At 41.7% G+C, this 144179-nt stretch overlaps 4 protein-coding genes and 4 long non-coding RNA genes across 21 annotated transcripts; 6 read left to right on the top strand and 2 right to left on the bottom strand.

The window, feature by feature from the left end:
* Positions 1–5179: 5179 nt before the first annotated feature.
* LOC143099550 (V-set domain-containing T-cell activation inhibitor 1-like) lies at positions 5180–9744 on the top strand. Its single transcript, XM_076262497.1, has 4 exons — positions 5180–5695; positions 7702–8070; positions 8500–8610; positions 8952–9744. Exons 1-4 carry the CDS (start codon positions 5632–5634, stop codon positions 8966–8968), a joined length of 561 nt encoding a protein of 186 aa, XP_076118612.1. The 5' UTR covers positions 5180–5631; the 3' UTR covers positions 8969–9744.
* A 23166-nt stretch (positions 9745–32910) lies between these two features.
* LOC143100067 (uncharacterized) lies at positions 32911–52132 on the top strand. Of its 2 annotated transcripts, none has more exons than XM_076263006.1 (10): positions 32911–33016; positions 38130–38207; positions 38758–39048; positions 39240–40070; positions 40329–45592; positions 45773–45998; positions 46702–46925; positions 49907–50167; positions 50862–50968; positions 51582–52132. In XM_076263006.1, exons 2-10 carry the CDS (start codon positions 38151–38153, stop codon positions 51797–51799), a joined length of 7479 nt encoding a protein of 2492 aa, XP_076119121.1. In that variant the 5' UTR covers positions 32911–33016; positions 38130–38150; the 3' UTR covers positions 51800–52132. The 2 variants fall into 2 exon arrangements, with proteins under 2 accessions (XP_076119121.1, XP_076119120.1); XM_076263005.1 differs by having other exon boundaries at positions 39237–40070.
* Positions 52133–54096: 1964 nt separating this feature from the next.
* On the bottom strand, positions 54097–69735 carry LOC143100068 (uncharacterized). The gene is made up of 9 exons (XM_076263007.1): positions 69141–69735; positions 68374–68700; positions 68141–68164; positions 63660–63719; positions 62838–63170; positions 59980–60018; positions 59652–59681; positions 56421–56516; positions 54097–56099 (listed from the first exon to the last, which is right to left on the bottom strand). Exons 2-9 carry the CDS (start codon positions 68696–68698, stop codon positions 54637–54639), a joined length of 2370 nt encoding a protein of 789 aa, XP_076119122.1. The 5' UTR covers positions 68699–68700; positions 69141–69735; the 3' UTR covers positions 54097–54636.
* A 450-nt stretch (positions 69736–70185) lies between these two features.
* LOC143100065 (uncharacterized) lies at positions 70186–85002 on the bottom strand. Of its 13 annotated transcripts, none has more exons than XM_076262995.1 (11): positions 84913–85002; positions 84261–84284; positions 83514–83746; positions 80779–80855; positions 79896–80167; positions 79409–79466; positions 78366–78389; positions 76946–77005; positions 75817–75942; positions 74517–74840; positions 70186–73296 (listed from the first exon to the last, which is right to left on the bottom strand). In XM_076262995.1, the coding sequence occupies exons 4-11, from the start codon at positions 80813–80815 to the stop codon at positions 71891–71893; spliced, it is 2307 nt and encodes a 768-aa protein (XP_076119110.1). In that variant the 5' UTR covers positions 80816–80855; positions 83514–83746; positions 84261–84284; positions 84913–85002; the 3' UTR covers positions 70186–71890. The 13 variants fall into 13 exon arrangements, with proteins under 13 accessions (XP_076119110.1, XP_076119116.1, XP_076119108.1 ...); XM_076263001.1 differs by having other exon boundaries at positions 83514–83617; XM_076262993.1 differs by having other exon boundaries at positions 83514–83781; positions 84839–84965.
* Positions 85003–85308: 306 nt separating this feature from the next.
* Positions 85309–85801, top strand: LOC143100066 (uncharacterized). The gene is made up of 3 exons (XR_012981823.1): positions 85309–85391; positions 85485–85569; positions 85735–85801. It is a non-coding gene; the product is annotated as an uncharacterized LOC143100066 (long non-coding RNA).
* A 15673-nt stretch (positions 85802–101474) lies between these two features.
* LOC143099557 (uncharacterized) lies at positions 101475–104628 on the top strand. Its single transcript, XR_012981655.1, has 3 exons — positions 101475–101607; positions 104353–104433; positions 104545–104628. It is a non-coding gene; the product is annotated as an uncharacterized LOC143099557 (long non-coding RNA).
* Positions 104629–105306: 678 nt separating this feature from the next.
* Positions 105307–106170, top strand: LOC143099549 (uncharacterized). The gene is made up of 3 exons (XR_012981653.1): positions 105307–105761; positions 105902–105996; positions 106085–106170. It is a non-coding gene; the product is annotated as an uncharacterized LOC143099549 (long non-coding RNA).
* Positions 106171–109271: 3101 nt separating this feature from the next.
* On the top strand, positions 109272–110097 carry LOC143099548 (uncharacterized). Its single transcript, XR_012981652.1, has 3 exons — positions 109272–109500; positions 109595–109851; positions 109935–110097. It is a non-coding gene; the product is annotated as an uncharacterized LOC143099548 (long non-coding RNA).
* The last annotated feature ends 34082 nt before the right edge of the window (positions 110098–144179 follow it).

Genomic DNA, 144179 nt, shown 5'->3' with positions numbered 1-144179 from the left:
CACCATTGAGTGGCCTATGCGAAATAGCCTTAAAATCGTTCCGGTGTTGTGTGCCTTCTGGTTTCTCCACCTACTGGTTTCCTTGTGCGTGCATGCGCTGCAGCAGTTGTCAGACATTCACAAACAAGTTGTTTTAGGCGGTTTGAAGTCGCTTATCATACGCCATGAGCGCTCGGCTACATTACAGCCACTCGGACAAAAGACATGTAAAAAAATATATGTTTTGAAAACTAGCATTAAACTGGATTCGATCCCGCAGAAGCAACACACGCGTGACTCTCTCCATCATGATTCCCTACTCTTTGAGCCAACTAATATGTTACGCGAATCAATTAACTATTGTAGGCTACCATTAATTAATAACGTAGGCAACAGCCAGGTAACATGTTGTCCAGGCTATCTGAAACAAGGGGTTGCCTCTCATGTACAACAACTGGTTACCTTGGGCAGCTACAGTCGTCAGTGCACTGTGCACAGTAGGCCTATGCTACTCTTTGTGGTTGATCAACTAAAAATAAAAGATGTATTTGGTGATGACGTTATTGTAGGCCTAGTAGACCTAAATTCTGAGAAATTAAATGGTACGAGAAACGATCTACATAGCGCATAGTGTTGCACGGTCTGCCCGAAATTAAGCGGTCACCCGCGGGTGACTGCGGGTTATGAGTCATAAACAAAATATTTTAATGATATTCGGGTAATTTGCGGGCGGGTCAGTTAAAATTAATTAAATATATATTTTCTACAAATAGGCCTACTTAAAATATCACGAGAAGTCTAGCATCAATACAGTAAAGCATCAATACAGTAAAGTCAACAGTAAAGACGCAAGTTAAAATAATAAAGACACCCCTTCAGGAAAAGCGATATAGGCTATGGGAAATATTGGGAAAAGTTCTTAAAGAAGATGACAGTAGTACAAGTTATGGTCTATGTAGGCCTACTTCTTGCGAAGCCATTTCAAAGTATGACAGCCAAATGCTTCATTCAGCATTATAAACCAGTTCTTACGCTAACGTTTTGACCAGCAATGTATCTCTCTTGCCTATACCTTGCCTCACCATTTCTGTTTTCGAAAGAAAGATGTACGTCCATGGCCTTCAAATCGTATCCTATAGTGTTCTAATCCTTGGTGGTGGTCGGGCGACCGCGGGCCGCTTATGACCAAACCCGCGCAACACTGCACCAGACCGCGATGTCTTCAAGGGTTGAATGAAGGGAGTTTGCAAAAAATAGTGTATTTTTCAAGTCAATAAACTTTCTTAATTTTCGAATGTCTTTGTCAGGGAACATCTGACTTTTAAAAACCATAGGCCTGGTAGTCGCTCAGACAAGGAGTTATAAGATAAAGGCAATACCATTTGTGTCACCTAATGCAGTTCAGTGAATTAGCAAGATACCATCAGAAGCCAACAATCATAAAGCACCTGTGCGCGCGCGCGCGCGCTCTCTCCCCTGCGCATGAAGCTGTCTGCGTGTTGTAGGCTAGATTTGCATGAGTTCTTTCTATCTGCTTTACTTTTGTGAGTTGCGACCACCTAGGCTATGTTATAGACGTTCTATGAGGTACCAGTGTTTAGCTGTGTCACAAAACAATAAGCTTTGTCAGACTACTTTTAAAATGATATTCAGGGCTATATACATTTTAAACATTCGGGGCTGAAGACCCGACAAAGCCTTGCGTTAATTCTTCAGATGGGAAGTGTCAGGAATTTTCATACGAGAGACGCTCTCATTGGTGGTTAGTATAGGGAATTGACAGCAACATATCCAATCACATTATGAGAGATGCTGAATTTAACATAAACTGCGATGTTTGATTTTAAATTAATATAAATTTAGCCAGGACTGTAAGCTGGCACACGTGGGTGCTCGATGTTTTCAGTGGGTGCCCGAGAGACGGAGTTCCCACGGTATCGGCGCCTATGACAAGCGTATCTCGTGGTTGCATCCATTACAAACAAACATGCAATGTGAACGTCTGGGATTGGGGAGAGCACTAAATGCTCTTCTGAATAAGCACAAAGTCATGCCTTTAAATGAAAAACACTCTTTAATAATCAAAAAAATAAACGCTAATGAAGTAAACTGAAGTGACCATCAAAAATCGTTTATCGCCTGTGACTCCGTGATAACAGGACGTAACAGGAAGGCATTTGGCTGAGCAACGGAGGTTAATATGCTCTATATTTTGTCCAAATGATGTCTGTCTATCATCGTTGCACTCGGAGAAAACCAGAATATTTAATTTGTCCTGCGTTTCTTCTACAGCTGCAAACGGGATTCACTCGCAGTTAACCAAATATTTCTTTATTAGGGCAGGGCAGGCACATTTCTGGCTATTAAATTATTTCTAAACCAGTCTGCTAAAGTCTGTAGTGAAGTCTGTGTAGGGTTTTCCAGGATCCATTTCTTTTTACGAGACACCCTGCTCACTTGAGCCATCTACCGATTGTTTGGGTTGTTGCAGCGTCTCACTGGGAAAATACAAATTAAAGTCGCGTGACACCGCTTGATCCCACGCGCGGACCGCGAGTGAAGCTGGCCAAGTCGAAGCACTGCCCACTGTACATCACTGCCCTCCCAGACCAGCCATCAGACAAGCCAGGGGCGCCCCCTAGTGACAGCAGGCCGTGGTACATCTCTGTCCTAATAGTTGCAGGCCTTCTGGTGCTACTGACGCTGGTCGTCACTGTGGTCCGTAAGGGTTTCTGGGTTGTTTTGCTGCTCTGCTGGAGTGAAGAGGACAATTGACGTTTTATGTGCACACAACTTATAACTTATAACAGTTTGCCAAAGTAACCTTCCCAACACTGTAATGTACACTGATAAAAAGAATAGCTTGATTTACTTGATTTTATTATGTACATCAGTTGCACATTCATGAAATGTCTAGGTTTATGTCTAAATTGAATTAAGCTGTGATAACCCAATTTGTTGGTTGCATTTAAAGTGTGCATTCAGATGTATTCAGTACTGCTTAGTAGGCATTATGTCGGCTACTTAGTACTGCAGCATCAATGTTAAAGAACTTAACTTTGATATAGTTTAAGACTTTAAGATGAGATCTGAAAATGAAACATGCTGAATATGTTGTGCCACAGTATTCAGACACAATCATTGAGGTTAAAAACATGTAGACTCTAAAAAATAATGGGGAAAGTACCGGATCTTCAGAGCAATGGCATAGAAGAACCTTTTTTCAGTGCTTCAAAGAACCATCGAGTCAAACTTTCACCTGATGTAATAGTTCAACAGAGTTTTGAAGTTTGAAAAATTAACACTGATTAATTGCATTTCATAGTAACATAGTACTTAATCAAATTCATTTGAACACATATGAGCACCCTGTCTTCTTACACTTGATTGTTGAACAGTTTTTCCATCTGATTTCAGGCTAATATACCTATGTCAATCGGACCACTTCACAAACTATTTTGTCAAAGACATGCCGCTAGCAAGCCTTTCTCTAGATTAATTGAGTCAATGTTGGCAAGGCTTTTGGTGAGCTTCTGTTGTAGGTAAATATGATTTACAACACATTTGGTTTACAATGATTTGATTTAAAACAGCTAGAAAAGCACAAAGCACAGAGTGGTCTCTCTGGGGTTCCATAGTGAAGGCCCAGTGCATTGTGGGGGAAAAGGCGGGAAATCCAAAGGCATCTGCAGGACGACCAACACACGGCTACAAACACTGAGGATAGGCATCCACTACTCCTACAAGATTACACATCACACAGATACCTGGGCCAGAGGCAAGAATCAACAGATACTCACTGACTGTGAATATTAATCTCCTGTTACCTGGGGCTGCATGCTAGAGTGAGCGTGCGTGCGACAACTACCTATCTCTCCAAGGGACGATGAGAATGTGTGCCAGCTGTCACCTGTCTGTCTGGATAATCATGTGGATTCTGCTTGAGGGGGAAATATCTGGTACAGTATGTGTTTCTTTCCACACTGTGATGATAATGAGTCGGACTGAACCGGAATGAACATGTCTGTGGTGGCAGAGTCCATATTTGTGTGCGCAGCTTTAAGAGTGAGGCAGTGTCTGTGTTTGTGCAGCATTTCTGTGTCTGCGCATATGTGTGTGTGTGTGTGTGTGCGCGCGCGCAATATGTGGACATAGAACTAGTTTATTATACATGCATTAGTGTTTCACATGCAGAAGTATGTTACGCTCAATGAAAACAAAATGGCTGATCACACACTGAATGTACTGTCATGCACTGGTACAATGCAGGGGTATCAAACATGGATATCAGTGTTGTAAACTGCTTTTTTTCTCATTTTCTCTCTTAAAAAAATATCCAACTTCCATCTCAGTTTTTTTGGCCTCTTCCTTCCGGGATGGTTTGTCTATAGGTTCATCAATGTGTCATATCATAGACATATTGCTTATTATACATTGTTGAGGACTGGATATGAATTTCTTTTTTCTATTTTTACCTTCCTACCAATATACACCTGGAGGGGCCTTATGAAACCTGCTGGCGGGCCTGATCTGGCTGACCCCTGGCCCTGGTCTGATGTATGTCCTGTGGGCCTCGTTCACTCCCCTCCGGGAGGCGTAACAGGTCTCTCCTAACCTGAACCAGCAGGTTCAGAGGAAGCTTCTTCCCTGTGGCTGTCACCCTGCTGAACTCTAGCTCTTCATCCTGGTGACAACCAACCAAGATTTCAGAGTCTGCTATGACAAAATATCTGTGTGTGTGTGTATAAATATGTGATATTCAGCTCCTCGCCTTGACCAGTGAGACCAGTGCTCTGTTGTGATATTACGTGACATAGAGGCAGATGTTTATTTGTGCAAAATCGTCCTCCTGTGGTCAGCATAACGGCTACTGAAACACCTCAGGTGACCTCTGAAGTAGGCCAACAAACTATGGTCTGCAATAACCCAAATCAAGATTTGGACTCCTGCCTGTTTGATGTTTGCACATACTGACTAATGTTTGCTTTTATTATCTGACACTGTAAATATAACAGTTCAGCATTTACAAATTTGCTTTTAGCTTTTAAGAGGATTATGTTCTTCTCATATTGTGTGTACACACATCTATATGTTAGGCCTGTGTGGATTATTAGGTGGACCATGTTTTCTGTGTCTAACTGTGCTGTGTACGTATGTGTGTGTGTGTGTGTTCATTTTTGGGCCTATAATTTAATTTCTGATCACATATAGAGATGAGAGATTAGTAGAGTTATCAGCCATTTCATAGATGTTGACCTCATGAGGCCTGTGAAGCAACTTAAACATGTATACTGTTTCCGTTGCTTATTTTCTTGTGGCTGATGCTTATGAATGGCCTTGTGGGAAAATACAGGAAGTCGGAAGAGACCAACATCAGACTAGAACCAGGAAACCAGGACCTCATTACCCTGAAGCAGTAGCACGTCTACAACACAGAATAAACCTCAACACTCAATACTACCGAGCAGTAGGTGGAGACCAAGACTAAACCTCAACACTCAATACTACCGAGCAGTAGGTGGAGACCAAGACTTTTGCAGAATCATTCTAAACTTCATACTTTCAGATTCACTCTCGAATAATACATGGGAACCACTTCCTTATTTATCGGGCTGCAAAATTGGTCACGGCTGGTTTTCTCTTGAGATTAGGATGGCTGGACAACACCTGTTTATCTGGACTGTGATGTGCATTGTGCTTGAGAGGAAAATATCTGGTATGCTTACAATCCACACAACACAGATGATGAGGAGTCAGAATGAGACTGTGGCTTTAGTGTGTGTAATCATGTGTACACTGCTTACAAGTGCGATGGTGTCTGTGGCTTTAGTGTGTGTAATCATGTGTACATTGTTTACAAGTGAGATGGTGTGTTTGTGCAACACCATGTCTGTGTTTGTACAATCTGTGGTAAAACATTAACTTTTATATGTAAAACTATATACTTTATGTTAATATTCAGTCATTGGTGGAGGCCTATAATCTATGATAGGACATGTTTATAATTAGTGGAGGCCTATAATCTATGACAGGACATGTTTATCATTGTAAAGCACAGTAATACCATGTGGGTCCAAATAGCACCCACATTGCATTACATTGCTTACATCACTAGCAGTCTACCTGCAGTTATCCTGCTCTGAGTGTGTGTGTGAGTGAGTGAGTGAGAGTAGAATACAGTTAAATGTATGAATTTAGTTAACTGAGTCTCTTCAAGACAACTCTGTTCTATGCTCACTGTAGCTCTGTACACAGTAGGACCTTGGTTATCAGAGTTTCATTTGGGGGCTCACCACCCTGGCTCCACCAATATTTTATTTGATCATTCACATGACTGGCAATCCTACACTCTGTCCCCAAAATATAGAATTGATATATTTTGGAATTCAAATTTCAAACATAGGCCGTAACCTTGGATGTGCCCCCGAGCAACCGCTCCAACCACGTACCCTGTGACTGCTCAAATGCAAATGCGATAACGCGTAGAGAAAGTTCTCAAAACACCGTCAGGCAACATAAAATCTGTTTACAACTAATGGACTATTCAAACAAAGGTTTACAAATTCAATGGACAAAACAAAAATAGAATATCTTAACAGAGGCTCCAGGACAGGTGATAGTCTAGGCTCAAAGAGGTACTCTCCAAAATTACAAACAAATGTAACAAAGAAATTTCTACCAAAGTAGGCTTTTGATGACTAGGCCCGACTTATATGCTTTGATACTGCAATAAAGTTTGACAGACACCGAACATTTTAAGATCAAAAACACTGAGTTTGGGTGGAGTCCTATGAAACAATATTAAATAACATAGTCTCGATACATCTTAAGGGCATAATATATTATTATATTATTACACCAATATTATAGGTGAGCACAAAATACATGAGGGCTTATTTTATAGCTTTATACTCTTTTATTACACAGGTGCTCCTCCGAAATTTGGTGCAAAGCTAGTGCAAATCGTATCAATAGGCTGGCAGTTGAGTTAATGGCAGTGAACAAAAGTTTCTCACCAGGGCACAGTGTAGGCTACAACTTACACTCACATTCCCCCCTTAGGTTCAAAGAGTTTGAAGTAATGTGCATATGTCCATCCTTCAGAAGTTAACGTTGGCTGCATCTCGCTTGCTGTGATTGCTCTTCATTGCCACCAGCCTCTGTCACGTAGGCTGCCGTGTGGAGCTCGTGCCTATTGCGCAAGCATGCAGCTGAGAAAGCAGCGTTGCTGTCAAATATGTCCCTTTGGAAAAGTAACGTTGCGCCGATTTGAAAAAGGAACTATGTTACGTTACCAAATTTTCAGTAGTAGCGTGTTACACTACTTTTTACTCGAAAAAGTAGTTACGTTACTGTAACGCTTTACACACAACACTGGTTGTGAATGCATTGAGCCAATCATGTGGTGTGTTGTGAATACATTGAGCCAATTATGTGTTGGTCGCTGGAGCAAGGTTTGTGTCGTGGAGCCTTGTGCAAGTTTCTGCCGAAATAAATGGCCGACAAGTGCTCAAAAAGTGTTGCAATATGGCTGCCGAGTGGAGGGACTTGCCTAAAAGGACTTTGACACGACCGGCAGGGGAAGCGGATTAACCTGCAGAGTTCGTCACAATGTGTGTGTGTGTGTATGTGCATCTGCATGTGTGTGTGTCTTCTGATTAGTCTATCCCAGGGACTGTATTATGTTTGACCGTAACATGGTGAGTCGTCCTCTCTCTTCAGGAGCGGTAGAGCAGGGGCAGCATGAGGATCTGCAGCAGGTGAGTGTGGGAGAGTGCGCTCTTCTCCCCTGTCTACTCCCACTCCCACCTCCCTCTCTGGGTGACATGCGAGTCTACTGGCAAACAGACAAAACATACCAGGTGGTTCACGTCTTCAACAAAGGCCAGGAGGAGTTTACGCATCAGTCCCCCTCTTACCACAACAGGACCCGGCTCTTCACCAATCAGCTGCAGTTTGGCAACTTCAGCCTGGAGTTATGCAACGTCTCTGAGTACGACAACCTCACCACCTTTCAGTGTCTTGCATTTTACCATGGAAGCAGGAGGCCTACGTACCAGAACACTACCTTACTGGTGTTGAGGGAAGACGGTAAAGATCATCAAGCTCTAAGTGCTTTATTAGCATTAACTCCACAATCAGTGTACAAACATTTGTGTATAAACAAGGCTGTATAGTGCTACATAATTATTACAAAAAAATCAGTCTGTGCTATGGATGATTTAGCTGCTTAGCACTGGTCTGGTGACGCCTTATTTAAAATGTGTTCTAGAGTGGAACCTATATGAGGTGGTAGTGACATTCCGATGCTACAGTAGGGACTTTCAGTGTGTTGTGTGTTATGACCGGCGGGGAGGAAACACTCTGAACCAGAAGAGGGGCAGCGATGAGAGAGAGTTTATGTGTCACTTGACCTTATCCTGCTCTGTGTTTACAAGTCTGGTTGAGTGAGCTAATGATACCTAATACATGCATTGCAATCGTTAAAAAAACACAAAAGTGACTGTTTATGTTTTTTAGTGAATCGATCGCATGATGGCGGAGATGGAAACACTACATTGCCTGCAGTGGCTGTTGCTTTGCTAGTGTTGATCTTCATTATTTTGGTTTTGGTCTGGGGTATAAGAAAACGTGAGTCACTGATCTTTCTACTTACAACACAGCTTGGATCTTTTTTAGCCTTGAAGGGAATTTCCTTGTGCTTACTGTACTTCATTGCAAGAGTAACTGTGTCAGCTTCAGTTACTGCATAATAAAGTCCTTGTTGCATTTGTTTTTCTAAGAATGGTAAAAATACTTACATCATTAGAATAGCATTCAAAGAGATTGTTATCTCTTCCTCATGTAGAACTGGATGTAATGTGGTGGCAAAAGTGTTATCTATTTACACTGGTTGGTGTTTGTCCACAGAATGAACATGAATGTCACCTGGATGACCAATTGGTTAATTTAAGGCTCTGTGTCCATTTCAGGTCTAAAAAAGATGTGATTCCTCAACTGAAAATGTACACCCTGTTTAGGATTTAGCAACGGACAAAAAGTAGAGGACTGGAGAGAACAGGAGGACTGTCAGACCAATACCAGAGTTTAACCCTCAGAATTCTGTGCCGCTGACGCACCCTTGAGAAATGATTAACTTTAACAGTCTTACCCTCGTTGTCCAGAGGTGCCACTGGTGTCTATTGAAAGGGGAGGATTCAGGGATTATGCTAAGATAATTGTTTTTCCAATCCATTAAGTAGAACCAATGTTAGTCATTTTAAGGACATGTATTTTTTTACTGCAACAAGAATGTGTGAACTGAAATGACCATGGGACGTTTGTATGGAAGTCATTTCCATATGAGTGATAGGTGATGGGTAGATTAATCACTTCTTATTTATTGATTTATTTTATTACTTGTTAATTTTTGTTTGTTGTCTGTCTTGTATGTCTACCGTTAGGTGTCACAGGAACGCTGGCGACTACGCCGCTCCGTCTGGCATTTTTTCTTACGCGTAAATGTCTAGTGTGTAAAGCGACCTTGGGTGCTTTGAAAGGCGCTATGTAACAAATAAAATGTATTATTATTATTAGATTAACTAGATCAGCAACAGCGCCATCTATCCATAGACCGTAATCCACCCATTGACTTGCATTATAGAAAGTAGTGTCATGACTTTGAGGAGTGATATCTTATAATAGTTGTAGTAAAAATGTCAATGGTATTTATTTCAGAATAAGTGTGTTTCAAGTAGAAGAAAAAGTTTAATCTACGTATTTGTGTTCTTGGCCAATAGTTTTTTTTAATAAAATAATAAATAAATACATATTTTGATGTTGTTTTGCTCATGTTTGTGTATATGGTTGGTTAAAATGAAATGACAATACTTTGATCATATTGCTTAGCATGTGCTGGAAAAAAAGGATATAAGATAGTCAGTATTGCACTTTCCGAAATCCTGCAAGAAATGGCTGGATTTCTAAGGGTCAATGCAATTGCAAGGAGAGAACGGTCAGGACTGCCATGGGAAGAGGATTTGGCCGACAAGAACACATCCAAATAGACACAGTATAGATATAGTATTTAGGCTCAGCTCTGACTATTTCATTTACAGTACACACATTATTAGCATCAACAAACCAACAGACAAGGGTGAGAGGTGGAGCAACTGACATTACCAGATTGAGAATTTACAACACACATAAAACAAGAACATACGTTGTACAGCATAGTAGTTTAACAGTTCTATTAGCCCAAAGGTAACAGTGGACAACAACTTATCCTAACACATTAGCTATTTCAACCAATCCATATCCCCAATTTGCACAGCACACAGCATAGGCCTACAGACTTAGATTTGCAGCAAAACTATCAGCGTGAAACACTTTATGTACATTTCTCGGCAGCTCATAATAAACCAAGCTCATGAGCTGCAGTTATGTATTACTACAACCATACACTGATCTCAGGGGTCATAAAGATATTGTGTCTCATGAGGGCTTTGAGCATCAGGCTGTATGGATCCAAGTGTCGTCCTGATATTAGACCAGGATGAGGGTTAGCACTGCAGATATCCTGATATTAGACCAGGATGAGGGTTAGCACGGCAGATATCATCCTGATATTAGACCAGGATGAGGGTTAGCACTGCAGATATCCTGATATTAGACCAGGATGAGGGTTAGCACGGCAGATATCATCCTGATATTAGACCAGGATGAGGGTTAGCACTGCAGATATCCTGATATTAGACCAGGATGAGGGTTAGTACTGCAGATATCATCCTGATATTAGACCAGGATGAGGGTTAGCGCTGCAGATATCATGATATTAGACCAGGATGAGGGTTAGCACTGCAGATATCATCATGATATTAGACCAGGATGAGGGTTAGCACTGCAGATATCCTGATATTAGACCAGGATGAGGGTTAGCACTAACCTGACAATAGCCAGATGAATTTCGTTCTGCTTAGCTCCGCCTAGCTTCACTCACATCCATCTGGGACCTCTTCCATTGAGAGTGATTTCTGCAACCGATTTTATGGTACAGCCAATCAGGACGCAGGGCGGGAGTTTCATAGATGTGACATAGCTTAGAAGCGACTGTGAGACTGTTATTAGCGTCACGGGTTGGCTTCAATGTGAGTGGTTGAAGTAGCACGTCAATAGATGACGGACAAGTGGCTTATTCAATCATATGCAAGCATTTTTTGATTAGGCCCAGCCTTCTGAAGCAACACTTCAATGGATCGGTTCCAGATGGATGAGTGGAGCTAGGCGGAGCGAAATTCATCTGGCTAGGGCCAGGTTAGGTTAGCACTGCAGATATCCTGATATTAGACCAGGATGAGCACTGCAGATATCCTGATATTAGACCAGGATGAGGGTTAGCATCACAGATATCATCCTGATATTAGACCAGGATGAGGGTTAGCACCACAGATATCATCCTGATATTAGACCAGGATGAGCACCACAGATATCATGATATCAGACCAGGATGAGGGTTGTGTACAGTAATGTTTAAGATGATGCTAATTAGTTATTAGCTAAACTTGTTACTTGTATTACCCTGTTTCTTACATGGCAGTGTCCTGCTTATAACATAACATATGCATTCAAACCTATCTAGCATAATTTGCCAACCTTGAAGGTCCAGTCAGGGATTTTGCAGAAAGTCGCTTTGGTTTGTGTTCATGTTTATATTTAAATTCATTAGCAGACAATTTTTTTAAATATTTTAACTAAGAGGCAGAGAGGTAAACTAACCCCTACCTTCAGCATTCCCAGAAAAATTCCATGCATGGTTTCGTTTCTGTTTGGGGGGCAGGTTGTCCCCACTCGTGTTTCCAGTTTTCGGAGCCTGGGCTGCCTACAGAGATCGTTTTTTTACAGATATCGTTTTTTTTACAGTGTGCTCATGGAATGGGCAGCTAGTGGTCCTAAGATAGCCAAATGTGACAAAATATGTTATGGACTTGAAATCCGGTATGACTGTAATTCCTAAAGTCTACTGGTGGAAAGAAATGATACATCCTCTCCATATGTACCTCCCTACTTGATCTCTTTTCAATAAGTCCCTTCCTCATCTTCTCACGTCACCAACTCTTAGGATTAACATCTTCATCCTGTACTGTCCTTCTCCTCCTCATCCTCAGTCCCTCTCACACTCTTCTCTCAGCAGAGACTGGGTGTGGCTCAGATTGCTGACATCCTGCCTCAGCTTCTCCATCTCTCTGTTCAGCTTCAGAGTAATCTGTTTCAGTCGCTCCTTCTCTGTCAGACTTCCCTCTCTTTTCTGTTTCAGTTTCATCCTCTCCATCTCTCTATTCTTTTCCTCCAGCATGTGTCTCAGTCTCTCCATCTCTCTGTTCTTCTCCTCCAGCATGTGTCTCAGTCTCTCCATCTCTCTCTCCTGCTCTTGCATACACAGCTGTACTTCCATTGCTTTCTGTTCATCGCTGCTCCTGTGTGTCAGTTTCTCCAACATTGTATTCCTCTCTCTGAGCTCCCAAATAAGTGTCTCGATCACTCTATTCTTCTCCTCTATCTGCCTGTTGAACTCTCCCTCCATCTTCTCCTTGGTGATGTTGATGTTTCTCTGTAGTTCAGGCAGGATGATCTTCATGAGGTTTCTCTCTACTTCAGCCCTGGCCTCTCTCTCATAGCCCTCTCTCATCTCCTCTCTGTGTCTCTCCTCCATCTCTCTCTTCTCTCTTTCTCTCTTTTCTCTCTCTCTCATAGCCCTCTCTCATCTCCTCTCTCATCTCCTCTCTCATCTCCTCTCTCATCTCCTCTCTGTTTCTCCCCTCCATCTCTCTCCTCTTTTTTCTTCTTCTCTCTTACTCGGCTCAGCTTCAGCTCCATCTCCTCTCTCAGTGTAATCTCTCTACTTAATTCTCTCTCCTCTTCTCTTCATCCCTTTCTCCTTTCAGCTTTCCCTCCAGCTCTGAGGTTCTTTCACTTAATATTCTAATTTCTATTTCATCCTGCTGAATCTTTCCCTCCATCTTCTTTAGAGACTCCTGCACATTTTTATCATGTTCCTCTCTTCTCTCTCTCTCCTCCTTCAGTTTCCTCTCCTCCACCTCTCGTTCTTTCTGCATTCTTCTCTCTATCTCTCTGAGTTGTCTCTCTGCCTCCTGGTAGGTCTCACTGCTGTAGAATATCTCTCTGTTTCCTGACACCATCTCTTCTATCTTCTCTAGCAGCTGTGTGATCTTAGTGTCATCAGGCCTGTCCTTAACGTTGAGAAGGTGACACCTGTTCCCACATTTCTCTACCAGCTGCTGGAGCTCCTGGCTCCCTGTCTGGAGCAACTCCTCCACACTCCTCTCTCTCAGCCCCTCAGCATGGGTGAAGAGGATCAAGTGTGTGTCCCCAACAGCCCTCCCCAAAAATATCCTCCATTTTCTCCAGCATCCTCCTCTCCTCCCCTTCAGACGGCTCCACTGGAATCAGCAGGAGGAAGGCGTGAGGTCCTGGGGCAGACAGACGGACACAAAGCCCCATGTCCTGTCTCATGTCCTTTTCAGAGAGTCCACTGCAGAACCAGTCTGGAGTGTCCACCACGGTCACCCGTCTCCCAGCCACCTCCCCCTGTCTGCTCTCACTGTGCTGGGTCTCTGTGGATGTGTGTGTGAGTGTGTGTGTGCCCAGGATGGTGTTTCCTGCTGCCCTCTTCCCAGCTGTGCTCCCCCCCAGCAGCACCAGCCTCAGCTCGGACACAGCAGGAGACATTGTGGTGGCTGGACCCAGGCTCTCTCTTTGAACTAGAAACAGACAAATTCATATGTCATTACTTGTAGAGTTCACAAATGGCCTTGTCTTCTGTCTGGACTCCATTCATAATATTAAATACAAAATAGCACTGTCAGCTGGGCCTTACTAAGTAAATTTAGATTTAGGATTTGTTATTGGACTGGTGTTGCCTAATGTTTAGAGTCCAATGGAAGGAAAATGGGCATCTCATGTTATTGATAATGTACTGTACATTATCAAAAACATATAGCATGTCAGTATTCATTGTATCATTTAGTTTTGGTCCAAAAAAAAAAGTAAAAAATGACATTGTAAGCTGAGTACAAATGCACATATTACAGTGCTAAATGCTGACTCACAGTTCGGGGGAAGGCCCCGGCTCCATCTGGCGGTAATGTGGGGGGAAGCTGCATCATGGGACCCAGCACAGAGAGACGCCGGCTCTGAAGCCCAACCAGTTACTGCGGTAAGTATAGAGCACAGAGTAAGCCACAGTGTGGCGAGAATTCTTAACTTACACGATGATACTTAGTATTGTGCAGAAACTGTACAAATTTAAAATGAAAACAATGTTAACTTTAAAATTTAACAATTAAAATGACAGCAACACTATGATGAGAACAATTTAACTTTAAAGCCCCCCCTGTGTAAGAAATTCTCCCACTAACGTCTCATTTAGAACTACGGGAGCCGTCACACATCAAAACTGACACTAGTTCTGGACTCCTAGGCACTTTGAGGCATAAACTTCTCTCTGAATAAGCAGTATCATATTAATAAACTTTTGTGTACTGTTTTATTGCCATTGCTTTTGTGTGATGCCATTGAAACACTCTTTCAGACACGGAATAAATAGTTTCATTTTGCCTGTTAACCGAGCTAACTAGCTAACGTTAGCACAGTAAACGAAAAGTGAATGGGAATGGCTAGTTATGTTCGCTAGCTAGGTAGCAGCTAAGGACTTTGGTTCATTCATTCAACCTTTATTTATTCTCGGAGGGTCATTGAGGGAAGCCCTCATTTTCAATGAAGCCGAGATTACATAAACACTACAGATAACAAAAAGACAAAAAATGCCGGACGGAGCGGCGTAGTCGCCAGCGTTCCCGCGACATCAAGACAAACAAACACATTTACAAAATAACAATTGATGCACAAGATGCCTGATGGAGCGGCGTAATCGCCAGCGTACCCGAGACTCCTAACGGTAGACATACAAGACAGACAACAAACAAGTACAAGTAATAAAATATATAAATAAGAAATTAAAATAAAGAAAAGTCCGTGTTAACTTAGTCCAACTCTAGCTGTGTAATCGCTGGGGTAGAACTTCGGTAGATGAGATGGCTTGTAGTTGACACGACAGAGCCAGTTGGCCTACGCTCTGGTGAGACGCGCTCATCAGACCATCGCTGTTGACAGACACCAGGAAGATGAGTTGAGGAGTTGAACCTGAGTGAAGGGACACAGGGATACAGGAGGATACCATCCTCTGTTGTCGGCTTGATGACAGTGCGGCCGGATCCTCGATGGATGTAGCGCTTCCTGCGTAATATCCCCGTTGCCCGGCATAGGTCGAGCACATTTTCGCTGATAGCCGCGTTGAAAGATGACAACTGCAAAAGTTGTAGGGCAGTGTATCGTAGGGCCAACATCAGCAAGGCATGCTCACACTGACACAGTCCAAAGATAGCTAGCAAGCTGCGTCCTTCTCCTGCGTTAGGCCAGCTGACAGTCCACCGACTAGATCAGCCACCGATGTCACAGCTGAGAGTCAACCTACTACATCAGCCATTTAAGTTCATAGATTGGAGTCTTACTCCCAACTGACAGTCAACCGACTGAAACAGCCACTGAGTCCGTGATGAGTTGGATAGTAGCTCTAGGCCTAAATGTTACGGAGATAACGGACTTTCAATGGAATGCCGTCTCTTAGGCAAAAACAGACAAAAAACCACCACGGAAAGGGAAAAAACGCAACAAAAAACAACAAAAACAACGAACGAGTTGATATGTTAACGAATAAAATATACAAATCAGAAAAATATGTAAATCAAGTTATGTAAATATTAGAAAATAATCAAACAAAAATAGGCCAAACGGAGCGGCGCATCTGGCCAGCGTCCCCGTTACTAGGCAACTAGTAACGGGGACTTGTATATTGTTGCAAACAAACCTGAAATAACAAACGTTCAGCAACTTTGTGGTAGTCTACTAGTCCTAGCAAAACTAAGTTAGGTTAGTTTGTCAACTGTCTCTGGGTCTAGAAACTAGCTTCTAGAGATCAAGTGAGACGAGACAGATCACAAACAAAGTTCTTTTTCTCTTTATTTATTTCGTTGGAAAATACAATTTCAATGTCGGACATATGACTTGTAGATAATTGGCTCATAACCAGACCCCCAGACCAGAGACTCCTATGCAGGACTGACATACAGTGCACACACACACCGGAGGCTCTCATACAAGGCACCAACCTGTTCATCAGAAGCAGATTGGGGTTGAGAGTCATTTTTATTCAAGGACACTTTGACAATCCTCCCGACCCACTGTGCTCCCCATGGCTCACAAGACACCGAGATGTGCAAACTGAATACAAATTGACATACAGCATAACTGTGCTAATACAAACTTTTTAAAGGTCCTGTGACAGGATACTGACTTACAGTTCATAGGGTGATCCATACTCCATCTGTCTGTGATGTAGGTAAATAGTGACGTACATCGTGGAGGGAGCTCAATGCTCTGTCTTGCCGTGATACGAGGAGGATCTGGTCTGAGGAGCCCAGCACAGAGAGACACTGGAGCCGAGGCTCGTCCAGCCCCTGCAGTGTGAAGTGTGGTGAGGATGGATTACACTCATGAAATACTCTACTGCAGTGTGAAGTGTGGTGAGGATTGATTACACTCATGAAATACTCTACTGCAGTGTGAAGTGTGGTGAGGATTGATTACACTCATGAAATACTCTACTGCAGTGTGAAGTGTGGTGAGGATTGATTACACTCATGAAATACTCTACTGCAGTGTGGTGAGGATTGATTACACTCATGAAATACTCTACTGCAGTGTGAAGTGTGGTGAGGATTGATTACACTCATGAAATACTCTACTGCAGTGTGGTGAGGATTGATTACACTTATGAAATACTCTACTGCAGTGTGAATTCAAAAATTCCCAGATAGCAATTTCCTTTGGGCCGGATCCGCATAAAAGCCTTTAGATCCGCCTGTAGCGGACATACGGTATCTGGCTGTGGGCCAGATCTGCTCCTGATAGAGGTTTCAGCTCTGCTAGTAATGCTGTTTTATCACCGGTTTACAGATTTGTCCCAGGTCCGATTTCTGCAACTCAACTGGAAGTCAAGAAATGCGTTTAAAATACAAAACACTGATTTGGCCCAAACCTGTGATACGGATATGAGCCGAAGGACCATTTTTTCACAGCAGACCCAGGTGGTAATGATATTAATTAAGGTGCTGATTCTGCTAAATTGACTGTCCTTTCCCTACTTCATTGTCAACTGGCTGCTAAAGGAAAAAAAAGGTATTTTGGAATGGCATACATTTAGAAACCATGGGGGTGCACTATGTTCCCATGGCCACTTCATTTCTACAGTAAGGCTGGAAAAGAAGATATAGTTGGCTCAATATTGATTATATGCTCGTTTCATTATTTTTATTATTAGGCCTACCTAGCAGTGGCAAAAGTAGTCAATTGTTGTTTGTCAGATCAAACAGTGCTATGAGACAACCCCATATTCTTGCCACACATGCAGAAGTCCAAGCAGTAACGTTAATCAAGGATCTTTGGTTTGCGCACTATCAACCTTTTGACATGATTTGCCAGCCTGGGGTTGGACTAGGAGCCCAACTTTTCAAGGTAAGCTATCTGCTTTTTATCTCTGTTCGGTTTATTCATTACAACAACAAGCAGCCGAGCGATTGATAACTTTACTGTAAGTTTATACTATTGTAGCGTCGGTGGATGTTCATGTCTAACGTTGAATGAGTGTCTCCCAGAATGCAGTGCAAGTGAATGCTAGAATGTGTAATGTCGGTTATAATAGTTGTAGTTACGTTTAGCATGTTGTGTATTTGTTAGCGTGTTAGTCTCTTTAGTTGTACCTCATGTGTTTATCCTCGTGTTGGTGTGTGTGGTGAACCCTTGTTGTGTGTAGTATGTGCAGCTGAGACTACCCCTGTGTTGCCCTATGTAGTTGTCTGTGTTCGTATGAGTCATCCTGTTCCAATAAATGGCCAAAGGTGAATCTTGTCTGAGGTCTGAGGGTGAGATCGCTACATTGGTGTCAGAAGTGGGATGGGCCCCTCCCGGGGCGCGAAGATCTACGCCAGATCAAGATGGAGAAGAAGGCCGAAGACCAGACCAGCAAGATGGCGGCAGACCTCAGCAGATGTTCCAATGGTCCTTTTAAGGACTAGCCAGCTCGCTGAGCTCGCTACTGCGGAGGATGGAGGACCTTCCAGCTCGGCGCGGGACCAGCCCTGTACAGCCGACGAGAGCTGACAACGCTGGAGGAAGCGGCCCTGGCTGAGGAGTTCCCGGCTCGATGCCGATGTCGATGCTGCCGTCATCCGAGGATCTCATCCATAGAGAGCGCGAACTCTCTGACGACCTTGGAACATGACCACAGCGGCCGGGTTTACACCGCCAGCTACTGAAGAACTTCCAGAGCGTCAGCTGCCGGTCGAGAGTGTGATGGAGTCATAGCTGCTAGTTCGGGAGCTTGCGGTGCTCCAGCTAGTGACCAAGAGGGTAACGTCGACCTGTAGAGCCTTGGGAGCTATCGTTTTGTGGACTGTTGAGATTTGAAGTGCGCACGTTCCGGTTGACGGAAGTCTGCGCAATGTTTTTCACGTTTTGTGTGTGAGTTCCTGTGTGTCCCGAGCCTGCTGAGAGGGTCGGGGTCTCCATTTCCCGCCACAGTGGAGCATCGTTGTGCTCGAGAGACAGCCGACAAAAGTTCTACAAGAGGGCAGCGCGAGAAGGGACCTCGACGTGGACTGCTGACCGCCTGGAGATCGGCACACTGTGGACAGGTGGCAACGGCCACGAGCTGTCACAGTAGCCAGAGGGGGCTACCGAACGTCCAGGGGTTCCAGCGTATCCGGGGGTTCGGCTTGCAGTGGGACTGTTTGCTGCTGTTTGAGGTAGTGCAGCTGCACGGCGGGAAACCGAGGGCCAAGCGACACCACGACCCACGTCTGGCCGGTTCTGGTGCTTGTTCGGGGGAGAACTGACGTGACAGAGGCAGCCGAGAGCCCTTCCAGTCGGGAGGGGTTATCGTGCAGCCGGAGGCTTTCCGGTCACTTGGACTAAGCACTGGGACTGACACCGACGCAGCCGCGAGCGGTGAGCTGAGCTGTCATTGCCGGGGACGACAATGGCTCGGGAGGGGGTTATGTAGCGTCGGTGGATGTTCATGTCTAACGTTGAATGAGTGTCTCCCAGAATGCAGTGCAAGTGAATGCTAGAATGTGTAATGTCGGTTATAATAGTTGTAGTTACGTTTAGCATGTTTAGCATGTGTATTTGTTAGCGTGTTAGTCTCTTTAGTTGTACCTCATGTGTTTATCCTCGTGTTGGTGTGTGTGGTGAACCCTTGTTGTGTGTTACATGTGCGGCTGAGACTACCCCTGTGTTGCCCTATGTAGTTGTCTGTGTTCGTATGAGTCATCCTGTTCCAATAAATGGCCGTCCTGGCCAAAGGTGAATCTTGTCTGAGGTCTGAGGGTGAGATCGCTACACTATTATTTTCCAGCAATATAGGCTACTAGCTTAGCTTGAGCAAAACAGCCATCACAATAACTAGCCTATTTTGGAAAAAACAGTGATAACGCTAACATCACTGATGATAAAAAAACGAGTGTAATTGTGACCTATTTTCAAAAAGGAATAAATGGCTAATGTTTATTTTGTGTTGTTTCAGATTGACCATGGAGATGACTGGGGAAGACAGCCTGAATATCGATGGGAACAGTGGAATTAACACAACTTAAACTTTGTCTGGGATTGCACTTCTACAGCCAGGTTGTTGAATAAAAAAATAATAAGACACTTATTTGTAAAGTTTTTTTTGTGTGTTTGTAGCCTAGCTTATGTTTATTAGTTGAGCTGTTGGGAAAACGTTACGAACTTAAGCCTGGGTGAACCTATAACGAACCTGTTAGCAAATGTGTAGCAAACAGATTTTTCAGGATAATTAATTACCAATCACATTTCACATGTCAAATAAAGCCAGCTGATATCTGATAAACAGGTCCGTACCACACACAACAAGCGGACCCGTATTGCATATGATAAGCAGATCTGGAACACGTCAGTGACACAGACTATCATACGGAACTGGGCCAGTCTTAGCCCTTATTGGAACCAGATCCGTCAAACGGATCCAGACCAGTTTTGGACCGATGTGCGTTTGGGCGCCGGATCAGGTCCATTATGCAGATCCGTGCCGGACGTTGTGGTAGGTGTGGCCCAGTTCCGTCCCAGTGTATGTTTGCTATCTGGGAAGTGTGGTGAGGATTGATTACACTCATGAAATACTCTACTGCAGTGTGAAGTGTGGTGAGGATTGATTACACTCATGAAATACTCTACTGCAGTGTGGTGAGGATTGATTACACTCATGAAATACTCTACTGCAGTGTGAAGTGTGGTGAGGATTGATTACACTCATGAAATACTCTACTGCAGTGTGAAGTGTGGTGAGGCTTGATTACACTCATAAAATACTCTACGGAATAAGAATGTATTTTAAACAAAAAACTGAGGATATATAATGACATTAATGTTTATGCTAAAATCATTATTTTTGTTGTTTCATTATTTAATGTTTAACACTAAATATTGCAATGGACAGGGAATGAACGGGAATGCTTTGGGATGGTCACCAATTCACACGGAAGTATACCAGAGAAACTCCTCACCTGCAGGAGGCAGTAGATGGTGTCTTCTGACTGACCACCATTCATTAGATATGAGAGAAAAATAGACAGGGGGTTTAAACAAAGATTGTTAAGGCGGAGCAAGATACTTCATCAGGAGCCACTTCCAGGAACCCGGATCGCACGAGGGGGGGCTCAAAATCCACCTTTATGCAGAGCAGAGGCAGCGACTGCTCCATTGAAGTCTATGGGCATAGCTCAGAATTTTACCACATATGCTAAGGTTTTAGTTCTATAGAGTTAGGAATGTGAATTTCGGGCACGTTTTCATGATCCTCAAACCCTTGTGAACATTTCAGGTACATTTGTAGCATTTTTGAGCATTCCAGTCTGGAGAAAATCGACTTTATATCAGGTGTGCGCCGGTTATTTATGCCGCTGCTGTTGGCGGTTTGCAACGTACGCTCATCAATACGTCATCGACACGCCTCTATATGCAGACAGGATTCGATCCCCATTTCGCGCCCATAGACATGAACTACGACGAAGTATCTTGCTCCGCCTTAACAATCTTTGGTTTAAAGTAATGATCCACAGCAAATGGGACTGCAGGTCAGGTGCAAACTTTTTGACCTGCACACCAGTCATTGAATAATCCATAAAGACACATTTTAGTTCCTGAAGAATACATATTCATACTGTATGAAGAGTTCAGATGCTTAGACAATTCCGTCACAAAATTAACCTAGGGGTTAATAACACATGTGTACCGAGTTTGCCCGTTCTCTGGGATTTGTTTTCATGCTAAACGAATGTGACCAGTTTTATCGCAAACCGCTAATACTTATAACGCTAGTATTAGGTGCAAAATAAATCGCTATTTCTATGCCACTAACAAGGATCAAAATAGCATCACACTTCCACGGTAGCATAATGAGGGTCCCTACATGTAAACCGAAGCGTTGAGATCGTTGTTAGTGTTAGGCCCTGCGAAAATGCACTGCAGATCAAATCTAGCTAGATTTGTTTGTGTTTGCAGTCATCCAGGTGTTGCAGTGGCACCTGATTTCAAACATATTACAAGCCCTGTGCGCCTGATTTGGGGGGCTTGGATGATGCTGGAAAGAATTCCACTCACGTTTTTCACACCGTGGTTATCCACTGCGGTAATTAAGATAATTAAAATCAAAATGATAACTGTTGGCTATTCAAACACAGAACAGTTGGGTGTATATAAACAGGAAACCTTGTATAAGCTATGTATAAAGTGTCTGGTCACATAAATCCTGTCACAGGACCTTTAAAAAGTTTGTAACTTAAAGATGGTTTGTAACTTAAACATTTGGTTTCATATACTTACACGTTACTTGTTCTCTCTCCTCCAGCTGTTTATCTCTCTCCTCCAGATGTTTATTTCTCACCTCCAGCTGTTTATCTCTCTCCTCCAGCTGTTTATTTCTCACCTCCAGCTGTTTATTCCTCTCCTCCAGCTGTTTATTTCTCTCCTCCAGCTGTTTATCTCTCTCCTCCAGCTGTTTATTTCTCTCCTCCAGCTGTTTCTCTCTCTCATCCAGCTCCCTCTCCTGTTCCTGCATGTGGGTTCTCAGGTCCTGTAGTTGTCTGTTCCTGTCCTGCAGTTCCTTCTCCAGATACTGCACCTGTCGTTTACGGTTCTCCACCTCACTGGTCATGTTCTCAGTCGGTTTCTCTCTGACGCTCCTCTTTCTCTCCAGTAGTTTTGTGCTGACGTTACCCTTCTCATCAGCGCCCTCTGTTGGTTGGTCCTTCCCCTCTTGCTGTTCACTCTTCTCCATCATTTTCTTAATTTTCAGCTGTTTTTCAGCTCGTTGAGTAACTAAAGAAGGCAGAGTTATCAGTACATTCCCTCAGCACTTTGAGTAACTAAAGAAGGCAGAGTTATCAGTACATTCCCTCAGCACTTTGATTTGGATGTTTGATCTGTCGTCAAATATTTCTGTCACGGGTGATGGTGAGGGTATCCTAATGAAGTGTCTATCCATGATGATAATTTGGCTATTAATTAGGTTGTGAAGCCTTTATACGGCATAAATAAGCTATCATTGCTTGCCCTTTGTGGATTAATACTTTATTTTTATCACAGTATCAATTTTAAGCAGCCGGTGTATCTTAATGTTGAATGATACACCTATCAGATTGCTTAGTCTTACTCATATACAGAGTCTAGTCTTTCAGTCACTGTATTGTTTGTGATGGAAGCGATGAGTCTTTATTTAAGCCTGTCTGCATTGCGGTACAAAGAGAGAGTACCTTTGTTCTGCACAGTCTTCTGTAGTACTTACCAAGAGATCTCACAGAGTCCTCCATTTTCAACCTGACCAAGTCAGGTATAGTGCTATGAACTTCAACAGAGAAACAAATGAACACATCACTCACACACACACACACACACACACGGTCCAGAAAAAAGCATTTAGTTCTCTGTTTCTCCACACATCAAATGAATCAGTGCTAGGTTTTAGTACCCAGCACCCTTTGCGAGCATTCTCTTCTGAAAAAATGAGACATTAAGTCCCCAAGCAGAAGTTTCCTAGCTGTGGTTTATCACAGTGGCTGCTAGTGTAAGGCTCTGCATGTGTTCATACACTAATAGACTACTTATATACACACTATTTTCCTTCATGATGACAACTTTCTCCTGATCACAAGATATGTCCACACATTGTTTCATAAATTTCAGAAAATGGGATTAAAAATGATTGGCCGTTCTCAGCTAAGAACGGTACTTTGAAAGTAGTCTGGTACTTACCACTATAGATAACCCCTCTTCCTCCTTAACAGGTGAACAGAGAGAGATGAGAGAAGGTCATGTAAAGTCATTCATCTAATAAGAAGACCAAGAGCATTACAATGTCCTTTATTTACTCATTAAGTACACATACGGTATGCTTTTTCCCTCAACTACATTACAAGGGCCAATGCCCTCTTCGGGTTAAGTGCTCAGCTGCACAATGATGGAACCCGGGAATTGAACCCACAACTTTTCATGCTAGTACATGCTAACCCAGCTCCTTATCAGCTACACTATGACACCAGCACCCCATGTATGCCTATATACTACTGTGTGCCTTATTGAAGCTTAATAATTAATTATGATCCACAAACAAGTTAAATAACTACTGCATTGTTTCCAACGTAGGCCTTTTCTATATACTACGGTACATATAACCCATATGTAGGCTAAACTGCAATGCAGAGAAAAAGTGAAGATCCGCTCTCCAGTGTGCTGATCTTCACTTCTTCACTGAACCGTATCTTTGATCCTGCACCCGAACTGGATGTGCATGATTAAACCGTGCTTATTGAACTGCAATGCAGCGCACAATTTGTTGGACTAAACTGAATTGTCTTTGTGCTGCATTTAAATGCCTCAGTTAATGTAAGTTGTGTGTAGGACAGAAGTATACTATTCATGTTTAATTGTAGAGTAGAACTGTTTGCTCTGTTACACTTACAAACACACACACACACACATACACACACACACACACACAGGAATTCTGGAAAAGAGGTCTTTTGGGAGATTTTCTCATTCACATGGATGACAATTAGTCTTTTGGCACAAGATACATGACCACTCACCATCATAGCGTAGTCCTATTGATTATATGATGATATGATTTCAATTATGTATTGTTGCATCACATCTACATATACAATTCTGCCCAGATTATATTAATGCATTTTGATAAACAGTGGGTTTTTTTTTGAAAGAAGGGTAGCCTCTAAGGACATTTTCCCATTCACATGGATGACAGCTAGATGACAGCACTAATCTCATAGCTCAGAGATAAATGAAAAGCACTCACCATCATAGCGTAGTCCTATTCGCGTCCCCACCACGCGTTCTCCGCTGATGACCTGACACTGATATCGTCCAGTATCGGACTCTCTGCTCTCCCTCAGTCTGAGAGACACGTCTCCTCTCTGCAGTTTCTGAATATTCAGACTCACTCTCCCTCATAGTCCTCCCTCACTGTAACTTGGCCGTTATTATACAGGTAGATACAGTCTGTCCCAATAAACCACCTGATCTCCATCGAAACAGCATTAGTTTCAGGAGAGAGGTGGCAGGGCAGTGTGATGCAGGCGCGCCTGCAGGTGTACGTCCGTACACACTGTGCGTACCATCAGGCTACTCAAAATTTCCCGTGTGTGTGTATTCACACCAAATTGGCCCACCATACCTTCCCAACTATGGACAGTATCTCCCATTAGCTGCATGCCATCAGGCTACAATTTACAATTTTCTATTGAAGTTTGAATACCTTATCAAAATTAACGCGCACACATTTTGTTTGAGCAGGAGAGAGAGAATACGCACGCAGGCACGCAACTAGGCTACTTGTTGTTTTCTTTTACTCGGTTATCTATATGGTTATCAGCATACACTGCTGAGTTAATTCACTAACTCAATACTCATCATGGATATCACAAGTTTAAACAACGAAAACAGAAAGGATGGATGCAGCAAAGCTAGAGGAGTTATTCCAGATGGGCAAGAACAAGGTAGGCAATTGCTTGTCAGAACGTTAGACTGCATTAGACAGCTGTTTAAAGCCAGACGTCACGGTAAGCTAGAACAAAACTAAAGGTAACTTTAGCCTGTATAGGGCTGTATCAAGTTGTCCAAATGAATAGGTCATTGAAGACGTTGTTGTTGTATTATTGCATGTGAATGTTGCTATGCTACTTTTTTGCTGATCAATGCACGGACCTAAAACCGGGAAACGGACAAATATTGTCCACGCGTGAAATGTTTTTTTTCGGGGGGGGGGGGGGGGGGGGTGTCAGTGATGGGTGTGCGTACCATAGCATTAATTCCTGCAGGCGCCCCTGGTGTGATGTCATCTCCAGTTGAGAACTCCTTATTAGTGACTGTGGCCAGTTCCATCTCTGAGGGAAAATGTATAGTAGCAGTAATGTTTTTCACAGATACAGTACAAAGTTCAGACACACACATACAGCCATTCAAAGGCATGAGCACCCTTGTGTACACACAAATGAACCAACGCTACCACAGACCAATCTGGTTACATACATGTATGCATGCACATACAGTATAAATGGACTGGCAGTGCTAACATCAAACCCACTAATACAAATACTCAAATATGTTTAGGTGTACATATGAATACAATTTGACACACATGAACGCACACACACACATACACAAGCACACACATATACACGCACGCACACACACACCCATGCACGCACACACACATGCACGTACACACACATACACACACGCACATACACACACACACACACTCCATTCCATAAGAGACTTACCTTTATTCTTGGACTCAGTTGCCATGCTAATGCTTTCTGTAAGTCAAAGATATAATATCTCTTCACGTCTTGAATGCTCCGCTCCGGACCTACCCTGCTCAAATGGTTTTGCACATGTGCTGTTTTCACACACGTTTTCACTAGAATCGTTCCAGAGTAAAGTTTGTGCTTGCGCTCCTCTATACAAATGCTTAGATGTATCATCATGGTTCGAGTGATGCAAAGAGACGTGGGAAAGTTCAAGGTGGAAGTGAAATAACTCCCCGGTCAGCAACACCATATCTGATCACCATCCATCTCACCAACAGTACGGGTCAGATAGGCAAGGCCATGTCTGAAGAGGATGTGAAATCCCTGGGCAACACAATGCTACTCTTAGTGACATGGGAGCTCAGTAGCCACAGGGGCCTTGGCAAAAGAAAGGCTTTTGTAGATAATGGCATATGCAGATGTGTGAACAAAAGCAACAGTCTAAGGGCGGAAACCATCATGACTGACCCAAGACTGTCAGATTTTGAAAAAAAAAAAAACTGTTGAAAACTGTGGGAAAACACTGTTAAAAAGGTACATTGACTCTGTTCTGGTTTTTAAAACGTGTCATTGTCTATCCCCACCTATGGATGTTTATGGATATGTACACATAGGTACCCCCCCACCCCCTAGACACACACACACACACACCTTTTTAACGCTTCCAACCCCCACCCCCCCAACCCCAAACACCCCACACACACACAAACATACCAACAACCCCTTCAGTCACACAAACAGGTACCCCCGCCCCACACACACACACAAACACTTAACCCCCATACACACACACCATTTCATCATCCCTCCTCTCTCCCCAAAAACAAAACACACACAGGTACACCTCCTCTCCCAAACACCCCATTAATCCCCCCCAACACACATGTCAGACCCTTCAACACCTCTCATTTCTCCCAGTCTCATGTCTGTTGTGCCATCTAGTGGTGGATATTCAGACATGTCAAATTAAATAAAAAAAGCCTCATTATGACCGCCGCGCAGCGAAGCGGCGGTCATATAGGTTTAGTCAGATTTTTTTTTTTTCTTTTTCGCATGTCCAAATTTCCGTCAAGGATTCCCGGGACACTGAAAGGCCGGGGTAGACGAAACTTGGTGGGCATGTAACCCCATATGGATAGCATGGAACCATTGTTTTTTTGTTTTGATCTGTAGCCCCCCCGCTGGACTGCACCCCCCGAAAGGAGGGTGTGGCAGACACAGTTTTCTGGCAATATCTCGAGAACCGTAAGGTTTAGGAGGACCATTTTTTTTGTATGTTGATCTCAAGGGGCCATGTCAACCCATTCCATAACCACTCATTTCATGTATAGCGCCACCTAGTTAACTCATTGAGTGCCAAAAATGTAATATTACGTTTTTCCTTCCCATGCGTTGAGTGCCAAAAACGTAATATTACGTTTTTAGCTTTTTTTTTAAATTACGAAACTAGACACTCTAATACACCTTATATGTGATTTTGGGAACTCTGTGATGAATAGAAATGAACTATATGACGATCGTGAAACTCATGAAAACGGACAATCTGGACATTTTACCTGGACATTTTATCATAACTCGGTTGCCGCTTTGGGTCGAATCAGTGACGCATGCACGTCAGGTCAAAACCAGGCCATTTTCGTGGTTCTTTTACGAGGTGGCAGTCTCGCCAGGTCTCACTGATCACTTCCCGGAATGTTTACACGAGTAAGTAACAGGCAACACTTCATATTTCATGAAAGACGTTTATCTCCATTTCTAGAAAAAAACAGCGATTTTGATGAAAACTAGCCACTGTTTAGCTTGGGATTTCTCAGGAACGGAGGCGTGTAGAAATACACGGTTTGCACGCACTGAGAGCTTAAAGTCTCACCTTTTAATCAAGCTATTGTACGTGTTCGTAGCTATAACACAGAATATGCTGTGGCTGTACACAAATCATCAGCAATGGTCTAGATTGCTGGCACTCTAGGACAAAGCTCCCGAAAACAGCTTGGCATTCAATGAGTTAAACACAAAAAAGTAAAAATGAGATGTTGTAATCGCAGGTATCTGTGACCTAACATAGTCAAAACTGCACGAAATTGGAAGTGTAGGATCATTATGACACCCTCTGAATGCACGCCAAGTTTCGTGGAATTCCGTTCATGGGGGGCCACACAATAAATTAATTTATGTTACTATACACCAACTGGCCTGTAGGTGGCCGGAGACTGTGAATATCTCGAGAACCGTAGGGCCTAGGAGGTCCACCTTTTTTTTGTATGTTGGTCTTAAGGGGGCATGTCAACCCATCCCATTACCACTTATTTCATGTATAGCGCCACCTAGTTAAAAATTAAAAAGCAAAAAATTAGGTGTTTTCATCACAAAACTGCACGAAATTAAAAGTGTAGGATCATTATGACACCCTCCGAATGCATGCCAAGTTTTGTGTACTTTCGTTCATGGGGGGCCTTACAATAAAATCATTTATGTGTACATTTAGTGACGTACACCAACAAGGATTCCCGGGACACTGAAAGACTGGGGTACACAAAACTTGGTGGGCATGTAATCCCACATGGATAGCATGGAACCGTCGTTTTTCGTTTTGATCTGTAGCCCACCCGCTGGACTGGACCCCCCGAAAGGAGGGTAGGGCAGACACAGTTCTCTGTGAATATCTTGAGAACTGTAGGGCCTAGGATGACCATTTTTTTCCGTATGTTTGCCTCCAGGGGTCATGTTAACCCATTTCATGTGCACACATGTGCACAAACAGATACACACACACACACATACATTCACAGTAATCATACGTATGACACATACTCACACAGTAGACATATGTACGCTTGCATGCACAGGCACATACTGTACGCAGGCACACACACAAGCACACACACACACACACACACACACACACACACACACATAACATACACATGTACATGCACACATGCACACAATTCAAGAATTTTTCAGAATTATGAACAGGCAAGGTGGAGGTGGGGTTGTATAAAATGAATTTTACATGTGAAATCTATGAACTAATCATGTTTTGGTACTTGTTGTCTAGCAGATACCAGTGAGAATTGAGTGTGGATAATGCAATTGATGCAATAGTGAGACAGTTAGAATCATATAGGCCTTTCAGCGTGATTTATTTTTGTGGAAAAAATGTGCTGGACAGGGCTGCGGTCATATTTTGTACCGCTCTGCGGTACATCTAGTTTATTTTTGGTCTAGGCCATAGTTCGAATTACAGGGGGTACTGGGGGGTACTATACCCCCCAATAAAGACCCAGTACCCTCCAAAGAGACAGAAATATCAGTTTTGGGGGGTTAGATAATTTTATAAGATATTGTGAAAAATATCATTACAGTTACAGTACAAGTCAACTCCTATTTTCACCATAGGAACATTTTAATGTAAAGCGATTTCTGACACCCCTATTGTGGACCATACCATTTTTAACCACCGTGGCGCTAGAAGCAACTGAGACAGAGAACGACTTCAACTTCACAAGCAAGTGTCCACATTGAATGACAAAACGCTAGGTAAATTCCTCCAGTAGGCTAAATTCGGTTTGCTGCTGACGTGCATGGGTAAATGTAAGTTGCTAGCTGACGTCTAGCTTGTTGAAAATGTGTTATTTTACAACCTTAATTTATAAACCTGTTTCGTTCTTTCATAGCTCATGTCACGTCTTCATACATTGAATTACTGGCTACTTACCTGCTACTTAACCTACTGAGGCTAGTAAAGTGGACCTTGGTTAGTTACCAAGGTTAGTTAGGAAGATAGACTAATTCTCTATTTAAATCAAGCTTTACATTGTGGTGAGGTAAAATCGATTGTCATTTCCAAGAAGATGAACTCCATAGCCTATAATTATTGTCATTTTATCTTGAATAAATTATTGTGCCCTTTTGAAATTAGTTTGGCACAGATCCTGTGTTTTAGGCTACATAACATCAGTAAAACCTGTAGAAACATAAAAAGACCCAAGTAGCCTAGACTAAATAGTATGTGCTAGTATTTGAGTTTGTTTTTAATTGGTTGGTATTGTTTTTACATTCTATTATTTAATATTTTTAGCTCAATAAATGTAGTTTAAAGGTAAACTATTCAGTATTGGCAATTTCCTTACTGTTTTTTTGGGGGGGTTTTGCTTATTTTTCGCTTGCTCTGTCATGACGAATGTCTGAGAAACTCCATCGCTACCTTTTTCTAGCCGGTGCCTGGCGTGTATGTGTATTTGAATGCAGTAAAGCAATTTGTTACACTCGTTATACTTCCTGACACTGAGGCCATCGGCCCGCCAGCCCACAGTTGCAAGGGTGGTTTTTCTGCTCACAGGCGCTAGGGGGAACCGAGGCGGCCACCATTCAACCCGAAAAAAGTCATATAACCATTCCAATGACTCTGAAGCTGGTAAATGAAGGTATATTTAGCTAAAAAACTTGCATATTAAGCTAAAAAACCTGCATAGTATGCCTTTAGTCTGAGAACCCTGATACTATCTTAATGAAATTGTATTCAAAGAGACACTATGAGGAGAAGGAAAGGGCACACAGACATCTGCCACTTTTTTGGTGCTAAAAGAGTAAGCAGGAAATATTAACACTAAGATCTACAAACAATTACATTAAAAGTGTAGGTGCAGTTAGGTTTTATACACTGTTCATATGTGTTAAGGAAAGGGGTGCTCAGACAGGAGAGACACAGAATGAGCAGGCCGCAGGATATAAGAACGAGGAGATATTCTGCAGCCTAGTACTGATTATCAGTGTGTCGCATGTTTAGACCTTGTACGTGTGTTGCATAACACATGTTGCACTTGGTGATCACGGTGGGGATTGATATGGTAGTGGACCATGATGGTCATAGAAGAAGTGAAGGAGCAGTACCCCCCAATTATGGTGGGGTAATTCGCACTCTGGTCTAGGCCCTGGGAATAGTTCATGATGACATATGAAATTAGCTACTGTCATCTAATTTCAATCTCGGAAACAACTCTAGGTTCTTCTACATTTCAAAACACAGAACCCCTTTGTGCAAAAGGACAGTGGCCGGTTGCACAAAGCACCTTAAGTTTTTTCCCTTAAGTATGACCCTTAAGATTTAATTTCTCCTCAGGTAAGGGATTTACTTAAGGGTGTTGCACAGAACACCTTAAAATGTTTCCTTAGTTAAGGAGAAACGATAAGGGATTTACTGCACTGAAAGGGATTTTCCGGCATGAAAATTCTATAGTTTCCACGGAGATTGTTCAACAGCTGTAGCCTAGCTAACTGCCTTTGCCGCGATGCCGTTAGTTAACCCACCGAACACAGTGCTTATATCAGAGAGGGTTAAAGCGGAGCTAGTAATCAAGGATCTTTGCTTATATCTTATCATTCATCTTACCTTAATAATATTAGCGGAAATTATCCAGGTAGCAAGTAAAACATGTTATATACATGAACTGAACAATACTAGTTGACAAGTTAGAAATGATCCTGACTGTCATCAGTGCACCAACGTTTTGCCTAGCGAACCGAACCGAAGCTCATAGGTTAACAAGACATCCACATGAATTGTTAACGTTAGCCTACGTAAACCAAACAATAACAATACGGCATGTTTCTCTATTTGACAGAGGAAGCATATTAACAGAGAGGTTTTATTTTGAATGGTCAAAAGTAGTTAATAAACTTCATTTATCAGCATCAATTCAGTTAATAATATGGTTAAGGTAGAGTCAGATGTCCCTTAGGGTTTTCCCCTTAGTTAGACTACTAAGGTCTTTTGTGCAACAGTTTAAGGGATTTCTTACAAGATAAGGACAAACCCTTAAATACTAAGGGAAAATGTTAAGGAACCCTTAAGGAGAAAACTTAAGGGTGTTTGTGCAACCGTTTTTATTTTAAGGGACCCTTAAATCAGATTTTAAGGGAAAAACTTAACTTAAGGTGCTTTGTGCAACCGGCCACTAGGCCCTAATCCTTCACTGGGGCAAGTTAGAGTTGGAGAGAATTAGAGTAACATGGAACAAGGGTTAGAGACACACACACACACACACGCACACACACACACACACACACACTGAAGAGCACTCATACTCTACTCTCTCTCACACACACTGAAGAACACCCAGACTCTCACACTCTTACACACACACACACACTGAAGAACACCCACACTCTCACACTCTTTCACACAGACACACACACACACAGACACACTCACACACACACACACTGAACAACTCTCAGTCTTTCACACAGACACAGACACACGGAATAACACTCATACTCTACTCTCTCACGCACACTCACACACACACTGAAGAACACTCACACTCTTTCACACAGACACACACAGGCACACACTCAAGAACACTCATGCTCTACTTTCTCATGCACACTCATACACACACTGAAGAACACACTCTCACACTCTTTCACACAAACAGACAGACACACACACACACACAAACTCATTCAAGAACTCTCTCTCTCTCTCTCTCTCTCTCTCTCACTCACACACACACACACACTCAAGAACACTCATACTCTACTCTCTCACACACACTCACACACATACTCTTTCTCTCTCTCTCTTTCTCTCTCTCATACACACACACACACACACACACACACACACACACACACACACACACACATACACAGAGAGAGAGAGAGAGACAGTAGGCCTAGTACATAAGCATTTCCTGAACTGCAGTGACTGCTGAGAAGTCACATGGTTGGGAAAGGAATCTGGGGTGTAAATCTAAACACAGGATCTCCAGTGGCTGGAGTCTCTCTGAGTCACTCGTCCACATGCAGCCCCCATTCCCACACAGGTCACTGATTGGATGTGTGCCTTCTTTTTTTCATCTGGAAAACCCCGCCGGAAATGCATCAATGTCCTGTGTGATTCACTGCCTTGTTGGTGTTCTGGGCATGACATGGGCATGGTACAGCACAGCACAGTACAGCACCAGCGCCTCCAAGGACCCAGTGCTTCAGTTTAAACCCAAGAAACTACACTTGTGAGTATACTTCTATTTAAAAACACACAAAGACACAATATCAACACACACAAACACACACAAACACACACAAACACATTGCCGTCTCTATATTTTTTGGCTCAATTTTATAATGAGCAGAGCTTTATAGACACAAAATACAGAAAATGCAGTTTTGTTCTGGTTCCAATCCCAGATAACTACTGGAATAGTTATTTTAACAGTGTTATAATGATCAACCTTGTGGGGAATAGTTATTTTAACAGTGTTATAATGATCAACCTTGTGGGGAAGCTGTGATGAACCATTTCCCTTCTTACTATATTTAGGATAGGACTCACTACAGTAATTTCCTGTGTATTAGCCACATTGTGTAAAAGCCGCAGGACAGTGTTTTATGCCAGGTAAAAGAAACAAAAACATATTAACTGTCCCTGTGTATTAACCTCATACAGTGCTGGCCAAAAGTATTGGCACCCATGCTAAAGTTGACTGAAAAGAGGAATATAAAATCATCTTTTGGAAATTGATCTTAATGCCTTAAGTGAAAAATGAGGAAATATCTAACCTTTAAGGACACCAATTTTCTTAGTGAATGAATAATGTATCATAAATAAATAAATGTTTTCCTTAAAATACAGGGGTCATAAGTATTAACACCCCTATGTTAAAGTATTGACACCCCTATGTTAAATTCCCATAGAGACAGGCAGATTTTTATTTTTAAAGGCCAGTTATTTCATGGATCCAGAATACTGTGCATCATGATAAAGTTACCTTGGCCTTTGGAATTAAAATAGCCCCACATCATCACATACCCTTCACCATACCTAGAGATTGGCATGGGTGTTATTTCAGTTAGCCTATTAGCTGGTTTGATGCTCATTGAGCTCAATGCAATCAAACCAGCTAATAGGTTAACTGAAATAACACCCATGCCAATCTCTCCATGCCAAGGTCTAAGATCTAGCCTGGGTGTTCCCATGCTGCCAGGGCTGCCAACTTTTCAAAAAACCTTGGAGTGAGATTTGGTGGGTCCAACCAAAATTTTGCTGCGGAAATTTTTGTTTGGCTCATTCAGCATTATTACCGTACAGTAAAAAAAATTGTACATCAGTGGTTCTTAGGTGTAGGGACCAGGCATGGACGGATTATGAACTGTCGGGCCCCTGGGCTCAGATGTATTAAGAGCTCCCCACTAATTGTCGCATATGTGGAAGGGGGGTTTGGGGGTCCTCCCCCAGAATTTTTTTAATTTGTTTGATGTGATTTCCTATTCTGGTGCATTTTGGGGATGGCCAATACTAAATTCAATCAGATTCATAGTTGATATTGAGGCAATGATTCCATGCAAAGGCTTGGGCCTGGGGCCCAGTAGGCCCGTGCAGTAATCCATCCCTGGGACCAGGGTCCCAGAGTTTAATTAACATTGGTATCAAAGGGATCTACCACTAGGACCATGGGCATCGGAGGCATTCTGAAAGTGGGTGGGACATTTCAGTGGGGGGTATGAGGGTCCTCCCCCAGGACATTTTTTTTGGACTAGATGCAATTTCCTGAATTCTGTTACATTTTAACAGGTTATTTAGATACTTCTATATAACAAAATAAAGCCAGCCTACGAAATTAATAAAAAGTAAATCATACATAATTTAAAAATAACTCAATATATAGGCCTAGGCTACTTGGCTACGCAATAAGGTTTCCATTACAGCACCGCGGACGTTCAATGAACGCATGAAAGTGGATGGTTTGTTTGAAATCCCGACACTCTTTCAACATGGAACGTATTAGTGATCATCAAATACCTCCCCAGATTTCAGTGCCCATCAGTCCCAACATTTAACAATATAATCAAACAGTCCAAAAGTAAATTAAATTAAACCGAAAATGTCATGCTTTTGAAGGCCTACCAGTATGCCGCTCCAAGAAATGCATGTCTCAAAATAAAACTCGCATAAGAAATAAAGGGCTGTCTCGAATACAATCCTGCCCCTAAAGGCCTGTACTTTGTCTTAAGACCCCGGCCATAATTTGTGGATTTACAGTATCTAAATAGACAAACTGGCTTCAGATACCCAACAGAGTGAATACGAGATTGTGCAGTCTTAGCTGTGGTTAGTGGCGTGATGCTGTTAATGGGGAGTTTTACATAGCCAAGTGTAAACCTAGGTTATTATTTATTTGGCATACCTATATGGCTTTTTTCCTTATCAAAAGTGAGGGGGACGACTGATCTCTTCAACACTGAGGGGGATTTGGCGCTTGTCACTGTGTGTGTGACAGAAGCGGAATGGGAGAATGCGTGTAACAAAAAAAAAAGCTTACGAGCGATTTACATGCAAATGGGAGAATCCAATGAAAATGACAATGAAGCATTAAACAGATGCTGAAAACAGCACTGGTATTTCGCACGGTAAAAGTGGGGGGCTCCAAACTAACAATTTTAAAAAGTTGGTGGGTGTTTTGTAAGAATTTAAGAAATGTTTGTAGGCCTATATTTTAACTTTTAAATGCATCAATCAGGTGCACTTTCAAAATAAATTCAGAGGTCAGACTTGCTTATTTTTATGGAAATATGTGTGCTGTAGCCTAAGCTATTTTGCACTTCAGAATTATAACCATGCACACACAGGTGGAATAGTTATGGTGATATTGCAATAAATTCACAACCACAAAACATATGCTACATTTCACAGTTCAGAAATTTTCAAAAATGTGTGTACATTTCAGCACTCCATGAAATTATGCAGAAGTGGTCACCTGTGTTATTCAGCTAGTTCATTTAAGATAATATTGGTCATTGTAATGACCATCTAGCCTATAGCCTACATGCTCTTCCTTTTTCAGGATGTACCCATATCTCGGAACGTATGATGTGAATGTTTGCATATGGCTTATGTCAGGCTTTATATCAATATTTGTGTCTCATTATTTGATTTTCTTCATATTTTTGCATTAATGTCACTAGGAAGCATGCCAATATAAATATATTCATTTATCTGTAGTGGGATTGGCTGGAACCTGACAATATAAGAACCATGATAGTGGGATAATCTATGGCTGAGCAATTTATAAAAATGTATGTACTGACAAATAGTTTACATTAGAATACATTATAATTGGAATCCATAATGCATTGCATAATGAGGCTATGTAGAAATGTGTTGCAATTTCAAAACCGGATTACTCAGGAACCACTTATTGCAGAGGCATGCTTTATATCCTCGTATTCGGTATGGTTTGCTGTTTATTGTGATATTGGGTTTGCCACGTGTTGTGTGAAGGGTCAGTGAGATATTTAACCGAGAGTAATGGGTGTGCACTGTGTGCAAAATGCAAATATGATTAGCCTAAATTGCACGTCGGTTCAATGTTAATTTTCTCGCGAACCATTTATCACAGCAAGTTGGCGCTAATATCATTGGAAAGCTTAGATTCCGCTCGTTCACGTGATGTGTGATAACTCATCTGCCAGGTATTTGACCTACTAGCTTGACACTTCAGCGTGAAAAATACTCAATAATACTCAAAGCATACCTGAAGCCGGGGAAATGCGGGGGAAATGCGCCTGGGATGGCTTCTGAAGTAGCATCGTAAATGAGAGAACATTTCTCCAAGTATAAATTCCACAGACAGGGGGTGCTCTTGCCGTCTCTGAAAGCATAACCAGTCGATCAGTGGCTCAACAGGTTTTTCAGGCATCTGACCGACCGGGTTGACACTTCAGCGTGAGAAATCGGGGATGTGGCGTGTGAGCGTGTGAAACTAATCAAATGCGTGTGTCTCACGGCCAATGCGTGAGAGTTGGCAGCTCTGTGCTGCCTTGCGCGCGATTGATTCACGCTGCTAAGGCAGCCTGGAAACCATGGAGCAAATTTTCGCCTGAGATAGGGAACGATCACAGAACAAGGGGGAAAGCAAGACGATGATGAGCTATGCACAAACGCATTTGATTTTTCAAACGTATTCGAATTTGAAAAAAATGCCCAGATCCGTTTATTGGGTGCCACAGATGTCTATCAAATGCGTTTGTGCATAGCTCATCATTGTCTTGCTTTCCCCCTTGTTCTGTGATCGTTCCCTATCTCAGGCGAAAATTTGCTCCATGATTTCCAGGCTGCCTTAGCAGCGTGAATCAATCGCGCGCAAGGCAGCATGGGAACACCCAGGTTATCTAAGATTAATTTCCAAAAGATGATTTTATATTCCTCTTTTCAGTCAACTTTAGCATGGGTGCCAATACTTTTGGCCAGCACTGTAGCTGAGGAAATGTTTTTAAAATCAATGTACAGTATAAGCCATGGCTAATAGTTGGGAAATGACGGTACTCACTATATTACTAATGTAATCTGTGCTGCAGGGAGACTTCACACACACAAACACAGATGCACCCATACGCATATATACTCACACACTGCGTCCTTCCCTGATTAAAAAATGTTCCATGTGTTTGTGTTGATTCACGTTTGGTAAAGTTTTAAATCTTTGATGTGCACAGCTTTCTGTTGGTGTTGGTGGTTTAGCCGGTTTGGCAGTTGTGTATTGTTTGGTTTGCTGCAATTTAATAGCCTGGGTGTCCCCATGCTGCCTTGAGCGTGATTTGATTCACGCTGTAAGGCAGCCTGGAAACCATGGAGCAAATTTTCGCCTGAGATAGGGAACGATCACAGAACAAGGGGGAAAGCAAAACGATGATGTGCTATGCACAAACGCATTTTATAGACATCCGTGGCACCCAATAAACGGATCTGGGCATTTTTTTCAAATACGAGAAAATTAACGTTTGGTAAGTGGTGGCGCTAGCCAGGCTATTTATTGGGTGCCATGGATGTCTATCAAATGCGTTTGTGCATAGCTCATCATCGTTTTGCTTTCCTCCTTGTTCTGTGATCGTTCCCTATCTCAGGCGAAAATTTGCTCCATGGTTTCCAGGCTGCCTTACAGCGTGAATCAAATCGCGCGCAAGGCAGCATGGGGACACCCAGGCTAGCAATTTAACGCAACTTTCACTCATCACGATGTTAGCATAAACTGTCATTCTTCCCCGTAACATTAACATATAATACCACTAGGTAACCACGGTGTCATTTTCCATTCATCATTTGTATTATCTGTATGACATTCATTATAGATTTCCCATCCAGAGTGAACCATGGGGAGTAAATATCCATTCAAGGACACTGCATGGCATTTCTGCATAGAAGCAGAGGTAAGCGCTTATGCAGGCTACAGTTAAGATCTGGAATAATTGGACTTTATTCTATGTCAAATATGTCAGTTGATCAGTTGATCAGTCCAGTTAGATTTAGATTTGGACAATGTTCAAGATCAATTAATATAAAACATGTATTGCTATATCAATCAGGCACACACAAGAAACCAATCATGCATTATTGCAGGCCAAAGGGAAACGTTAACATGTGTGCAGCATGAAATTTAATTTAATTTATTAATCTAGCAACATGTATTTGGTTTGTTGATTAATTAATTGACTGACTGACTGACTGACTGACTGACTGACTGACTGACTGATTGATTGATTGATTGATTGATTGATTGTTTGTTTGTTTGTTTGTTTGTTTGTTTGTTTGTTTGTTTGTCTGTTTGTTTGGTTGGTTGGTTGACAAATACTGAATTTATAACAAATAATATATGATATAATAAACACATTGTTTCGATTTAAGTTGGTAACGTACGGATGGCATTTAGCTTGATAATGACAGGCAATTGTAACTCTATATATAACTCAATGTTGCTAGGAAACCACTGGAGATTGGCAGTCGACCTCTGACCTGAGACAATGCCACATATGTAAGCTAAAACGAAGAGAACAGAGACGAGAGAAGGAGCTGAAACAGCAGCTGAGATGTGAGCAAGAGTGGAGAGAACAACATGGAGGACAAGGACGCCAGCGAAGACAAGAGGAACGACCAGAAATGCAAAGGGGAGGACAGTGGATGGTAGAGTATCAGAGCACCACCCGATCTACACAGACTCACTCCAAGGTGGAGCATCAGAGCACCACCCGATCTACACAGACTCACTCCAAGGTGGAGTATACCTGACCCAACTTGTAATGAGCTATATTCAACGTGCTTGTGTTTGTGTGTCACTTCCCAGTTGTCTTAGATACTGATTGTTATCTGTCTCTTTTATATGACATAGCATTATATTTATATTGCTTTGACAACAGTGCATATGACGAGATATGCTAATAAATGTATTTCTATTTGACCAGCAGAGACAAGAGCAAGAGTGTCAAGAACAGTTGAGACATGGGCAAGAACTAAGAAAACAACAGGAACCAGAACACAAACTAAGAGAATCTCAAAGATTTGAACAAGAGCTAAGAGAATGCCAGAGACATGGACAAAAACCAAGAGAACGCCAGAGATGGGAGCAAGAACTGCATAGACAATCAAATGAACTAAGAGAACAACTAGAACACCCGAGACTGCATAGAAGAGCACAAGTACAACAGCTGCAACAAGAGCAACATGAACAACTGAGACATCAACATCACAGAAAACAGCAAAGAGAACAGCTGAGACATCAACAGGAGTGGCCCACAGAGGGAGCAGAACAGCAGCAGAGACTAACGCAAGAGCATCATGAGCAGCGTACAGGATCGGGAAAACAAAAAAAATCACTAAGACAAATGAAAGTACTAAGACATCCGATGAATCAAGACCAAGAGCATCAAGAACAGCTGAGATATGAGTCAGAACAACTGCATATAGGAGCACAAGGATTAAGCGAAGAGCTTAGACAAAGAGAAGAACTAATAGAACAGCAGAAATGTGAGCAAGACCTAAATGAGCGACAGAGAGAAGTGCAAGAATGGGAAGAACAGCTGATACGAGGACAAGATTGGGAAGAACAGCTGCTATTAGGGCAAGTTTGGGAAGAACAGCTGATGCAAGAGCAAACATGGGAACAACATTTAAGACAACACCAAGAGTGGGAAAAACATGTGAGACAACAAGAGTTGGATGAACAGCTAAGACGAGGGCAAGACTGGGAAGAACAGCTAAGACGAGTGCAAAAGTGGGACGAACAACAGGAACAACAGGTGTGTTCATTCACTTAATAGAAAGTAATAGTCCTATTACATCCTACATAAACAGACTGCTCGCTAGAGGCCATGGGAACAAAAATACATTGCAACTCATTACATTACACTGTTTATGTCTTCACATAATTCATACAGTTAATTTCATAATTTGAAATATTTTGAATGGGCTTTTTATGTAAAGGAATACTTATTTTTAAACATGATTGTATGACCAAATGATGTTAATTAGTATGTTTTCAATGTTTTTCAATACAGCTTCTGGTGGGACAGATGTTTGATGTCCTCCTGTCAGAATTTGATGTCATTGAAAGTGAAGATGTTAAAGTTCAGAATCTGGAGAAGAGGATGAAGGTTCTTCAGAATGAGCTAATGATTCAGTATTTTGGAGGGGATCATCTCCCCTATTCCTCTCTGTTGGCCTTAGACCAGACTATAGGCTCTGAAGACCTGACCCTTATTGAGCAACTGAATGTGGTGAAGGCCATGCTGCAGCTGACAGTGGATTCTGATGATGATGATGATGATGATGATGATGGCTTCTCCCAACTCTCATTAGGTAGGGAATGTGACTTTCTTCTCAGTTTACTGACATATTTATTAAAGGAAAACTCTGACCTGGCTGAGAAGATCTTCTACAGATTCACTGCATCTGAATCTCCGCTTACATCAGAAAGCAGTGTTATTCTTGGCCACATCCTATTCAATAACATCTGGACACCAACTGAGATAATCACTTTTCTGCAAAATACTACAAAGAGCCCAAGGGACCAAGTCACAGCCATTTTGGAAACTGTGCTAACGTACAGACTGAGCTATGATTCTGCTGTAAGTGCTATCAATGAAGCAAAGCCAGTGTACTACCTACACCTGCAGGCGGGGAAAGAAACTGATAAAGACATTGATACACTGATTAGTGAAATGAGAGAAGCAAAGTACCCAAAGGATATGCTAACCATTATAGAGAATGTGCTTAGATATGTTGAAAGCGAGCTGCTCAAAGTGTCTGATAAAACAAGATTAAGTAAAGACCAAATTTGTGAAGTGAAAAGCATGATATGCTCAATGGATTTTCATAATCCTGACATTGCGTGTCTCTGGAAAATCTGTGTATCAATGTCCCTTGCTGTAAGGGAGTGCAGGACTAGAAGACATGGGTGGAATACAGGAGGACTCTGGCATCCTGATGTTGAGGTCCAAGGCTACTTCCCTAGACTTACTCAGCTGGCATCCGTCCTTCTACTGCTGTTGCCACGGGCGAGAGGAGAAAAGGGCTGTCTCTTAGAAATAGCCACAGGGGAAGGAAAGACATGCATTTTAGCCATGTTTACTGCGATACAAGCAATCCGTGGACTTAAACCAGACATTGTGACAAGCTCTCCTGTCCTGGCTGTCCGTGACCACAAGGAATGGTGTGCCTTTTATTCAATGTTTGGTTTGACATCAGCTGTGTTGCGAAATCATGAGAATGCATACGAAAAGGACATAGTTTACGGAACAGTTGTTGACTTTGCTGCGGACATATTGAGACAAGAGTTTGATGATAAAAAAACCAGGAGAACTAGAAAGTTTGACATGGTAATTGTAGATGAAGTTGACCATATGACACTGGACAATGGAGATTCAACAACATATTTGTCTGATGACGATAGTGGTCTGATGCACATGGAGCAGGTGCTTGCGGGCATTTGGGCCATGGTGTCCGCATGTCGACAAATAGAAATGCAAGAGACTGGTGAGATCCATTGGATCACTGCACCCCAGCTCTTCTACAAGACTGCAATATCTGCTTTGGGTGTCTCTGAATCTGAGGACTTTTCCACCGTGGATATACTCCAACTTGGAGTGAAACTTGGGTTCTACTCACAGAATGAGATTGATGAGTTGGTGCAGGCTGAACATAATATGGGAGATGAAGATGCAAACCAGGACTTTAGGGATGCTAAGTGGAAAGCACTGGAGAACATCATGATCAAAATCGGACCAGACCAACAGTATGAAGTACTGAGGGAGTTTGCAAATGAAGTGGGCAAAGGTGACTCGATTGAATATTTCTCAGTAGTTGACAATAAAGCTGCTGTTTATGAAGACATTGTATGTCCAAACTTTTCAAAGGATGAAGTCAGACTGCTTCTCCTTGATAAGGGCTGCGCATGTCAAATAATACCTGAAAATGATTTAATTTCCTGGACTGTTGACAACGTGAAGTCAAAAATAAAGTATTCAGACCAATGTGATCCAAAGAACATTGATAAATTCAGAGATTTCATTGTGATTCCAGCTTTTCTGAAGGAATACACGGAGCAGCATTTGCGACTATTTATCCAAAAGGCGCTTACAGCCATTGTGATGGTGGAGGGCAGGGAGTACATGATCGAGAAATCCTGTGAGGGTGACAAAAAACAGGAGGGTGACCGTGACATTCATCAGTATGATGCCATCATACCCGTGGACATGTCTAATGGGGTGCTGGAGAAGAGCAGATCATGGCTGGAAGGCCTCCAGCAGTTTTTGGAGATGAAGCACCAACTGGCCATCTCACCTCTGACCACTATGACTAACTACATGTCAAACATCCACTACTTTCAAAGGTACCTCGCAGGTGAAGGTGTATTTGGGGTCACAGGAACATTAGGAGGTGATGCTGAGAAAGGTTTTCTATACCGGCATTATGAGACGAAGAGCTATGTGATGCCAACCCACCGCCGAAAGAAGGTGATTGAGATCCCAGCAGTCCAGGTACCAGAAGGAAAGGAACTGTGGATTCAGAAAATCTGTGAAACGGCATGGAAAGTTGCAGACAGAGGACAGGTTGTTCTTGTTGTATGTGAGGATATCAATACAGCCAATGAACTACACAGTGCAATGAAAACCCAGGAGAAACATCCAATCATCATGTACACAATCAGCGGGAAGCATAAAATTGAGCAACAAGCATTCAGCGGAGGAGATATCATTATTGCTACAAACCTTGCTGGACGTGGGACAGACATACAAGTCCAACTAGAGGTCAACAGATGTGGGGGTCTCTTTGTGCTTCTGACATATTTTCCAAACAGCCAACGTGTAGAGAAGCAGGTCTTTGGACGCACTGCCCGCAAAGGAAACCCAGGTATGGTACATATGATCCTCAACCAAGAGCAGCTTCAGCCTGCGTACCAAGGCCAGTCTGTTGATGTCATGAGGCAGCTCAGAGAAGAGAGGGAGCTGCACCACATACACTATATGGAAGGAGATGAGCTCCGTGTCATTGACTTTAAAAGAGAACTGTTCTCAACATTTTGTGGATTTTTAGATGATTTCCGCAAGAAGTACACACACACAGAAAGGCTGAGTTGTCATGACATGAACATAGATGATGTTCCTGAGTGTTTCAAGAGCTATCGTAATAAATTTGATTATCATCCTGCAGTCAGTGCACTGAAGCAATCATGGGCTTTATGGCTCAATCAACATAAGAAGAGCATCCGCGGGGCCAAAGTGGACGAAGACATTTATGAGTTAATGCAAGATCTTAGAGGACAGTTAGAACACAGGAGTGACTCACTTCTTCGGGGGAAAAGCACTAACCTCCATGATTATATCAAGCAGGCAGCAAGCAGAACTGACCTGCACCTCTTGAATAAGAAAGTAAGTTATGGAGCAAAGGCATACTGGCAGTGCACTGCTGAATGTGATCAATTTTACAGTGCTATAGCTCTTTATAACAAGGCATATGTTGCCATCAACCTCCGTGAAGACGGCTACAAAGCCGAGGCAGAACAGCTACTTAAGGAAGCACAGGGTTTAGTTGATGTGTTTCTGATGGAAACAACAAACACTATGATTTTCTGCAATCTCTCTAGACAAAATAGTTTTAGATCCCACCATGAAAATGCTAACTTCTTAACACAAATGCAAGTAAGGATGAATATCTTTCAATTTTGGAAAAATGACATTGAGAATGCGCTGGGCATGCTAACACAAGTTCTGGCCAAAGGAGAAGATGCCATTACAGAAGAATCCTCCGTATCCCGTCTCCTGGCAGAAACAGATTTCATCACGGAAAATGAGCTTGAGAAAATGCACCAATATGGTTTAAAAATTGTATTTACCATAAAAAAGAAGCCACAATTTTCCTATCAGGCTCTCATCTGTGTATTCATCGGTGTCCTGCAAGTGGTAGCTGGTGCACTGGTCCTAGCCTTTACATCTGGTGCGGCTACAAATTTCGGTTTGGGTTTAATCAGTGAGGGGGTGTCGGACATGATCAGCGGCATTATCGGAATGGTTACAGGGAATTTTAGTTGGTCCGAGTGGGCCGTCTCCAAGAGTATCAGCATTGGAATATCTCTGGTCTGTGGTGGAATTAATGTTCTGTCCAAGGGACTTACCTCAGCTCGCATTGGGGCCAAGGCCATAGCAAGTGGTGCCAAGTCAGCAACATCTATCGTAGTGAAGCAGGCAGCCAAGCAAGCAGCAAAGTATGCCATTCAGGAACTAGGGAAGCAAGGAGTACTTGCTGCTGTGAACTATGCTATGGATAAAGGGTTCAAGGCTGCCTTTAAAAAGATATTTAGGACGGCGTTCAAAAATAAAGTCTCCTCATTACTAAGAGCTAACAGAGGCCTGGATGAGGCTCTCACTCATTTAATTTGCCAGGAGATTCCAAAGGAAGTGATCCAAACAAGGCCAGATGAATTTACAATTGACCCCCAATGTGAGAAGAGGCTTGAGGAATCAGTCACACATATGTCAACTCAGGTCATCCCAGAACTAGTGACCGATCTCACAAATGTACGTACAGTAATCAGTGTCCTCTCCCAAGTGAGCCACTCTGCCTTACGTGTTCTGGAGAGACAAAAGGCATCAGGAGTATTGTTAACCGTTAGTAGGGTTTTGCTTGCAGCCGAGTACACCACATCAGTTATTGAGATGGTCAAAGCAATTCCAACAGAAGGCATCATAAACGACCAACTTGTTCCTCAATTACTGACACAGATGGACAATCAAAAGGACGAGCAGTATGTTTCAGATGGAAGACAGGAGTTAGAAGATGTGAAGCGTCTTAAACAAAAATTCATCCACACAATTGCCAACAGTGTGTCTGAAGCATTAGTTGATGCATTTGTGGCACACATAACTTCCATTGCTTCTCGAACTACTGGTTCAATGGTGAACCACAAAATTGGTAGATGTGTTGAGAATGTCCTTGGTAGACATACAACAAAGCCATTTTTTGATGAACAGAAGAAAAATCACAAAATGAGAATGGCCTGCCAGGCACCAGCTAAGTCCTTATCCACCAATGAGAAAAGTGAACTGTCACACTACGCAAAGAGTCTGAGCAGCTCGGAGAGACCTGCCACTGGGCTTGATCTTCACATTCTCACAAAGAGTGACATGCTCAATGGCAAAGGCATCCGCATCATTATTACCGATGAACACGGAAAACCACTCTCTGAGGAGCACTACCAAGGGAAAGATAAATCAGCTGGAGATGTAACACTTCGACTAGTTAAGGAAAAGGACACATCACAACAGTAAGCATAACACCTTTTTGTTATCAGAAAATGTATGATCATAAGATATGCAGTATGAATGTATTTGATTATTTATGCTCCCTGTTACATGTTGATGTTTTCCTAAATTTTTACGCTCAAAAAATAAATACATGTTTTTGTATTTAATCCATCCCTAAACAAAAAAAAATCTTTCCACAGGAGAAAGGGTGTTCTGCCATCTTTAAGCCGAAGGATCCGTGGTGAACATCAACCATATAGTGGCCATTTTGAGGTTCTGAATGCAGATGGCACATTTAGCCAAGTTCTTTCAGATGGACAGAACTGTTTATTCCATGCTGTTGCTCAGGCAACCAGTCATGGCCGAAAAGATGTCAATGATCTACGAAGAGACGCATCAAAGCTTCGTAGTGAGGTGCACCAGGAGGTAAGATAGGGTGGTTGATGCCTGCCTCGTGAACAACTTGATATCAATACTGTTCAGGATTCTTGACATTCATTTATAAAATTTCATGTTCCCTTTTTGTGTTTGGTAAGAATTCCATGAGTGGTATATTACCTAAAAAGCACTGGCCAATTGTAGAAAGCTGTGGATTATGGAAAATGTTCTGTTCCAAAAATGTTCTGTTCTACGGAGCCCAGGAGGAGTCATTGCAAGATATTCTTGTGTATCGATAGAATGTGCGCTCTTTTTAGGCCATTGTACACTCGTATTACTACATTGTGCTCTCAATGTAGTAAATCGTGCACACATTTTACTAAATTGTGCGCAAATTGTGAGAGCACAATTTAGTAAAATGAGTGCACTATTTAGTAAAACAAGCACACGATTTAGTAAAATGTGCATACAATTTAGTAAAATGCGCACACATTTTCTGGATATATACCAAAAAATATCTTGCAATGACACCTCTAGGGTTCCGTGCTGTTCCAATAGTCCTATTCAGGTTTGTTTATGATATGGTATATTACAGTGTAGATACAATATGATTTTCATCCACTGGTGACAGGTGGAATGACATTGGTTGCATTGAGGCTGTGTGTACACAATGTAGTTTGTTTTGTATATAATTTGTTATGGTGTTTAATAGAAGTGCATATGTTCCAACATCATTTGTTCCTCCACTCAGATCCAACAGAACATATCAAACTATGCTCCTCTTCTGAAGCTGCAAAGAGGATATGAGGAATCCTGCAGGAACCCAGGACTTTTCACCATCAGTGGAGGAACAAGGCAGACAAGAAGGGAAGGCAGACGCAACTTCATGGAGGCCATTAACTCTAGCCCCTTAACAAATGAACAACGAGAGGAGTACAAAAACCTCCATCTCGGCCTGGTTGGAGAACACGGAGAGTAAGGCCTTTTTATCAATCAAACCGCTTTCTCAGATTAACGTGAAACATGTTCAACAGGTCATGTTCCACAGATCAGGTTATGATGTGTTCTATATCTCTAGCTAGCCATCAAAAAAAAAAAAAACTGGAACTGCTTACAAAAACAGGAATTGTTTATTACCAGAAATTTCTCTCGTGTATCTCATCTCATCTCAACTCTCTCTTAACACGACATTTTGGGACAACACAAACAAGTATAATAGGTAATACAGTTGTATTACAGAAGTAAAGTTTTTTATCAATTATTAATCAAACTAGATGTACCGCAGAGCGGTACAAAATATGACCGCCGCCCAGTCCAGCATATTTTTTCCACAAAAATAAATCACGCTGAAAGGCCTATATGATTCTAACTGTCTCACTAAATTGCATTATCCACACTCAATTCTCACTGGTATCTGTACCAAAACATGATTAGTTCATAGATTTCACATGTAAAACTAATTTTATACAACCCCACCCCATCTTGCCAGTTCATAATTCTGAGAAATTCTTGTGTGCATGTGTGCGTGTACATGTTTATGTTTATGTGTGTGGGTGGGTGTGTGTGTGTGTGTGCGTGCTTGTGTGTGTGCCTGCGTATGTGCCTGTGTTTGTGCATGTGCATGCATGCGTACATATGTCTACTGTGTGAGTATGTGTCATACGTATGATTACTGTGAATGTATGTGTGTGCGTGTGTATCTGTTTATGCACATGTGTGCACATGGAATGGGTTAAGATGACCCCTGGAGGCAAACATACGGAAATAATTGGTCATCCTAGGCCCTACGGTTCTCAAGATATTCACAGAAAACTGTGTCTGCCCTACCCTCCTTTCGGGGGGGCCAGTCCAGCGGGGGGGGGCTACAGATCAAAACGAAAAATGATGGTTCCATGCTATCCATGTGGGGTTACATGCCCACCAAGTTTCGTGTACCATGGAACCATCGTTTTTTGTTTTCATCTGTAGCCTCCCCACTGGACTGGACCCCCCGAAAGGAGGGTAGGGCAGACACAGTTTTCTGTGAATATCTCGAGAACCGTAGGGCCTAGGAGGACCACCTTTTTTTTGTATGTTGGTCTTAAGGGGCCATGTCAACCCATCCCATTTCCACTTATTTCATGTATAGCGCCACCTAGTTAAAAATTAAAAAGCAACAAATTAGGTGTTTTAATCACAATATCTCTGGTTGACATGGTCAAAACTGCACGAAAATTGAAAGTGTAGGATCATTATGACACCCTCCGAATGCATGCCAAGTTTCGTGAACTTTCGTTCATGGGGGGCCATACAATAAAATAATTTATGTGTACATTTAGTGACCGTACACCAACAGAGTTTTCTGTGATATCTTGAGAACCGTAGGGCCTAGGATGACCAATTTTTTTCGTATGTTTGCCTCCAGGGGTCATGTTAACCCATTTCATATGCACACCTGTGCATAAACAGATACACACGCACACACATGCATTCACAGTAATCATGCGTATGACACATACTCACACAGTAGACATATGTACGCATGCATGCGCATGCACACACACAGGCACATACGCAGGCACACATGCACGCACACACCCACCCACCCACCCACACACACACACACACACACACACACACACATAAACATAAACATGTACACGCACACATGCACACAATTCAAGAATTTCTCAGAATTATGAACAGGCAAGATGGGGGTGGGGTTGTATAAAATTAATTTTACATGTGAAATCTATGAACTATCTATGTCATGTTTTGGTCCTTGTTGTCTAGCAGATACCAGTGAGAATTGAGTGTGCATAATGCAATTCAGTGAGACAGTTAGAATCCTATATGCCTTTCACCTTTTGTTTTTAGCCAGCAGCCAGACCAGCAGATAACTTTGCTGAATTACTGAAGCTAAGGAGGCTTAGTTAGTACTTGGATAAGAAACCTCCTTGGAAGAGTAGGATCCTGCTGCGTTAGTGGCTGGCCAGTAGGTGGCACTCTTCCCTGTGGCCAAAAGCCACCAAACAAATATCAATCCCAATGTCCTATTGCAGTGATAGGGACACAGTGACAGTGACAGGGACACAGTGACAGTTTCCTTTGCATGAATGTTAAATCAAGGTCCTGACTCACCATGGTTGTTAAAGATCCCATGGCACTTATCGCAAAGAGTAGGTGGTTCCCTGATTTGCTTTATTTATGTACACATACATAAAGACACACACATATGCGCGCACACACACACACACACACACACACACACACACACACAAACACACACACTACACATGCACACACACGACACGCACAAAACCACATACAAACACATAAACAAACACATGGGGCGGCCGTGGCCTACTGGTTAGCGCTTCGGACCTGTAACCGGAGGGTTGCCGGTTTGAACCCCGACCAGTAGGCACGGCTGAAGTGCCCTTGAGCAAGGCACCTAACCCCTCACTGCTCCCCGAGCGCCGCTGTTGATGCAGGCAGCTCGCTGCGCCGGGATTAGTGTGCTTCACCTCACTGTGTGTACACTGTGTGCTGTGTATGTTTCACTAATTCATGGATTGGGATAAATGCAGAGACCAAATTTCCCTCACGGGAATCAAAAGAGTATATATACTTACTTATAAACACACATACACACACACACACATGCACCCATACATACAAAACACATATACACAAAAACAACCACACACTCTGCACACACTGATTTACAAACACACAAAAAAGTAGGAAATGAACACAATTTGACAAGCGTGACTTATTTTTCTGGAAAAAATGTGCTGGACTGGGCAGCGGTCATATTTTGTACCGCTCTGCGGTACATCGACAGTAGTTGGTAATAGTAATAGTTGTAGTATTAACGGTTGGAGTAGCATGAGTCATGTAAGAATTAGTATGGGTAGTAGTAGTAGTAGTAAAAGCAAATGTACTCATATGCTAACAAATACATGTGTGTTTAGTCTTACAGGACGTAATCAACAGCCTGGAAATAACCAACACATAAGGGAGGCAGACCACATACCACCCATAGCCTGCTACAAGGAAGTCTCAGGGATTTTGGCCAGCAACCCACAGTTATCTGAAGAATTGCAGAAAAACAACCCAAAACTTTTTGAAGAATTGAATAAGTCCAAATACTTTTTACTCTGCATGAAGGTCCGTAAAGAACATCATAGACAAGCCCTCACTACTGGCTATAGCACAGAGTCTCAGATATGCAGGTATGTAATGTGTGTGTATGTGTGTGTGTGTGTGAGAGAGTGTGTGTAAAATTCACCGCTCTTTCCCAGCTGAAAGAGTCCCTCCGAAATTTTATGTTTTTTGAGGAAACCTTGGAATTACTTTTACACTGTTAGATTTTACAGTACAGTTTAATGCTTTCACTAATTAAATACTATATGAATATGGTAGTGTGTACATGGATGGTGTGACTATGACAACTCCAGGTTGCATCGGGCTGATATTCTGATAGCTTGGTTCAGGGAATACGAGGAACCATTTTCAAACATGAATTGGCCACCCATGACTTTCATCCCATTTATAACCTTTCAGATGTGCTTGAAAAGACATGGACATCAACTCTCCAATTATCAATGCAGGATCTCTGCAAAGTATAATACAACTAATGAATGAATGAATTAATGGAGACATTTTTCAAAAGTTCTCTGTTTCTCGAGGTCACTGAGTACTGTCGGTACGGAAAAAAAAAAAAAACGAAAACAGTCGGATTTCAAAAGGATTCCTCCTTTAATACAAAAACATTGTGAAGGGAACAATGCCATGTTATCTGTATGTTTTAATGTGAATCTAAAGGCATGTCCAACAGCATGTTGTGTGTGGATAAGTATGTGATTGTCTTGCTCCCTTCTCACCAGGGATTGTATGTATTGTAAATGAGTGTATATTTGTGTGCAGGAATGAGATGTCCCAGGCCCTCAGCAAAGGAGACGTGGAGAAAACCCTGAAGATGTCATTCATAACGGCCCATCCAGAGACTTCACAGTCGCTCAGACAGGATGCAGGTAATGTAGATCTATTTGCTCTGTTATAATATATGTACCGTATTTTCCGGACTATGACTCGCACTTTTTTTCATAGTTTGGCCGGTCCTGTGACTCAGGTGCAACATATATATATTTATATATATATTTTTTTCCTCTTCATGAAAACATTTTTGACTGGTGCGACCTATACTCCGGTGCGACTTATAGTCCGGAAAATACGGTATCTGATTAAAAATGTAATGACAAAATAACTGTGCATGTTAAGGTGACTCATGTACAGAATCTTTCATGTACAGGGTTCGATTTGTGTTCCACACACCATTACACAATGGCACTCTCCGTTTACTTGTATCATGTTAATAGTAATTCAATGCCACGTGTCACATGAGAGACATCTAGAATCTGGCTACATTGCGTCCTAACTTCAGTGGCCAAAACACATTATGTTGCTATGTATAAGTGTTTTTTTTTTTTCAAATTATAATAATAAAAAAATTAAAGGCATAACTCCAATTTTAGATTATGTCATTCTAAACCGAAGTGGACCAAGATGCTGTGTGTATCATGATATTGGCTCATCACAAATGAAATGTGAAAGGTCAACTCTAATTTACTTCTTTTGTCTCTTCAGGAATACAGCGGCAAACCCCTCACAACACCCAGCCCAGGGTTCACAGTGCAGACTACTATCAAGTGGGCTACAGGCTGATGATAGATAAATACTATGACAAAGGCCTCATTGACGGCACTGTAAAGGACAGACTTAACTCCTGGGTAAACAGTGGGGCATATAGGAGTCGAAACACACAGGAGTACAAGTCTTTAAAGACGGCCATTTCCAGGCCATGAATCCCACTGAAAATGTGAAAATGTTTTGAAATTAAATAGCACATGCTTGTACAGTATGAAATAGTGCAAATTTCCTCAGTGCTAATACTAATATATTACACAATGTGTGTTTTAACACGTTATTGTTTTGTTTTTTGCCTCAATGATGACTGAACTCAATGAATTTGATTGAAATGTCCCTTAAGTATTCTGCATTACTGAGTGTGGATTATATTTGATCTGCATTTTGTATGTGGGGGTTGTAGTGAAGCAGTTAGACAAGCTAAGCTTCCAGAATTAAAGCTTCAATTTGTTCAGTCACTAATAAATGATACTGAACTGGCCTGGAAATTATCCATTTGTATGATGCTTTAATCACAAAATCACAAAAAAAACATACTCAACTTTAGAGTGAAGGGACACAATAATCTTTGATTTTCCCCTCAGTTGTCAAAAATAAAGAGATTTTGCCAAGGCCAAGAGAAAGAGATGTTTTCTGGGCTAAGAGAAAGAGATTTTGCCAAGGCTAAGAGAAAGAGATGTTTTCTGGGCTAAGAAAAAGAGATGTTTTCTGGGCTAAGAGAAAGAGATGTTTTCTGGGCTAAGAAAAAGAGATGTTTTCTGGGCTAAGAGAAAGAGATGTTTTCTGGGCTAAGAGAAAGAGATGTTGCTTGGGCTAAGAGAAAGATGTTTTCTGGGCTAAGAGAAAGGGAGGCTGCATGGGCTAAGAGAAAGAGGTGATCTTGCCTGGGCAACAGTCAGAAAATTTAAATCCCATACTCACTGACATTTAGATAGCTCCGGAATGCTTTCATCTCAAAATCTGAGTTTTACTTTTCTAAAACCATGAGCAAAATCATCCAAAGTCTTTATAATGCAATCATAAATTTACTATCAACCTATATAATAAAAGATTCATGTACAAAAAGTCAAACAATTTTAATTCATTGTCAATTTATCTTAATTGTTTTAATGAAACATTTTTGCTTCTCCAATGTGCTCACTTGACACTTCACATCCAGAACTAAAACTGTGACTGAGTCATAAAACTGACAGAAGTCCATAGAGCCAAAAACAATTGGAACCTATCTGCAGGTCCAGACAAGTATGATCCCTTTATTCTTAAATAAACTGCAGACTTTAATACATAATCCATAACCTATATTTAATCTGATCCTCTCCAACAATGGGATTCCTAATATATGGGAAGCTGCCTGTTTTGCCTTGTTGTCAATATGACAGTTTACTCAGTAAACATTTTCTAATAAACAATGTGCAAGGAACAACTTTTTTCTATGTGGCAGAACTATTTAAAAACTACAAAGTTACACATTCTTGTGTGTGGAGGGGGTTGATTGCAAGAGAATGGATATGTTTCAAAGTTTTTTTTTTTTTTTTACTGTTGACATACATTGTGACAGTATAAAGTAAACAAAGGCTTTTACATCATTGTGCAAATGAAAAATCACCAGTATACAGTAAAACACCCCTGGGTTAGAGCTGTGCATCTTTCTATACATCCTGACATTCCTGTCTGTGAGGTCACATATATGTATACGCTAGACAGACTATGATAACTAGTTATGGCATCTAGTTCAACACATTTGCATGCAATGACACAAGCAATGAAATAAGGCCAATTTGTTTTAAGGGCTAGGGCTATTCAGCAGGGGAACAGTATGCATTTTGACCAAAATGGCATTAGCAATTGAAAATGTATAAAACAGCAGACACATTTGTACACACTTTATTGCATGGATTTACGAAAGTATTGCTATTTGTTCAAAATGGGGAAAAACTGCTTTAATGATGTTCACAAGTGATAGGATGATATGGAGTTTGAACAAACAGTTTTGATAATTTCAATTCTGATCTGAGGAATGTGCCAAAGCGACTGGGAAAAACTGCATGCCCAAAGTAACAGGACGTTAGATTGCCCTTTTCACAATGCTTCCCTTCTTGGGATACAAACCTATGTGCGACCACTAGGTGTCAGGGATCCCTGTACAGACAAAGCTGCATGATGTAACCCTGTCATTAGTAACCCTTATTCCCTATGATGGCTGAGTTAGGTGTCTCCACAAAAGGTGCTCAGGCGGTGCTAAAATGATCACTCAAACCAATGGGAATTGTTTTTATAACTATAGGCTCTTATAATTTATCTAAGAACACGAGTCACTGATTCCCACACTTCGGTTTCACCTGATGTGCAGTATTTTGGCCTAGGGACCTAATAATGAGTACTAAAGAGAGGTGTGGGATGCTACCCTCCTGTTTGGAAATGTTGAAGATCACAAAATGAAGAGAATATAAGCAGCTTGGAGATAAGAATGTTATTTTGTTAGTTTACTTCAGGGTGTAATACAAAAAGGTGCAATTATAACTTGAATGTTACAGTGTCAGCATAAGTCATACTGTGAGGTATAAAAACAATAATCATAAATGAAGAAAAAGAATCATAAATGAAGAAAGTTAAAGATGACACAATTTTCATTCAACTGGCTCTCTATGGTCCAGCAGTAAGCGTATCAGGCAGAGGGCAAAAGCAGTGGGGAAAAGCGATGTGGCACAATAATGGGCTGCGACTTCTCACAGATCTGGCACACTATTGACTGATCGCTGTTGACCTCCGGGTTGCAGTGAACTTTAGCTATTGACAACCAACAGTCAACAGTCAAAAATGGCAAGAGAACAAAGTGCTTCCATATTCACTCATATCTCATTTTTATAGACATACAGTATATCACCAGGTGATATGAATTTATGACTTGTGGCTTGATTTCTTCTCAGTAAGTCCATCGTCATTTTGATGCTCTGACTCTGATTAATGTCTTCATCCTGTACTCTCCTCCTCATCCTCAGTCCCTCTCACACACTTCTCTCAGCAGAGACTGGGTGTGGCTCAGATTGCTGACATCCTGCCTCAGTTTCTCCATCTCTCTGTTCATCTTTACAGTAATCTGTTTCAGTCGCTCCTTCTCTGTCAGACTTCCCTCTCTTCTAGGTTTGAGAGTCATTCTCTCCATTTCTCTGTCCTTCTCCTCCAACATCTGTTTCATTCTCTCTATCTCTCTCTTTTGCTCTTGCAAAAGTATGTCAACATCATTCATTCCTTTCTGCTCATCTTTCTTTCTATGCAACAGTTTCTCCAACATTGCAACCCTCTCTCTGAGCTCCCAAAGCACAATCACATCATTCCTCTGCTGGTTTTGTCTGTTGAACTCTGCTTCCATCTTCAGCTGAGTGATGCTATTATGTCTTTGCCAGGCAGTTAGGATGATCTTCATGAGGTTTCTCTCTGCTTCAGCCCTGGCCTCTATCTCATAGCTCTCTCTAATTTCCTCCATTTCATCTCTGTGTCTCTCTTCCATCTCTCTCCTCTTTTCTGCCAAACTATTTAGTTTTCTCTCCATCTCCTCTCTCAGGGAAATCTCATGCTTTAATTTCCTCTCCACCTCTCCTTTCTTCTCCTCATCCCTCTCCTCTATCATTTTTCTCTCCAGTTCTGTTGCCCTTAGATCAATCGTTTTAATTTCTACTTCATGCTGCTGAATCTCCCCCTCCATCTTCCTCAGAGACTCCTGTATGTGTTTGTCAAGTTCCTCTCTCTTCTCTCTTTCCTCCCTCAGTTTCCTCTCCTCCACCTCTCGTTCTTTCTGCATTCTTCTCTCTATCTCTCTGAGTTGTCTCTCTGCCTCCTGGTAGGTCTCACTGCTGTAGAATCTCTCTCTGTTTCCTGACACCATCTCTTCTATCTTCTCTAGCAGCTGTGTGATCTTAGTGTCATCAGGTCTGTCCTTAACGTTGAGAAGGTGACACCTGTTCCCACATTTCTCTACCAGCTGCTGGAGCTCCTGGCTCCCTGTCTGGAGCAACTCCTCCACACTCCTCTCTCTCAGCCCCTCAGCATGGGTGAAGAGGATCAGTGTGTGTCCCCAACAGCCCTCCCCAAAAATATCCTCCATTTTCTCCAGCATCCTCCTCTCCTCCCCTTCAGACGGCTCCACTGGAATCAGCAGGAGGAAGGCGTGAGGTCCTGGGGCAGACAGACGGACACAAAGCCCCACGTCCTGTCTCATGTCCTTCTCAGAGAGTCCACTGCAGAACCAGTCTGGAGTGTCCACCACGGTCACCCGTCTCCCAGCCACCTCCCCCTGTCTGCTCTCACTGTGCTGGGTCTCTGTGGATGTGTGTGTGAGTGTGTGTGTGCCCAGGATGGTGTTTCCTACTGCCCTCTTCCCAGCTGTGCTCCCCCCCAGCAGCACCAGCCTCAGCTCAGACACAGCAGGAGACACTGGAGGGACTGGACTTTCTCGTCTCACTGTAACCACAGACAAATCTTAATAAGTCATATTTTCAGATAATTGTTAGTTATTGTGAGTTATTTGTTCTATGATTACATAATTCATATGAAAACAAACCACAAACACACCCACACACACACACACACACATGAACTGATATTTTTTTGCGTTTTTAGCCTATAATTAGACAGCTGAGAGCACCAAGAGGTCAGTGTGTTTGAGATGGCGTGTGGGGGTTGAGAACTGACTGCAGGTCCAATGAGGTGGCGTCTGGTTTAGGATGCCAGCAGTACCACTAATCTAAGTAAGTTTAAAAATTTCAACAAAAAAATACATACACATTGAAGGTGCAGGCATGCTCCACCTTTTCCAGATATGATCTTGATCATGGATCCCAGCACAAAGAGAGACTGGTTCGGAGCGCCATCCAGTTACTGCAGTAAATACACAGCACAGAGTGAGTCACTGTAGGATAAATAGCTGATGTGAACTAGAATAGTTTCCAAGGAACTGCAAAGTGTGCTGGCTCAGGAGCGGTTCACTAACATGAGCAGACAACGGAATATACAGCATTGAACTTGGCTTGATCCAAAGTTTCTGACAGTACCTTTCAGTGTTGGCACAGTGGCAATATCTCAAAAGCTCTGGGAGAGGGCTATTCAACTAGTGGCCTGCGGGGCGAACGCAGCCTGTTGGATTTTACCTGCGGCCTGCCTGCAAACTGCTTTCAAATCTAGCTTCCATTACTTAGATACAATCAATAAAATAAAATGAAAGCAGTGATTGGCTGCAAAAATAAATAATGTTGCGCGGCTTGCGCCTCAGATAATCTAAAGAGGAATTGACCAATGGCAGCAGCACTGTGGTTTATTTAACAAATATGAAATATGACAGTAGTTTGATGTTAATGTTAGTTAGCCTATTATTCAGGGGCATAGGTTTGCGTGGGGACAGAAGGACGTGTCCACACCAATGTCAAATTACGACTGTCCTCACCAATATTCAGGTTGAAATGGGGAAAAAAGCGCTCACATGCGCTCACTTCAGTGCTGCGGATCATCTCGTACAGATCTTGTAATGTGCAGTAGCCTATAAGGGTAAATTGCGCTGATTTGAAGTTACCTATAATAACTACCAGTGAGCCGCAGTCTCCTGTGCAGCATGGCGCAGAGCTTCAGCTTCACTTCACTACAAGGCATATGAAGTGCGTCCAAATTCACAATTCATTCTTCTCTGTTGAACTCCTCGAGAAGTAGGTTACTCATCACACATGTGTCAAATGAAAGAGCCTTTTCTCAGCTTTTAAACGGTGCTAGCTAGCCACTATTTGCTGTGATAAACAGTTCGCGAGAAAAATAACTTCAAAAGATTTAATAATTATTCTCTACGCCCATCTCCACATCCATTCGTCTCGGTGGAATATCGTAGGCCTACACACTCTTCACGCAACACACGACAAACCATATATCAGAATAAACAGCAGACCTTACCGAACACAAAGGTGTAATGCATTCCCATGTATAATTAGCTGTTCTAGAGTAATCCGATTTTGAAATAGATTGTAGCAAAATTCAACATGGTCTTTCGGCATTTCTTAAAACTGAGCTGTGCTTACATCGCCTAGATATCTGTAAATATTAGAATCAGAGAATATACAGGCAGCTCACGGTTAAGAATTTGTCAATGTAGCCTTAATGATTTATTTTCACAAAATGCTAAGCATGCATGTATTTAAGTTTCTTAAAACTGAGCTGTGCTTAAATGGGTCAATGCATGATTTCATAACAGACCAAATAGAACATAAATGTTAAATGTTAAATATAGCCTACATATCTGTACATATTAAAATCAGATTATGTAGGCTACACAGTATAGTTAGATCAAGTTGGACTGTAGCACATTTTAATCATGGATAGTAGTTGGACAGTAGCACATCATTTTAATAATTTTATATATCTATAGCGGCTGGTGAAAGATTTGTGTCCCTACCAAAGCTCAGACCAAACCTACGCCCTTGCTATCATTTGATTGAGGCATTAAATTGCTGCTTATTGTTTGTCAGGATACTGTTTCACTGATTTCTGTAAAAAAAAAGCTGATTAAAAATTTGAGCTATGACAGAAATTGGGTGTGAACGTTATACATTCCATCCCCTAATTCTGGTTTTACTGGTTTATTTGACAAATAATCTATATGGACCTGGCGCCGGATTCACAAAGCATTTTATCTTACCGCTAGTAGTACTCCTAAATCGCACTAAAACATTTTAGCTAGGAGTTTTCTCTTAAAACCTATTTACAAAGCCGTAGAAAGCAATTGTTCCTCCGCGCTACTGTGATTAACTATCTGAAAGAAACTAAGAGTACATATCCAAAACGCCTCCCTACATAAGAGTTTTTCAAGAATGTCTCCACCTCTGGAGGGTGTGGTGATTCTTTCTATCCCCCAAAATTTGAATGAAGCTGGAGATCCATGATTGGCCTGCATATAATGTCGTATGTAGTATTTTTAGTGCGTATTGCTGTTTTGTGTTCTGAAATTCTCATTTTTAATTGATGTTTTGTCTGTCCAATGTATACCAGCCCATATGGGCATTTTAATAAATAAACAACATGTGTGGTGTTACAATTAATAAAGGAATCAATAGAATTCTGTCTGGGGATGTGAGCAATATTTGGAGTTGGTAGAATTGGAACACTGGGCACAGTTGCCGCATTTATAGAAGCCTAATGGTGGATTAGAAAGCCAGGTGGTAGGGGGCAATATTTTTATGTCAGAATGGACCAAAAGGTCTCGAATATTGTGAGCACGTTTAAAAACGAATTGAGGTGGCTCCGCACTGATATCTTTCAAGGCCGGATCACTCCAGAGAATATGCCAATGTCTTTTGACGATGTGTTTAATTCTCCCCACTGTTGGCGAATATCGAGTGGAGAAGCAGATTCTTGGATTTGAATAACTTTTTAGTTTTCTATTTAGAAGGGAAGAATGGTCAACACTCAACGCCTTTTCCCAAGCACTTTCAATGATTTCTTGCGCTTATCCCTGTTGCGAAAAGCGCTGCGCCAGTTAAGACGCTTTGGACATAAAGTTTTGGGGGGATTTTACAATTTCTTCTCACTCACTGAGAAATTGGCCCATAGGCATATTGTGAATTAAATGGTTGCTGTCTGCTTGTATTTCTGCTCAGCGGTTTACAATAGATTGTCGTTTGCAGTGTATTGTTCACATCTTTCAAAATTGTCAGGTCTAAAAAGTCACTATAGGGAGTCATGCTCCATAGTAAAAGAAAGATAGTCTGTAATAGAGTAAGCATGAACCAATTTTTTTTAAATTCATCAATTGTGCCTGTCCATATAAAAAAAAACATCATCAATACCTGCGCCACAGCGCAATGTTTGAATGGAAAGGGTTAAGGCTATTAGAAGGTCTAGGGGCAGGAGCTGGCCAAAAATTAGCGTCCCGGGAATAATAATAAAAGGAAACTTAAGAAGACCAATAGTGTGCTGCTTTCAGCAAGCAAACTAATAATATGGTGTATAATTTATGACTTGATGTCACATACTCACCAGCAGGGGGCAGTAGGCGGTTTCCTCTGACTGCCACCATTCACCAGATATGAGAACAAGACAGAGAAAGGGCAAAAAGCAGGAGTGGAGGCTACCCTGTCATTTCAAATGAATTATACTGGGTACTGTAATACCGTGGTAAGTATTTGAACAGACATGTTACATACATGGAGCATAATCACTGAAACAATGAATGTTCATTGAAAAAACTTGCAAATGGGTATACAGTACTGTTGTATATTTTCAAACTAACCTGAATGTTCATTTTAATAGTTTTTCATTCACAAAAAATCCCCAAAAGAAGTCATCATTATAAGTCTGGACTTACATTCTATAAATTGGTCTTTGCTCTCTGCTCTCCTGAGACCTGGATCAAAACACAAAGATAAACTGGATAAGGTCACAACCAGCTTCTGTAGTAAATTTTGAGGAGTATTTAACACTCTGAACTGTACTACGTGTGATATAATGAACTAGAGATGATACAGGTCCCTAATTTGTTTTTAACACAATAAGCACTATAAATGGGTACCCAGTTTGCACTAAAGTCTGCCACTGTAATAATTGTGATGGTATAATTTTGTATATGTAAACTCAGCACAGCACTCTGTATACACATATATATATGTATATATACAGAGTGCTGTGCTGAGTTATATATATATATATATATATTATGGCATGCCGTTTAGGAAATTAATGTCAATCTATCTATAAAGCAAGAAGCGTCTGTGTGTGTGTGTGTCTGTGGCATGCATATCTCGCTGACCGTTTGTCAGACTGACCTAAGATTTCGTATGTGGCTCGCGCGTGGCACAAAGGTGTGCACTCTCCATTTTGAAGATTTTTGAATGCATATTTCAAAATATGCTTATTTACGTAGGACGTTTATCGCTGCACTGCACTGTTTCCAAGGGGACCAGTTTCAGGGGAGCTCCACCCCATGGATCGTGCATATATACAGTAAAAGAAATGGACGAACAGACTCCGTCGTTTTCAATGGGAGGGCACTGAGTCAAATAGAACGATTTTTCAGTTGGTCCCCCCAGTACTGCACAGACTCACACTTAACTTTGTGACGTTAGCCATCGAACTGAATCTTGTAACTCATATGATAAATACACAGAAATTCTTCTCACACTTCCTTCGCCTTCAAAGTCATCAAAGTTAAACATTTATTTATGTATTATTATTAATATCATCCTCACCAAGTCGTGTTAATGTTGAAGCTACCATACATGATCATCTTCAAAAACAGTCATGCTAAAACAAAACAAAAAAGTTTAAGCCTTGAAGCTAATCTTCTTTCCACTTTTCCGACCTACGGTCAATCCATCGAAAACCTCTGAAATGATTAGTGCCGTTTTAAAAAAAATTAGGTTTACTTTTTTATTATTATAAGGTTGCCTCTGTGTAATGCTTTACCTTAACATACGGTCGTGTATGCTAGGTTTTGCTTATGAGTTACCGTCATACAGTAAGGTGGACTGAGCTTCTTATCCAAACAATACGGTTATCTCCCTACGGCGCGAAAGAGAGATTACGTCAAAGCTAGCTTCCCTCCAACCAAACAAGCTAACCATTCTTCTTACGGGTAACCAACGTTACGGACGAGGTAATGGAGTCTGTTTTGCCTTTGTAGTGTTTATGTAGATTACACAGAAGCTACAATATCGGCACAGGATATATGTTATATGAAGTTATGGTATTTCAAAAAAATCCTAGAATGAATGGACTTCTATGGGAGTTAGCAGAGAGGTGGTCCCTCCAGCCTACGTCGATTCTTCTACTTCCGGGAATTCGCCTGCCCCCTTGGGATCGTGTACTGACAGTAGCTAGGTCCAGAGAACGGGCTCTGCTAGGTCTCACTTTGATGATAGTCAGTCGCAATTTAAACGGATTACTCGGGAAACGCTTGTGGGTTAAGATGCAAGATGATTCTCATGTCTGACCTCAACAATAAAGACTCCCTGTATGCAGTTTGCTTGCATAAAATGATTACTTGCAAAAACACGACAACAAACACGGGTATGTAGTGACCACTCGAATAGCCCAGGCTACTTTGGACTTTCAAGAGACTTTGACTAAAACGACAATTCCGACTGCAAGGTCCCAAATTGAAACGAGCGATAGGCTAATGCCACATAGCTAACGTTAGACAAGTTGCAGACTGAGCGACGGCACTTATCACGCCATTAAACACGGGTATGTAGTGACCACTCAAAATAAAAGTATGTGCAAGCTTCGAATAGCATTAGGAAGTTATTCTGTAAGCTATACACATTTAGCCTTAACTCAAAACAGTTGTCATTATGTCATTCTGATCTGTAGAAATGTCACATGCAGCCATGCCTAAATTTATTAGAGGCCACATTAATTATAGGCTAATATATTATAATATTCAGTATTCATTATTGAATGCTTAGCTGGAATGATGTTTCCCTATCATCCTATTTTTAAAGCAGGCATACATGTGGGCATGTCATTGAGCTACGGGTTTTCTTCAGGAATGGCATGTTTGAACGGGCACTGCACTAGTATATATGGAATTAAAGTCTGGATATATCAGAATCTGAATATTTAGATCAAAAACCTGAATATATATATATATATCAAAACCTGAGAATATATGTCAAAATCTGAATATATCAAAACTCTGAATATATAGGTCAAAACCTGAGAATATATGTCAAAGTCTGAAAATATATATCAAAACCTGAGAATATATATCAAAATCTGAATATATAAATCAAAACCCTGAATATATAGGTCAAAACCTGAGAATATATATCAAAATCATATCTAATTTAATTTGAATTTAACGGTTATTGCTACATTGGGTCAAAGCGTTATAGAATCTTCGCATTGTATTGCGGAGAGATTTATTATTAGCTGTGCAAAGTCTGAGTTGAAATGTCAAGGGATATTCCAACTCATGAAACATCTCTCGGCCAATCAGAAACAAATAAATAGACCCTAATTGTTGTATGTATATATATTGCCCAGCACAAACTGCAAGCTATCCAGCTAATCTACCAAGGCCAACAGTACTGCTGGATCATTAGGGTTTACATGAGCAGGGAGTACATGTTAGGCAAAGAATCTACCCAGCATGCTTTAACATGTTGCCCACCTGATGCAAAGTCTGTAAATTATGGAAGAATATGATCATTTGGTCACACTCACATGTCACATCCAGCATTTCTTTCCACTCCAGCAGCTGTTTATCTCTCTCCTCCAGCTGTTTGTCTCTCTCCTCCAGCTGTTTGTCTCTCTCCTCCAGCTCCCTCTCCTGTTCCTGCAGTTGGGTTCTAAGGTCCTGCAGTTCCCTCTCCATGTCCTCCGTTTCTTTCTCCCTCTCTTGTTTGGTCATGTGTTCTTGTGATTGTTGTTTGATTGTGTTCTTCCTCTTCTTACTCCCAGAGTCTGCTCTGTTTTTGTCCCTCCCCTCTGGTTGTTCATTGCCCTCCATTTTTTTGCTGCTCAATCGTCTTCCCATTTCCTTCGCTGTCTGATTGACTTCAAAACAAAGATGTGTCAGTATAGCCATTTTCAGCACTCTGACCTTTGAGTTTTTGAAACATGTTAGGGAAGCCAATTCATCACTTTCAATTAACTTGTGCCCCCTAGTGGTCAGTAATAAACCCACATATACTTACAGATTGACTGGCCTTGCTTTCAAGCTGTGCATGAATTGGGATGTAAGTAGGTCTACAGGGCAATTCCATGGAAAATTATGTTTTTTGTAACATCCATAACGCCAATAAAATGTGATGGTATGGTATGGTGTGAATGATTACATGAAATGTGAGCATTTGCTATCTTTGGCTGAAGAATGTACATGGAAAAAATGCACAAAAATGAATGTTATCATTCACATTCACTGGCGTTATGGATGTGGCAAAAAGTCAATTTTCCATGGAATTCCCCTACATGTACATATTTGCCTTCATGCTTTTCAGTATAAAAAGTAGCCTATTATAGATCTGCACAATCTTCTGTACTTACCAAGAGCTCTCACAGATTCTTCCATTTTCAACCTGACCAAATCAGTTGAGGTGCAATGCACTGCAACAATCACACACAGAGACACACAGACAGAGAGGCACACACACACACACACACACACACACACACACACACATTTTTGGTATTAAAATATGTTTTGATAACATTTCTTGAAAGAATGTATTTTATTTTCATAACCTTCACTCACTTAATGTATGCCGTCTTTATTTTGTTAGTTATTTAAAATAGCAAAATCACAGTTAACATACAGTTGAGTCTGTGGTTGCCTAGCAATGGTAACAACAAAATGCAACAAACTGCTTTTGTTTCAATAGTCATCTTCAACAACAACAAAACAAGAGGGCTCTATCTTGCATGTGGCACAATTGACTTTATGCACTGGCACTTGTATCATTCCTATTTTGCATTGAACGCACAGCGCAATTTTCCCTCCACAGACGCAGGTAGTTAAATTAAGAAATGAACTTGCGCTCCTGGGGGCGATTCAGCGAAAAGAGGAGGCGTGTTCCGGCGCAAACCTTTGATAGGTAAATCGGCCCACAAAGCTACTTGCGTTTTGCGCATTTCAGATCATTAAAATAGAGCCCAGATGTGTCTTAAGGGTTCTCGGGCACCACATTAGCCAGGTAACACACCCATCTGGGGCCTCCAGGTAACACACCCATCTAGGGGCCCGTGTGGGTTGGTTGTGGGCTGACAAATGGGCCCCATCTGGGCTACCTAACTGGTCCAGCTAATTTTGCCCTCAGGTTCCATGGTGGCCCCACTTGGGTTAGCCCAGATGGGCTGATGATGGCAACTTTAAAGGTGCCATGTAGGGCCCACATGGGTAACTCAGGTTTCACCCATTTAGGACCTACAGTAATCTGCCCAGGTGGAGAGTAGGTATGTAGGCCTACTTAGTATTGCAGCATAATATTAATATCAAGATAAATTTGAGATTAAAGACTTCAAGCAAAGCCCTTTTAAGCAAGTCCCTCCACTCAGCGGCCATAATGCAACGCTTTTTGGGTACTCATTGGGCATCCTATTCGGCAGAAATGCGCATGTGCAAGGCTTCACGACACCAACCGTGCTCCAGTTCACAACACATGATTGGCACGATGTCTGCACAACACAGCACATGATTGGCTCAATGTATACACGTGTCAACGTTTTGGAGAGGAAGGGGTGGGATGTTTGTAGACAACGGCCATATTGGCGACTAACCCCATGCATTTCTATGGAGGATTTTTTGAGTGCTGTGTCTCCTCATTAGAAAGTCTCTGCTTCAAGATGCAGTCTTGACATAAACATTTCTGAATATGTTGTTCCACAGTATTCAGAAGCATTCATTAGTTGGGGTCATCCCTATGTTCCCCGGGTCCAAAATGGGCAAAATGCACCATTGAGATCAATATGTCTTGTATAGAGTTACCACAGGTTATTATACGGCTCTTCACAATGCTAGTAGAACGCTCCATTGACTTGAATGGGATTTCCCAAAGTTCTAGCGGTAAGATATATCATGTAATTACCGCTGCAAACATATAATTACCGCTGTCAATGGCAACGGGTTTTGTGCTTCTGATACGTCTTTCATATCACTACGCAAGGACTGGAACTTCATTCAAACGTGAAAGCAGACGGTTGATCAGCTGTGTTCTAAAGAATGTTTGATTCAAGTTCAGCAGCGTGTGTTGTTGCAAACTATTTGTTTCTCAGCAAATGCCACGATGAACGGTAACAAATAGGCTAGGTTATGTACTGTAGGCTAAAGTGATATCGTGGGGAGTTTATTATTTCGTTTTGGCATGTAGCCGTATAATAAGCGGGATAATGTATAGAACGCCGGTCATTACTGTGAAAATAAGTCCCTTCAGGGCGGAACAAGACCCCTCCGCTGCGCGTCGGGGTCCTGTTCGCCCTGTCGGGACTTATTTTCCCAGTAATGACCGGCGTTCTATACATTATCCCTTACTTACTCTATACAACAACAGGTGGCACTGTGGTGACTCTACAGTATATAAAACATATTGATCTCAATGGTGCATTTTGCCCATGTTCAGGGTGGAAAATAAAAAAGAAAGATTTGCATAAGACAAGTCAAATTGGTGTCTTTAAAAAGAAGGGATCATGGAGAATAAAGAAACAAATATAAAACAAATATTTGTATATTCCCACAAGGTGTGAAAATGAGAACCAAAATGATTTTTCAAACTAGTGAGGTCTGCTGTTCAGACCCTGAAGGAATTTATTTTCTGTTCATTGCTTTTTGTGAGAGTGTTTCTACTTATCTCAGTAAGGAAAATAAATCAAGAGCCTATGTTGAGTACAAATATGTCTTCTGAAGGCCTAAACAGAGCCCAGCCAAAAACACCAATACAATTTTGATCAACTTTGAGGGACAGCTATGAACACACAGGATCATCCAGACCAAACGTGATGATTTTGCTACATACTATTCCTATTTATGTACCAGCATGCACAATTTGAGCCTCCTACATGGTTTAGTTCTTGCGCTATGAGCTTGTGAACTTTGACAAAAAAAAGAGGCCGAACAAAATTGACACACCCCTCCCCCCGTAAAACTGGCTGTATCTTGGAAAGTCTTGATCTTACATAAAAGTAATTTTACAGTGTGTCTCCAGGGTAACATAGGTACACCTGGTAATTTTTTCAGAATTCTTTGAGACCTAAGTGCGTGGGCCCTGGTTGAATTGACGTGGAATGACCCCTATGTGGAATGACCATACTGTAGTGTCCATATACATATTATTCATTGCACATATGTGTACATGTTGTGCATAAATTATTCATATTACATAGCCATATTATTATTATTCTGCATGCTCTTATAAGGTAACTGCTAATACACTGCACATATATAACTTATATTACTCTAAATCACCTTCTGTAAACCAACTGTATACTACTGTCTACATTGCACTATATTTCTTGACCTGTCTATGCACCACCTATACTTTATATATCACATTGCACTTTTCTGCTTTTTTGCACTTCTGGTTAGACACAAACTGCATTTTGTTGTCTTCATATATGACAATAAAGTTGAATCTAATCTAATCTAAACACATTTACTTTGTAGATGTTCTGTCATAAAATATGCCACTGTTTTGATTATGTTAAAAATATTTGTTCACTTCCATGTTTTGACCACATATACCTTGTGATTGACTTGTGTACGAGAAACTGTCTAGACCTATGTGGTTTTGCTTATTCAAGTATTTTTTCTTATGGAAGAGAAACTTCCTACATAAGAAAGCTCAGTGTAATTTTTGGTTTGTCATTGTTTATATCTCTAATTTTATTGCACATCACTAGCCTAACAATAACAGGTTGCAACAATAACAGGTTGCAAAATGTACATAGCTACTCTGACAGCTTACCACTGAGTGTTTTGCCTCTATCAATTTAAATTGTCCTCATCTCAGGCTCCTGCTTTGCTCGATTGTGTCGTCTTTTCTAACTGAACTTCCACTTCTGTCATTTTCATTTCTTCTTTTATCTTCTTCTTGTTCTTCTTTCATTATGGTTGCATGTATTACAAGCCAAAAGCCACATCTCAGAATGCATGAAATATTTTTCAAATTATTGCCTGAAATATGTTAATTTTTACTATAAGTTATACCTGTTGCATTGAAGAATGATGAGATTTTGCGACCAAATAAAATACATTGAAGTATACAGCTACAGAGATTCTCTGGGAATACTGAAGGGAGAGGTGAGCTATCTCTGGTGTGCTTTGTTTGGTTAAAAAATAAAGTATGTTCTTTTGGACAAAAGGGTCTGCTAATAATTTTAGGTATAAACATGCTACTTTTTTAACGATTGCCGTTTTATGCTGTTATTGTCTAGCATTATATTGTTTTTGCTTATGGAAAGCAAATTGAAATACTCCTGTGTATGAAATGTGCTATATTAATACACTTCCCTTGTCTTAACTATAATAGCTACTACGAAGTCAAGATAAATTTCAAAGTAGTACAATGTTTTAAACTGAGTTTTCTATCACATGCCTTTTTCATTAAAAAAAATGAAATCAATAAAATGGAATATAGTGCCCAAATGTCCTGTATTAGAGTACCTGCACTTTGATTTGTTAATGAACACCTCTTTGAGAGTATACTATTTAAAACCTCAAATTTAAGTGGCCAAAAGTAAGGAAACTGTAAGGAAACTGACAGAGGGACAGGGATAAGTAGTAATGATATCACATTTCCTTTCAAAGTTACATATTGTATGTCTTAATGGCTATTGTGGCAATTTGCCACTGCTAATATTCTGTCAAAATGATTTAGTTTGTTTCAATCCTATATTATTATTAGTATTGTTTATGTTGTCTGACTATTCTGAACAGTTAATTTGTGATGATAATTTTTATTAGTATTTTGTGTGCCACTTTGGAAAAAAGAACCACATCCATAACCATAACCGTAATGTTATGTGTCTTTACTTACTTCTGTAGATTAACCCTCTTCCTCCTTAAAGAGACAAAAAGAGAAAGCAGAGAGAAAATCATTAAACAGGCAACATTTCAATGAGCTTTATTGTTGCATCAAATGTACACATACAATTCTGCAAAAACAATTTTGATGAACAGTGTATGAAGGGGGACAGCATTGAAAGAGGCCGTCTCATTCACATGGATGACAGCAGTAATCTCATAGCTCAGAGATTGAAAAGCACTCACCATCATAGCGTAGTCCTATTCGCGTCCCCACCACGTCTTCTCCACTGATCACCTGACATCGGTATCGTCCAGTATCGGACTCTCTGCTCTCCCTCAGTCTGAGAGACACGTCTCCTCTCTGCAGTTTTTGAATGTTCAGACTCACTCTTTCCTCATAGTCCTCCATCACTGTAACTTGGCCATTATTATACAGGTAGATACAGTCTGTCCCCCTAAACCACCTGATCTCCATGGAAACAGCACTGGTCTCAGGAGAGAGGTGACAGGGCAGTGTGATGTCATCACCAGTGGAAAACTCCATATTATCAACTGTGACCAATTCCATCTCTGAGGGAAACACAAAGCAGCATTACTGTATTTAACCCTTTCCCTGCCTTTAGACACACATAAATGCATTCCAATACAAACCTCAATACACTTATCCACACATACATACAAACACACACACACACACACACACACACACACACACACACACACACACAGATGAACCAATACTACAACAAACAAATCATATGTATGCCATAAAAGAAATGCATCAAACATTATGGTTAATTCATGTGATTCAGACAAGGCCTCGCTCCATTTCTAAGCAACAGCAACAGTTCACAGATCAAAAGCAGAACATGTAAAATGAAAGCAAAATAATTCATGGGCGTTTTACCTGCTATATGCTAAGGCTGTATTTTTTCCTACATTACATAATTCTGGTAAAAGCCTCTTGTTAAAAAACATTTCAGTTTTCTTTACTGTTTTTCCTTACATACCGTATAGTCTGGTGCAGTTTCAACTCTAATGGGTGTTGTCCATAGACTGCATATAAAAGTGTTGTCACATCACTGCACGGACTCCTCACTGCTGCAAACACAACCGTACGGTGGATTCTGCCAAACTCTCTTCTCCGAACACCTCTCTACTCCAACAGGAGATAATCTCACTATGAACACTCCAACAGGAGATAATCTCACTATGAACGCCTCTCTACTCCAAGTGGAGATAATCTCACTATGAACACTCCAACAGGAGATAATCTCACTCTGAATGCCTCTCTACTCCAAGTGGAGATAATCTAACTATGAACACTCCTCTACTCGACTTCCTCATCTAGTCAGCCTCCTATGGGGTGGATCTAAACAAAGTAGTTCAATTCCATTAGTCCCAATTCATATTCAGATTATACAGACTAATACCCACTGAGTTCTGCTGACTAACCCTTATTCAGACTAATACTGAGTTCTGCTGTAGGGACTAACCCTTATTCAGACTAATACCCACTGAGCTCTGCTGTAGGGACTAACCCTTAGTCAGACTAATACCCACTGAGTTCTGCTCTGATTCATCAACAGGCATGTCAAAAGTCCATGTCCAAAACTCCTCTAGACATAATGTGCATTGTGTCAGACGAGGGCAGTCTTGCACTACTGTATGACACTCTCACTGCATAAAAAGTTCTCTGAATATTCCATAGATTTCATGCGTTTCTGTTGAAATGACTGAGCAGCTCACAGGTTAAACACACAGACGTGTTTAGAATAATGCAATAGAGCCACCTGATCTTTATTTGCTGAGTAACTGTGTGTTTCGTTCCTTTTCTCGGTTGGCCATTTCCTCTTGGCATCTTGCCACTCACATCTCTCATGTGCTCTCACAGCAACATTACTCCAGGGCGCCCCCTTCTGAACGCCACCGGTACTTACTTAGATGATCAACGTCTAGATAACAGTCACATACAGTGGAGTCGCACAAGTATTTAACCCCTTGAAATTCATCACCATTTTCACATCTAAAAAAGTAATCACACAAGAGTAAACATATTTGCCCAATTAGTATTATTATTGTGAACAATAATATTTGTTTACATACAGGACAAAAAATATATTTAATAACAGAAGAAATGAAGACTAAAGAGACAGAGTGATTCAGTGGCATTATTATATGGGACATCAAGCCTGATGGATAATGTGGCATTGTTATATTGGACATCAAGCCTGATGGATAATGTGGCATTGTTATATATGGATAATGTGGCATTATTATATGGGACATCAAGCCTGATGGATAATGTGGCATTATTATATTGGACATCAAGCCTGATGGATAATGTGGCATTGTTATATATGGATAATGTGGCATTATTATATGGGACATCAAGCCTGATGGATAATGTGGCATTGTTATATTGGACATCAAGCCTGATGGATAATGTGGCATTGTTATATATGGATAATGTGGCATTATTATATGGGACATCAAGCCTGATGGATAATGTGGCATTGTTATATTGGACATCAAGCCTGATGGATAATGTGGCATTGTTATATATGGATAATGTGGCATTATTATATGGGACATCAAGGTTGATGGATAATGTGGCATTATTATATGGAACATCAAGGCTGATGGATAATGTGGCATTATTATATGGAACATCAAGGTTGATGGATAATGTTACATAATAATATTACAGCAAGAAATGAACAGACTATAATCCTATCTAACGTGGGATCCATCTATTTCACTGAAACAGAATGTAAAAAAAGGAAAATATGAATATTAAAAGAAACCTTGCCTTTATATTTATATATACAGGCACAATACATACTGTACGTTATATGCAGACAGAGGTGCTGACACTGTCAAGGGAAAATAAACAAGCTTTCATCACTGCATGTCTGAAATATGTTATGATTTTAGTTTGAACAAAATAATAATCTACCCATACAATTCTCTCATTTTCTGCTTTATCGTTCACTATTGTACATGTCCCCCCAGCAGAGAGTGTGTGTGTCACAATTGTACATGCCCCTCCAGCAGAGAGTGTGTGTGTCACTATTGTACATGTCCCTCCAGCAGAGAGTGTGTGTGTCACTATTGTACATGTCCCCCCAGCAGAGAGTGTGTGTGTCACAATTGTACATGCCCCTCCAGCAAAGTGTGTGTCACTATTGTACATGTCCTCCAGCAGAGAGTGTGTGTGTCACTATTGTACATGTCCTCCAGCAGAGAGTGTGTGTGTCACTATTGTACATGCCCCTCTAGCAAAGTGTGTGTCACTATTGTACATGTACTCCAGCAGAGAGTGTGTGTGTCACTAGTGTACATGCCCCTCCAGCAGAGAGTGTGTGTGTCAACCCCCAAATCAACAGGATTTTTTGTTATCTGAGAGCTGTGGGTGTGGTGTAGGTGTGATACCTGCAAATCTCCCTCCTAAAGACTATAGCGTAGTTCTCAGTCCACAACTATGCACAGATACTGTACATTGCATTGTAATGAAACCATGATCAGACTATTACCCACATTACAAGTATTAATTTAAGACCAAACATGAATGTGTTATATTCACAACATACTGTACATTTACAGAGATTTCAGAGGTGATCATCACTGTATGATAATTAGTTCGGCCTGGCACCCTGGGCAGTTAAGAATGCTCTTTGTTTGCAATGGGGGTACTGTAGCCATGTGGCAGGCTTCTGCCCAAATATTGGTCTTGCAGTCATTCTGTCCTACATTTTGTTCAAGTTTCTTCCTGTCTCTCTTTCTCATTCAGTATCTGTCTCATCCTCTCCATCTCTCTGTCTTTCCCTTTCAGCACCTCTTTCATTCTCTCTATCTCTCTGTCCTTTTCTATTCGCTCTTGCAGGAGTATCGCTACCTCCATACGTTTGTCTCCATCACACTGCCTGAGTGTCAGTTCATCAATGGCCTTCCCTTTGTCTCTTAGTTCCTGAAGAATTATTCCAAACTCTCGACTCTTCTCCTCCATCTGTTGTTTTGTTTCCTCTAGCTCTCTCTTCTTCTCCGCAATCCCTCTATTCTTCTCCTCCATCTGTCTGTTGAGCTCTCCCTCCATCATCTCCTTGTTGAAGCCGATGTTTCTCTGTAGTTCAGAGAAGATGATCTTCATGAGCTTTCTCTCTGCTTCAGCCCTGGCCTCTCTCTCATAGCTCTCTCTTATCTCCTCCATCTCCCTCAACTCCTTTTCCTTTTTTTCCTTCATTTGATTCAGATTTGTCTCCATCCCCTCCTTCTGTGCAATCTCTGTCTGCACTTCACGCTGCATCATTGCTCTTTGCTTCTCATCATTTACTTCTTTTATTTTTTTCTCTAGTTCAGTTGTTTTATCACGTACGGTTCTAATTTGTCTTTTATGCTTCTGAATCTCCCTGTCCATCTTCTTCAGATACATCTGAACAATTTTATCAAGTTCAACTTTTCTCTCTCTCTCCTCTCTATCTTTCCTTTCCTCCACCTTCCGTTCTTTCTGCATCCTTCTCTCTATCTCTCTGAGCTGTCTCTCTGCCTCCTGGTAGGTCTCACTGCTGTAGAATCTCTCTCTGTTTCCTGACACCATCTCTTCTATCTTCTCTAGCAGCTGTGTGATCTCAGTGTCATTAGGCCTGTCCTTAACGTTGAGAAGGTGACACCTGTTCCCACATTTCTCTACCAGCTGCTGGAGCTCCTGGCTCCCTGTCTGGAGCAACTCCTCCACACTCCTCTCTCTCAGCCCCTCAGCATGGGTGAAGAGGATCAGTGTGTGTCCCCAACAGCCCTCCCCAAAAATATCCTCCATTTTCTCCAGCATCCTCCTCTCCTCCCCTTCAGACGACTCCCCTGGAATCACCAGGAGGAAGGCGTGAGGTCCTGGGGCAGACAGACGGACACAAAGCCCCACGTCCTGTCTCATGTCCTTCTCAGAGAGTCCACTACAGAACCAGTCCGGAGTTTCTACAATGGTAACCCGTCTCCCAGCCACCTCCCCCTGTCTGCTCTTGCTATGCTGGGTCTCTGTGAGTGTGTGTGTGCCCAGGATGGTGTTTCCTGCTGCCCTCTTCCCAGCTGTGCTCCCCCCCAGCAGCACCAGCCTCAGCTCAGACACAGCAGGAGACACTGGGGGGGCTGGACCAGGACTCTCTCCTCCAACTGCAAACATAAACAAAACTTACGGTCAGACAATTAATGACTGGAAAAACAATGGGCCCTAAATTGAAAGACGGGCAATGCTTAGAGATATTAAGGTCGTCTTGAATGTGCTATTACATATTTATTTAATATTTATTTATATTTGCTATGGCACTCTCCCAATGACTTGCTTTGTATGTGATTCAGTGTTTCCAGGGGTGAAGTTAGCAGGTTTACATACTAGCCTACAGATTGTTAGTGGATATCTTTCCCCTGCAGGAGGAACACTGCGAACATATTCCACAACATCTAGAAAATGTTTTTGTCAGTAAAACAGGCCGCGATAAGCTTAGCTACTCAACAATAAGCTAAGCTACTCAACAATAAGCTAAGCTACTAAACAATAAGCTACAATAATGCTGTGTACAGACATAGGCCGTAAAAACCTACGCCACTTGCCACATAACTCAACCAGTTAGTCTATAAGGCCTTAAAAACCTACGTATGCCACTTGCCACATAACTCAACCAGTTAGTCTATAAGTACCCATGCATGCACTGTGTGTGTGTGTGTGTGTGTGTGTGTGTGTGTGTGTGTGTGTGAGAAAGAGAGAGAGAGAGAGAGAGAGACTGGTTAACATGCTCTGTGTGAGTGTGTGTAACTCTCTTAACATGTCCTGTGTGAGTGTGTGTAACTCTCTTAACATGTCCTGTGTGAGTGTGTGTTTAACATGTCCTGTGTGAGTGTGTGTAACTCTTTTAACATGTCCTGTGTGAGTGTGTGTTTAACATGTCCTGTGTGAGTGTGTGTAACTCTTTTAACATGTCCTGTGTGAGTGTGTGTAACTCTCTTAACATGTGAGTGTGTGTAACTCTCTTAACATGTCCTGTGTGAGTGTGTGTAACTCTCTTAACATGTCCTGTGTGAGTGTGTGTAACTCTCTTAACGTGTCCTGTGTGAGTGTGTGTAACTCTTTTTTAACGTGTCCTGTGTGAGTGTGTGTAACTCTTTTAACGTGTCCTGTGTGAGTGTGTGTAACTCTCTTGGACATGTCCTGTGTGAGTGTGTGTAACTCTCTTAACATGTCCTGTGTGAGTGTGTGTAACTCTCTTGGACATGTCCTGTGTGAGTGTGTGTACTGTAACTCTCTTAACATGTCCTGTGTGAGTGTGTGAAACTCTTTTAACGTGTCCTGTGTGTGTAACTCTGTTAACGTGTCCTGTGTGTGACCTCACACTTACCATTCAGATGTTGTCTCCTCTCCCTCTGTTTGTGTCTCTCCACTTGATTATGTCTGTCTCTTCTCTCCTTGTCCTGCAGTTGGGTCCTCAGCTCCTGCACTTCGCTTTTCCTCATCTGTAGTTCAGTTTCCAGAGAGAGCACCTGTCGTAAGAGGCTGGTTACGTTGTCCTGTCGATTCTCTCTCTGCGTCTCTCCCACTTCCTCCTGTTGTTTTGAGTTTGTCGATTTTCTCTCTGCTTCTCTCCGTCTTCCCTCCTCGTAGTCACACCTCAGCATCTCTTTACTGCTTGGCTGTTTCCCCCGTCCCTCAGCTCTCTGGTATGCTTGAAAAGACAAACATCTCAGTATGCTTAATTTCGTTTATTTTATTTTTGGTGTGTGTGTTTCTTTGAGAGCAGTATTTATCATTTTTAATCTGTGAGTGTCTCCTTGTGGTAAGTCATAGACATCACTGATTGTTTGGTCTTGTTTTATATGGTCATGGTTATGGTATTTAGCAGACCCTTTTGTCCAAAGTCCAAAGTTAAAATTGTCCAAAGTTAAATTTAACAGTAAACAATTACTGTTGGTAACACTATATGAAGGAGAATAGCAATAATAAACAACAATGTCAATTCATAGCCTAAAGTAAATAAATGAATACTATACTATACAAACCATAACGGATAAGAAACGCTTAATGACCTAAGTGCATGTTGAACATACTGTATATGCCTTTAGACCCCTCTTGAAAGACCCAACCTATCACAGGAACGGAGAGCACTGGGCAACTCATTCCACCAACATGGAACCACTGAGGAAAATACTCTTTTGACCTAGCCTTTATGGCTGGTCGCCGACACAACAGACGCTAATCAGAAGACTGCAGTGGGCGGTTGTGGATATATATCTTGATCATCGAATGGAGCAGATCCAGTCAGTGCTCTATAGGCCAAAGTGAGAGATTTACATATGTCCCCTTTGGCTGATTGAAGACCAGGCGTGCTGCAGCATTCTGAATCAGTTGTAACTACACAAGCAGGTAGGCCAGCTAAGAGTGAATTACAATAGTCCAGCTTGAAGATAGCGATGGCCTGTAGGCTACAAGACGTTGTGTGGAATCTTGTGCCATATAAGGTGTGATCTTCCTAATGTTGTGGTAAAGCGACATGATTTTGCAATTGAGGCTTCATGCTCAGAGAAGTTAAGTCGGTCATCAATTATGATTTTCAAGCAGTATATTACTGTAACTGCAATGTCAGTGATGGGTCTATGCTGGTACCCTGCTCCAATACAACAAAAGGATGTGACCTTACTTACCAAGAGCTTTTGCCATCTTCTTGTTCAGCTTGGCCCCGTGGGCCAGTTTGTAAGCCTTCTGTGTCTCCTGGATCAACTGTGCCTCATGCTTCTTCCTCTCCTCACGCAGTTGTCTACTCACTTCCTCTGCATGTACAATTGAAAAATTCATTTTTTTTAAACTGACATACTCCATTTTAATGGATTTTCAAAAAAAATGTTTTTATTGTGAATTTCAAGTAATATGAAACTGTTGGATTGTTTTGTTAAGATTTGTCTCAAGTCAACACGTAAACAATAGAAAGACATGACAGAGTTCCTCATTAATAGTTTAGAATATTGCATGACAATGTGATTAAAAGACTGATCTAGTACTACATGTGTTCAACGTAATTGATTTACTGTTATTTTGAATAGCTGTCTATCTGCTCGGGTGAGACCTATTGGTGCTCTGATCAGAATAGTACCAGCATTATCTTGTATTATTACACGGCTCTTCATAATGCTGCAGAATGCCTTCCCAACGTTCGGTGGTCTGATATTTCTCGATAACAGACCGTTGCTAAGTATAACAGACCGTTGGCAAGGACCGCAGACCGTTGCTAAGTATAACAGACCGTTGGCAAGGACCGCAGACCGCTGTCACATCTTTCATATCACTCTGCAAGTAGTCCTGTCACTTCTTGCATTAATGGAACTTTATTCAAAAGTGAAAGCAGACATTTGATCAGCTGTGTTCTAAAGAACGTTTGATTCAGGTTCAGCGTGTGTTGCTAACTATGTTTCTCAGCAAAAGCAACTATGAAATGGTAAGAAATAAATGCAAAGAGTCATATCATGTGGAGTAGGATAGGTCTATATTTAGAAGCACTGACTGCGATATCTTTGCACTGAGCAAATAGATGCCAAACACAAGCACTGACTGCGATATCTTTGCACTGAGCAAATAGACAAAGAAGAGCTGCGTGTGACTACCACCAGCACAGAATTATGTGAGAAACGACTTTTGTTTGGTAATGTCCCTGAATGTGTTTGGGTATTTTGCAGTGTCCCTGAATGTGTTTGGGTATTTTGCAGTGTCCCTGAATGTGTTTGGGTGTTTGGTAGTGTCCCCCTGTGTCTAACCCCCTCCTCATTCCCCTCCACTCACCAATCGCTCGGACAGATTCCTCCATTTGCTTCTCGTGTCTATCAGTTATCTTCCGAAGGTCTGGAAAAACAGGAAGATACAACACACAAATAGTCATTTGGAAAAAAAATAATTATTGGATGTGTGTGTGTGTGTGTGTGTGTGCAGTGTTGGGAAGGATACTTTTGAAAATGTATTCCCACTACAGATTACTGAATATATGCACTAAAATGTATTTTGTAACATATTCCAATAGATTACTCAAAGTGAGTTAAGTATTTTGAATACTTTGGATTACATCAGCATTGTATTATATTTTGTCAGCAGTGGATGAAACAGTTATGTGAGGTTATGTGAAGTTGTAAGACCCACAGTGTCAACAACAACCTGCTTTACAGTGGGGATGGATTGTATAAGCCTTCGCCCATGTGCTATGAAACGCTGTTAAAGTCATTGTGTCAAAGAACTGTGGTGGAAAAAAACTACCCATTCACTCCAAGACCAATTGGCACTCTGGAAAGCCTCTATCCAATGAGACATACTAAACCAACAAACTTTTTCCGTCATTCCCCTCTTCGGAGGTGGGGAATTTTCAAGGCCCACCTGACCTCATCACCCCAGCAAAATGGTAACGTAAAACATTATTTTCACATGTTGGTTCCATGTTACATTTCTCGTCCCCTGATTCTGATGTTGTTGAAAGGTCCCATATTATACTTTGTGTGTGTGTGTGTATGTGTGTGTGTGTGTGTGTGTGTGTGTGTGTGTGTGTGTATGTGTGTGTGTGTGTGTGTGTGTGTGTGTGTGTGTGTGTGTGTGTGCGTGTATGTGTGTGTGTGTGTGTGTATGTGTGTGTGTGTGTATGTGTGTGTGTGTGTGTGTGTGTGTGTGTGAGCTTCACTTTGTGTCAGTCATATTTACAGACGAATTTACACATTTACAAGATTTTTGGAACAGGCTAGATATAGCCTCCATGCAGCCGGCTGTCCCATTATTTCATTGACAAGTGATGGCGGGATGTCAAGGTCTCTTGCAAAGAAACAAATTTGAATACGGCAATCACCCGCAACCAGTATTGAAATGTGATGTATCGGTCGGTGTGAAATTAAATGTGTAAATAAATGTAAAGATCCCTTTTTAGTGACAATGGAACTAATAGGCCTGGGCGGGAGCAGTGCACATTTTCACCACCAGGAGGCAGCGCTGCCAAGCTCGCAGCCCAAGTCTGTTTTATCCAAGATTGTATTATGTTTACAAAGAAACAACCTGTGTCAATATGTGTCAACTTTGTGTCAGTCATGTTTACTTACTCCGAAACTTCCATCCGTCCTCATCATTTTAGGAGTTGTTTATTTGACATAATTATAAAACATGTATAGAAAATATGGACATGGTGTGCAATGGATGGCAGTTAGACTGCTGTTATTAACCTGTCACTTACCAGGGCATATGACTCCTGTCTCTCCTAAAAAGAAACCAGAAGCAGAGATGTAATCAGTAAAATATTAATTACAGAGGAACACACAGCTCTTTATACTATAGTAAATCATTGTGGCATTAGAAATACAATCACATGATCATTCACAATCATTCAACACATTTTACTTCTTTATTTGTGTCCACAATTCAGAATAAATATTAGAACCAGAGACAAAGTTGACAGGTGCAGTAATTGTTCTGACAAGATTCAGTCATGTGACCCAGTTGACAATGACAAAACTGCAGCACAACTAATGTTATGGATGCACACAACACCTTCTGCTCCAAATGTGGCAATGTCCAATACTGGATGAAATTGAAGAGTAATAAGCAAGTTGTTTTGCTTCCACTTTTGTGATTCCAACTGTCATGAGACCCCTAATGACCAGCCTGTACGACGTATACATGTGAACCCCCCCCCCCCCCCCCCCCCACACACACACACATTTTAACCCATTATTTAACCCACATTACATAAAAGCTAATGCTACGTTGTAATAATTGGTCTGGCAGAGCATAACATTTTCAAACCTGAATGTGAAGCAGTTGTTAACAAGGACAATGCGTAGTACTGTATGTTATATAACACTGACTAGCTGCTTGGCAACTTCGCCTCAACATCTAAATTCTAAATCAATCACTGGGATGTGACCAGTCTTTCAGTGGTCACTTTATCTGTTGGGACGTGTGAACTCACATTTCGATTAAAGTGACCAGAGGTACAACATAGTCCGGTGATTTGTGAAGTTAGTAGTTCTAGTGGGATTGTTGATTTGCAATATTCAGCGCCATGGTTAAAAGCAAGAGAAGTTAATAGTTCTAGTGGGATTGTTGATTTGCAATATTCAGCATCATCATTAAAAAAAAGAGAAGTTAGTAGTTCTAGTGGGATTGTTGATTTGCAATATTCAGCATCATCATTAAAAGCAAAAGAAGTTAATAGTTCTAGTGGGATTGTTGATTTGCAATATTCAGCACCATCATTGAAAGCAAGAGAAGTAACACCTTGATCATCAAACTGCAGTGCTACAGTCTGTTCCTCCTTCTCTTCTCCATGGATGACCTGCAAGGCAAGGCTAGTTTATTTACTGTACATGGCACATTTCATACACAGCACTATTTAAATGTGCTTTAAATAAACAAAACCAAAGAATAACAGCAAATAAAAGCAAAAAAAGGGCAATAGCTACAGAGTAGTTGAAAAAGTATGGTATATAAAATAGACTAATTAAAAAATAAAATACAAAGACACAAAGTAGAATGAGGAAAGTAGTGAAAGAAAGGCAGAAAGTAGAATGAGGAAAGTAGTGAGTGTGTCTTATTTAGAGTGCAGGATGACCTGGCATGTGTACTGCCCTGTGAGTGTGTCTTATTTAGAGTGCAGGATGACCTGGCATGTGTACTGCCCTGTGAGTGTGTCTTATTTAGAGTGCAGGATGACCTGGCATGTGTACTGCCCTGTGAGTGTGTCTTATTTAGAGTGCAGGATGACCTGGCATGTGTACTGCCCTGCGTCTCCCCATGTGCTCTTCTTCATCGTCAGAGACACGTCTCCTTTCTTCAGCGTCCTGGTGGCCAGTCTGCCCTTGAAGCCCGTCTGCACGTGCACATATGGTTTCCTATACAGGTAGATGCAGTCTGTCCCCTTAAACCACCTGATCTCCATGGCAACAGCACTGGCCTCAGGAGAGAGGTGACAGGGCAGTGTGATGTCATCACCAGGGTGGATCTGCACCTCTCTGCTGATGGAGACCAATGTAAATTCTGTGGATGAGAAAGATTTGTTTTAATGGCTTAAACATCACTGGTACACATAGTCATATGTAAACATGCACTCCCCCCCCACACACATACACTCTCACACACTCTCTCTCTCTCTTTCTCTCTCACACACACACACACACACACACACACACACACACACGCACATGTGTGCACCCAGGCACACTCACATAGGTGCACACATGTGATTCCTGAAGAGTTTCTTGATATTGAGTGCTTAACTACACTCTCTAAACATCACTAACATGGGTAATACATGGTGCTATTAAGTGCACACCATCTTGTGGTGGAATTGAGGGAGTTAACATTTTTCTGGGGCAGCCATGGCCTACTGGTTAGGGCTTCGGACTTGTAACCGGAGGGTTGCCGGTTCCAACCCTGACCAGTAGGCACGGCTGAAGTGACCTTGAGCAAGGCACCTGTTCCCTGAGCGCCGCTGTAGCAGGCAGCTCACTGTGTCGGGATTAGTGTGTGCTTCACCTCACTGTGTGTTCACTGTGTGCTGAGTGTGTTTCACTAATTCACGGATTGGGATAAATGCAGAGACCGAATTTCCCTCACGGGATCAAAAGAGTATATATACTTATACTTACTTATACTCTTACTCTTATGTTTTGATGCAGTTGCCATTTTTGTTCTCCAGAAACAGACTCAACGCAAATGTGTGTATCTGTGAACAGATGCAGACACGTTTGACCTTGTTATTTCAAGAAGGAAAACCAAATAACAACCCTTCAGCCTGCTGCACTGTGCCTTGGCACTGGGCCTGCACAGACCGGTTAGAGTAAGCATAGCATGCCAACCACCTAGGCTAACTGGTTAGACATGCCAAACAGCTGAGAGCTCCACCAAAGATAATTAATGCGTAGCAAGATGGGTCGTCCTAGGTCATGTCTATGAGGGCAAAGTGGAGTTCAGTCAGAGACGGGCTCTGGTTCAGTTCCCGCCTGCACAGGGGCGTGTCACTGACGTATGACTGACGTTTGAACGCCTCGGCTCCACGCCAGACAAGCCGGAGTACAAAATAAACTTGGTGTACACCTTCATTAATGTTGATTTTCTCCCGACTGGAGGGTCATACTGTCACGACATTCTCCTGAAATGGGGAGGAGGGTTTGGAGATCATGATAACGTGTCCAAAATGTGCATCCATTGCTCAGAAAAATAAGGCTTTAAAAAATTCTGTGAAATTCTTGGATTCTGCCATAGACCTCAATGTTAAAAAGGGAGCCCGATCACTGCATAAATGTGCGGGGCGTGTACTACTGCTACCCTATTTGCATACATTGCGGGGGACAGGAAATGGCCTCTCAGTAAGTATCTTCGTAATCAACCATCTTTGGCTCCACTAGGCCTGAATCTGCTGGCACTGACCTCAGATATAGGCCTATCAGAGCTCTGAGAGTCCATGGTGACCTCATATATAGGCCTATCAGAGCTCTGAGAGTGCATGGTGACCTCAGATATAGGCCAATCAGAGCTCTGAGAGTGCATGGTGACCTCAGATATAGGCCAATCAGAGCTCTGAGAGTGCATGGTGACCTCAGATATAGGCCAATCAGAGCTCTGAGAGTGCATGGTGACCTCAGATATAGGCCTATCAGAGCTCTGAGAGTGCATGGTGACCTCAGATATAGGCCAATCAGAGCTCTGAGAGTGCATGGTGACCTCAGACAGGGACGTGCACAGGGGGGTTGCTCAGGTTGCCCGGGCAACTGCCCATATGCCCTTCTTGACTCATGTTGCCCTTCCAATGGGGAAAATAAATAAATAAATCGTACAATGGATGCAGAATTTCACGTAGGCCTAGATAAAAAAAAAAAATCGCAAAGCCTCATTCACTTCCATTCGGGCACCGAAAGTGAAAGTCAGTAGGGGAAGGGCAAACTCTGTTTACGTGGCTGCAGCGCTGCACGCGACCGGCACCTGAGCTGAGCCTGCATAAGCGGCCCTAAGGAGATTGTCGCGGTTGTCATATGAGACGACTCAACGTTGTCGGAAAAGGTGAGTTTGTGATGTATAACAAACGAAGTTTTATGAAATGAATTAAAATCTTCATAAATCCAGGCTGAGTTTGCCACGTTTAGCCTAAATAATCAGACAGATAGCTTGCAGAGAAGCAGCCCGTTATCACATAGCCTATAGGCTACTATTTTTTTGGTAGGCATTAGGCAAACTAAGCTACATGTCTGCTGATAGTTAGTTTCTCACATTTCGTTTTAGCAAGAAGAATGAATGATGGAAGTAATGCATCACATTAATTATTTTATTCCAAATAAATCCGTAAATCCTATCACTAGTATTTTGGGTATTGTTTGAAGCCAAGATGCCCACTGAAAAGAGTCAGATTCAGGAGAGGGAGAGACAATTGAAGGAGGCAGCAAAGGGCAGCACATCACTGCAGGGTTGGCTGCGAAAAAGCCAACCAGCAGGTGAGACAGAGACTTTGCACTGTGATAAAGATGACATGACACTGTGTAGACGAATTGATTAATTAATCAGACTCATATTTTAGCCTACTAATGGCAATGTTTTATAATTACATTACATTTAAGGTGAGGAGCAGTCACAAGCCTCCAGACTATGTGAGGAAAATGTGGACCAGGAGGAGGCACAGGACAGGAAGGCCTAAGTGATGATCACCAAATATGAGATGAGAGGACCATGCTAGAAAGTACAGGATTAAAGAGCTGCATGCTAAATAATTGTAATCTAAAAAAACATAGGCTATTTTAGAGGTCATTTCAAAGCCTTGCCTGAGCAGAACATAAATACCACTAAGGGCATTATAATGATGATAAGTTAAGGTGATTGAGTGCTGTATTTCAGTGTTTTACTACGTTGTGTATATATTTTAATGAAAATAATAATGATAAGTTAAGGTGATTGAGTGCTGTATTTCAGTGTTTTACTACGTTGTGTATATATTTTAAAAAAGATGCTGTTATTCTCAGTCCTGCATATAGCCCGTGAGTTTTTTTTTTTTTTTTTGGGGGGGGGGGTGCCCTTTTTTCAGGTCAGAACAACTGCCCCTCAAAATTCCTGTGCACGTCCCTGACCTCAGATATAGGCCAATCAGAGCTCTGAGAGTGCATGGTGACCTCAGATATAGGCCTATCAGAGCTCTGAGAGTGCATGGTGACCTCATACTGTATATAGGCCTATCAGAGTTCTGAGGGCGGGTGGTTAGTGAGTATGACAATGGGAAAGGACAGTAGACAATGTGGAGGTAGTGTGTTTCTCTGTCTATGGAATCTGAGTGATTAACAATTCTTTAATGTTGTTTCTCTCAGAAGTCATTTGTGTAAAGGGGAAAACAAGGTCTTACCTGTTATTTGTTTCTACAGCTGAGTTGGTTTTAAGAGAAAGCAGTTCTCATTCCACTGTGTCTTATTGAGCCTCAGCGCCAAAACCACATGCTGGACATTGCTGCTGTAGACAGATTTTACACACACTGTGATGCCATGACAGCACAACAGGATCCAGCTTAAACAGGAGAACAGGATAAGGCCTGTAACGTCCAGGAACTGTCTTAGAGGTGCAGAACAGCAGACAGGACACCTGTTGTTTAAGGTATTTTTAGTCCTTTGGCTGTCCTAGGTTGTAAACAAACATTAAACAATGTATTCTGCATATTAAAGATAATTTATGCAGGTCACTTATTGGTCACTCAAAAGCGAGGTAAATGAAGACAACACTGTTCTCTGTGCACATATCTTTTGATTGATTTGATTTCTCCAGAAAGACACTGTAAATATCACTGTCCATGTCACATGATAACTAACACATGACACCAGCTCTATTTGCAAACCATGCACAAAGGAGTTGCTTCACAGATCAAATGATAAAGGAAAGTCACAGCCTCACCTCCACCGCACCCACAAACAAACAACTTCAGTTTGTGTCGGTCACGTTTACAGACTCTGAAACGTCCATCCGTCATTACATTTTTTGAAGCATGTTAGAGGTTTACTAATGCAGAGTTCTTTATTTGAATTATAAAACATGCATAGAAAATATGGACATGGTGTGCAATGGATGGCAGTTAGACGGCTGTTATTAACCTGTCACTTACCAGAGCACATGACTCCTGTCTCTCCTAAAAGAAACCAGAAGCAGAGATGTAATCAGCAAGGATCAATTATAGAGAAACAAATAGCTCTTTATATTATAATAAACCATTTTGACATTAGAATAACAATCACATGATCATTCACAATCATTCAACACATTTTACTTATTTATTTGTCTCCAGAAACCAACTGTATTAAACCTCACTGTGTCACTGTCAATGTTGCATGACACCTGAAATCGTATCAAGCAAGATCCCAATCACTAGTACTGCCCTGTTCTCAGAATGCAGCTATATTTGCAAACCACTAAGGAGTGTCAGCATCGTGTCTTCTTTCTATCCCCACCGCAGTGAATTGTTAATGGGTGCCAATGTATTAAACTCTCACCTAGACAATGTGAAGCAAGTTAAGACAGGATTGCCTACATACATTCTCGTTACTAACCAAAACATCAAAGTACCGTAACTCAAGATTATTTTATGGCTAGTAACCCATAGCATTTTAAACATTATACACTCCAGATTAGCCTAACATGCCAATAATACACTTAACAAACATATTTCTCTGTCTTTACACTTACTTACTGTATAACCAGACACCGCAGGTATTCACACAACCGGGCAATGCAACAAACTTGCTAACTAGTACTATTACCTGTAGCCTACGAACTTCACCCAAGTAACGTTACTATCAAAACAGAAAGTTAACAGAGACAACAGATAAACGTCTGTCTGTGGAGTGCGAGCTGAGGACGAGGCAGGAAGTGGAACATGTCGGGGGGGTGGAGTTTGTAGCAGGAGGCATGTGTTGTACCAGAGAATGACGAGCTCAGGTATGTATCACTTCTGTCAAAAACAATGTACATTATATTTTAACCAAGAACACCTGCTGTTGTTTAAAGTACAGTATTTCCTTCCTTTGGCTGTCCTATAGGTTGAAAAACATCACACAACAAGCAAGGTCACTGGCAATGCCCTGTTCTCAGAGCACAGCTCTATTTGCAAACCACAACGGAGTGGCACATTTCCGCCTGATGTGGTCTCTCTATCCCCACTGCAGCACATCGCTAATGGGTCCCAATAGAAGACAATGGGAGGGCATTCTTAAAGAGGGGGGATACCTGCTCCCTGCTGGTAATTACAGTTATACTCAGTTTCTTTTATTTCTGTTCATCACTTATGTGTGTGACTGAAATGTTGCCTTTTCCCCTTCTCCCTTTTAACCAGATTGCTGCCACATCTACAAACTACTTTTCCTTCCATTGGCAGTAAGATAAGGGCTGATTGCCTATGGAATTAAATCATATGTTTTGTATGTATCACATTTTGAAACTGTAAAAAGAATATGTAACTGTAAAAATGATTCAAACAAGTAATTGTCAATATTACAAATATGCATTACACTTACAAATATATTGTATGGGTATTGATTGGTTTTACAACATCAACTCATCCTACAGTTACACATTTTCTGCAGGTACACAGACTTTGGCACCTCCTTGGGGATCAAAAGTGTCTCATATGTATCGTAAGTTGTGTGTGTCAGGACTTAATTGTAAAACTAGTTTGTGACTTTACAAAGAAAATCACATAAACATTTTTCAGTATTACCCATTAGTATATACTGAATTGAATATATTCTACAGGTACAAACTGTTTCAATTTTCATCTTTTAATTTTAACATTTTGTGGATGGATTTGAGGGTACACAAAGTTGTTTGACAAAAAGGTACCACATATATCTATATAGACTTGTATAGAGTAGACAGCTAAATCATGTGTAGGGTAGACAGATAAACATGCTAATCATGGAACTCATTCACCCATCTGATGTTGTACTACTTCTAGCTGTTTATCTCTCTCCTCCAGCTGTTTGTCTCTCTCCTCCAGCTGTTTCTCTCCTCCAGCTGTTTGTTTCTCTCTTCCAGCTGTTTATCTCTCCTCCAGCTGTTTATCTCTCTCCTCCAGCTGTTTATTTCTCTTCTCCAGCTGTTTGTGTCTCTCCTCCAGCTGTTTGTCCCTCTCCTTCAGCAGCTGTTTGTCTCTCTCCTCCAGCTGTTTGTCTCTCTCCTCCAGCTGTTTGTCCCTCTCCTCCAGCAGCTGTTTGTCTCTCTCCTCCAGCTGTTTGTCTCTCTCCTCCAGCTGTTTGTCTCTCTCATCCAGCTGTTTGTTTCTCTCCTCCAGCTGTTTGTTTCTCTCTTCCAGCTGTTTATCTCTTCTCCAGCTGTTTATCTCTCTCCTCCAGCTGTTTATTTCTCTTCTCCAGCTGTTTATTTCTCTCCTCCAGCTGTTTGTTTCTCTCCTCTAGTTTCATCTCTTTTTTCAGTGATGGGGTTGTCAGCTCCTGTGTTATAAACAGCTGCCAGTCATATTGAGCCAAACATAAAGGGATCCATACTGACCTAAAGTTTGAACAGAGTTTCCATTGCATACCTCTCTTCACGAGTTTCCTCCCTGATAACTCTTACAGCAGAATAGAGACTGTGTGTGTGTGTGTGTGTGTGTGTGTGTGAGTGAGAGAGAGAGAGAGAGAGAGAGAGAAAGTGAGTTGGGGTACGTTGTGTATCTTCTGAAGTGGGTGAACATGAACATAAACACAACGTAATGTGACTTTATGTGTCATCCCTGTCTGCACCTTTAATGATAAATAATGTAATTGATTGAATATGGTACATATTTTGCTCATACAGCAAACATGGAACTCTCCTCATTAAAATATCCTGTGCAACCTAAATTAATTACAGCACAGAGACAGACACTTACGGTAAACCAACTGTACTCTTGCCGAGGCCTTGTGTTCTCCGCTGATGACCTGGCATGTGTATGGTCCCATATCAGTCTCTTGTGTCCTTTTCAGCCTGAGAGATACATTGTGTCCCTTTAAACCACCTGATCTCCATGTGGAGAGCATTGGCCTTAGGAGAGAGGTGACAGGAAAGTGTGGCATCAGCACCAGGAGACAAGGTGGTAAATGCATCTGTGGTCTTTAGTTCAAAACCTGTGAAGGGAAAGACCATGGCCTTAATGTTTTGAACACACATGCACATGCACACGCACACACAAATACACATTCATGCATGCACACACGTAGAGCACACACATATACACAGACTTGCATACACACACACACACACATGCAAAGAAACATATATGCAATTAAACACACACACACACCTAAACAATCATGCACGCACACACGTACATGTAGAGCACACACATATACACACACTTACATACACACACACACACACATGCAAAGAAACATATAATTAAACACACACACACACACACACACATACCATTGTTCACACCTTCATTTGTGTTCTCAGCTGCCATTTTGCACTCCTGAAACAGCGCATTTTAGTAAGTCATGAAAACAACCACATATTTCCTCTACACACTTCCTCTCTCTTTTTTCTCACTCTCTTTTCTCTCTTCACTTCCTTTGCTTGCTTGCAATTATATGCAACACCGTTTGTTGAATGTTGTCTTTTATTAAATACAAATGATAAATACAAAGAAAGAAAACTGAAAAGGAAAAAGAAGAGCCCTGATGAAGGGGCCGTTCTCTTTTTATACCCCTCTCGGTCAGGCAGGACATGTCCTAGTTTGGTATTATGTCTTACCATGAAATATTGGTTCTGCGTTTTTGTTTTGCTTAGTTGCCAGTCAGCTTTTTGTTTTGCTGACAAACTGTTTCTTACAGCTGGTACATTATGTTCTTACATTCTGTCTTTACATTTTGTTCAAAGCACATGTTGTTTGTTCATAACACACTTTAATTCTAACACAAACTTTTTATATCTAAGCAAACACATTTTATGTAAATATTAGCAAAACACTTTAAGTGTAAACCAGGGGTGAAAGTAGTTTTTATTTCTTGGTGGTACTATGATATAGAGTTATAAATTTCACTTAGCCTAATTATTTATTATTTATTTGTTTGTTTATTTACTGTATTATAGTCTACTTATCAAGCATTCACTAGGACTTCTTATCACTCTAGTATCACTAGATATCTTTAACCCACCTGTATCTGTTTTTGATTATGAATAAATTGCAAACACTTAATTTCAACATTTATTTATTTATTTAGCCTAGTTACTCTGCTCGCTCCCACTTCCAATCGTTTTTTTATATAGGCTACTGTATATCATGAAACATGTTTCTTTGAGTCATGCCTTTTTATTTGGGAGACTGCAACATACTGTAGCGTTTCACTATCATGAACTGGTTTATTGTCACAAAGCACACAATGCAGCATATAACACAGCGGGCCGTGTCAGGCCCAGAACCGAAAGAGGCAGAACGTTCCCGAACAGTAGCCTATATTCTCCGGGGGTCCCGCCCCCTCTCACCAGGCTGCCAACCATGAGCGTGCCCGGGGTTATGCATAGCGCGGGCACTCCCTGATTGACAGCCGGTCGCTACAATACTTCTGTCCGCTAAAACACTTTCATTATTGCTGCGCAAGATCTGGTTAAGCCGTACACGCGCTGTCTGTCTCTTGTCTCTCCAGCGAAACACTGCACACATAAAACCAGAATAGGCTATTGAAACATCAACATATTTTTCTTTAGCCTGTATGTTTTTTTATTTATTTCGGAGACTTTCCAAGAAACGTCCGTCTGCTAAAACACTTTGGATACCAGTGCACGTTGGCGCAATTAGGCTACTGTATGCGCGCTATAGCTTGCTCGTTGTCTGTCCAGCTGCACTGGAGGTTTAGACACAATTCAGATACAGTTCAGAACGATGTATATGAAATATATTTTGGGGGAAACGTGTTGCTTCTGGTAATTTGACGTTAGCAGTTGTGTTGTCATGCTGAAAGTGCAATATTTTTCAGACAGTATAGTTTTCTTTCCGGTACGGCGTACCCTCTCCAAATATTTTAGTGGTACTCCGTACCGGCAAGTACCGGCTTACTTTCACCCCTAGTGTAAACACTTAACTCATTGAATGCCAAGCAGTTTTCGGGAGCTTTGTCCTAGAGTGCCAGCAATCTAGACCATTGTTGATGATTTTTGTACAGCCACAGCATATTCTGTGTTATAGCTATGAACACATACAATAGCTCGATTAAAAGGTGAGACTTTAAGCTCTCGGTGGGTGCAAACCGTGTATTTCTACACGCCTCTGTTCCTGAGAAATCCCAAGCTAAACAGTGGCTAGTTTTCATCAAAATCGCTATTTTTTTGTAGAAATGGAGATATAACGTCTTTCATGAAATATGAAGTGTTGCCTGTTACTTACTTGTGTAAACAGTCCGGGAAGTGATCTGCGAGACCTGGCGAGACTGCCACCTAGTGATAGACCCACGAAAATGGCCTGGTTTTGACCTGACGTGCATGCGTCACTGATGATAAAATGTCCAGATTGTGCGTTTTCATGAGTTTCACGATCGTCATATATTTAATTTCCATTCATCACAGAGTTCCCAAAATCACATATAAGGTGTATTAGAGTGTCTAGTTTCGTAATTAAAAAAAAAAGCTAAAAACGTAATATTACGTTTTTGGCACTCATTGCATTTTGGCACTCAATGAGTTAAGCAAACTTTCTTATATGTTTAAGAAAAACACAAAATCATAACAGGTTATTCTAGCAAAAACAATTTATGCTTTTAATTAAGAAAACACACTTCAATTCTAAGCTTCTAAGTTTTTAAACATTATAAGTCTAACTTGTTTCACACTGGTTGTCTATCATTATCTTGCCGCATTTGCACATTTTTATTTGTTTTAGAGCAAGCTGGATTTAAGCAGTAATATGACTAAAAATATTGTAATAGCCAATTATGATTCTCATTATTAATTATTATCACATCTTCACATTTGTAAAGTCACGCTACAGACCCCGTGATCGGATAGATATGCCACGCATGTCACATGAAAGAGGAGTCTCAGAGCTATTATTTGCTCAGAGCTATTATTATGACCGCCGCGCAGCGAAGCGGTGGTCATATAGGTTTAGTCAGAATTTTTTTTTCTTTTTTTTTTTTTTTCGCATGCCCAAATTTCCGTCAATGAGTCCCGGGACACTGAAAGACCGGGGTACACGAAACTTGGTGGGCATGTAACCCCACATGGATAGCATGGAACCATCGTTTTTCGTTTTGATCTGTAGCCCCCCCGCTGGACTGCACCCCCCGAAAGGAGGGTAGGGCAGACACAGTTTTCTGTGAATATCTCGAGAACCGTAAGGTTTAGGAGGACCATTTTTTTTTGTATGTTGATCTCAAGGGGCCATGTCAACCCATTCCATAACCACTCATTTAATGTATAGCGCCACCTAGTTAAACACAAAAAAGTAAAAATGAGGTGTTGTAATCGCAGGTATCTGTGACCTAACATAGTCAAAACTGCACGAAATTGGAAGTGTAGGATCATGACACCCTTATTTTTAAGTGTAGGATTATGACACCCTCTGAATGCACGCCAAGTTTCGTGGAATTCCGTTCATGGGGGGCCACACAATAAATTCATTTATGTTACTATACACCAACTGGCCTGTAGGTGGCCGGAGACAGTTTTCTGTGAATATCTCGAGAACCGTAGGGCCTAGGAGGTCCACCTTTTTTTTGTATGTTGGTCTTAAGGGGGCATGTCAACCCATCCCATTACCACTTATTTCATGTATAGCGCCACCTAGTTAAAAATTAAAAAGCAAAAAATTAAGTGTTTTCATCACAATATCTCTGGCTGACATGGTCAAAACTGCACGAAATTGAAAGTGTAGGATCATTATGACACCCTCCGAATGCATGCCAAGTTTTGTGAACTTTCGTTCATGGGGGGCCTTAAAATAAAATAATTTATGTGTACATTTAGTGACCGTACACCAACAAGGATTCCCAGGACACTGAAAGACCGGGGTACACGAAACTTGGTGGGCATGTAACCCCACATGGATAGCATGGAACCATCGTTTTTCGTTTTGATCTGTAGCCCCCCCCCCGCTGTATTGGACCCCCCGAAAGGAGGGTAGGGCAGACACAGTTTTCTGTGAATATCTTGAGAACCGTAGGGCCTAGGATGACCAATTTTGTCCGTATGTTTGCCTCCAGGGGTCATGTTAACCCATTCCATGTGCACACATGTGCATAAACAGATACACACGCACACACATACATTCACAGTAATCATACGTATGACACATACTCACACAGTAGACATATGTACGCATGCATGCACATGCACAAACACACATACGCAGGCAAGCACGCACACGCACACACATAAACATAAACGTGTACACGCACACATCCACACAATTCAAGAATTTCTCAGAATTATGAACAGGCAAGATGGGGGTGGGGTTGTATAAAATTAATTTTACATGTGAAATCTATGAACTAATCATGTTTTGGTACTTGTTGTCTAGCAGATACCAGTGAGAATTGAGTGTGGCTAATGCAATTTAGTGAGACAGTTAGAATCATATAGGCCTTTTAGCGTGATTTATTTTTGTGGAAAAAATGTGCTGGACTGGGCGGCGGTCATATTTTGTACTGCTCTGCGGTACATCTAGTTTAGTCTTCTTTCTCTCGACTTTAGGCTATCGCATGCATTATCATGGCCCTATAATGGGGCAAAGACAGGCAGGATATCCGACGCTCCTTTTGCAGTAAACCACTTCACAATGAACGTTCAAATAACCCCCAGAGTTCAGTGTCCATCAGTCCCAACATTTAGAAACATAATCGAAAAGTCCAAGCGTGAATTGGGTGTGTTTTGATTTTGAGAGAGACTGGAGAAGGGTCGAATGTCTCACAGCAACTGCGATAACCTTGTTTCTTGAAGGCTATCCTTACCTCCAAATATCCACATCTAATGAGGGTCGGCGACAATCCAATACCCAATCCTATTTGCAATACCCTCCATATACATATTGTTGGAAAGCTTAGTTTATGGCCGTTCGTGTGAGTAACTTAATTTTGTAAATTTTACCAAAACGACTGGTTTTGCCTTGCAGGGTCACATTTCATTCGTTGTCTTCATCTTTTTTTTATTCAAAACAATTCGTAGGTATCCATACTCAAGTCTAATTACCACCAGACACAAATAATCATCACCTAGGTTAAATCTCTCTCTCTCTCCAAAATCTCTTCCTCTGAGATGCACGCGCTAGAGGCTATAATTTAGGCTACCCGACATTTCAAATGTGACTCTCTAATCAACTTTTTTTAGCACTTAAACACGAAAAATACACTGTTCAACGGAGCTGGTGTGTGTGAGGTGCACTCTTGGACTCCTTCAGACGCGACTAACCTTTCGGTTGAAGTTCTTGTGCGTAGGCTATTATAGAATCCAATCCTGTTGCCCCTGCTATTTATCAATGTAGCCTTTTATTGTTTTTTTGCCATGAATCGTCTGAGCTGTGATGAAATCGTGTGTTGTTTAAAGTTGGGACGATTACTGTACGCCCAGGCTACTGCCCATATTGGAATAAAAAAATAAAGGCCCACCTAGGCCTTCACAAAAGTCCACTCCGTTGAAAAATCCTGGCTACGCCACTATGCCTTGAATTTCCCCTGGGGATCAATAAAGTATCTATCTATCTATCTATCTGTTAATGACGGAATGGCAGGACGTTTGAAAAAAGGTTAAGTGCCGCTACTCCGACAATGGAAAAAAAAATTGTTGCAGTAGTGGGCCGCTTGAAAATTAATGTTAATGCCGCCACTTCGACAATTAGACGCCAATGTCTAAGTAGCGGCATGTCGGAATAGCAGCATGTAACCGTTCTTTCATCAGAAACAAGTGTAAAATACCAAACTTGTCCTTTAAATCGCTGCTGTACTTGTCGCTGCACTGGCTCTTTGAATGGGGTGATAAGGCAAATTGGAGTTTCCAAACAGGGATACCCACCATCACCCAGAATGATGTAGCCCGTTGGAGGATACCGTCTCGCAGTATAAAAACTGCTGTTTTTCATAATGCGTGTGTCATGAACAGACCCCGGGTACCCCACATAAATGTCCAGAAACCTGCCATTCGAGTCACATATTGCCTGCATGTTGACGGAGTAAAAACCTTTATAATTCAAATAATCTAATCTGTGAGGCTGTGGGGGTTTTATCCGTATGTGGCTGCCATCAATTGCTCCAACCACATTGTGGAATGCAGGGGTTTGTGAAATGTCTGCAAATCCCTGACCAACTGCAGGCAGGTCCACTGTTGCAGGGAAGCGGATTGCTCTACCCAGATTGTCCCATATGTTCTGGGCCACTTTGTGGATGAGGCGACGAACTGTAGGCTTTGGAACATTATACAACAATTGGGTTCTATGGAACTATGTATTTGTTTCTGATTGGCCGAGAGACGTTCCATGAGTTGGAATATCCCTGGACATTTCAACTCAGACTTTGCACAGCTAATAATAAATCACTCCGCGATACAATGCGAAGATTTGAGAGTCAACTCAATGTAAGTACGATAAACGAGGATGCTCTCAGCATTGCCAGCATTGTGTATAATATAATTGTCACTTGGAGGAGACTTGTAGATAACTAACGTTAGCATAATTAGCTAACCGCTGCTAACGTGCTAGCATCGTCACATCAGGCTGTGCACAGTAGTGTAACATTTATTCACCATAAATTAATAAAGTTGAGTGGTTCTGCAATGTAGACTATGTTTCCGTTTTTTTGCAGTAACATGTCCCTTACATGACATGGCCCAGTGTCCTTGTAACATGCATGCAGCAAACCTAGATATGAATGTGATTTCAGCCCGATTTCTTTCAAGAAGACATTTAAACCACAAAGACCCGTAACGAGGGATCTGGAATGTTGGTTACCTCGCAACCAAGACGCTGTCTATTGAAAAGGGAACTATGTTTTGATGCGTAAGAACGATGTCGAAAGTAACATTTTTAAACAATAATGGGGTGTTTTCAGATTATTTAGTTTGTGGTAGAATTGTTGTATAAAAGCAATATAGCACTCGTGATCGTGGGATTGGTCATGGATATTCCCACGGCTGTTGTTGCCTGCGCCACTCGGCCTCCGGCCTCGTGGCTACGGCCGAACAACACCCGTGGGAATATCCATGACCAACCCCACTCTCACTCGTGATATATTGCTTAATTAGACACGGCACACCACCCTATAAGAGAGTCCATGTCCCAGCCAAAAGGTGTATATGAGCACTTCCATCTCATTACCCCAGCCATGGTCCTGCTCCCTTTGCAAAAGCCTCATTAAACTGTGCATCGCTCTTCTGCTGAGGCGGAAATCCTGTCTCAGCTCAGTCTCTACATCGAACCATATGCACAGTATAGGCAGGTTGGGATTTATGGCACAGTATCTTGTCGGAGCACCAATCTGGAAAAGAAAAACATCACACCATTAATGGGGCTGAGTTGAAAAAATGTTTGCCCATTCAAACTAGCTGTTTACGTCTCCCCTCCCCCTGTACAAAGCACATAGTAACTAATACTTGATCCAAATACATCGATATGACCTGTGAATAAGCATTCACAGCGCAAATTAATTTAGTCTTTTACGTAGTGGAGAAAGTGACATCGCACGGCAAGAAAGAAAGTGCACCAAATTCACCCATTCTTCTCAGTTGAACTACTCGCGAACGAGCCTACTCATCACACAGACATCACAAGTAGCCTATCACATCACATGAAAGCTTTTAAATGATGATAGCTGTTAATTGCTGTGGTGAACGGTTCATGAGAAAAATATTTAGGTAACACTTTACTTGACGGGTGAGTTCATAACACATTCATAGCAGCTGTCATAAACTGCACATAAAGCATTCATGACTGTTTCATGAAACATGACTCAACATTCATACCAAAACTTTCATGAATGTGGAAGACAGAATGACGACAACTTGTCAAAATAAAAGTCCAACAATCACAAAGCAGCATTGCCGTTTTTGATTCAAACCTTTTACCTGATCATGTCACATCTGAGTCAATGAGCTACTCCAGTGCCAAAAAGACAGAACATGGTCAAATAATTTTTGTTTCATAAAAATGTATTTGTATTGTAACGATTTCATATCGAACCACACGGTTGTCCAATCAAAAGGTTTATTCACTGGGAACGAGAGCAGTGACACAGACAGACTAAGATAGACTTAGATACAGAACACAATACACACGGGGCAGGTCAAGCAGACACACACTACACACATACAGGGGAGGTCGCAGCCCCCCACACAAAATGGATCACACACAAGGGAGAACTAAAAGGGAAACATGTCACACTAAAGACGCTAACTTTACACTTAAAACTAAGGAGAAATACAGACATAAACCACCCAAATGTTCGCTCTCGTGTCCCAGGATGCCCTGCGCGGGAGAACGCGAACACTGTCTTTTTCGCCGACGTTACAGTATTATGATGTATGCCTATTCTTTGCAGATTATTTCTCATCTTTGGAATGACCAACAGTTTCTGGTTACAAAAATACGGGTCAGCTGAATGTAGGCTAGTTTAGCACCGAGTTAAACTCAGTGATTACGAATACTTCACAACTTGTATAGTAAAGTGACATTCGATGTAGACTTCATAAGATATTCATGAAATATTTACAAAGGCTGGAGAGAAAAACGGCAATGCTGCTTTGTGATGGTTGGACTTTTATTTTGACAAGTTGTCGTCGTTATGTCTTCCACATTCATGAAAGGTTTGGTATGAATGTTGAGTCATGCCTCATGAAACAGTCATGAATGCTTTATGTGCAGTTTATGACACCTGCTATGAATGTGTTATGAACTCACCTGTCAAGTAAAGTGTTACCCACATTTAATTATATTATCATAAATTCTACTGAAGGTTCTGCGCCCATCTCCCTACCCATTCATATCGGTGGGATACTTCACAAACCCTTCGTTCAACACAACAAACCATATATCAGAATAAACAGCTGACCTTACCGAACAGAAAGGTGTAAAGCAGTCCCCAGTACAGTTAGCCGTTCCAGAGTAATCCAGTTTTGAATTTGCAGCAAATTTCGACATACATGCATGTCAAAATTTGCTGCAAATTCAAAACTGGATAAGTTTTACAATGTGTTTAAATGATTAAACTTATTAAAATGCCATATCCAATACCCTGTACCATTCGATTTTATTTAATGGTATTTATGTCAAAGATACAGGAGAGTGATAATACACACATAGCAGCCAATAAAATCTGTTGTTCAATATCTGACTGCTTGTATTGCCTCATGACCTCAAAATTTGCCTTGTTGTGTGCAGTAGAATTTTGATGCATCGCAGAATCGAATTGAATCAAATCATTACCTAGTGAATCGTTATCGAATTGAATTGTGAGGGCAGTGCCAATGCACACCCTTAGCGCAAAGTACATGAAATATTACTAGAATGCATTAAAGTTCTATCCACTCTAAGGCGTTTTCTTACCCTTGAAGTCCGAGTTCCGGAATATCGAAAAAATGTTGTAAGTTGAAGTCCCACACTCCGACTATCACCAAGTTGCCTACCCACATTTGTGTGCTCATTTCCCCGCACACATTCAGAAGAGAGTCCTTGCCTGGATGGAGGTCATAAACTTGGAAGTTGATGTCCAAATTCCGGAATATCACCATGATGCCTACCCAGGTAAGTGTGCTCATTTCCCCGCAGACATGTGGTAGAGAGTGCCTGTCTGGAACTAAGTCAAAAAGATGGAAGTTGGAAGTGCACATTCCGGAATGTCAACTCCCGACTTTAGGTGCTCATTTCCCCGCAGACATGTGGTAGAGGGTCCCTATGTAAAATTGTTGGAAGTTGGATGTCCATATTCCGGAATATCATCTACCCGACTTTGGGTGCTCATTTCCCCGCAGACATTCAGAAGAGAGTCCTTGCCAGGATGGAGGTCATAAACTTGGAAGTTGAAGTCCAAGTTCCGGAATATCACCATGATGCCTACCCAGGTAAGTGTGCTCATTTCCCCGCAGAAATTCAGACGAGAGTCCCTAACAGGATGGAGGTCATAAACTTGGAAGTTGAAGTCGAAGTTCCGGAATATCACCATGATGCCTACCCAGGTAAGTGTGCTCATTTCCCCGCAGACATTCAGAAGAGTCCCTGCCTGGATGGAGGTAAAAATGTTGTAAGTTGAAGTCCCACACTCCGACTATCACCAAGTTGCCTACCCACCTTTGTGTGCTATTTTCCCCGCAGAAATTCAGACGAGAGTCCCTACCTGGATGTGTGTCATAAACTTGTAAGTTGAAGTCCAAGTTCCGGAATATCACCTTGCTGCCTACCCACCTTTGTGTGCTCATTTCCCCGCAGAAATTCAGAAGAGAGTCCCTGCCTAGATTGGGGTCATAAACTTGGAAGTTGATGTCCCCTTTACGGAATATCACCATGATGCCTACCCAGGTAAGTGTGCTCATTTCCCCGCAGAAATTCAGACGAGAGTCCCTAACAGGATGGAGGTCATAAACTTGGAAGTTGAAGTCGAAGTTCCGGAATATCACCATGATGCCTACCCAGGTAAGTGTGCTCATTAGAGTTCTCAACAGGTCGGGTCGGCCCGACAAACCCGACGGGACCCGCAGGTTCGGGTCGAAAATATAAGCAAATGACTCGGGTCGGGTCGGACCTCGGGCTTAATCTTTTCTGCTCAGTGAAAAAAAAAAAAGCTGCTGTTCACCATAAAGAAAGTCTGCTGCTGCGTGCAACGTGCATCATGAGGGGCAGGGACAGACCTGCCACTGTGTGCACGCCTTTAGCCTGGAGAAGAAGATGGAGTTGGTGAAAAGTAGGCTAAACTTACCACAGGTGAATTCACCGTCGCTACTACAGGAGTGGGAAAATCAGAGGTCTGGAAAGTGTTTGGAGTGGTGCTGGATTCTGATGGAAATTCTACAGGTTATGTGCAATGCTCAAAATGCAAGGTGATGATGAAATATGTGACCCTGCAAGGCGAAACCAGTCGCTTTGGTAAAATTTTCAAAATTAAGTTATTGTGCTCATATGAACGGCCATAAACTAAGATTGTATATGTATATCGAGGGTATTGCAAAAAGTAGGCTATCGCTAAGATAACCGCATCCAAAGTTGGTATGGTTCTTCCGTCACGATACGCCAGAAGAGGAGAAAATCACTGTTTTAAGTAGGCTAAATTGTCACGCTATGTATTGAATCTTCACCTAAATAAAGTCAGAGTTTAACAGTCGTAACGTAGCCTATGTTTTACGTCGGGCCAGGTTCGGGCAGATAATTCATGTTTATGTGTCGGGTTACATAGGGTCCGGGCTTTAAAAGCCACGGGCCGGGTCGGGTTATAATTTTCAAGCCCGTTGAGAACTCTAGTGCTCATTTCCCTGCAGACATTCAGAAGAGAGTTGGGGCTGGATAGCAGTCAAATGCATTGACCTTGTTATTAGAGAATTTGTCTCTGATGTCTGTGAACAGAAAGAAGATGGACAACATTTTACAAGATAAACAATATTTTACACAGAAATCCATTGGCAATGATGAGATTAATACAGATTATCTGTACCTATTTGCCATTTACTTTTTATGGGTCAAATTGGTATTGACACCATCTGTTTGCCATCCTGGTATGGGTAGACCTGGCCAGTTAGTCTTTCCTTAAAGCGTTGTGCACCTTGGCACCGATATGAGTGCAACCACCCTGATTTCTGAATTTTATTACCTTAGATTCCTTTGTTTCCAATACAACCGTATTATCGTTTTCGGGTGCATGAATCAAAATCATCATGTATCAAAATAGTTCTGCCCCTACGACTCCCATTCAAAATGGCATTTGACCCAGAAACGACAATACAGTCAAGCTTAATGGTGGCGCTTCTGACTTAATTATGCTTTCAAACGAAAGTTTGACTCAGGTTCATTCACAAAAAGACCCTAGGTTGCATTTTGGCTTTAGTTATGCTTTAAGAGTAATGGGACAAAGTCCTGGATGAAGAATATTTACCTTTACTGCTGATTATTTGAGGCGTTCAGACATCTCGGTTTCAAAACTGTCCAGGAACACCTGTAAAAACATAGTTAGGCTACAGATTAAAACTAGGTAAATTACAAACACTACCATGAAATGAACTTGAATGCTCTGTCAAACACAAATAATTAAAAGAAAATCTAAATCTCTCATAAACCAAGGCATAATATCAATCATGTAGCTTAAGCTTCATAGCACTAACTTAGTAGAACACCAGGTTTAATTCCCCCTCTAATATCAATGGTGGAAAAAAACGTTCTACTTCATAAAATGCATGTAATTTGTCCTGTAGACTCATTTAAAAAGATGTCTCCACGATTAAAGAAAAAAACAGCTACAATGTCATTAGCATGCCTAATGAATGTGAAGTGTGAAGTGTGACTAGCCTAGCACCATCCTCCTTTCTGTGAGTTAACTTAGCCTACACTATAATATTAAAGAACATTGGTGAACTTTAGGCAAACGTTGCTTAATAAAGAACACACTTTCTTCCATCATAGTTTGTGTAACGTTAGTGCTAGCCAACGCTTGTCAATAATCCCACAAACACAAAGCAGGCTAATGTAATGTTAGTTTTCGTCTTGATAGGGATCTGGTCGACGTTTATGACGTTAACGTTAGCTAAATTAGCTAACGTGATCTGGCATTGCTAGCTTGTACTAGCAAGGATAAAAACAAACTCTTGATTGCTAAGCCATCAATTTAACTTCTCCAAAGACTACCGAAGGTCATAAAGAGTAAGCTACATCAGAATCATTTAACAATATGCTTTGGGACTCACCTGATAACGAATAACTTGGCACTTTAGATCCAACTGGCTTCAGCCCTTGTTATCTCATATGACGAGTCCTTCTGGCTCTGTAGGACCAACGTCTCTGGCATGACTAGAATTTATGGTAGGCCTATCTTTAATTTGGACAAACCTGTAACCTTATACGGACCGTAAACGTAGTCCATCTGTCTTGCAAATAAAGTTACAAGCATAGACTGTATGAAATAACGTTAATGTTTGCTCACACCAGTTTTGCTCGAAAGCTGCACAGATCCGCCCACTCCATTTCAAATTCAAACAGCCATGTTATTGGTCAACTGGACTGCCTATAGGCCTACATTTAACGTGTTGCCTATAAATTTAACAAAATGCCACATTCATCCTCTCACAACCTCTACTACATCACAAACGTATAGGCTACTACCTTGCTAAGACACAAAATCAACAAAAGAAAAAATATTATTTGATGACCAAAACTGATAGATCAGTGTGTCTAGGCTAGGTTATTGCACATTGCCATCCATGCGGCTGACATATCAGGCCTAAAAGCTACACACATTAGTATTTTATTAAAGGTGAGATGACTATGAAACTATACAAACAATGTATTAGGCCTACCAAAAAAATATACTTTCCATAAGTACACTATATTACAACTCTAAGTATTAGCAATTTAATACACTTAAACTAAATACACTTCTTTACCATTTAAAATACACTAACAACAAAGTACACTTTTAAAAAGTACATTACAAAAACACTTATATTGCACAATAAGTATATTTAATTTTAGTACACTGAAGTTGAACTTAATAACATCTACTTTGAAATATACTTTCTAAAAGTACACATTAAACATACTTTACATAAAGTACAAAAAGTGTAAGCTTGCTTGCTTTATACTTCATGTACTTTAATCATATTTCTAACACACTAAAGTATACTACTTTTTTACCTGGGTTGAAGTCCAGGTTAAGTTTGTGTGCTCATTTCCCCGCACACATTCAAAAGAGAGTCCGTGCCTAGATGTATGTCATAAACTTGGAAGTTGAAGTCCAAGTTCCGGAATATCACCATTATGCCTACCTGACTTTGTGTGCTCATTTCCCTGCAGAAATTCAGACGAGAGTCCCTGCCTAGATGTATGTCATAAACTTGGAAGTTGAAGTCCAAGTTCCGGAATATCACCATTATGTCTACCTGACTTTGTGTGCTCATTTCCCCATATTGTGTTTTATTAAAGAATTTTATTTTCAAAGATATTTGAAAGAAAAACAAATAAAACATTTTAGTTATTTTTTTTATTATTTTTTCATTTATTTCTCTTTTTTTTTTCATTTTCTTTTTTATTCAAAGACAAAGAATTTTCTAACATGTTATTTTTATTATTTACTCATTTCAGAGGTAAATTTTCTGTGTTTCGGGGGACTTGCATCCTCTCTAATGTCATTTGCTTCCACCATGTGCTTCTTGCACTTGCAGCAGCGGTAGACGATGAAGATGACCACAGCAAGGACCAGGAGGATGCTCACAACGGCTCCTGAAATCATGCCAACCATGGAAGGAGGAATAATCTGAAGTTCCAAAAAGCACTCCTCGATTCCAACCCGGTTCCTGGCAATGCAGTGGTAAGTCCCCGAGTCACTCTCTTTTGCCCCTGGGATGTGGAGCCTGCCTGCAACAACATCTAAGGGACCGTTCGTTATTTATAAACGGGATCACCGGAGGGATTTTGAGTGCTTCGATCAAAAGTTACATGACCCTCCCCTGACTGCAATATAATTTTCAACGACCCTCCAGCAGCATTTTCAAAAATGACATGACCCTCCCCGGCCTATTGTCGATGTATTCCGCCCACGCTCTTACGCGCTATGAAAACACATCAAAGTATGCTACCGTCCTAAAATCAACCTGTGCTTTCTGATCTTACACATCACTCTTCACCAAGATGGTGGCCATTTCAGTAGATTTACTCACTAACATTGTTGTGGAAACACAATAAGCATGGAAACTAAATGCACACTTCCTGCAACTGCATTAGCCTACTTGAAAAGTTACTCCTCTAGTAAGTATTCACATGAAATAAAACAATAAAGCATTGAGACCATTCAACAAAGCACACTGGGTAATAACAAATTCAACACATGAACTTGTTTCTATGGACTCGTCTCTAGGCTTCCTCAGTCATTGTAAAGCTGCCGAAGCTAACATTATCCAAAACTCAATTTCTCAGACAAGCGTCAATTTGGGAGCTTGCTACACATATTCCTTCTCAAATGACTTGAAAAGGCCGTTTGCACAATTTCACAAATAATCACAGGGACCGAAAAATACCTAACATGCCAACTTTTTCCGGGTTTATCATTTTAACGTTTCCCTGCTGTCTTGCCGTTTTAATATTTTCCCGTAGAATATCCCATATTACTGTAATACTCTCATAACATTAGTCCTGCATTCTGGCCTGTCTCTGTGTAGTCCTGTTGTTACCCCTTGCCCTTCCAGTGAAACAGATGTATTCAAATCATCGTTTTGCTTGCTTGAATGCGAACTCAGAGTGATGTTAACCTAGGCCTATTTAACGACGTGGTTGTCGTGAGAGCGCTTGCAGCTTGCAGTGTTCAGCTTGCAGTGTTCGGCCGTAGGCTATGCCTACGTGCGCACTTGCCAGGCTACTCAGCTAGACAAAGAATTCCCCCTGTATATTCACTCCAAGTTGGCCTACCATAACTTACCAACTACACTGTAGACCATAAACTGGCTATTTATATGACCAAATGTATTTGTTCAACTTTATGAAGCAGAATTACGCACTGCTACTTGGAACGTAACACATTTTTTGTTGGCAGGAGAGAGAATGACAGCGATTAACAAATTGCACTTGTTGCTGGTTACCAATAAATACTATATATTTTTTTGCAAACAACAAAAACAGAAAGGATGGAGACAGCAAAGCTAGAGATGGGCAGGAACAAGGTCAATTGGTAGAAATGCTTGTCAAAACGTTAGGAGCTGGATGTGTGGATGAATGAAGCACAAGTATGCTTTATGTTAAGCATGCACACTGTTTAAAGTTAGGCTACACGGTAAACTACAAGTAAACCATAGTTAAATTTAGCTTTTTTTGGGCTGGATAAAGTTGACCAAATGGATATAGGCTGTTAGGCGTGAATAAAGTAGGCTACTTTGTTGCTCCAACCCTTCCAACGTTAATGGGAACGAATGTTGACATTTTCCGTATTTTGCGTGAGAAACCCGGGAAATCTCCCTTATTTTCATTGTTCAATGTTGACAGAGCTATGGAACGAAAGAGAACATGGCGACAGAAATCAAAAATCAAACAAGCCACTTTGATTTTTTGCTGTTTTCATTAATACAAAAGATGGGTCCCTCCTAGACGAAAAAAAGTTAGGTGACCCTCCCCTCAACAAAGAATAAAAAGACATGACCCTCCCCTATTTTCCTCCGGTGACCCCGTTTATAAATAACGAACGGTCCCTAAGCGGGCAGAGGATGGTAGTGTGTAGTGGTAGTGGTTGCTCTCTGCCAGTTGTAGTCGATGGGGATTGCACCTTCCAGGGCATTGCAGTGCAGCACCACATTTCCGTCCACCTCTGCAGTGCCCTTTGTGTGACAACTTGGCTTGGAGGGAGCATGCATCACCCGGAGGATGACCGCAATTTTCTGGATACCAGGGACCTTCTTCACTTGGCACTTGTAAGTCCCGGAATCTGAAGGTGTCAGTCGTAGCAGTTTAACGGAGGCATCTCCTTTCCGTGGATCGGTTGAAATGAAGTGGACCCTGTCTTTGAGTGGCACGTAGTAGTTATTGTAGATCTGCCCGGCGGTGAACACAATGATTACTGGGTCCTCTTGTAGTCCAGCATTAGACAGCCTAGTCCACTCGACTTCCAGAGGTCCAATGTCATCTGGGGCGAGGGTGAAGTGGCATTCCAGGATTGCGCTTCCTCCAACCGCCTTCTCCTCAAGTTTCTTGTCTGTCGAGTTCATCAGGACGCCGCCGCTACATTTGACGAGTAAAATGAGTAAAACTGTGAATATTCGCTTGTCCATTGTTGGGTGTCTTTGGATTCATCCCCCTTTTATATGTTTCACAGGCCTGCAGCAGCGCAGACAGTAATTTGCATAACCAATAGATTTGCTCCAGTCATTTGAATAACCAATAGATTTGCAGGATGTCAAAATGCACATGTCATCAGTGTTTGAGTTGAAAATGTGGAAGCATATGTAGAAAATGTGGAAGCATATGTAGAAAATGTGGAATTTACTATGCTAAGGTATGATTGGTTCCTGTTCTTTAACTACATCGCTACACATATGCACCAAGGGTATAAATAGCCAATCCCACATGTCAGCAGCATCAAGCGGAAGGGGTGCATGCATGCTAGAGGTTTTGAGGAAGAAATTCAGGAGTCGATCAGTGGAAGAAATGTCAGGTATGTTGAACTTTTCACTCTGTGTTTTATTTCATAAAGTCATTTATGTCCACAAGTTTTACTGTCAAAAAAATATGAAAATGTATACTACTTTCTGGCTTCACCACATAGTGCATGTTCTGGTGCGACTAGTTCCCCCAAATGAGGTACCCATTGGCCGCCAAAATGTTCAAGAAACTGAAGAAAATGGAGGGTCCTGCAGGCAAGTTTAGTTCCTCTTTTGATACACTGGTATTGTGCATATTACTAATCAGGTGAATTTTCCAAAATGATTCCTTTCTCTTGCAGATGCAACTGTGTAAATTGTGACCATTTTGACCTGTTCACTTTTTCTATGACTGTTGTCATTTTTGGCATTTTGCTGATGATTTGCTACATTGTAGTTGCCTTGTTATACTACAATGGATGTCTCAATAAACGGCCATTCTAAATAGGCTCGTAGCGTAGCTTTTCTGGAGGTTCAGGTTGCTGTTTTGGAACATGTTCAGAAAGATGAATATATCCGTTGAAAATATTTGTAACAGACTTTGAATGACGGTTAAAGTTCAAGATTGATGTCTGTACACATATTTCATTAAAATAAATCAAAATTTCATTTGAATAGTGATTGCTGAAGTAGTCATGTCTTTAATTCAACTTTTGCATCCATAAAGCTGTCCAAGGCTATTAGCTGTATTAGATTAGATATAACATTACGTAGCTTTTCTGGAAGTTCATGTAGCTTTTCTGGAAGTTCTAGGAAATTGTATTGGAACACTGTGCACCTTTTCTGGAAGTTCATGTTGTTTTTGAATATTGCGTAGCTTTTCTGGAAGTTCATGTAGTTGATTTGGAACATTGTGTAACTTTCCTGGAAGTTCGTGTAGTTGTTTTATCACAGACTGTAAAAGTGACAGACTTCTGACAGAGGCTTTTTGGAACACCGAAGCCATGACGTAGCGTTGTCAAGGCAGCATTTTCACTGGATCTAAACAAATCAATCTAACCAGATAGCCCAGAGACGTGGCATAGATCGTGTAGCAAGTCAAATTATTTTTCAATATTGGGCTTTGAAAATAAGGGATATATTTCCTCAGTAATAGAGCATTTGGTGACATTTATAGAGAAACCGAGGGGGAGTTATATTGGAAATAAGATTTGCCGGGAATTTAAAACACTAAAAAAAGATTCGGGGCTTTTGAAAAAAGATTCGGGGCTTAAGCCCCGTAAGCCATCCCCTAGCTCCGCCACTGCAGGTGAAGCAGACCCGAAAGAAGCTGGAGGAAAATATTGGGTTGTCTCTGGCTAATCCCAATAACCAGCTAGATAACTCCCAGAACATGGAAGAGGTAAGTAGAATTCTTGGAAGTTGATTTTCACATTAAATGTACATCACAACGTGCAGTTCCTTATAACGCGTATGTCTGGACAACATCTGAGGAATCAAAGGACCAAAAGGTGTATGCTGAACTCAAACAATGTTCTTTAGAGGATGAATTGGATGAGGAGACAGCAGATGAGGGTGACCGGTTCTCTCAGATCATGCCACCTTACCAGCAGCCCAAGTCCCAGGTATTCCATACGGTGAGTAGAATTCATGGATGTTGCATTGTCGGAATTGACCCTTTTATGACAGTGTACTTTAGTTCCTAATCATTTATATTTTGCACAGGTCGAGAGTGACAGCGACCCAGAGATGGATGAACTTGAGAACATTCTGATAAATACAGATTTCTCCCAGCTGCTGGAAAAAAGGAAACGTCCTCCTCAGCCCCTCCCAAGACAGCAAAAGAAAAAGATCCCTTTAGAAGGCTCGCAGGATTCAGAAAACAAAAGAGAAGAATAGAAAGAGCAAGAGCAAGACAGGACACAAGAAAAAGATCCCTCAGAAGGCTCGCAGGATTCAGAAAACAAAAGAGAAGAATAGAAAGAGCAAGAGCAAGACAGGACACAAGAAAAAGATCCCTCAGAAGGCTCGCAGGATTCAGAAAACAAAAGAGAAGAATAGAAAGAGCAAGAGCAAGACAGGACACAAGAAAAAGATCCCTCAGAAGGCTCGCAGGATTCAGAAAACAAAAGAGAAGAATAGAAAGAGCAAGAGCAAGACAGGACACAAGAAAAAGATCCCTCAGAAGGCTCGCAGGATTCAGAAAACAAAAGAGAAGAATAGAAAGAGCAAGAGCAAGACAGGACACAAGAAAAAGATCCCTCAGAAGGCTCGCAGGATTCAGAAAACAAAAGAGAAGAATAGAAAGAGCAAGAGCAAGACAGGACACAAGAAAAAGAATAGGAAGAAAGTTAGAGTGACAAAGAAACTCCACTCTGGCAAACTGCTTCCTGCCAGAACTTCTACAAAGGTAAGACATGACCTGTGGAGGTAATCATATAATTAATTGATTGAATTCACATGGGCTTCTGCTTAATAGTTGACCTCTTAATCTTTACAGTGTCGTAGGAGAAGTTTGTGCTTTTCGCCAGAATTCCTAGCCATGCTCAGACTGGCCTTCCAATTTGACATCCAGAAAAAGATCATCAGGAAATGGAGTATTGAAAACACCCTTAAAAAAAACCCAGCACTTCTTAGAATGTGCAGAAAGATGAATATATCTGTTGAAAATGTTCGTAACAGACTTCAAATGATGGTTAAAGAAGAAGATTGATGTCAAAACTGCACACATATTTCATTAAAATGTTTGATTACTGAAGTACTCATGTCTATAATTCACCTTTGCATCCATAAAGCTGTCCAAGGCTATTAGTACTGTATTGGATGAACATAGTGTATTTTTCCTGGATGTTTATGTTAATAATTGTTTTGGAACACTGTGTAGCTTTTCTGGAAGTTCAGGTAGTTGATTTGGAACATCGTGTAGCTTTTCTGGAAGTTGATGTAGTTGTTTTGGAATATTGCGTAGCTTTTCTGGAAGTTCATGCAGTTGTTGTGGAACAGTGTGTAGCTTTTCTGGAAGTTGACGTAGTTGTTGTGGAATATTGTGTAGCTTTTCTGGAAGTTGATGTAGTTGATTTGGAACAATTGTGTAGCTTTTCTTGTAGTTAACATAATTGGCCCATTCTAAATAGGAGGCGGGTTAACTCATCTGTATAAATAGCAAGGTTTGGCACATCATCATTCTTTTCCACAATTGTGACCATGAAGGTAGGGATATATCTCATTACATCTTCTTTTCTGAAAGCATATGTAGTTCTCTTGGAATGTATTGTAACTTTCCTGGAAGTTCATGCAGTTGATTTGGAACATTGTGTAGCTTTTCTGGAAGTCGATGTTGTGGAATAATGTGTAGCTTTTCTGGAAGTTGATGTAGTTTATTTGGAACAATTGTGTAGCTTTTATGGAAGTTCATGTAGCTGTTGTGGAATATTGTGTAGCTTTTCTGGAAGTTCATGGTAGGGACATATCTCAGTATATCTGCTTTCTTGGAACACTGTGTAGCTTTTCTGGAAGTTGATGTATTTGTTTTGGAATATTGCGTAGCTTTTCTGGAAGTTGATGTAGCTGTTGTAGAATATTGTGTAGCTTTTCTGGAAGTTCATGTACTTGACTTGGAAAATTGTGTATCTTTTGTGCAATAAAAGTCAGTTATTGGGTATCAAAAAGCTAAAATAATATTGTCACAAATATTTCTGTCTCTTTTATACCTATATCAATAACAGCAAAAAAAGAAGTTTCCAAAGTGCCTCGATTCATTTTCAAACTTATCACGTCACCTCCAATATGTCCACAAAATTACTGATGCTCATGAAAGGAGATTACAAGCTGGGGTGAGATCAGTACGGTATGGAGGGAAGTTGTGCTGCCCAATAGCCAACTGCACCAGTACGCCATATTCACGACTGGACAAGCATTTAATATCCATGCACAAACAAAAGGTTTTACTTTTACAATTGATCATATGTTATTGGAAGATCTATTTTGCTACATTAATACAATTTGAAACACAATCTTAACTCAATAAAGTATCTATCTATCTATCTATCTATCTATCTTTTAACAGGGTTCATGCCTAAAAAAGACCCTAAAGCTTGCCAAAAAAAAAGCCATTCTTGAGGCCTTGATAGAGGCTGAGAGGGCTGCTTCCTCAGGTCCCAGTGTGCCACCACCATCAGACCAAAACATTGAAAACCTGCAAAATCAACTAAATGCGATGAAGCAATAGGTCAAAATGTTATGGAAAGAGGTGAAGTACCTCAAGGCCCATGCTAAGGATAAAGGTTTGCAGTCTGCTCCTTCCTTACCTCTGTCTCAGCCCTCCTCACCACTCCTCTCCATCAGAGCATTCCACACCACTCCCTCCTCCTTCCCCATCTGTGCCTGTGGATCAATCTCCACTCCCTCCTCCTTCCCCATCTGTGCCTGTGGATCAATCTCCACTCCCTCCTCTGATCTCTCCACTGGCCTCTCCCAGCATGACGAAGCCTTCAACACCTGTGCCTGCTGAAACAGAGGAGACTTCAGGAGTTCCAAAAGGGACACCCCTGCCTAATCTGGGTAAGTTAATAAAAAAGTTTGTTTGGAAGTTTAGGGGTACCCAAATTGAACACACTTTGGGGCCTAGGGATAGCCCCATGTAGCTAGGGGCCAGAACAAGGACCAAATGGTCACTTTAGACATGAGCGGGTGTTGGGGATCTTTGGCCATGGCCAGCTAAGACAATACAGATCAAACGCAGGCATCCACACATGTAAATTGACTGCAAAAGGCATTCTTTAGAAATGCATAAGGTTTGGGCAAAAGACGGGCCTTACAAATGCAGAGACCAAATTTCCCTCGTGGGATCAAAAGAGTATATATACTTATACTTAGTCTCAACATGGTATACTGCTTTCTCTTACAGCGAAAATCATACCTCCTGAACAACTGCTGGCCTTCATTCAACAAATCAATGCCTTATTGCCTGAAAATCTGCCATAAAAGACAATCCAGCCGATCCACCTCGGCTGAATCGCGTTGTAGGTCTGTTGGTGGGGGGCATGGTGGCAACAACAGGCCACAGAAAGTGCATCTCCCTGGGCATGACGGTAGGGGATGTCGAAAAGGCAGAGGCCTACAAGGGCAGTTTTACCATTACGGTGAGTACATCAAATGCGGCCAATGCATACATGCAAAGTTCTAGCAACCTGTCTGGTGAAGTTTGTCTTTACTTATACCTGTACATTTTCTCAGGTACCCTTGCACAAAACCGTAAAGACCTTTGGGGCTGCCAAGGTCTGCATTGGCAAAGAGCTGTTCAAGAATCTCAAGGACTTTGCATGTTGAGACCCAGCCTCCGTGGCTATGACCAAGCACACACATTATTTTTCAACTCAACAGGCCACGAGATGACACGAATGGGAGTGTTTGTGGGTCGTATGTGGGGGGAATGCGGACTTCAAGGCACTCCAACATTAAAAGGATATATACGGACAGCCATTTCAACCCATGTATGTTCCTATCAACTTTACCAAAAAGCTGTTAAAAACATTTTCTATATACATAAAGCTCTCTCTCTCTTTCTCTCCCACAGACAGATGTGGCACTTCCATTCGACAAAAGGCAGGATGTCTGCAGAGCGATGGCCCATGACCCGAAGACTGCCAGCTTATACAATGTGCCTGATGCCAGTGGCAGACAGACCCGAACAATCAGGCTGGACATATTGAGGTCCCTAGTGGCCTCAGTCAAGCCACATAAAAGTAGGTCTCGTTTTTGGTGTTTTCTTGATTTTGTAACCAGTGTCATGATATGTTTTCTACGTGTCTGGTGAATTATGCAGAGAAACAGCTTCATCCTCACCATGGTAATGATAATGACTGACTGACTCTATTATTGTGTTTCATGTTCCAAATGTAAAGCACTTTGAGCTGCATTCTGTGTATGAAAGGTGCTATACAAATAAAGCTCATCATTATTATTATCATTATTATTATTATTATTATGGTGTGCCAGGGGTCTCAGAGGAGACACAGGATCAGGTGACAATAAATCATTCAGGTGACGGTGAGGATCAGGATGCAATCGAGCAGGACCAGGAGACAAATGCAGAGGTGTCTGAGGAGGGTCAGGTGAAGGAGGTAATGGAGCAGGACCAGGAGACAAATGCAGAGGTGTCTGAGGAGGGTCAGGTGAAGAAGGTAATGGAGCAGGGTCAGGAGGAAGCACAGTCTGAGTTCAGTAGCTTTGAGCGTAGCAATATCAACCCATGTATGTTCCTATCAACTTAGATTAGATTCAACTTTATTGTCATTGTTCAAGTAAGGACAACAAGTACAACAAAATGCAAATTTATAGAACATTTTTATATCAGCTTTTTGGTAAAGCACTTTTAATGATTGCACTACTGTTTAGATGCTTATCATTAAAAGTGCTTTACCAAAAAGATGATGTAAACATTTTCTATATCCATAAAGCTCTTTCTCTCCCACAGACAGACACTTCCCTTTGAAGATGGGCAGAGTCAAGTCTCTCAAGCAATGGCCCTTGACTTGATGAGTCCAGGAAAAGTTAATGTGCCTGAGTTCACAGCCAAACAGTCCCCATTCTTCAAGTTGGAGATATTGAGATTCCTAAGTTGATCGATCAATCTACCAAGTGGGTCTCGTTTTTGGTGTTTTCTTGATTTTGTAACCATTGTCATGATATGTTTTCTAAGTGTCTGATAAATTGTACTTTAATCCTTACCATGATGTGCCAGGCATCCAGGATGACCAGGAGGAAGCACAGTCTCAGACCAGTGAGTCTGGGAACTCCTCACCATCCTCCTCAGATTTTACAGAGGAGGGTCAGGGGAAGAAGGACCAGGAGGAAGCACAGTCTCAGACCAGTGAGTCTGGGAACTCCTCACCTGTGGGTGTGGAGGAGAAAGAAAGTGAGCTTGAGTCCCATAGCTCAAGTGAAGACAGCCAGGAGCCAGGAGAAGCCTAACCCTAGTCAGGGGAAACAAAGCAAGAACCAAGTCAAGGACATTGGGCAATAATTGTGACTTAGGTTTCAGTTTTATTTAAACTTTTAATTTTGTATTTCTTTTAATGGTAACAAAGCCGTTGAAGCAAAGTTGTACATCCAACAACTGTGTCAATAAAAAAGTTGATAAAAGGTAATAAAAGCTATTTTTTGACTCAAAAAACATTATTAAAACTCAAAAAAAGTTGTAAAAGTAAAAAAAGTTGGAAGTAGAAGTCCAAGTTAATAAAAAAGTTGATAACGTAATAAAAGCTTTTTTTGACTCAAAAAACATTAGTAAAACTCAAAAAAGTTGTAAAAGTAAAAAGTTGGAAGTCCAAGTTCCGGAATATCACCTTGCACCCTACCTTGGGTGCTTGTTTCCCCACAGAGGGTCCCTGCCTGGACCAAGGTAAAAGAGTTGGAAGCAAAGGTACAAGTTCCGGAATATCACCTGGCACCCTACCTTGGCTGCTCGTTTCCCCACAGACAAGGGCGTCGTAGTGGGGGGACAAGTGGGAATAAATTACCCGGGCCCCAAGTGGGGGGAGGGCCCCTAAGGAGTTGAATTTTATTTTCCTTAATAATAAATAATTTCCTTAATTTAAAGATCTTAATAAATGTTAACTAATATAGATGCAAATATTTCGGGTAAATGCATCAGTTGATTGATGTATTAAATTGTGTCCATGCCAACATTGTTTGAGGGCAGGCACCCTCTCCCTTGCACGAAATGGTTCAGTCCGCCTTCCCCTGCTAGGCGCATTTTTGAAGTAACGTTCATTCTGCCAAAGCGGCAATGCGGACGGTCACGGTGTGAAGATGTCTAAGTCTAAGAAAGCTAAATCCGGTTCCCAGAAAAGAAAAGAGAGGCAAGAAAGGGAGAAAAAAAGAAATGAGGGAAAACAAGTGTTAACAGCCTTCTTTCCCAAGAAAGGTGAGCCCAATGTGAAAGCAATAGTCTACAAATGAAATTAACTCCTGGTTACAAAACACTTCAATACCACCGCGAATCCGCGATTATCAGTGCTAAAACAGCATTAACACAAAATTAGAAATAACATAATGCCTGATTTATAGCCTACCACAACATTTCAATAGCCTACTAATTCGAAAATTATTATGAGCTAATAGCTTAACTTAGTAGGCTCAATGGTTCATGAGGAAAGGCTGTCAAATTAGTAGCAAAGCTAACTTTTGAAACGCATCACACTCAGTTTCAGAAACTGTCACAGAGGGTGATGCAGCAGCAGCAGACCTCTCACCATCTGATGTGGACTTGAGACAAGGTGAGCCTATAGTTTAAAATAAAATCACACGAAAGGCTATACTGCAATGTATATATAGCAACACTGTCATGCTCTGTCTTTCACTTTAGTCTAGTCTAATTAGAATAGACCATTTTTTTGCCACAACCATCAGAAAAATAAAATGTTCTTATGTTTTTATGAAGCAAATGAAATTTGAGGAAATTTTACACAGAATATTTAAATATTAAGCATGTTCAGTCACATCCATAAGGCTACATTGGAATTGCCTGCTAATATATCTATATGCTATGCTGGTGGTTGGTTGGTTGGTTGGGGAGGGGGGGCCCATGGCCAGCACTTGTGCATAGGGCCCAGAATTTGGTGCTACGCCCCTGCCCACAGAGATGCAGAGGGTCCCTGCCTGGACCAAGGTAAAAGAGTTGGAAGCAAAGGTACAAGTTCCGGAATATCACCTGGCACCCTACCTTGGTTGCTCGTTTCCCCACAGAGATGCAGACCCCGTTTACACAAGCATGTGTATTTTTATAAACGAAGACATTTCCCTACGTTTGAGCCTTTCATTTAGACGCAAACAGAGAATTCGCCCCGTAAAACGGTTATCCAAAAAAACTCCGGCCAATGTGTTTTTTTTGGAAAACTCCGTTTATGCGTTTGGTTCTAAACTGTGGTAAACGGAGTTTTGGGCAGCCAACGTCACAGTATGCGACAGAAGTACACCAAATGTACGACCAATGTTTACATTTACATGTTCTCACATGCAACTTTTCAGGGTTCTGATTGGTTAATGTGAGCTTGAGCTTATCGTTAGACTGCAACTGAGGTTTGGCGTGCTCATGACAGCATGTATGTACACGGGTTCGTGTAAACACATTTTAAAAATAAACGGTCTCCTGTACATGCAGTTTTATTTGCAAACGTAGATAGCCAGATATTCGTTTAGGAAAATACCCTGCTTCGTGTAAACATAGTCGCAGAGGGTCCCTGCCTGGACCAAGGTAAAAGAGTTGGAAGCAAAGGTACAAGTTACGGAATATCACCTGGCACCCTACCCGACTTTGGGTGCTTGTTTCCCCACAGAGATTCAGTAGAGGGTCCCTGCCTGGATCTAGGTAAAAGAGTTGGAAGTAAAGGTACAAGTTCCGGAATATCACCTGGCACCCTACCTTGGCTGCTCGTTTCCCCACAGAGATGCAGAGGGTCCCTGCCTGGACCAAGGTAAAAGAGTTGGAAGCAAAGGTACAAGTTCCGGAATATCACCTGGCACCCTACGTTGGCTGCTCGTTTCCCCACAGAGATGCAGAGGGTCCCTGCCTGGATCTAGGTACAAGAGTTGGATGTAAAAGAACAAGTTCCGGAATATCCTCATCCCAATATGTTGAAAACACAAACATGTTTTTACGTGGAGCGCATCTGCCATCTAATGGTGAAATAAGACATTGCACTTTAAAATATTTGAATATTCCATTTTTTTGATAAAATATTGATAATTTCAGAGTTCTGATCACTGTAAAATAATCTGTTATGTCAAAAGATAGAAATTAAAGCAGAATATCAAAGTATATTGCTTTATATTTGGATATATTGAAGTTTTTGTTACTTCCAAAAACGATACACTAAATTGTGGAATTTTTTCCAGAATTTCTACTTTGGCGATTATAAATTTACGCTAGCTGATTCTGATTAGGATCTGGGTTGGGGTCAGGGTTGGGGTCCGGGTTGGGGTTAAGAGGAAGGTCTGGTGTGGGAGTGGGTGATGGTAGAGTTGGATGTCTCGAGACCGGTCTCGAGACCACTTTTACGTGGTCTCGGTCTTGTCACTGTCTCGACCGTCTTTGGTCTTGGTCTTGTCTTGGTCTTGGATCCCTCGGTCTTGTCTTGGTCTCATTGTCTTGGTCTTGCGGTCTCGGGTCGACATAGTGGTCGGGAGATTTGCAACAAATATGTCCATGATACAAAACATAACATTCGAAAACATTAAATTATTTCGCCTTTCACGCCCTTCAAATGCAACCTTTCAAATGCAACCAATCAATGACATACATGTATTTTGTTGTGATTAAGAAACTGACGCTCATCCAAGTGTAGCCAGCGCAAACCTTAGGTTTACGTCGTAGCTGTCAGTCTCAGTCAGACCTAGTAGGCTAATAATGTCAGCGAATTCCGCCATCATTAAATTTGCATTCACGGAACATAAAGAAATTTGCAGTCCAGGGGCAAGAAAGAAGCATTCTGCAAAATGCAAGTTTTGCAAAGTCTCTTTCTCTCATCATTGTCATGCAATTGCTATAGCCTACATAGTTTATCTCACCCAGTGTACGAAAACATTTACAGTGAGTGAGCTCACAGTCACACACATTCATGACATGCTCTGTCTCTGCATTGTTCTGTCTGTAGTTGAAATAATACCTTCTTAAATTTAATTTAAACTGGGACTGAACCTCTACCCAGCAGGGTTCTCAAGTCTCACACAATGGGCGTGAGACACACGCAATTCAACAAGTTCACACGCTCACACACCACACCTTGCATTTCTCACGCAGAAATATTACTAGGGATGTCAAGGTATCTGCATAATTATTAGAGGAGGCGCAGGGATACGAGAGGATTTCTCGCAGGGTTCAGAACTAGCGCACCACTCACCAGCAAAATCAAAAAAATAAATAGCCACCGACATCCAATCAAAAAATAGTAGGCTATTCGTTGTATCCGGGTAAAATTCCAAAATAGCACATCCCCTCCCTACAACCACGTTATGCTTGTGTGGGGTTACACGTTTAAGATTTCAAAACTGCACCAACATTGTTTTTATTCAGAAATTCAACTGTGTCATTTGGTAAACCAGCCTATGGTACTTTACAGGGTGTGTAAATTAAGCCTTTTCACGAACATTTGGCCTAGCCTACTTTATGGCAAAATTATTTCTTATCTATAAACTAAACTAAACTGTCGGTCATTAAGAAAACCTAATGATTGTGTCGTTATAGCTTTGTGTAAGCCAGACATCAGCAACGTTCATTTTACACGACCAATCACTCTCGTGGCTGCCTGCACTTTCCGTCGTCACGGCTGCAACTTTCGCACTCGTTTGTACTTTTTAGCGCCGTGTTCATCAGGTCCCGGGACACCCATCTGATCCTCCATGGACCATGTCAACAATTAATGAAAATTAGCTTATTATTAACGAGTGTTATCAATTTGAGCGAGTATGCTACACATAGAACTACATTTTTTTCTAAACATACAGGACTGCTGCAGACAATGACCTGCCAACCACCATAATGTATAATGAACTTGCTGTCCTCGGTTTCGGCATGCACATGCTTAGTCTAATGATTCAGTGACAATATAGGCTACTCAAGTGAATAAAGTAATTAGCCTAATAAATAAAATATTTGTCTCACTCAGTACATATAGGCCTACATCTCGTAAATTGGTGAGCCATAGAATATCCCAGCGTCACGATTATTATATTTCAAGATTCCAATCTATCCCACCTAAATATGAAAAGTTATTTCTACTGACATGCTTCCTGGTGACATAAAAAAACAAATGGTTTCCCTTAATAAGGCTGACATAAGAGACATAGGCTATGCATTATACTTTCCCAGACAAAAACAAGATATAGGATGTATAGATTACAATGACAAATTCAAGGTCTCAAAAGGTTAATGCTTCTTTCCAATTTTTTTTTATAATTAGTGAGTGAGTGCACCCCCCCCCCCCCCAATCTCACTCCAAGCTGAGCTCAAAACTTGAGAACCCTGCCCCAGTATGCTGCTCTTATTCAATTGATGCAAGTTATGGTGTAACACCAGAGACTTTTCTAATGTGGAGACACAGCACTCAAAAAATCCTCCATAGAAATGCATGGGGCTAGTTTGCAACGCCAATATGGCCGTTGTCTACACATATCCCACCCCTTCTTTGCCAAAATGTCGACATGTGTATACATTGAGCGAATCATGTGGTGTGAGTTGACTACTTTGAGCCAATTATGTGCTGTGTTGTGCAGACATTGTGCCAATCATGTGTTGTGAACTCGACACTGGAGCACGGTTGGTGTGGTGAAGCCTTGCGCACGTGCATTTCTGCTGAATAGGATGCCCGATGAGTACCCAAAAAGCGTTGCAATATGGCTGCCGAGTGGAGAGACCTGCCTAAAAGGACTTTGGTAACACTAGCTCGCTAGCTGTTTTTTTTTTTTTTTTTGTCTCGGTCTTGGTCTCGGTCTCGTCTCGACTTTGTCTTGGTCTTGACTCAGTCTGTCTTGGCCTTGGTCTCGTCTTGGTCTCGGTCTTGATACCCTCTGGTCTTGGTAGTGTCTTGGTCTCGGTTTAGGCGGTCTTGACTACAAGTCTAGGTGATGGGCAAGTGTTTGGGGTGTATGAGTGAGTGGGAGCAAGGCCGGCCAGAGTCAAGTGTTTGATGTGGCGGAGGAAGCGTTTAGAGTAGTGCCTCTTACGGAGGGAGGGCTTGAAAGAGTTGTATGGCATGGTGAAGGTCTGTGGGGAAGGAGCAGATGCGATGAAAGCGGATGATTTGTGATTTAACTACGGATCTAAACGTGTGTTTGGGGTGATTACTGTGCTTGTGCAAAAGTGAGTGAGTATCTGTGGGTTTAAAAAACTTTGGAACTAAAAGTTTTATGTGTAGGTGAAATGGGGGTGAAAAAGATGGTGGTGTCTAAAAATCAATTTGGTGTGGGTCAATTGTGGCCTTAAGTGAGATGGATGGGTGATGTGAGTTTAACCCTTTACCCGCCAAAGTCGCAAAATTGTCGCAACGTCACTGATTAAAACAGACGATAGATCCATGTACGGTGACATCTCATTTGTACTCTCCACCACTAGTTGGCAGACACCCAGAGCTTCGATTCAAGCTCAACCTTTTTTTCAAAATGTTCAGGAAGCACGGGAGAAACACGCGAGAAACACACGAAGAAGGCGTGCATTTCCTCCATAACGCGGAAGCGATGCGGGCCATAGTTTTGCACAAATTGAAGCAGAAATACACCAAATGTTGAAAAAAAAATTCACGTGTGATGAAGTTTCGGATCTTTTATTCATCTATTCTGATCCTAAAGGATAAAATCTGCATTTTGGAGGATATGATCGATCGTCTATTGGCAGTGATAGTCACGGAGCGTCTGTGAATGGAGGTGCGTCATTTGCGTCTTTCCGACAGTGTTCACTAAGCATACAATGCTTATTTCGACCCTCTGCCCAACATAGCTGTAGGTGCCAGTGGTAATAGTGATGATAGTGTCCGTAATGGACGTGGTATTACACGCGATTACACACGAGAAACACATAAGAAGACGTGCATTTCCTCCATAACACGGAAGCAATGCAGGCCATAGTTTTGCACAAATTGAAGCAGAAATACACCAAATGTTGAAGAAAAAGTTAACATGTGATGAAATCTTGGGTCTGTTATTTACCTAGTCTGATTCTGAAGGAGAATATCTGCCTTTTGGAGAATATGAGCGATCGTCTAGTCACGCTGCGTCTGTGAATGGAGGTGCGTCATTTGCGTCTTTCCGACAGTGTTCACTAAGCATACCACGCTTATGTCGACCCTCTGCCCAATGTAGCTGAAGGTGCCAGTGGTAAAGGTGATGATAGTGTCCGTAATGGACGTAGTAAAGACAGCAGGGGTAGTAAAAATAGGGCTCTGAAGAACTACAAAGTCACCCGCGATAGGAACTGATTTGACCAGGCTACTTTATTGTATAGTAGAAGGTTTGTGGTAATAGTAATAGTTTACTATTGTTGGTTTACATGTGACTGCTTTCCTGTTCAGGTGTTATGTGGGTGAAATGACAAAAAAGTAAGCAAAACTGCTCAAATATATGTTCAACATCCAGTATTTATTGAAATGTGCATAATTCGAGGTGGTTGTCATCCAGTGACGTCATAATATGCAAATTAGATGTGTAAATGTACCCCCTTCATAAACTTTTGTTCATACTCAATGATTTTCACATTTACAGTAGGACTTTATCTCTGACCACTTTCAAGCCATGGCCTTTTGAAATTTTGATGTAAAAATCGAATGATGTTTTTTTTAAAACCTGGCGCCTAAAGGGTTAAGGTGTCTAAAAAAGTGTTGAATTCCTGTAAGGGGGTCAGGCTGTGCTAGGTTTTCGCGACCAATCTAGACCATCGCTGACAAACTGCCCACCGCTGTGTAATGCTTGGTCAGTTCATAATAACTTGCCATCTCCCAGGTGATTTAGTTTCTACGGCGGCGATAACTAATCCTAGTCGTCCATTATGCTAGTAACGTTACCTAAACCTACAATGGACAATAAGTACAATAGAAAGGCTATGCGGATCCGAACATAACAATTTATTTGTCAGGTACAAGCTATTCATCCAATATATTATAAAAAGTACATCTAAATGAATAATGTGAAAGAAAACAGGTTAAAGGAACATTTAGGAAACCATATGAAACAATCAGAGAAATGAACATACCAGCTCAGAGGATGATGGCTACACACCAGAGTGGTACGGAAGATTCTGACTACAGAATGGCTCCTAGAACAACATGTTAACTTCCCTTAAATAGGCTACCTAGTTTGTGGTTGGTTACATTGATATGGATCACATGGTTGGAGGTCAGCTGATTTGGGGTCACATGAGGAGTACTTTGATAAGACTTGATACCACTGGTAACTGCCTGTGCACACCCATTAAGAAGGGGTTACATCTGCAACAAAACTCTCCCTTAGAAGACATCCTCGTGTATTTTATACTTAAGGTACTGTACAATGTGGTATTACAGGATGACACAGTCCAAAGGGATGACAAAGCCTGTTGATATATGCTAAATAAAGTTAATATCTGGGCAATACAAAGCATGCCAGAGTTATTACAAAATTACATCAACATTATTATTTCTTCAAACCCTTTTGCCATGTTTGCATTTGTGATGTTTTAAATGTGTCAAGTGACACCAAAGTTTAAAACTCTAGTATTGTTCACGGAGGAAAGCCCACTGGGGCCATCTGATGCACATCAACACCAAAGTTTACCAAATGTTCCATCTCTTAACCCTTAGAACCCTAAGCTGTTTTTAGGGCATTTTCACTACCTTTATTCATAAGGATTTATTCTGGTCATTGTAAGTGGCACACACACATATTATATATTGTTTTTTTCAGCAGAGTCTAGGCTATCCAGATCTTTTTGCGGCAAAAGTTTTGCGAGATCTCGCAAAAGTTTTTGCGAGATCTCGCAAAACTTTGCGAGATCCCGCAATGAGATCCCGCAAAAGTGCATCGTTTTTTTTTTCTTCTTCATGTTTTTTTTCCCCACTACTTTTTTTTTTTTTTTTCTAACCCATGTTTTTTTTCCCCATGTCACCCGGAGGGCTCCGTATTAACCCTTTAGGCGCCAGAGGTTTTTTCCGAAACGATCAATTTTGACATCTTCATTTCAAAAGGCTATATCTTAAAAGTGATAAGAGATAGAGACTTTCTGTAAATTAGAGAAATATTAAGGATGACCCAAAGTTTATGTAGAGATTAAATGTTTATATCTAATTTGCATATTATGACGGCATATGGTGGCGGCCATCTTGGATTATAGAATTTTCATGAAAAGTCGCATGTTTGAATGATAAAATGCACCACTTCTTTCCCCCCAAAATGTCCCTCACCTTCTGTATGCTATATTGCACAATACTGAATGCTCAGGTAAATAGTAAGTAGTGAACAAACTGTGTAAATCATTACTAATAAATGGCAGAAACAAACCAAATGCATGTAGCGGTAGACTGGCCTTTTGCTGTAGAGATTTTCCATTTACTATATACAGTAGGCACTCTGATTCCATGTATGGGGCACATATATATTATTCAGATGACACACAAACACAAGTAGACAAGACCTGTTTAGTTCAAAAGCTCATTTGCCACGGCAAGGCACAGATCAGGAGTGAGATGACGAGACAAGACAAGAGACAATGTTAGTATTTTTTTTCTTTTTGTTGTTTTTGTTGATGTTTTTTTTTTTTTTTTTTCTTAGCTGACAAAGACACACACATCACAAGGACATGAACACACAAAAAGGAACACATAGTGTATGTCCTAAATGATCAGGGAAATAGATAGCAAATCAACAGTGTAAATCATTACTAATATATGGCTGACATTTTTTTTTTATATAGCAGGCCTTTTGCTGTAGAGATAATGACTCCCTATCCCTATCCATACAGGGCCGGCATTCCCATCATCTTGTGATAGACTATGCATGACCTAATGTGTGTGTGTGTGTGTGTGTGTGGGGGGGGAGAGGGAGAGAGCGTGTCACCACCTCCACCATGCGAGCAGCATGGCCAGATCTGCCTCGCGCACACCGAGTGGAGAGAATTTGTGCAGCTTACTAGCCTACTGTCATTGTCATTGCGACTCCCCACACTGCCACTACGTTCCCCCCTAACTGTCCTATGAGCACTTCGACCTCGTCTAACATACCCAGTGCCATTAGACAAAGGCTCCACCACGTTACTGTCGCCGCGATTGTGGAGAGGCACACGTTCAGAAGACAGAAGCTAGCGCTATGGACATTAGGCTACCTCCAGCCTCGTTTGCCACACCACTAACACCCTGCTAACTTCCCGATGAACACTCTGAACCCGTGAAACATTATTCCCACCAGTGACATTGGGCAAACGATTCAACGTTTGTGCTTGGTGTAAGCTAAACGATGGAGTAAACTCTCACTTTGTCCAGCTACATCATTGCAAGGCAGGGACGCATCTGAAGCCTCACTAAACGAATCACCGTCATTTTCTGAAGGCAGATATTCCCCTTCAGAATCAGGGTCCGCGAATAGAAGACCCAACACTTCATTTCAGGTAAACTTTTTTGATGCCATTAGACGATAATCTAATGCAAATACTCGCTGACGTTGACAATATCGCTCTGACAAAGTGGCTCATATGTAGGGATGTGACGCTCGAAGCTGACGTTTCGAAACAGTGTCGAGCTTCCGAAACGCAAGTGTTTCGAACAGTGTTTCGAAGTGTGGTTCAAAACGCCCATGTCACGTGACCATGGCTTAGTGAGGCTTCGTGGTGTTTCAATTTGGTTTGGACAGGTGCACAGCCTTACCGCGCGAGCCAATTACCCGAGTAAACACCTGTTTGATCTAAATTACAAAGTCCCAGAATGCTTAAAAGTCATTCAAACACATCCTATCTTTGTGGGTTTTTTGTGAGAAGAGAGATTTTGAGAGATATAGCGACATAGAGACATATAGAGATATAGCGATTTATAGTGCATTCTTGTGATTGATAGGTTAGTGATATAGATTAGTTGACAGGCTAGAGACAGACAGTGAGCGATAGTTTAGATAGATATAGTCTAGTGACGTTAATATTTAGATAGTAGCAGAAGTAAAAAAAATATATGACTGATGCCTTTATTTCAAGAACAGCTGACCCCTTTGAAATACTGGCAGGAGAGGAGAGTGGTTTATCCAAACCTAACTGTGATGGCCAAAAAATATTTGTGCATGCCAGCAACAAGTGTGCCTTGTGAAAGAATGTTTTCCAAGGCTGGGGAGGTTTATTCAAAAACAAGAAACAGATTAAATGCCAAGACGGCAGAACAACTGTTATTCCTAAATAAAAATGTATGTTGACATACAAAAAATGTGTTGTTTATTTTTCCCATGTTGTACCTGTTTAGTCTAACCTGCTTCACATGTATCCTTTATTTCCCTACAACATGTTCCCAAAAAAAACCCTGGGCCATAAGCATAGCCTACATTTTAAAACCATTGTAGCATTTTCCTCTCCAGCATATTCCAAAGGATAATGTACTATGAAACTGAAATAACAAAACATCTAACTGGCAGATATAAAAATATTCTAGTTATTGAAGGCATATAGTCTGAAATTTCTAAGCACCAGCAGGGAATCGAACACCGGACGCTCCGGCCGAATGCAAGTGTGTTAACCACTCAACCACGTGGCTGTGGACGAAATCTTGCGTTCCATGTTGGCTATTTATATTCGTCTGAAGCAGTTGAGCTTCACGGTCAAAATGTGATGGTGACATCTAGTGGCTAGTTTTGCTAACATGGAGTTACGGGTGTCGGATTGTTTCGAAACCTCGACACATTCCGGCGCAATTGCTTCGAACGTTTCGTTGTTTCACAAAGCCTCGTTCTGCCCATCCCTACTCATATGCACACTAGCTCCGGTATTTCACGCACTGATTCAATGCGCTGTAGCTAGAAAGTTTCGTTTAAAGCGTGCCCTTTTTCGGACTCGGGGATGACGTATGACATGTCTGCCATCTAGTGGAGGGGAGGTCGAAATATGAAATATGACACCCTATTTGACTAAATCGGCCGTTTTATTCAGTACCGCATCTTGTCGAGTAAACTCTACTGTGGCGCCTAGAGGGTTAAGTGGGCAAATTCAAAAGTAAACAGGCGACAAAAAAAATGTTATAGGCCTAAACATGTCATGGCAAATGGCTCATCTTACCCCGCTCTCCCCTACTGTCTCTTCTGCTGATTTGGGGAGGTTCTGAATCTAGGAGTCAAACACAAAGAGAAGCAGGGTGAAAAGCTCATTGAGTTGATGCAGTTAAGTTAGAAGAGTGATTGACAGTGGGAACAACCCAGAGTTTGAGAGGAATCCTGATTGTGTCCTTACAGTATCTTCTGACGGGAGGAGGATCCCGTCCTAAGAGAACAACACAAATAGAAGCAGAATGAGAAGCTTATATTGAGTTCCTTCAGTAAAGCTAGAGGAGTGTGAGAGAATTTAAGTTTGTATTGACTGAGTGGACGTGAAGATTGCATCTAAATTAACACACAGACTTGCATTTTCTCTCACACTCACCAGTGAGCTGTTTGTATTATGTAAGGGATAACGGCTGCCGAGGTGTCCTGTTATACGGAATTGATGGACGAGGGGGGAAGGCAAAAAACGTATGAGTTGCCTCCGCCCAAGTCCATTAATTTCGTATAACAGGATACCTCGAAGGCCGTTATACCGTTTATCACCCGGTTGCCACTATAGGCAGTAGTCATGCCTTTATAGCACCACACAAAGGAAACACACAGTTCCGTTTAAAAATAAGCTGACTTGTACAACTTTCTTTGGCCCTATATCAGCGATAGCATTGACAGTTATCTTGTTTACAGTTGATTTCATTGTTGCAAAGTCTGCTTCCAGGCTCAACCGTCGTCCTACTATGGTGGTTATAGTTACCATTCATATTGACATAAACTTTTTTTACCAGCTCTACTTCATAGGTGTCCTGTTATTCAGAATGAATAGCCACCCCACCAGCCAATCAGAAAAGAGTATTTCTTCTCTCCAGGTGATAAATATATATAACAGGAGTAAAAAGGGGTAGGGTGGGGTGAGAAGGGTAAATGTAACAACAACATATTACAGTTATAGCACTTTTCTTGACACTCAAAGTGCTTCACAGGAGAGGCGGAATCTCACTAAGCACCACCAATGTGTAGCACCCATCTGAGTGATGCACAACAGCCATTATGTGCCAGAATGTTTACCACACACTAGTATCAGGTGGAGAGTGAAGGAGTGAATTAATCAATTACACACTGGGAGGATGATTACAAGGCCAAATTGAATGAACCAGGTTGGGAATTTAGCCAGCAAATCAGGGAAACACCTACTCTTTTGCGATAAGTGCCAAGGGATCTTTAACAACCATGGTGAGTCAGGACCTCAATTTAACATTCATGCAAAAGAAAACATCTGCAGTACAGTGTCCCTGTCACTGCAATAGGGCATTGGGATTGATATTTGTTTGGTGGCTTTTGGCCACAGGGAAAAGTGCCACCTACTGGCCAGCCACCAACACCACTTCCAGCTAGCCTGGGTGCCAGCCGAACTTCGTCCCGGCCACAACATTTGAAGTCGGGAAGTTCAGTCTGGCATCGCTCCGTTGTGGAGCAACTATGTTCGCCCCAAATCTGGCGGACCAATCGGGCTTTAAGGATGATGGACAGGTGAGCAACAGCGCCTCGTCTATCACGTCATCTGAGCATGCTTAGGTTGATTATGTTTGCAACAAAAACCCTGTGGCTAGAAGGACACAGATGGCTTCTAAGACCCCATATGGAAAATGCATATTATTTCAATGAAGTTTTATCACTGAAAACGATTATTTCTGAAAACTTTGGCCAAAGTTGAGATGTGGGAAAACTCATGGTTTCACTTTCATCAAGGGAAAACAGCGTGTTGCATTGTGACATGTTGTTCCCTTGTTCGTTTGAAATCTCTGATTGACCACCTGTTCGAGGGATTTGCGACAGCCTTTCCCAGCTGTTTATAACATGTTTGTAGCATATCAGTGTTCAACAGAATTATTTTTAACCCGGGTATTCTCCCTTATTTTCAATGCTCAATGTTGACAGCTATGCGTATCTCTTAGATTTCGCTAATGAGTGTTGTAGGAGATATTGATGGCACAATAACTTTTACAAAAGACCAGAAAACAATGTTAAGGCATTTGTGGAGAAGAAGGATGGTTCGTATGTTCTTCCTACACCTCACGGTAAGTTATTTTGTTGCTCTGATTGGTTAGGTCTATCCAATTGAGTGCAGAGGCATTCCACCCCTGTATCGGTTGAAACACGCCCCATAATTACGTCCCAATGGAGCAGTATCAGACTCATATTCTGACTAGAACTGAGTATCGCTACATCAGGCTAACTTCCAGCAGGAACCTATACAAAATCACACAGGTTACTCTATACAACCACAGGTGGCACTGTGGTAACTCTAACACATATTGATCTCTAAAACATGTTGATCTCAATGGTGCATTTTGCCCATGTTCAGGGTGAAAAATAAAAAAGAAAGATTTGCATAAGACAAGTCAAATTGGTGTCTTTAAAAAGAAGGGATCATGGAGAATAAAGAAACAAATCTAAAAAAATCTTTGTAAATTCCCACAATGTGTTAGGGTGCTCTGAAAATGAGAACCAAAATGATTTTTCAGACTTGTGAGGTCTGCTGTTCAGACCCTGAAGGAATTTATTTTCTGTTCATTGCTTTTTGTGAGTGTTTCTCAATTTCAATTTCAATTTATTTGTAAGGGACAGTGTGCAATTAAAACATAAATGTAAACATTTGATGCATTGCACCAGAGTTAGCCTTGGGCTAATTTACATCTGTAGTCCCACAGAAAGCACAAATACAATATACAAATACAACATATAAAAACTACTTATTACAATAAGGAAAATAAATCAAGGGCCTATGTTGAGTACAAATATGTGACCAGACATGGCAAAACCAGGCACATGTCTCCCCAGAGACATTTTGAGTTATTCTGAAAGTGTAGTGTCAAAGCTATCCAATGATGTCTCACTCATGGAGATCTGATACTATTTTAATAAGCCATTTTAAAGTATACACATCTCAAAGCTACAAGCTGAGAAATCAGGGTTTTCAATTTGACTACTTTCTCCCTCAATCCATGGGAAGGGAACACAATGGTCCTCATTTACATGACATTAACATCAACCCTCCCCCTGTCACAGCCTGCAGTGCTAATGACCCATCGAAACTATCTGTAATAGGTTACAGAACCAGCTAGTAGCAATGGATAAAGTAGTCTAAAACAAACATGAGATCACGTTTGCAAACCATGTTATTTTGAATGAACACCCAGTGCAAGGCACCAGGTTGGCAATGGATTTAGCAGGTTTAGCAATGGATAAAATAGTCTAAAACGCGAACTAAACAAACATGAGATCACGTTTGCAAACCCTGTTAATTTGAATGCACACACGATGCAAGGCACCCTGCCATCAGTCAAAACAAGACATTCTCGCATTATTCAAATTAATTGCCCACCGAAACTATCTGTAATGGGTTTTGGCTAGTAGCCTATGGTGCCAATAGCTAACGACAGTAGGCCTACGTTAGCTAGTAGCAATGGATAAAGTTTCTAACACACAAACTTTATCCCCGTCAAATGTAACTGTGGAAATTGCATCTGGTATCTTACAATCTACGAGAGATTCTTCCTCATTGTAATTATCTTCGGCTAAGGTCAGCTCTAGATTAGGGATGTTCTCCAATGTAATGAAGTCCCCTTCATCATCAGATTCAAGTCATCTGCAATCTGCGGTGCTTTGTCCATAAACAAACAGCATGCTGGTTCAGTAAGTAGCCATGAGGTTACTTCTAGCATACAGCTGATTGGCCGACAAAACAAAAGAGCACTAATAGTCACGCCCAATTCAAACGCTGGTTTACTTCCTGAAACTTAACCATTTTCAAAGACAAAATATACACTTTTAAAGCAACCAATGCTGTTATCTGAAACATGGAATTGCTTCTTTAGGACTTCAACTTGCACATTTTGCAAAAAAACGAAAATAACTAATTTTGAAAAAAAAAAACCTTCAAAGTCGTTTTTCGCGACTTGCGTCTCTGCGACTTGAGCCTGGTTTTGCCATGCCTGGTCACATATATCTTCTGAAGCCCTAAACAGTGCCCAGCCAAAAACTCCAATACAATTTTGATCAACTTTGAGGGACAGCTATGACCATGCAGGATCATCCAGACCATACTATTCCTATTTATGTACCAGCACGCAAAATTTGAGCCTCCTACATGGTTTAGTTCCTACGGAGCCCTCCGGGTGACATGGGGAAAAAAAACATGGGTTAAAAAAAAAAAAAAAAAAGTAATGGGGAAAAAAACATGAAGAAGAAAAAAAAACCGATGCACCTTTGCGGGATCTCGCAAAACTTTTTTTCTACTTTTGGAACTTGCTGGGCTTCCTCCTTGACCCCAATAGGCCCACAAACCACTACCGCCAGATGGCAATCGTATCATGATACTACGATTGCTCTATCACTGTGTGTTGTGGGTTTTCTGGACACATTACATAGGCCTATGACACGGGAGGGAGAGGGAGACACCTGCGTGCAGACACGCACACACAGCAGGCTACAATAAATTGCCTAACAGACAGCAGCCTAATTTCGAGGTATCACTAATACCTATTAAATAAATGTAAAGGACACAGAACTGTAAGCTCAAATTCAAAAACGTTTGAAGTCTACCCAAACATATGCAAAGGGAATATATATAAATTGTGTTGCATATGCTTAATTAATGTCAATTTAAAGATTATGATTAGCAGTTTCTATGCATTTTTCCATTGATAGTTACAGGAAGCCACGTTGTTGTTTAAACTATTGTTGCTTCTAGCCCACGTTACCTCCAGTTTCACTTGCTGCAGGGACGCACACATTGCATGAGCGATCATAAGCATTCTATCTCCGATGTAGAACTCAAATGTGTCTTGACGCCGCCGTTTGTAAGATCAGATCAAATAAGATGTTCTAAATGGAACGCGATGTAATTAAGCTGTTCCTTTCCAAGCGTCTTGGAGACGTACTGTATGTGTGCTGACTGGGCTATGTCTATATAGTTGATGACACCAAATGAATAAGTATGCTGCAAATGAGCAGACGTGTGAAGCACTGGGCATAACTTAATTTCACGGCTACGTGGAGCAGTAGTAGGTTAATTGTTGAGGAGGCCCATAGTTTGAGAAAAGCTGCAGATCATAGGCAGAGAAAGCATAATGCTCTGAGAACAGTAGCCAAAGGTTTTCCTGCAGAAACAGGTGCCTTGGTGCATGCACCCCGCTTTCACTTTGACTCCCTGCATTGTGACAAAAACTGTCAGTCAGACAGTGAATTTTGGTTTACTAAATTAGCATAATGCGGTAACAATTATCATTTCAATTCTATCTGAAATCTGCTCACTGCAGACGTTACAAAGCAGCAGCATAGCCTTGAAAGACGTACACTTTGAATTTGATCAGAGCAGCTCTGGTTCTTCACCTAACTTGATGTGATTGGCTGGATGACCGTTCAATCAAATCAACAGACCTATTTGTGTCTCTGTGTGTGCGTTATAGATACGGTTCCAACTCTTTTCGGGAGCGTTTATTTCAATATTTTACTTTCAATTTAATCTGACAAAAAGTGTGGGGGATAGAATCGTGTTCCCGCAAAAAAGTCCAGAAAACCCACAAAACGCATAGTGATAGAGCAATCATAGTATTGTAACGTTTAATGCACACGACACCAACGTTGTTCAATGGCAAGCTTTATTGGCTCACGAACGAGGGCAGGGACACAGACACAGATTACACTACACACAGGGCAAGTCAAGGAATCACATACACTACACATACAGGGGAGGTCCAGCCCCCCACACGAAAAGGAACACACATGAGGGATAACTAAAAAGGAAACATGTCACACTAAAGACGCTAACTTTACACTTATAACTAAGGAGAAATACAGACATAAACCCCCCGATTGTTCACCCTCGAGTCCCAGCATGCCTTTCGGTGGAGAACGCTAACACAGTCTTAATGCGCCGACGCTACATAGCTCCCCCAACAAGCCGTTGCCGTCCTCGGCAACGACCACGAGGTAGCCACATGCTAGCGTCGGCGCGCGTCGCCCGCCACTCAGTCCAGTGCGACAGTTCCGCCAAATCACGTGGGGTGCACGCGCCGCAGGAGCTCACTCAACGGGCGCCACGCTGCTAGCAATCCAATTCGGGCGTGCTAGCAGCCACGTGGCCGACCCGCTCGTCACCAGCTCCCTCTCAGCAGCCGCCCTCAGGCTGCCCTTTCCGCGGCGTGTCACCACGGCACTCCTCCTCTCCAGACGGGGCCCTAGGTGGCCTTACAACCGTCGACACTGTCCCAAGCACCGGGGTTCGGGGGGGGCCAGATGAATCTGCGCCAACGCCACTCCGCTCCGTCGAGTCGCCGACCGGGACAGACAGGCACCGACTCCACAGCAACCGGACCACGCTGAGCTCTCCCGCTGCAGCTACCGTCTTCGGCGTCCCTCCTCGTGTTGCCATCTCGCAGAGCCGTACTGCTCTGTTCCCAGCCCGTTCCACTCCTTCGCGGCCTCGGCGAAGGCACGACCCCCGAGATGGTCGTGCTATCGAACTCCACACAACGAACTTTTTTTTTTTTTTTTTTTTTTTTTTTTTTTTTAAAAGGCGCCGGCCAACAGGCCAACTTGAACTAGCGCCTAGCACTGCACGGTGCCCCTCACACGCACCCAAAAGTTAAAACCACACACGCTAACAGTCACACACTAGAGGGCTCTTCCGTCGAAGCTGCCCCACCGTCGTGAGTTCGCTGCCCTCAGCGGCTCCGCCAACCGTCCATCGTCTAGGAACCTCTTCCTCGCCGCACTCCCTCTCTGCTCACGCGTCGCAGCTCGCAGCGGAGTCAGCGCCCAGGCCAGCGTCATCTTCTCCGCAAACGCTTCTTCCGGCCAGATCTCCTCCCATGGCAGCAGGCAGGTCCCGGCGACAGCTCCTCTCCTCCGTCGACTGTAGCGATAGAAGGCCCCGAGCTTTTTATTAGCCCTTACAAGGGCTCTTCCTGAATCCTCTGGCGTGGGCCTCCACCCAGTGGTCAGGTCTCCTGCTCCCAGCTTCTCCCGCTGAGTGGAGGCCATGTCCGAAAGTCGCTTCTGACACCAATGTAACGTTTAATGCACACGACACCAACGTTGTTCAATGGCAAGCTTTATTGGCTCACGAACGAGGGCAGGGACACAGACACAGATTACACTACACACAGGGCAAGTCAAGGAATCACATACACTACACATACAGGGGAGGTCCAGCCCCCCACACGAAAAGGAACACACATGAGGGATAACTAAAAAGGAAACATGTCACACTAAAGACGCTAACTTTACACTTATAACTAAGGAGAAATACAGACATAAACCCCCCGATTGTTCACCCTCGAGTCCCAGCATGCCTTTCGGTGGAGAACGCTAACACAGTCTTAATGCGCCGACGCTACAGTATCATGATATGATTGCCATCTGGCGGTAGTGGTTTGTGGGCCTATTGGGATCAAGTAGGAAGCCCAGCAAGTTCCAAAAGTAGAAAAAAAGTTTTGCGAGATCTCGCAAAAGTTTTGCGGGATCTCGAGAGATCTCGCAAAACTTTGCGAGATCCCGCAATGAGATCCCGCAAAAGTGCATCGTTTTTTTTCTTCTTCTTCATGTTTTTTTTCCCCATTACTTTTTTTTTTAACCCCCCCCCCCCCGTAAAACTGGCTGCATCTTGGAAAGTATTGATCTTACATAAATTCATTTTACAGTGTGTCTCCTGGGTAGCATAACTACACCTGGTATTTTTTTCAGAATTTTTTGAGACCTAAGTGCGTGGGCCCTGGTTGAATTGACGTGGAATGACCTAGTAGTAAGCCTGGAAACCTGGCTAACAATTTCCAAGAGTTCTACAGATATTTTAAAACAGACAGAAACCCTACCTTACAAAACACTGTGGCCTAGTGGGTACATTTACAAACTTCCTGATGGCCAATATTTTTTTCTGATCACTCCAGTAATGCATGATACTCTATGCAACACGTCTTACGGAAGCCATTATTAGGTCTCACTCTCTCATGCGTGTACATAAAAATGTCATTAAAAAACAAAAACAATATGCCCCCTGCCCTAACCTAACCCTAACCCTGTGACTGCATCTCCAACCTTTTCTGCTTGAAGGCCCTGAACGACCTAGCGAGCATCCCTAAGTCTTGACAACCCCTGATGTAAAGGCCGTACGCCTCTTTTGGAACCCCAGAGAGTGAAATCAAGCTTAGTTCCTGGGCGGACCAAATTTTGCTTGTGTTTGCTGGCAGCACCATTGCCCTAGACTTCTCAGGGACTGCATCTTCCTCCCGCAATAGCTGTACACATTCAGGGTCAGGGTCTTTCTCCTCTTCTGGAGGATTTGTATGTACAACTGCTGGGCCCGGCTTCTCAGGACCTATCTTAAATGGAATTCCAGGTCCGAGCTGATAAAGCTGCATCCCCTTGATATTGTGAGGCAGCGAGAAGTTGCCAAACACCTTGATATTCCTCAGACGACTGATTGTCATTGGGCAGCTCCGATAGAGCTCCAGGAGACCCTCGAACTCAACGAATGTTCCATTTTGGATGAGCCCAATGCAGCTGATGAAAGTCATCAATCTGAGCTGCTTTTCCTCATCTCGGGGATTTTGAGGCAATTGAAACCTGAAGTCAACCCTTTGAAGGACGTCTGCCATCCACGGCATCCCCCACTCTCTGTAACGTTGCATACTGCTATCAAACGACAGGTTCCGGTCCACAATGAACTGAATGATGTTATTTTGAAGGGAGATGTTGGTTGTTGTCAACTGGTCTCCATCATCTTCCAAAAAGGACCGCCAGTCCCAATTGACCCGCCTGGTCATCCCCTCAAAGTATTTTACTGCGGGGAACCACCTTATCCCCAAAGCAATCAGTCCCTCAGTCAGCAGGAGTGAGAAATCCTTCCCAATATCAGTGACCATACTTTCAGCCCTTTAAAGGACACACGGGAACCTAAAGTTGATCCACCGTGGAACGTGATCCACCACCCCCTTTACGAAGGCTTCTATTCGGACAGAGTCCACCACAAGATATGGCTTGGTGTGTGACCTCAGGTCATGCAGTGGGATGCCAGTGTTGCTCCGGTATATGTCCTTCAAAAGGAGAACTACAAGCTCCCGACCTAGAAATGCTGGGCCAGCAGACAGTGAATCTGACAACAGTTGCTTGTCATTGAACACAAAGTACTCCAGGGGTGGAGGTGTAAGTCCAGCACTGGCAGCAGAGTGCACTGCAAGGCCCAGGAATCCACGGACCTTTGTGGAACTGTTGATATTCGTGGAAGATGTTCCCAGGCTGACACTATACTGCCTGGACATGGCACACCTAGGCTGGCCATGGAAGAACTCTTCCAGAGCAAGTTCCCTCTGGAAGGCCTTCCATGAGCTCTCAAAGCCACCTTTGTGCTCTGCCCTAAAACAAATGTCCCGCAGGTCCTCACAGAGGTACCTCCCAACTGCAGTGAGTCACAGTGTGGAGCCCCTCACCATCCGTGTCCCAAAAGGGCAAGAACATGGGCTCCTTGCTTAACAGGGCATAAAGGCCCTCCATTTGGAACACGGACTCTGGTTCCAGCAATTCAGGAATGCCCCTTTCTTCCTCAAACAGCAGTACCACCTCCACCCGTGCTGGCAGTGAAATATCTGCTTTACATATGAGGTCCTCCATGTGGCTCAAGTACTGTTCTGCATGTAAAGACATGGCCCTGTTTTGAGTGGGGTGCATGAGCCCACATGCAGTGATCACCCCAGTCACCGGGTGTTTGTAAAATGGTGACTGGTGTGTGTGGGATGTGTCACAGTACAACTGCATGTCCCATGTCTGCATATGCAGACATGCTGAATTATGTAGCACATACATTTTGAGTTTAACGTTAACAACCCTTTTCCCAGACCCAGTTTATGAAGTTGTGCGTCTGAGCAAAGTAGACATATAGCCTACTTTGCTCAGACGCACAACTTCATAAACTGGATATGTTGCCTTAGACTACGGTAGGCTAATGCAGCTACTGCTAGAGATACTAGATAGATACTTTAGTCATCCCCAGACGTGTAACGTGAAGTCGTGCATGGATGTGATGTCTCCGTCCTGCAGGCGGTAGATCGCTTTCAACTCCGCTGCCATGTGTGAATAAACAAACATCCCCCCCATGTCCCCGGTATAACGTTATTGTCGGGTCCTTAGAAGGTATTTGAAATGACCAAATGCAAATGTCATCCGAGGGACCTGACGGTGACGTCCCCAGAAAGTCCTGCACCGGACGTCACGCAATAACCAAACGATAACTTGCTCCGGACGTCAATAAGGTCACCGGAACGTCCGCTAGAGAACATGACGTTCGGGACCAATCGGGGACGTCGTGAATGTCGGCATAAGGTCCGGGGGACGTCCGGTGTTTGTCGGGTGACAGCTAGCTGAACCAATAAGACGACATAATTACCATTAGAATTAACTTAGCTTGGCCGTTAGCCTGGTCGGGACCTGTGGGGTATACTACGAATCTCGATTAGTGGGTTAGCGAGGTATGTTGCGCTCAAAGCCAGGGTATGCTGTGACACGAACGTGGATCGTGAATGTGATTCTGTCATATATCTTACAGGTGAAGCTCCGCCTCTACTAACATTTTGGATCTCGAATGCGCTTTAATAGTGCTGTGCGTGCAAGTATCCCACTATGGACGTGCATACCATACAACAACTGATGACAATTGATTTATTTGATGTTATAGGTTATACACAAAAAATTAACACAGTGTACAGTATATAAACAAAACATCACATGGTATAAGTAAACAAATGTCCACTGCAACCTTGGAAAAAGACACTCACCCATAGACATGTAAGCCATTTTTGATGCCCTCATTAATATAGTTTGAGTAAAGCTACCAACTCAATATTTTGTGCATGTGCTAATTCTTTTCAATGATATGGTTGTCTGTAAAGAAGACGTTGTCATACATGTGAAAAATACACATAAAACTTAAATGTGAAATTATTTTTATCATCTTTAATGTGTCATAAATCATAGATTTTGATTTCTTCCGGACATATTTCTACCTGTTAATAATGCACTACAATATGTCTTTTATATATATAAATGAAAAAGATCTGATGAGGTTCGGCTTGAAGATATAGTGGTCAAAAGTTGCTATTTTTTTAATTTAATACCATATTCAGCATACCATAATTTGGCAAATATTAATCTCTGGGCCACATAACTGAATGCAATTTGCAATTGAAAACATCTACAGTCGTGCAATATTCCCTGAAAATTCCAAGCATCTAGCATGAATTGTTCAAACACAATGACCCTGGGAACTTAGTGATTTTAAAAATCGGCATTTTATCAGACTAATGACCCTGTTTTTTAAGCCTTCATATCTCAGAAAATAAAGTAGATACAAGCTTAAACTTTTGCACAGTAGTTGTTGGGTATTATAGGATTGTTGACATAAAGTATTAAGCAAATCCAAGATGGTCAGGCGGGAGGCATCTGTTGATTTGGCACGGAATGACCCTCACACAGAGCACCTTACCTTACTATGCACAGAGAGTCACAGGCTCAGTCCCTGCCTCATTGCAAGTGCCTCATGATTAATCAACAACTATGTGGATACTATTTTTAGATTTAGTATTATTTTGTATAATTTGTATTTTAATATAGTATTTATCTTCTACTGTCCTTATTGCTTAGTTGTGTTTTTTATATTATATACTTTTAATTACTTTTTTCTGCTGTTAGTGAATATTGTGTGTGATGTCTGTATGCTACTGAGACCTTAAATTTCCCCTTGGGGATCAATAAAGTATCTATCTATCTATCTATCTATCTAGAAACTGTATTTCGCTACAGTACTTGTTTTGGAACATCAACAAAGACCACTAATCACTCGGTGAGTTGCAGTTTTGGAAACGAACATTAAAGGGGTGGTTCAGGATTTTGGACATAGGACCTTATTTCCAAGTAAGCAAGTGTGATATTTATCAGTGGAGACCGTTTTCAACATGTTTCATCCAGTCCTTCTAATTGCAGAGTTTGCAGGTGCTAGGCTAGCGCAAGTCAATGGTATGTGTTAGCCTGCCACTAAAAACAGTCTTACCCACTCCAAAGTAAGAACGTAGGCTATAGATAGTTTTGAATAATGCCAAAGTTGTTTTTGAGTTTATACTATTCATCCTGTTTTTGAGTTTATACTATTCATCCTTAGCAAATGTATGGAGCGCCTCATACACAATGAACTGACCCACCAGGTAGCAGGATCACTGGACCCCGGGCAATTTGCCTACCAAACCAACAGAGGGGTGGAGGACGCCACACTCACCCTCCTGAACAGCATCCACAGTCATCTGGACAAACCCAACACTCATGCTCGCATTCTTATCATGGATTTCTCCTCAGCCTTCATCACCGTTCAGCCTCACCTCCTCCTAGGGCGCCTTTGTGACCTGGAAGTCAGTGGTGGCCTGGTCCTCATCAAGGAATTTTTTGAGAGACCGACCCCAGCGAGTCTGTATTAAGAACTGCCTCTCTGACTCTCTTGTCCTGAACACAGGTGTCCCTCAAGGATGTGTATTATCCCCTTTGCTTTTCTCCATATATAAATGAAATCAGAGGTGGAAAGTAACTAATTACATTTACTCACGTTACTGTATTGAGTAGTTTTTTTGTGTATTTTGTATTTTTTAAGTAGTTTTTAAAATTGGTACTTTCATTTTTACTTGATTACGTTTTCAGTGAAGTATTGTACTTCGCTACATCACAAATCCCATCCGTTACTGAGTAAAAAAAAAAAGTTAAGACTAACGACAACCGAAAGGTAAAGAAGGGGGAAAATTGCGCCCGGAACCACTACAATGATCAGCATGTAGCCTACCATAGGGCATGAATCAAGCTGGGGCCCGGAACCACTACAATGATCAGCATGTAGCCTACCATAGGGCATGAATCAAGCTGGGGCCCGGAACCACTACAATGATCAGCATGTAGCCTACCATAGGGCATGAATCAAGCTGGCGCCAAGATGGAGATGGAAGTGGATCACGAGATACCTCAGATTACCTGTGTAACCTAGGAACTGTATTTTCCGCTCTTTCAATGGGTTGTCTCAGTTCTATTGCGGAGACATTCAAGCAGTTTAACACCTTGGGATTTCGTGTCTTTATGTGTGTGCTCACCTTTCTTTGGAAAGAAGTTTATTAGCAGCTGTTTCCCCTCATTTTAATCTCTCTCTCTTTTTCCTGTTTTTGCCTTTGTTTTTTGGTAATCCGACTTGGTTTTCTTGGAGAAAGACATTGTACCAGCAGCACAACAATTAGCTGTCCACTACTAGCGATGCTCAACTACGTAAACAAAATGAGATACCTTATGAATCGTTGTGCAGGCGGACCAAACCATTTTGCGCTTTAGCGCAAAACTCATATTAGGTAGTGGGCCGGATTTGTTGGAATGAAACCTCGTGGGGGGCTGTCATTGTCATGGTTATTATCATTTTTCTGCATGGGTATCAGAGTGTTGTTTTATTATCACAAGTACACAATAATGTACTGTGTCACATACTGCTCTTTCTCTCTTGAAATGCCCTACTTCCATGATAGTTTTTCTGCTTATTCCTTGCTGAGGATGGTTTGTAGTGCTAGGTTTAATCAATTTGTCATATCATAGAAATATTGGTTATAACACATTGTTGAAGAAAACTGGATGTGAATTTCTTTTTTTTCTGACTTTCCGTTCCTACCAAAAACATAGGGGGTCGTTAAACCTGCTGGGGGGCCTGATGTTTGACACCCCTGCCTTAGACAGTCTTCACTATTTTTTTTGTACAAAATTTAGTCAGTCAAACTTTACATTTTGTCTGACATTCATTTTGACATTTAATTTGGAAATTAAAATATTCTATCGGCTATAACCGCACTATGTAAGTTTGCCGGATCGGGTAGAGGATCTGTAGTTTGATGGAATGAGACATGAGAAACTACAAATTTGACTTGCATCTGATGTCGCAATACATTGTACTTTCATAAAATCATGCAACATATTCTACCTTGTCTGTGGACATTGTTATTTGCAAAGCCGGTGCTGGATAAACAAATAGTGCGTGCGACAGAGGAAAAGTTCTTTGGTGTTATGTACACATAATTCAATTATGTATGTATATAAATTACACTGTACATCAAGCATTCTTGATGGAATTAACAGAGTTGACAAACACACTGGAATGGATATTATATACTTTATTAATAGAATTTCACATAATGCTGAAAGCTTAAAAACAGATAGTTAAACTTAATCATTTCATGTTTGAAGAAGATGAATATATGAATCAGTAGTCAAAAACAATAATGTGTGGCATAGGAGTCATTTAGTTAGTCAATGTTTCATGGATAAATTGTGCCTACAATATACATGTAATTGGTGAAAGTTTGTCAAAATAATATAAATATATAACATTCGGTTTAAGGCGAGACACTACAGGTGAATTGGGTAACATTTTTAACAAGCAGATATCACTATGAAACTTCCCCAGTTGATTACTTACATTAATATGAGAAGTTTTCTGTCATTTAACGTTTACATATGCAAATTAGGCTTTATCTAGTTAAATATGTGCTTATTTGCATACATTTTAAAACACAAAATCTGAGCATTGAATACAGCCAGGTTCAAAATTATGTTTTCATTGTGTTCAGATATTACAGAGGGATTTATAAATATCTACTTTAGTTATCCTGTAAATCAGAATATGATGTCAATAGCCCTCAAAAAACGCCATGCCATGTTTTTAGGCATAAAATGTCATGTAAGTCAGGCTAGGAATAATATATCAACAAACCCCTCTCTAAAAATCTTCGAAATATAGTTAGGCATAAGCCTAGAAAGTTTGGTGTATGTAAGTGCTTCTGAAGTGGAGTTTACTTGCTCAGAGTGGGAGAGGAAACTCATTTTGAGAAAACAGCCTTGAAAGACAGCCAATGAGATTCCGTTCTCAGCCTAGACTTGCATTTGAACTTTCGCGATTGGTTGCTGATACAAAGGAAGTGTCCATATATGGATCACATAGCGTGATACAGGAAAAAAAGAGCTTTCCAATGGTACTACACAAACGGTCGCAGGAGTGCATGCAAGGTTAGAATGCTAACTTTTGCTGAATTTAGGAGAAATGTACAGGCGCGAGTAGACACAATATAATGAAATAAACACCTAAATGTGTAAATCAGACTTTTTTGTTGTAGTAGTGTGATAGAATACATGTTTACCGTTCGCCGCCATCTTGAATTTAGTCACGATAAGTCGAGCGACGAGTACGAATTAACAGGTATGATAAGGGATCAGATTCCAAAAATAATTCCGTAGAAACGGATGGATTCCAGTTGCTGCTACTGGAAGCAACTGGAATCCATGCATTTCCACAGAATTATTTTGAGACAAACTTTCACACTCTGTATCATGTTTCAACACACTTTAGGTCAATATCACACCGAACTTCTCCTTTAATGTTTCATTTGAAATTATGTTGTGCTGATGCCTGATTCCTTCAGTTTCAGTCTCATCCTCTCGATCTCTCTGTCTTTCTCATACAGCATGTCCTCCATCCTCCCGTTCTCTCTCTCCAGCTCTCGTTGTTCTAGCAGGAGGTTCTCTAGCTCTGTACTTTTCTCTCCATAACCTCTACTCTGTTTCAGATCATTAATGATCTTCTCTTTCACTCTGATATCCTGATGTAGATTTTCGATTTCTCTGCCCTTCTGCCTGATATAGTCCTTTTTTAAAATGTTAAATTCTTCCTGTACTTCAGGCAGAATGACCTTCATGAGGATTCTCTGTGCTTCATCCCTGGCTTCTCTATCATACCTCTCTGTCATCTCCTCCACCTCCTCTCTGTGTTTCTTCTCTATCTCACTCTTCTGTCTCTCAAACTCATCTTTTAGTCTCTCTTTCTCCATCTCTACCACTCTCATTTTCTCCCTCTCCTCCTCCAGCTGCCTCTTCAGCTCTCTCCTCTTCCCCTCATCCTTTTCTTTCCTCAGTTCTTTCTCCAGCTGTGTTATTTTCCCTTCTAGTTCACTGATCCTTAACTCTTTTTCTAGTATTTCTCCCTTCATCTTGTTTAAAGATCTTTCCATTTCCTTCTGATGTTCAGTCTTCATCTCTCTCTCCTTTCTCTCCATCAGAACCCTCCATTCCTTCTCTATCCTTCTCTCTATGTCTGTGCGCTGTCTCTCTGCGTCCTCGTAGGTCTCACTGCTGTAGAATTTCTTTCTGTTTCTTGACACCATCTTTTCTATCTTCTCTAGCAGCTGTGTGATCTCAGTGTCATCAGGCCTGTCCTTAACGTTGAGAAGGTGACACCTGTTCTCACATTTCTCTACCAGCTGTCGGAGCTCCTTGCTCCCTGTCTGGAGCAACTCCTCCACTCTCTTCTCGCTCAGTCTCCCAGTATGGGTGAAGAGGATCAGTGTGTGTCCCCAACAGCCCTCCCGAAAAATGTCCTCCATTTTCTTCCGCATCCTCTTCTCCTCCCCTTCAGACGGCTTCATTGGCATCACCAGGAGGAAGGCGTGAGGTCCTGGGGCAGACAGACGGACACAACGCCCCACGTCCTCTCTCATGTCTTTCTCAGAGAGTCCACTGCAGAACCAGTCAGGAGTGTCCACCACGGTCACCCGCCTCCCAGCCACCTCCTCCTGTCTCTTCTCACTGTGCTGGGTCTCTGTTGATGTGTGTGTGCCCAGGATGGTGTCTCCTGCTGCCCTCTTCCCAGATGTGCTCCCCCCCAGCAGCACCAGCCTCAGCTCAGACACAGCAGCAGACACTGGAAGGGCTGGGCCAGGACTCTCTCTTCTAACTGTAAACACATCACAGTGAGCCATCACATACTGTAGTTACATCATACAGTCACAGTTAAGTCATCACAGACAGTGTGATCATAACCAGTGATGCCAGTAACGCATTTCTTAGTAACGCGTTACTCTTTTTTGATCACTTTTTTCGGTAACCAGTAATCTAATGCGCTACTATTTCCAAACCAGTAATCAGATTAAAGTTACTTCTACTACAGATTCAAGTCACTGTCCGTTACTATTTTTGTCATTTTCCTTAGTAACAAGTTATATTCTTTGCGTTCTTCTTGTCTCAGGGATTAATGTCATGTATGCTCAAGTTTTCAGCATGAGGACAACTCACGTGTAATACCACGCAGCGACACAAACGCATTTTAGCTATACAGTCACTATTTTCAGTTTGTGTCAGCTAAACATGACAACATTAAGGTACGTTGTACACTCTTAGCTGGCGACAAAGTGCTGTCTAGCTAGACATCCCAAGTCTCCCGAAGTTCTGGGACTCTCCCGCATATTGATAGCGGCTTCCTGACGCCCGCAAATGAGATAAAATCTCCCGGAATCTAAAGCGAACGAGAGCGTGCAAGCCAGACCGAGACTTCAAATTGCGTGTGCATCTGAGGTTAGCGCGTACATGACGGAGAGGGAGAGAGAGGGGTGGTGCGTGTGTGCCTGAAGCACATCCAAGACAGAGAGCATCCTAGCCTGTTTTGCTAAATCAACCAATCAGTTTTCAGTAGTGATGCACCGATGTGAGAATTGTGGCCGATACCGATAACCGATATTAATATTGCTGTTATGGCCGTTACCGATATTTACCGATGTCGATATATCTGTATAGAAAACACATTTTTATGATAATAAAATAAAGAGCTATTTTCCAAAATGCATTTTTTAAAATAACATTTCAATAGCCTACCCTAGAACACCAGAGGATTACAATATAATAGAATATATCTGTATATTTTATATCCTGATATAAAAAGAGAGAATACTGAATGTCTGATATTTATGACAGCACTTTATGCAGATTAGCCTATAGGTATGGCACACTATACATGGATTTCTATGGAACGTCACGAAAACATGCGTGCGCAACCAAGAGGCAGAAAGCACCATAGAACAGCATAGAGCAATGCAAAAGAGCAAAAGAATAAAATGGGTTTTTGTGCTGAAAACTGTACCAATTCGAAATCACGATGGTTAGAGAATGTTAAATATGTTCAATATCCCTAACGGAATTCGCCAAAAATGACAAAATACGATGTTATATTAATAATCCAAATGAACGTCAAACTTTGAAATATAGTCTGAAATGAGATGTTATTATCATTGAGACAACAGGGGTATACAAAAAATCTGATTGTAGCTTACAGCAGCCGACTATTTAGGTTAAATTTATAACGTTGTGGACGGCCACCAAGCGTCTTCTGCCTCACGGCTGCGCGCGCATCTAGTTTTGTTGGTAAACGGGAAACCCGTGTATAGGCCTATTACAACTCTCCCTCTTTAATTCAGCTGTGTGGTTGAAGCCTGGAAATATTGTAAACAAAGTAGCATAGTTGGCTAGCTTATCATAGTCTACTGATTGGACTGTTCAGTTTCCCCATGTGTGTTTAAGTTTCAAGGTAATACTTGTTCTCCTTGGTACAGGCACTTTTGGGAAATATTGGTATTGAGATGATCAGTCAACTTGAAACCAAGAGTTTTAAACAAATATGTGCAGCATGCTAATGTTGCTAAGCAGATTTAATAGCAATTTAGCTAGTCATCCTCTATGAGTCCTTGCTTTCACGATTGTAATGTTTTATTTGGATTGCGTTGGCTGAGTCGCGCGTGTCCATTGAGTGAGTGAGCGAGAGAGAGCGGAGCAAAGAGAGGGGGTTTATACTGTTTGGTAAAGTCTACAATATAAGCAACGTAGGCTACCGCCAAGTAAAGCGGGAGATGTGTGTTGTTGCTTATGCGGCCGCGTAAGCTGCAAAGCACTGCGTGAACACTAAGGTTGTGTCGGTTCTGCCTTTTCACACCGCGACACAGGTTTGTGGATATGAGTGTTGTGATTTCAGTTTCGAATCGCATATCGTTACAGCCCTATTAAATTCCTATTACGACCATATAACTACATTCTGCCTGATACACAGTTATATTTAGCCTACCACGAGAGATGTAGTGCTAGGCGTGACATGACATGCAAGCCAACCATCAACTTGACTGTAAGCAACGCGAACAGCGCGATACAACGCAACGTTTTGAAAGAACTTTTGTCAGATGCCCAGTGTCTTCTTTCTGTCAGTCTTGTTGTTCTGCTATTTTAAATAAGAAATATGATGCAATAGAAGGGCATATTTAACGGATTCAGTGTAGACAGATAACACGCTTGGATCGCTACACACACGTCAAATACACAGGAATGATTATCGGCCTGTTCACATCGGCCCTATTTTGACATCGGAACGATACCGATGTGTAAAAAAATGACCATATCGGCCGATATTTTATCGGTGGCCGATATATCGTGCACCACTAGTTTTCAGTGTAGGTGGGCTTTTAACTCTTTTCTCCCAAACTACATTAATCAGTTCAGTCTATCTAGGGACAGGAGCATCGTGGCAGAGTCAGTGCCCCCCAGAAAGGAACATTTTAAACCCATTTTACATCTGACTACAAAAGTGTACCCTTGTCTCATAAGAGTAAAACATAATGATAGTCTTGCACACTGCACAGTGACTTTAGCTTTGCCCATGACGGGTTAAATCAGGGGTGGGCAAACTTTTTGGTTCAAGGGCCACATTGGGTTTTGAAAATTGGCCGGCGGGCCGCACAAGCACCCCCACCCAAACGACACACATATAAAAAAGTAAAATTTTTATAGCCTATCATTTAGTATCAAAAGTATTTGTTTTAAAATATAAATAGCTTAAAAATTACTGCTAATTTGATGTTGTTTAACAAATGTAGAAATTGTGCACTGTTGCTTTAAGAACAATTCACGTTTATTTCTCAATCATCTTCTGCCTGCTCCGCTATGGCTAGTGCTGTACCTATTGCTGTGCCCTCTCACAGTTTTTAAATGGTCAGTAGTGGGAACTACTGCCTTCATGATTTCCTTTTAAAAGTTTCTGATAAGAATGAGATCAATTATCAACAATGACAAGCCAGCTGGAACCTGCCGCTCTCTCGCCCTCTCTTAAGCGCAGACGCGTTCCCAATTAAATGGCTCGCATTACGTTCACGTTAGATCTGCAAAGGAGATAACTAGGCCTATCATCTCTATTTAACATGATGTTTTGACATTGACATTGTAAACGTTCTCTAAGGAGAGTGAAAAGCAGTTTGCAGTAAAGCTAACCTACGTCGTCTCTATCGCAGGAAAAAAATAGCGAGCAGCCTGATAACCAAATTAAATGCTCGGCGGGCCGGATGAAAGTGCTTGGCGGGCCGGATCCGGCCCGCGGGCCACAGTTTGCCCATCGGTTAAATGATTGCAAAAGACTTGTTGAGGTGTGTTTAACAAGTGTCATTTCATTTGCATATTATTCAGGCCTATAATAGATGGCTACCCAGATAGCAAGAGGCTGGCAGACCACTGTCGGTCCATTGGGGGCATAGCTGGCAGTCCGCTGGCATTTTGCTCATCGGTTCTCTGGCGGTCCGCTGGCGGGTTGCAGACAAATTGCCCAATATTTTGCCACTATTGGTCTAAAATATTTTTCATTTGTTCAGTTATACTCCATATATCATTTTAATAACTTCTCTTAATATTCATGACAAGTTAAATTTAAAGAGATGGTGGTCCAACGGCGGACCACAAGTGGAATGCCACCGGCGGCATACCACCAGCGGTCCGCTATCTGCCAATCTGATTTTGCTATCTGGGTAGTTGCCAAGGCTACATGAAAAGCCCAAACTACAAAATCTACATATTTCAGTATCACAATTTGTATCTATAGGTCTTCCTTATTTGGTGTACTGACTAGACATTATTGAACAAACCGAATTTCAGTATCTAAGTAGAGTAGAGATACCCTGAAATTACTTTTTTCAGGTGGGGATGTCTGCTATACATTGTTGAGATTACTGTTAAAATGCACTTCCAATAAAGGGAGTATTGGCAAAACCGGTTGCGATTTTTATGTTGAGGCAACGGGGGTGTTGTCGGCAGCTGCTGAAAAGTAACTAATATAGTCATTTGTAGTGTACTTTTCTAATCAAGTAATCAGTAAAGTAACTAAGTT

This window comes from Alosa pseudoharengus, unplaced genomic scaffold (assembly GCF_046254945.1).
Source record: "Alosa pseudoharengus isolate Yale_2024_CS ecotype anadromous, Long Island Sound unplaced genomic scaffold, YU_APseudo_1.1 YU_APseudo_1.1_scf_3, whole genome shotgun sequence".
Taxonomy (NCBI): Eukaryota; Metazoa; Chordata; class Actinopteri; order Clupeiformes; family Clupeidae; genus Alosa; species Alosa pseudoharengus.
This window is presented reverse-complemented; position numbering and strand designations above follow the sequence as displayed.

What these genes read in the sequence shown, in the direction of transcription:
- LOC143099550 (XM_076262497.1), top strand. Translation starts at nt 5,632, where the DNA reads ATGGCTGGACAACACCTGTTTATCTGGACTGTGATGTGCATTGTGCTT. An exon ending in GCTTGAGAGGAAAATATCTG is followed by an intron (nt 5,696 to 7,701) that starts GTATGCTTACAA and finishes CTCTCTCTTCAG; the next exon opens with GAGCGGTAGAGCAGGGGCAG. An exon ending in ACTGGTGTTGAGGGAAGACG is followed by an intron (nt 8,071 to 8,499) that starts GTAAAGATCATC and finishes TATGTTTTTTAG; the next exon opens with TGAATCGATCGCATGATGGC.
- LOC143100065 (XM_076262995.1), bottom strand. Translation starts at nt 80,815, where the DNA reads ATGGCAACTGCATCAAAACATAAGAGTAAGAGTATAA. An exon ending in ACATAAGAGTAAGAGTATAA is followed by an intron (nt 80,168 to 80,778) that starts GTAAGTATAAGT and finishes TCTCATCCACAG; the next exon opens with AATTTACATTGGTCTCCATC. An exon ending in CAGGGCAGTACACATGCCAG is followed by an intron (nt 79,467 to 79,895) that starts GTCATCCTGCAC and finishes CTTGCCTTGCAG; the next exon opens with GTCATCCATGGAGAAGAGAA.
- LOC143100067 (XM_076263005.1), top strand. Translation starts at nt 38,151, where the DNA reads ATGGGGAGTAAATATCCATTCAAGGACACTGCATGGCATTTCTGCATA. An exon ending in CTACACAGACTCACTCCAAG is followed by an intron (nt 39,049 to 39,236) that starts GTGGAGTATACC and finishes CTATTTGACCAG; the next exon opens with CAGAGACAAGAGCAAGAGTG. An exon ending in ACGAACAACAGGAACAACAG is followed by an intron (nt 40,071 to 40,328) that starts GTGTGTTCATTC and finishes TTTTCAATACAG; the next exon opens with CTTCTGGTGGGACAGATGTT.
- LOC143100068 (XM_076263007.1), bottom strand. Translation starts at nt 68,698, where the DNA reads ATGGAATTGGTCACAGTTGATAATATGGAGTTTTCCACTGGTGATGAC. An exon ending in CAAAGACCAATTTATAGAAT is followed by an intron (nt 59,682 to 59,979) that starts GTAAGTCCAGAC and finishes GAATGGTGGCAG; the next exon opens with TCAGAGGAAACCGCCTACTG. An exon ending in CATGCCTGCACCTTCAATGT is followed by an intron (nt 56,100 to 56,420) that starts GTATGTATTTTT and finishes CTGTGGTTACAG; the next exon opens with TGAGACGAGAAAGTCCAGTC.